The 116,670-nt window shown below is 44.5% G+C and overlaps 7 protein-coding genes across 9 annotated transcripts in view; 2 read left to right on the top strand and 5 right to left on the bottom strand.

The window, feature by feature from the left end:
* Positions 1-11,630, bottom strand: part of KMT2A (lysine methyltransferase 2A) — an 84,721-nt gene extending 73,091 nt beyond the window's left edge. For both annotated transcript variants that reach the window (XM_047070290.1, XM_047070291.1), the window contains exon 1: positions 11,139-11,630. In XM_047070290.1, coding sequence (XP_046926246.1) covers positions 11,139-11,570 — 432 coding nt within the window. In that variant the 5' untranslated portion in view covers positions 11,571-11,630. The remainder of the gene's footprint in view (positions 1-11,138) is intronic.
* A 24,369-nt stretch (positions 11,631-35,999) lies between these two features.
* ATP5MG (ATP synthase membrane subunit g) lies at positions 36,000-42,322 on the bottom strand. Its single transcript, XM_047070307.1, has 3 exons — positions 42,209-42,322; positions 37,513-37,673; positions 36,000-36,202 (listed from the first exon to the last, which is right to left on the bottom strand). The coding sequence occupies exons 1-3, from the start codon at positions 42,258-42,260 to the stop codon at positions 36,104-36,106; spliced, it is 312 nt and encodes a 103-aa protein (XP_046926263.1). The 5' UTR covers positions 42,261-42,322; the 3' UTR covers positions 36,000-36,103.
* A 1,885-nt stretch (positions 42,323-44,207) lies between these two features.
* Positions 44,208-79,310, bottom strand: UBE4A (ubiquitination factor E4A). The gene is made up of 20 exons (XM_047070292.1): positions 79,205-79,310; positions 74,123-74,284; positions 69,560-69,733; positions 68,580-68,692; positions 67,113-67,265; positions 65,738-65,897; positions 65,302-65,504; positions 64,908-65,099; positions 63,438-63,771; positions 62,333-62,453; positions 60,493-60,797; positions 58,889-59,021; positions 57,662-57,849; positions 56,175-56,275; positions 55,946-56,059; positions 54,128-54,302; positions 50,638-50,818; positions 50,051-50,198; positions 48,367-48,524; positions 44,208-47,215 (listed from the first exon to the last, which is right to left on the bottom strand). The coding sequence occupies exons 2-20, from the start codon at positions 74,241-74,243 to the stop codon at positions 47,086-47,088; spliced, it is 3,204 nt and encodes a 1,067-aa protein (XP_046926248.1). The 5' UTR covers positions 74,244-74,284; positions 79,205-79,310; the 3' UTR covers positions 44,208-47,085.
* Positions 79,311-81,434: 2,124 nt separating this feature from the next.
* On the top strand, positions 81,435-81,702 carry LOC124504777 (guanine nucleotide-binding protein G(I)/G(S)/G(O) subunit gamma-3-like). The gene has a single exon (XM_047070308.1). It carries the CDS (start codon positions 81,435-81,437, stop codon positions 81,660-81,662), a length of 228 nt encoding a protein of 75 aa, XP_046926264.1. The 3' UTR covers positions 81,663-81,702.
* Positions 81,703-83,980: 2,278 nt separating this feature from the next.
* LOC124504774 (T-cell surface glycoprotein CD3 gamma chain) lies at positions 83,981-92,251 on the bottom strand. The gene is made up of 7 exons (XM_047070303.1): positions 92,095-92,251; positions 87,678-87,701; positions 86,988-87,215; positions 86,252-86,383; positions 85,578-85,621; positions 85,094-85,177; positions 83,981-84,667 (listed from the first exon to the last, which is right to left on the bottom strand). The coding sequence occupies exons 1-6, from the start codon at positions 92,147-92,149 to the stop codon at positions 85,112-85,114; spliced, it is 549 nt and encodes a 182-aa protein (XP_046926259.1). The 5' UTR covers positions 92,150-92,251; the 3' UTR covers positions 83,981-84,667; positions 85,094-85,111.
* Positions 92,252-93,520: 1,269 nt separating this feature from the next.
* Positions 93,521-96,922, top strand: LOC124504775 (T-cell surface glycoprotein CD3 delta chain). Of its 2 annotated transcripts, XM_047070305.1 has the most exons (5): positions 93,551-93,843; positions 95,405-95,620; positions 96,088-96,219; positions 96,504-96,547; positions 96,768-96,922. In XM_047070305.1, the coding sequence occupies exons 1-5, from the start codon at positions 93,789-93,791 to the stop codon at positions 96,831-96,833; spliced, it is 513 nt and encodes a 170-aa protein (XP_046926261.1). In that variant the 5' UTR covers positions 93,551-93,788; the 3' UTR covers positions 96,834-96,922. The 2 variants fall into 2 exon arrangements, with proteins under 2 accessions (XP_046926262.1, XP_046926261.1); XM_047070306.1 differs by lacking the exon at positions 96,088-96,219 and having other exon boundaries at positions 93,521-93,843.
* A 6,557-nt stretch (positions 96,923-103,479) lies between these two features.
* Positions 103,480-115,326, bottom strand: LOC124504771 (T-cell surface glycoprotein CD3 epsilon chain). Its single transcript, XM_047070299.1, has 9 exons — positions 115,235-115,326; positions 115,010-115,122; positions 113,100-113,120; positions 111,093-111,110; positions 107,969-107,998; positions 107,283-107,501; positions 105,602-105,769; positions 105,040-105,086; positions 103,480-104,151 (listed from the first exon to the last, which is right to left on the bottom strand). Exons 2-9 carry the CDS (start codon positions 115,059-115,061, stop codon positions 104,095-104,097), a joined length of 612 nt encoding a protein of 203 aa, XP_046926255.1. The 5' UTR covers positions 115,062-115,122; positions 115,235-115,326; the 3' UTR covers positions 103,480-104,094.
* Between the last annotated feature and the right edge of the window lie 1,344 nt (positions 115,327-116,670).

Here is a 116,670-nt window from a genome sequence, read left to right as displayed (position 1 = left end):
CGCAAATATCGGTTCTGCCCAGACTCTTGTAATCTATATGAATAATCCCAATTCACAGTTTTCACTCTGACTGTACAGGAAATGCTTTCTGCAACCCAACATATCTAAAAAGGTTTCATTCTGAGTGATGCAAGCCCTCCACGCAGCCTCAAAAACCAAGGGTCAGAAGCCTTTGTAATCCTCATTCGCATGAAGCAAACTTGTATTAGACAGGAAAGGATTTACAAAGCACTCGTTACAATAGGTCCACAAGCAGTGGAAACCTTACCAAGGGCTATTCTGCAGCACATCTCTTGAAACTACAACTGAAAACGGACATAAAAGCTACAAACACTTGTTTCCTATATTGAGACCGCACCTACTGTTTTCCCCAGTTTCTCTGGATGTTAAGATTTCTCTCTTAGCTCCATTTACTGAAGTCTTATTCGCCTATAAAACCACTATAACATCATTGCATAAAGACATTTCTCTGGAGCTGACTACTGAAAGTTAATTATTGCCACAAATTGACGATTCAAGTCAAATACTCAGGGAGCCAGTAAGGCCCCAGGACCCCTGGGGGAACATTAAGAAGTCTAAAACATGATCCATGCTTTATTTATTTATTCAGATCCTCTAAGATTGGAATAAAAATACACTTATTGATTCACAGAATGAGAAGGTAGCTTGAGAGGTCATCTTATACATATATAGGCAGGACCATACTTTAAAAATTCACCTCCACAGAAGATCATAAAGCTATTCTGGTTATCTCTTTCATCGTCACTATAATGACAAACGTCATTAGTAACGAGTTCTTTACGTATCTACCCTTTGCTTCAGTTTAAACCTATTTTTCTCTTACTCTAGTATCCACTGAGTTGGAAAAGAACTGGTTACCATTCCTAATAACAGACCCTTTCGTGTCTTTTGAAGAGTTATTAAGTTGCCTCTTAACCTTTCATTCTCCCAACCTTTCCTCACAGGACTGACTTCCAATCATATAATCATCTTTTGAGTCTCCTCAGAACCGCCTCCAACGTCTCCTCATCCCCTTTAAGTTGAGGAACCTAGAAACGGAAACAACACTCAAGTGAGGGGATGGTCAGCACTGGCATTATCTATACAAAAGATGACGGCATCATGTCAGGATACCTCAACATCACTTGTAAAGCCCCACCTGGTACTTTTACAGAAATGATCTTTGATGGCTCTTCAACGTTCCTCTGCCACGCTTAAGTTAGCTTCCTATTTTGAAAAAACTACTCACAATTAGCCTGCTTATTAATAAGTCTTGTACAATGTAATAGCTTATGTCATACTGTCCTGGCAAAGTATTCCTAAAAGTTGTGTGTGTACCAAATTTTCCATTCAACAGACATTCACGGACCACCTTCTATATGGAAAGTCACCACTATAAACAATACAAAACCTAAACGGTGACTTGGAAATGGTCAAGTCTTAAGCAAATCACAGTCTAACGGGGGAAAGACAGACACAATCAAAAGTATTTACAACATAAAGCAACCTGGAGTAAATTCTTTAAGGGTGGTATTAAGTACAGTAAGAAAAGAGGAAAGGAGAAGTTGAGTTTCCACTAGTAGTGACATTTGTAAAAGCTTCTTGGAAGAGGTGGGATCTGGGGATCGGAGCTGAGCCATGAAAGAAAAATAAGCCAGAGGCAGGGCAAGATGGGAAAGACTTTAAGGCAAAAGAGAAGCGTTAGCAAAGGTATAAAGGCAAGTGCAGACAGACCACAGAGAACATCTCAAGATGGTCGAAGCATAGAAGTGAGAATGTGTGTTTCAGGAGATAATGTTTAAAACGTACAAATGTAGGCCATAAAGGACTGAGAATTTTAAATCTTATTTTATATTCAGTGAGGAGGCAAAGGGTTTTAGGAATAAAGTGACATAATCAGATGTATATTTAAGAAAACCACTGGCAACACTGCCTATAGTGAAAAGGAAGGCAGGGAGACCAGCTACGAGATTATGGTAATAATCCATGCAAAGGTAATGGAAATGTAAAGTAGGATGGTAAAAACAGAACGGCGGGGACAGATTAAAGAAACGCCGCAATGGTATCACGGACAAACCTCACGAAACTAACTGGATGGGGTACGGAGAGCAAAGAGGGGACGCCAGCAACAGAGAGAGCACGACTGAGCCTTCCGATGGACACAGGTTTAGATGTGAATTCTAGCTCTGTTGCTTCCTCGCCATAGGACTTCAGGAAACCATTTAGCTTGTCTGTGCTTCAGTTTCTCCAGCTGTAGATGATGGGGTGTACTCGGTATTTCAGCAAACCTTTTTTTTTTGTTAATTTTTTTTAATGTGTTTATTTATTTTTGAAGGAGAGAGAGAGAGAGAGAGAGAGAGAGACAGAGCATGAACGGGGGACGGGCAGAGAGAGAGGGAGACACAGAATTCCAAGCAGGCTCCAGGCTCCGCACTGTCAGCACAGAGCCCGACACGGGGCTCGAACCCACGAACCGTGAGATCGTGACCTGAGCCGGAGGCGGAGGCTCAACCGACTGAGCCGCCCAGGCGTCCCCTCAGCAAACCTTTTTTTAAGAGATAAGGAGTACTGTATGTTTCCTCCTTAAGCATACTACCCTCTGCTAGTTATTCTTAAACTTTAATCTGGTTCTGATTATTCTACTCGTGACTATTTTGTATTTCTCAAGCTAAGTTCCAAGCCCCAGTATGGTAACCTACAACTCAGCATTTATTCTATAATTAAATTATTAATCGCGTTGATCTCTGTAGACCAACACTTAATTCTCCCCACGCTGAAACTTGAGAGCAAATGTCAGCTAGTTACCAAGTATAGACGAATGGAGCTGAACCTGGGGACCCTGAAGAGCCTCAGAATCATGGCAGGGGATACCCAAGTACTTATAGTCATTCATAAAAAGGTAAAGAACACGAGTTACAGAGACAAAAAGTAGCAACTCCCACAGAGGTGCCTTGGCCTGATAACTATGCAACTCACCGAGGCACTGAATTCCTCAGTATCCTACCTGCCTATTTACTGTCTTGTTCTTTCTCCTCCCTTTTTTGCCTTATCTCTAATCATGTGCTACTTGGACACCGACGGTACCCACTGTTGCCAAGATGTGTGTGGCTGGCCTTCAATTTGGTTACACCTAGCTTGTTAATGAACTTGACGCGGGGTCCCAAATCAAGAACATTCTAAAATCAAGATTATACAGCTCTCAAATAGGTATGTATGTGCACACATATACACGTAGACATCAGAGTAATAAAACCCAGTTATCCGGTAGAAAAAAATAAGATGACAGCCCTCATGGACTTTCGTGGACTTTGAGTCCTAATAATAATTAGGGATTTCTATGTACCAGGCAAATTGCTGAGTACTTTGCATGCATAATTTCAATTAAGCCTCACAATAATTTTAAGAAGCTTGATTACTGCTAATTTACAAATGAAGACACTGAAGCATGGAGAGGTTAAGAAACTTTTCCAAGGTCATTCAGCCAATAAACCGGTGCAGCCAAGATTTGAACCCAGGCAGTCTAAATCCAGAGCCCATGGTCTTAACAGCTCTTAATTACTGTGCTATACTATCTCACACTATTACAGATTAGATAATGAGATTCTCCCCATCCTTTATAAAGGTATTTATATACGCACAAATAAAAAATCCTAGCCGGAGAGATTACAAAAGGATTTCCTCATTAACCAAGCTTAAAGAGATGTTATCCACATGGTTTTACTGCTTATAATTAAAGGCAATCATCTAGGAACAATGTTGTATGTTTGTGTTTGATCTAAAAATTAGTCAATACTCATGGATGGACAGAAGTTGAATATACACATGTGTACGTATTTGTTCCTCTAGGTGTAGATATTTATTATAGAGACATTTGTGATTAACCTCTCCCAGTTTTTCAGAGCTGAGATAGTACAAAGGAGGGCTTGGTGAAAAAACTGTACTCCAACCACACTCCTCACCAGTAATATTACTCTCCTAATTCAAGACAGAAAGCCACAGTTACTTTGATGCTGTAAAAGGAGAATGAAACAATGGTGCTTCAGCAAAGCACAGATCGGAAGGGTTGGACCTCCCTAAAACAGTCCCAATGTTTGAAAGGTTCATCGCTCATACAGCTCAAAGACATCAAACCATCTATGCCCAAACATTCCAACCAAACAAAAACAAAAATGCAAGAAAACAGATAAAATATATGAGAGAGACTCCCAACTCTAGAGCTAAATGCCAGCGGGATAGATCCAACCCACTGGTAGGACACAGAGCACTGCTGCAGTGATAATTAAAGGTAAGTTTTCTGGGGGAAATCCCTTCGGTCTATTTGTCAAATAGAAAAACAACTACTCATTTCAAAGGAAGGGGAATTTTCATACCCAGTACAGAAAACTGCCAACTAACTCTTACATTTATGTCTTTATTTCCTTAAAACTAAGGCTCATTAACTATGTCGGGTATCTAAAAAGTTTAGCCAAGTGTGGCCTCTGAGAAGTTTCGTACTAATCCTACCAGAGGACTTCTATCGTCCCAAACAACTACAAATCACACGACCAAACCTGTCTTTCAAATATCTTAGTCTTTGAAAGCAAGCGTCTGGCAGTGTAGCCTCATGGTCGGCTTCCCCTGGTGTGTAACCTGACAAGGTACAGAGCTCATTGAAATATTTAACAGTGGTGGTATGGATTTCTCTGGATAGGTCAAGAAAAGCAGCTCATCCTTTTTAAAAACATAAAGGACCATTTTATGGGATGTCATTCCCTCCGTTCAAGTGTCTGTGTATTTCCTCGGGGCTTTCTCAGAGATCTTATTGAGGGGGAAAATGAAAAGGCTAACAAAAGGACCCCTTTTCTCTCCCTATTCCCAATATAATCGGCCTCGGCCACAGGGCCAGTAGCATCCACACTGTCATAAATGCCAGCAATTAGAGAATTAGGCCATAAAACCACCCACTCAGGTATAAGAGCGCGGGCCTCCAGCTTTATTTAATGCATGCCATAAAGATCCTGTACTTCCTCCTTTCAGGCCTTCTTCACAACCAATGAAATGACAATAACAACAAAAAAAGTGGCCCTTTGTCTGCCTGCCCCATACTGATGTGATCAATGAAACCATCTGGGTCCAGGTGAAGGATTTAAGATTCCTTTTTCCTAATAAAGACTGCATTTCCTCTCACATGCCACACTGAGATCCATTAAAGGCCAGGCTGCATTTAGAGCAGTGATAGGATGATGGAAAGTGAAGTGAAATGACATTTTCCAATTATTTGACTTTACTCTGAAACTACTCTAGAAGCCTAGCCAATTCCTGAACTTCTCAAGAAATACTGGAACCTACAAGAGTATTCTTAATTAACTCAATAATTTCTAGAACCTCCTGAAGTCTTTGCTAATGAAAAAAGTTCGTTCAAACCTGAAAGTTAATGTGCATTCAGTCTGCGTTTTACAATCTGATACAGTTGAGGAGCGGATCAATAACTTCATATGATTTTCTTCACAACCTACCGGTCCACACAAATCCCGAGTGTGTGTGATTTACTCCACGATAAAGTTGTATTTATCAAGCTTTAGACCAAACTAGGTAAGACCCACACAAATACTTTTTCTAACAGTGAGCTCTTCAGGCTTCCTCTTTCCGCTAGGGCCCATGGGGTTAAAAATAGGATTTAGAAAGTACAGGTATGTTATGTCAGACTCATTAGTAATGTAACCTTTCTTAATCCCTGGAAATAACATGTGCAAACAAAAGAAGTTCCCATCCCAGCAATCCTAGAATAAATTCCTCCCAAAGTAGTGACAGTCACATAGCTTCCCCCTTTCTCAAAGGTCTGTGCCACTGGGCTCTCCACCTTGGCAGAGGAAAAATGGAAAGACAAGATATTCACAAAAGGCCCTACCAAAGGCCTTCAAGTTAAGTGCTAGAAGGAAACTGAAGTTCTGTGCCAACACTAGTGGAATGTGGGCAGGCACAAAGAGATCTTAATTAGGAGACCTACAATTAAAACAGTGAGTCTCCAAAAGAGAGAGAAGAGAGTCTGTTCTGCCTCCGAGCAAGCAAGGCACCGTTGCCCCCCTCCCCCGCCCCCAGCTACGGGGCAAGGGAGGCAACTCGGAGTCTGCCCAGAGCCTCCACGGATGCCCCACGGAGGGACAGCTCCAAGGTGAGCAAAGAGATGGAAAGTGAGTCAAGATGGGAGTAGTTTCTCTTCTCCACTTCCAGTCAGGAGGCAAATCACTATTTTGTGAATGATGATTCACAAAAGGGGAAGAACTGTGCCTTCAGAATATTAAATGGAAGGAAAAGACTGGGGACATGTCATATGCTTTTCAGTGAGAATGAAGAAAAGTTCTCAAGACTGCCTTTCTGATGCTCAGTATAAACCAAAGTCCTACATTTCACAGCTTAGTAACAGCTACTCCGGGCAACGTAGGTACTGTCACTCTGGATTCATATATTCGTTAGCGCACAGAAGTTTTCTTCTCATTTAAAAGCTGTCCCACCTAAAGGAATACACCGCCTGGACTGAAATACTTCCCTTTTGCAGTCCGGAATCCACGACACTGAAAACCTGAAACAAAAGTCAGCCAAACAAGAGGGCCTCTAAACACAAGACAACGACTTGTATTTAAAATCTGATCTTCAACTTTCTATAAATGAAATTGGTCAATTTCAGCAAAGAGCTTCTCCCATACAGGTAAGTCCTTCTATCTTCATACAATGAAAACTTTCCCACTAAGCTGGAATTTCTCTTCCCAATGATAACACCGGTTAACTGGGCAAACGGACTAACATTAAAAATTACCAAGTAGGCTCACCGACTCTTGACTCTTTAAATAAACTCAGAATACAAAGTTCTGACCCGGCCCCCCAAAAATAATAGAATAGAAACGAATGAGAATACTGGAGCAGAAAAGATTCATGAGCTAATATTTAGCCCGACCTTTTCATTTTACGGATCAGATATGTAAGGTTATAAGTGAACTGCCCAAGGTCCCATCACTGGTCAATGAGAGATGACCAGTGTCATCTGCTCCGCTTGTGTTCTCTGCTTCACTTTCTTTCTGTCAAGCTCAGGATTAGCTGTGAAGGTGATGAAGGAACAACTCCCCCTCTTGGTACACATGCCCAGTGAACATCCAAAACAAAAAACAAAATCACTCTCCAACTACCCTTGGCCTACAGGAACATCATCTTTTCTAGGCCCAACCCAAGAGCGTGCCTTGGTCCACCTCAACTAAACTGCCATTTCGAATGAAAACAAGTATCAACCAATGCTGTCATTCAATTTCAACTTAGATCTACTTAAAATGTGCCATGTTACGATCGCAAGGGAAATTCTGCCTTTAACATTTTATGAGGTGGTTAAGGAAGAAGGTAAGTGGACTATGAAAGTAATAACCAAAGACTAGCTGCTGATACATAAACCATTTCTGGGGTTTCTATTAAAAACAGCTCAAATTCGAGTCGACAGAGAAGATGCTGTGCCATGTTTATTGAGATGGCACCGTATGGTGGCATTAACAGTACCTGAGACAATCCTCAGAAAAGTGGGACAGTGTGGAGGGGAAAGGGAGACGAAGAAGCAGACCTCTGTGATTTCTTACTGTGCTCAGTTAAATCAAAGTTAAATTCGGCTTCCTGATTGTCAGACAAAAAGCTGAAACAGAGGAGACCAGCAACACCTAAATATTTGCTTAAAATAATCCCGTTCTGACAGAAGTTGGTCATGAACAACTGTTACACGTAGTTGTTACCCAGAGATATTCAGTACAAGGGAAGTTATGGACCTGTGGCAGTGAAGGACAAGTCTCCATGGCGAAAGGAGTTTAAACAGGGAAGTGATCTGGAAGTTCTATCACCTTTCAACCACCTGAACTTACTAGCTGTGTAAGTATCAGCTTACATTTTGTTATAGACAAGTTATTGTCATCATTCACTTAAAGCAAACCAGAATTTCAAGAGGCTAGACTCATTTTAGGTCACCAAACCATTTCTTCATGAATCCAGACAAGACTTGATACAGATCTGTGAGTGAATTCCGAGAAACAATCTTTAGAATTCTATGTCAGCCCAGGGGAACCCTGAACTTCCCCTCTGGAATCTTATCATTGATTTGTGAGACTCTGTAACAAAACGCTTGGTTTCTACACTGAAAACTACCAGGTCAAAGGACCCAATCACTACGGTTTAGTACTGAACCATACTATGGGTTAGTACTAATCAACACGTACCATCAACCCATATACATCTTAGATTGCCTCTAACTGCCACATAAAAAGCTTACCAATGGAACAACAGCTCATTCAAACCCAATTCAGAAAAAATACTGACATTTAATATAAGGAGTCAACCACTCTTCTCATTGTCAAGTAGCAACAACTGTTCAGGCAAAAGTTTTAAAGAAAAAAAAAAAAGTACTAATATGATCTTATTTGAAGTAACTGCAATTCCTTAACAGGCTTTACACTACGTACTACTGCTAAGCAAAATAATGCCAGTGGATAAGGAAGTGTTAGCACCTGATTAAAACTTTAAAAGTGATTTGTCAAAGACCAACAGATAAAATATTCTGGTGCCCAGACATTAGGTCCCTGAATCCAGGTGGTTCTCTTTCTAACCAGTCTCTTGAAAAGCTACGATTGGAAGCTGTCAGCATAAAACTTTGCTTTTGAATAGGTGATAACATTTGGAATGTGAACACTTGGTCCCTCAATACAAAATACATAAGCATGCTACACAAGGAGAAAATACGTCTCAAGATCCCTTTAAAATAGACTAACTTCTCCTAATAGAGACTTTCTTATCATACTCAAATATACATGGGGCTAAAATTCTACATATAACCAGGCAAGTCTCAATTTTGAAAATAAGCAGGTAAATGAAATGTCAGTAAGTCTTTTTTTTTTTTTTTTTTTTTTTTTTTTTGCTGCTGTATCTTTTAAAAAAGCAAAATCAACTCACATTTAAGCACCAACTCCATGCAAGTAACCTGAACGGTTCAGTCTTTTTGTCATGTATGAGGCCTTTGGTTCTCCAACTACATGGGATCTGTGTTGTTAGCTTAAAAAATACAGAATTGGCCTTTCAAAAAAAAATAATAATCTACAGCAACCAATAAATAGTCTCAAACAACCCTGCTGACTGCAGCTGCCTTCTGAAGGCTGGGAAAAGGAGGTGGAGACAGAGCGGAGAGAGGCAGGGAAAAGGGACGCTGCGGCTAGCTACATAGCAAGGAACACGCCCCCATCATGTCCTCCTTGCTCTGTCAGAAGGCGGGCTGTTGTCAGTCTCCTGATCAGGCTGCCTTAGAAACGATTTTTAAAAGGAGGCAGGAAGACTAACAACTAAAAAATGCCAGCTCCTTGAAAGGAGGGGCCAGGGTCTCTGGGATCTTCTCCCTCCCCTTCTTCCCAGGATCTTTCCGTATATCTAAAGGGGTGCAGGGCACAATAGGGGACAAGGGGTTTGCCCGGGACCAACGGCAGAGCACGCAGGAAACGGCTGGTTGTTATCTTTCCCTTTCTGTTTCAATCAAGAGCACTCCAGAGCAGCAACCCCCTACCCCCCCCTTCGCTTCAGCCCCTAGCAGCTGCTCTTCCTCCTCCTAGCATCCCCCATCTCATCCCCCCTCCCCTACAATTCAAACTCCCCCTTCTGCATCCAATGGAAAACAAATACGCAACGCCACTGGCTGAACCTGAACTCAACTTCCCTTCCCAGGGCAACTTTCCTTTTTGCTGAAGGGGGCTGAGTAACGCTGATCAAGGCATCCCCATTCCTGCCCCAGTACTAACGGGGAAGGGGCAAAACTCTTGAGCCTTCATCCACCTTGGGCCCCCCTATAAGAATCAGAGAGATAACCCTAACTCCTCCTTCTAAGGAATAACTTTGCTTCATGGCCCCCCTCTTTCCCCCAACCAAAAGCAACCACCACCAGAAGCATAATAAAGTAAAACTGTCCCTTATCTACTCTCCTCACCCCAACCCTGCTTCCCCCACCCCTTCCAAGCCCCAGGATTGGCCTAGGAAAAGGTGGATCAATAGTGAAATGACGGAGAAAAGGAGAAGGGCGGGAGGGAGCTGGGGCTGGAGACTGCGTGCTCTCAGGCGCAGTGGGTGGGGTAGGAGAGCAGCTGCTTCCCCTGGGAGGATGCTGCCCAAGTCCCCCCACAAACACCTCCCCTCACAGGGGCCCCCTTCCCCAGAGCTGGAGGGAAAGCCTGCCTCCTCTCCAGGGGGAACGGTGGAAAGCGGCTCCTCTCTGAGCCTAGGGGACAGTGGACTGTTTTCCTCTCAAAGATGCCACCAATCCTTCATTCTAAAGGAGGGAAAGGGTGGAGTGAAGGTAGAGTAATTCCCTGCTACCAATAGGCTAGAAACTGTAGCTCTGTAAGATGGGGGAAACAGACTGCTGGTCGAGGAGATCACCGTTATCTTCAGCGGGAAAGGAGGTGAAGGGAGGCAAGGTGAAGAGGAAAGTAGATTCTTCCTGGCGGGGTAGGGAAGGAGGAGGGAGGATCTCTCTGCACGGGGTGGGGGGTGGAGGGTGGAGGTGAAGGAAGGGGGAGTGGCTGGTAGTGCAGGGACCTGGCCCGGGGATGGGGCGAGGGTTCATCAGGTTTTCGGAAGCAAGGTGCTGGAAGAGACATCGGTCCCCAAGGGGTAGGAGAAGAACGTGGCCCTGGATGAGGCCATCACCCGAGAGATGCCCAAGAGGAAAACTGCCCCAAGAGTAAAACATCTGCCCAGAGAGGGAGGCGGGGATGTGGCGGGATCAGGTCTCTAGGAGGGAGGGAGGGAGGAATCTTGCTCGGATGAGGTAATCTGTGAAAGGGAGGAGGGGTTCAGTCCCGGGATGGGAAACCCCGGCGAGGGGTCTGTGCCAAGGGATTTGGGGAAGGGTCAGGGGAAGGAGGCGGGGGGCAAACGCCCTTAGCCAGATGGGTCCAAACCCCGGGGTTGGGGGCGCCTAGGGGTCTGCACCCATGTATGGGGGGGGGGGTCCCAAGATGGGAGGGCCGTTTGCCCCGGGTCAGGGACCCCAGGAGGGTCCCGGAATTGGGATGCTCCACAATCCCGGATGGGGGAGGGGAGGGGGCTCCGCAGAGGGTCGAGACCCCGGGCCTGGGGGTTCCTCGCCCCCTTACCTCTCCGCTGCCGCCTCCCCCGCCGCTCTCCCCAAACACGGCCCGGAACCGGCGCAGGTTGGTGCCGATGGCGGCCGAGACCTGCAGCGCCGCGTCGAAGCCCGGGCCCACCCGGAGCAGGGCCGGCCCAGAGGAGGCTGAGGACGATGACGAAGACGAAGACGAGGCGGACGACGAAGAGGCTGCTGAGGCGGCGGCCGCTCCCCCTGGAACCCCAGCCCCGCTGCTTCCCGCCGCCGCCGCCGCGGCCGCCACAGCCGGGGGGGAGGGGGGCGCCCCGGGGCCGCCGCCGCCGACCGGGGGCCCGGGGGGAAGCAGCAGGGCCGGGACGCGTTGCCGCGGGGCGCCCCCCAGGCCCCGGCGCCCCCCGCCGCCGCCGCCCCCGGTGGTCCCGGGTCGGGCGGGGAAGCGCCACCGACAGCTGTGCGCCATGTTCGCCCCGTGAAGTGAAGCAGCGAGAGGGAGAGGCGACAACACAGGGGGGCGGGGAGGCGGAGGGGGGGGCCGAGGGCCCCGGAACCTGCCTGAGCCGCTCGGCGCCGCCCGGCGGCCTGCACCCAGCCGGCCGCTATGCAGAGCGCCGGGCCGCGCCCGCCCGCCCCGCAATCTGTATAGCGGGCTCGGGCCTACGCTCCAGACGCCGGGCCGCGGCTACGCCAGGCCGAGGCCCGGGCCGCCGCCGCCCGCCCGCCCGTCCGCCCCGCAACCTGGATAAGTGCATGCCCCGCCCTCCGGGAGCGGCATTGCTGGGGAAAAGGAGGGGGGAAGGAAGCCCAGGAGCCCGACGCGGAGCGCGGGTTCCGGGGAGAGGGGGAGGGGGCGAGGACTACAGGGAGGATGGAGGCGGAGGGAGCCCGGCCGCCTGCAGCCTCGAGAGCCGAGAGGCCGCTTACACACGTTCCCGGGATGCGCTGGGAATCGAACCGCCCGGGAGAGCAGCTTCCAGTATAGCGCGGCTGCCGGGTCGGGGACGAGCGAGCCTCCTTCTCTGCCTCGAGGCACGGAGACAAGATGGGTTAGCCCTCATTTAACGCTTCTAGAATAAAAGAGCCCTTATTGTACCATATGCAAAACGGAAGCGTTGCCCAGTTTACTATATGCAGAATAGAAAGGCCCTCAATGAACGCGCTTTAAAAATTAAAAAAAAAAAAAAAGAGAGAGAGAGAGGGCCCCTCCCATTTTCATGCTGGAGCTCTCTCCAAAATGCACACATCAAGGGGCAGGTCTCCCGCCACCTCCTCGCACTCGGGGCTTTGGAACCTCTCTCTCTCTCGTGCCCTTCTGCAGAGAGTTGGGTCGTGTTTCTCCAGCCCGGGCATTGGGGCCACGGCGTGCTCCGCTAACGAGGCGGTGTTACAACGAAGCTGAAGCTGGATGGCTAACGGGGCCTGGAGGGAAGAGGCGGGCAAAAGCGCCCCCGCCCCTTCTTCCTCAGTTCTCTGCCTGCCGCTGCATGCAAAGCAGACCCTAATGTATGCATGCAGAGGGAGGGGGGCTCGCGAGCACGTTTCTGATTAAGAGAGGGGGAGGAGAAGAGCGTTGGGCATTATGATACCCTGGGTGGAAGGGGCCCGCCGGCGGCGAGCTCATTGCGCGGGGTTAGTAGGCTGAGGGGGGAGGGGGAAGGAAGGAGGGCGAGGGCGGGGGATGAATATCCACCCGGTTTACTTTATTGCGGGAAAGAGGGGAGGGCGCCTCAAGCTGGGCGTTAGAAGCCTCCAAGGCTGGGAAAGCGGAGAGGGGAGGGAGGGGTTTGTGCCGGGAGAACTTGTGTTGGCCGAGGCTGGGGGATCGATACACACAGCCTGCAGGCCCCGGGGTAGCCTCCATCCCCCCAGCCGAGGTGGAGTTCGCTGGAAGGTCACGCAGCCTTCCTGGACTCCCGCACGGGTACAGCGCACACTGCTTGTAATATTACAGCCTGGGGCGGCGAATTTGGGAAGGAGGGGGAGGGTCGTGGTGAGCAGGTTGCAATCAGCTCTGGCCCTCTGGAGGGTGCACTGCACGCCTCCAGAGAAGGTCCACGGCCTCCTGGTGCTGAAAACCTACGTCCCTCCGCCGGCGAAACGTTAGTGCTGAGCGAACGACCGGGTGGGGGCTAGAGGGGAGCAGAGAAAGGGAGGAGACACGGGCAGGCTCCAACTCCCCCAACTCGTCCGGGATCGATCGTCGTTCCAACCGCGCAGGATGGAGCCCAGATGGTTTGCAAAGCGCACACTCACAGGGCACACACAGAACCAGATTCCGTTGTTACATCGCCTGGTTTACTGGGTGCAAAAAGGGTGGGAGTAGCGGGAGAGTCTCTTAAACGGCAGCCCCAGGACTCTGCTAAGGATATTAGACACCCCATTGTGGACGGTTTCTCCATTGCAATATATTTGGCGGTAGGAGCTGGGGGTTTTGCTTCAGTGTAGCTGCTCTGATCAGTTACAGATTGGCGACCACGTGGATTCCCTCATGCATCCTGATTTGTTCACTCTCTCACTCTTTCTCGCTTATTTTTCTTTTGTATTTGCCGCCCCCCTTCTTTAATATGCATAACGGTCTGCAGAGGTAATAGGCAGGGGACTGAGTGACAGGCTTTACATAACTATGTCAACAGGATTTCTTCCCGTCCTCCACCCCTGAGAAAACATAAACGGCCGGGTTCTGAGAAACCTCACTTCGAGCACACTTCATCTGGCACAGGTGGGAGGTCGGTAGGTTGGGTGGGGGCAGCAGGAAGGAAGAATGCCAGTGAAGATTGTCAGAAGTCCTCTAGACTCAAGCATCTAGGTAGAAAAACTCCTTGAGAAATCTAGTTTGTCTCTTTGCCTCCAGACTAGTCCAAAAGGAGCCAGAGCAAAGCAGAATGTGGTTTATTGTTGGGGCTTTTAAGGCAGAAATAATAATAACTTACATTTGTTGGGTGCTTTCTTTGACCTGGGTGCATTCGCATCTCACCAACCCTCTGAGATAAGTCTGATTTTACAAGTGGGGAAACTGAGGCCTAGGATAATGTCCAAGGTCGCACAGCTAGTAAGCAGCAGCACTCAAAGTCATGGGGGTCTGACGCCTATATCCGCCAATCATACTGCTGATCCCCAAAAGACATACTATGCCACCTCACACCCATTAGGATGGCTACTATAAAAAAACAAATAGGGGCACCTGGGTGGCGCAGTCGGTTAAGCGTCCGACTTCAGCTCAGGTCACGATCTCGCGGTCCGGGAGTTCGAGCCCCGCGTCGGGCTCTGGGCTGATGGCTCAGAGCCTGGAGCCTGTTTCCGATTCTGTGTCTCCCTCTCTCTCTGCCCCTCCCCCGTTCATGCTCTGTCTCTCTCTGTCCCAAAAATAAATAAATGTTGAAAAAAAAATTAAAAAAAACCAAAAAACAAAAAAACAAATAGGGGCACCTGGGTGGCTCAATCAGTCGAGCTTGGGACTCTTGATTTTAGCTCAGGTCATCATCTCATGCTGGTGAGATCAAGCCCCACTTCAGGCTTTACTCACACGCGTTCTCTCTCTAAAAAACAAAAACAAAAAACTCAGAAGACAATAAGTGCTGGTGAGGATGCAGAGAAATTGGAACCCTTGTTGGTGGGAATGTAAAATGGTACAGCTGCTGTGGAAAACAGTCACAGAAATCATGGGGGTTCCTCAAAAAATTAAAAATAGAATTACCGTGTGATCCATCCATTCCACTTATGGGTATATACCCAAAAGGATTGAAAGCAGGGTCTCAAAGAGAGATTTGTGCACCCATGTTCATTGCAACATTATTCATAATAGCTAAAACATGGAAGCAACTCACGTTGTCTGATGAATGGATTCAACGTGTGGTACATTCATATGCTGGAATATTATTCAGCCTTAAAAAGGAAGGAAAACCTGTGCTATGCTACAATATGGATGAATCATGGGGACGTCGTACTAAGTGAAATAAGCCAGCCACAAAAAGACAAAAGACAAGTACTGTATGATTCCACTTATGTGAGGTACGTAGAGTATTCAAAATCATAGAGACAGAAAGTATGGTGGTTGCCAGGGGTAGGGTGGGGACGAATGGTGATTTTCTGTTTAATAGGTATAAAGTCTCAGATTTACAATATGAAAAGAATTATGGGGTTGGATGATGGTAATGGCTGTACAACTACGAATGTACTAAAAAGACATGTGCTTTATTTGTTAATTTTAATTCAGTGGTTTTAAATGTTTATTTTTGAGACAGAGAAAGAGAGGGACAGAGCGTGAGCAGGGGAGGGGCAGACAGAGAGGGAGACAGAGAATCCAAAGCAGGTTCCAGGCTCTGAGCTGTCTGGCACAGAGCCGGATACAGGGCTTGAGCTCACGAATCGTAAGATCATGACCTGAGCCAAAGTCAGTCGCTTAACCAACTGAGCCACCCAGGCGCCCCCAGTTTCTTTTTCTTGAATACCTAATATATTCATATGGTTAAATGTTTACAGGAATTAAAGTCTTTCCTCCACTGTTGTTCTGAACTCCCCTCCTGCAGTCATAGCTTACCTCTTCTTAGGGGCAGCTAACGTTATCAGTGTCTCATATAATTCTTCCAGGGATAGTTTGTGCCTATACAAGCAAGCGCGTATAGAAGTTTTCTCATAAACGAAAGAATACCACCCCCGCTTCCTGGATCTTGCCTGGAAATCTATATCTTGGAAATAATTCCTATTAGTAGATGGCATTTCCTCATTCTCAGGGCTGCATGGAATAGATATAGCATCATTTACTTCACCAGTTCTCCGTCAGTGGGGACTTAAATTGTTTCTAAACTTTTGCTCTTTCAAACAATTTTACAGTGCCTTGTTTTGACTATTTGTAATTTTGCCAGTGTGCAAAAATATATCTGTAGTACAAATTTCTAGAAGTGGGATTACTGAGTCAAAAGGTACGTATATTTGGAAATTTGAGAGATGTTGTCCCCAGTAAAGATTGTACTAATTCATACCCCCACCAGCAATGTTTAAGAGAGCATCTTTCCCACCCATCCTTCCAGAAAGGATTTTTGACTTCTTGATCTTTGACAACCTACTGGAAATGCACATATTTCACTTTTTTTTTTTTTTTCCAAACAACAAAAGGAAACATTTAAGACAAGAACCCCAAATCGTGCCCCTTTCTGCAAGCTCATGTTCTGGTTTGAATGGACCTCTAGATGTTTACTCCCTTTTCTCCTCCCTGGAAAGACTTTTCATAGCAAACCAGTATGCCACAAATCTGGGCTTGAACTGTAGGTCCAATAAAACTGTAGCCATGTGATCTTGAAGCAGGCAACCAGGCTCATTACGCCTGTTTCCTAATTTGCAAAAATAAGGATATTAATAGCAACTTCATAAGAGTATTATGAAGGTTGAATGACATAATGTAAATAAAGTGTCTTCTCTCTCAGGTAGACACATTTCCCCTCAGGGATTTCTTTTTTTTTTAATTTTTTTTTTCAACGTTTATTTATTTTGGGGACAGAGAGAGACAGAGCATGAACGGGGGAGGGGCAGAGAGAGAGGGAGACACAGAATCGGAAACAGGCTCCAGGCTCTGAGCCATCAGCCCAGAGCCTGACGCGGGGCTCGAACTCACGGACCGCGAGATTGTGACCTGGCTGAAGTCGGACGCTTAACCGACTGCGCCACCCAGGCGCCCCACCCCTCAGGGATTTCTTTAGGCATTAGTGAAGACACCCTCTCTCAAATCAGCAATTTCCTTTCTCCAAATAGGCCCCCACTGGAAAACATTGCAGTAGTGGTCCCAAAAGTCATCGAACTAAGAAAGAACGGTGGCTGATGGGGCTCCTGGGTGGCTCAGTCGGTTAAGCGTCTGACTTTGGCTCAGGTCATGATCTCCCTGTTCTGGAGTTCGAGCCCCACATCAGGCTCTCTGCTGACAGCTCAGAGCTTGGAGCCTGCTTTGAATTCTATGTCTCCCTCTCTCTCTGCCCCTTCCCCAATCATGCTCTGTCTCTTTCTCTCTCAAAAATAAATAAACATTTGAAGAACAAAAAAAAAGAACGGTGGCTGAGTCGTTTCAACTTGCCCATTGGAAGACTTGATCATCACTGAACAGAAGACAGTTCAGAATCTTTAGATGCTACTGTCTTGTGGGGAAGAAAGGGTCAAGTCCATTACCCTTTGCACAGGCATCCTTCCTAAAGGAAGAAATGGTTACATTTTGCTACTGCCCTGAATCCATGAGTTCCCATTTCTGAGCTCCAAAAGAATTAGGTATAGCTACGTCTATGACTAAAAGGACTTTAAATACTGACCCCAGTGTGGACAGCTGGCTTTAGGTAACGGATTAGTTATAGTCCCTGCCAAAGGTAAGGACTAGATGATTTGGGAGCCAGGAACTCTTTGAGAACAGGAATCGTGTTTTACTTATCTTTTATTTTATTTTAGTATTTTTGAGAGAGCGTGAGCGGGGTTGGGGCAGAGAGAGAGGGGCTCTGCACTGACAGCAGTGAGTCAAAGATGGGGCTTGAACTTACAAACCTTGAGATTGTGATCTGAGCCGAAGTTAGATGCTCAACCGACTGAGTCACCCAGGTGCCCCAGGTGTATTACCTATCTTTGCATCCTCTGTGCTAAGCAGTGTCTGTACCAGTCCAATTAAAGTTTGCAGAATAAGTGACCCTTCCCCGCTGAACTCTCAGTCGTTAGGATTCATGCCCAAAGACTCTTGTTTTATCAGAGGAATTCAGCAGTTGCATATACTTATTTGTTTTAAAAACACATTTTATTTAAGGGGTGCCTGGGCGGCTCGGTTGGTTAAGTACCCGACTTCGGCTCAGGTCACGATCTCCCCGTTCCCAAACTCGAGCCCCGCATCGGGCTCTGTGCTGACAGCTCGGAGACTGGAGCCTGCTTCGGATTCTGTGTCTCCCTCTCTCTCTGCCCCTCCCCTTGCTCATACTCTGTCTCTTTCTGTCTCTCTCTCTCTCAGAAATAAATAAACATAAAACAATAATAATAAAATAAAATAAAAGCCTGACTCTTGGCTTCGGCTCAGGTCATGGTGTCACAGTAGTGGGATCGAGCCCCGTCACCGGCTCCAGGCTGCGTGTGGAGCCTGCTTGAGATTCTCTCTCTCCTTCTCCCTTTGCCCCTTCCCCGTTCATTCTCTCTCTCTTGAAATAAGTAAACATTTTTTAAGCTTATTTATTTATTTTGAGAGAGAGAGAGAGAGAGAGAGAGAGAGAGAGTGCAGGGGTGGGGCAGAGAGAGGGAGAGAGAGAGAATCCCAAGCCAGCTCTGCACACTGACAGCACTTGAACTCGTGAACCGTGAGATCATGACCTGAGCTGAAGTCAAGAGTCAGATGCTTCACCGACTGAGCCACCCGGGGCCCCTTCCTAGTTACCTCTAAATTGTACTCTTACAGTAGTCTTCTCATTGGTATCCTTACTTTCAACTTTCTGTCCTTTAATTGACTCAAAAAGCCTTTACTGAACATCTGTTTTGTACCAGGTATTATATTAGATCTGGAGATATGAAGATGCTACGTGACAAAACTTGCACAGAAACATGGAAAGGAAAGAGGCCGTTGAGAAACAAAGAATACTTCAGTGTTGCTTGAACATAAGGTACACGTGGAAGGGGCGCCTGGGTGGCTCAGTCTGTTGAGTCTGACTTCGGCTCAGGTCATGATCTCGCTGCTTGTGGGTTCGCGCCCCGTGTCGGGCTCTGTGCGGACAGCTCGGAGCCTGGAGCCTGCTTCGGATTCTGTGTCTCCCTCTCTGCTCCTCCCCTTCTCGCACTCTCTCTCTCTCAAAAAAATTTTTTTAAAGGTACATGTGGAAAAGCGTCAAAAGAGGGCTGCACAGATCATACCAAGGGTTTTGGATTTTATGCAAGCCAGGTTAGGAAACAATGGAAAGATTTCAGGGAGCGACCGGCATCATGAACTTTGTGCCACATCACTGTGACAACTGGGTGTAAGAAACAGGCTGATCGTGAAACTAGAAGCCAAGAATGCAGTTAGAATATCTCTGAGCTCTTCCAGGACTTAAGACTCACACATCCATATGCGGTAGTCCAGATTATGTAGATTATGGGTGCAGTGGTAGTGGAGATGTAGGAATGAGATTCCCAAGATAGTTGGTAGAGAGAATGACTTTTGGTGTCCATTCAGATATGGAGGGTGAAGAAGAGAGGCTTTTCTCAGGTTGCCAGCTAGGGTCGATCAAGCAGATGCTGACGCCACCCTCGAAGACAAGGACAAAAGGAGGAAGGTGACTTTGGAGGTGATGAGCTGCCTGCAGGTGTGGCTGTTTAATAGGCAGCTGGATAGATCCGACTGGAGCTCGAGGACAGGCTAAGAAATCTAGATCTGGGATTTGGAGGCATCGAGTTGGCCGCCAAGACCACGGGCCTGGATGAGACCACACAGAAAGAGTGTGGGTGGCACTCAGAGACAAATGGGTCAAGAAGGGAACCAGAAGAAACCCATATCTGCTGGGCGGGCTGACAAAAAGTAGCCGAGGAAGGGAAACTCAGAAAGAATGCTCAGTGAGGGAGAAAGGGGGCTAGAGAGAAGCCAAAGGAGAAAGCGTTGCAAACAGAAGAGCTGTAAACAATGTCAAATGTGGCAGCCAGATCAAGAGGCAAAAGGACTGAAGAGTGTCCCTCATAGTCCTAGGGAAGTCACAAGCAATCGTGGTGAGAGAAGTTGCAGGGAAAAAGCAAAGTCTGAAGTCAGGTCGCATTTGGTTGAGGAAGAAATGAAAAGGACGAGAAGCGAGTGGGGGCAACTCTTTGGAGGGGTTCGGCTGCAAAAGGAAAGAGAAAGACTTTCGCTGGAGCCCCTTAACATGTGGTTAAGAGTTTTTCGTTTGTCACTTTCTTTTAAGTTTATTTATTTTGATTTTTTTTAAGTTCACTTATTTTGAGAGAAAGAGACAGAGCGAGCAGGGAAGGGGCAGAATCAGAGAATCCCGAGCAGGCTCCTGGCTGCCAACGCAGAGCCTGACATGGGGCTCGAACTCATGAATCGCGAGATCACGACCAGAGCCGAAAACAAGAGTCAGATGCTTAGCCTACTGAGCCACCCAGGTGACCCATTGTTGTAGCTTTTTAAGCTAACTTTTGATTATTATAAAAGTAATATATGCAAGGTGAGATTTTTGAAACAGCATGGAACAATTAAAAGACTGAATATCCCTTCCTTCCCTCCAAAGGTAATCACTGTTAAGTTTGTTGTCTAATACTTCAGAATATAAATAAGCACATATACATATAAAATTCACCAATCTCTACGTATAGAAACATACACAGCCTGTATAGAGAGATACTCAATGTGATTATAACATACAAACTAGTATGCCTGATCCCCTCATTTTTTTCACTTAACAATACGACCTGGAAACCTTTCCAGATCTTTCCGACCTTATCACCTGCCTCTCTCTCCCCTAGATCATCGTGCTCTCGCTGCACTGACCTCCTCGCAGTTCCTGGAACACACCGGGCACACTCACACCTTAAGGCTCCTGCACTTGCAGTTGCCTCTGCCTGGAATGTTCTTCCCCCAGATATCCTCTTGGCTCCCTCTCTCATTTCCTTCAGGTTGCTACTCAGTGTCACCTCCTCAGAGGGGCAACTCCCTATCACTTGTGGAACCTTACCCGACTTCATTTTTCTTCCCAGCACTTCTTGTCTATTACGCGTCTGTTGCCCTGTTGGGTGTCGGTGTCCCGCACAAGGATATGAGCTCTGTGAAGAGAGGGACTTTGTCTACCTCACTACTCTATGTCCAGGGCCTAGAATTCCTGGCCCTTAGCAGGTACTCAGTAAAATAGGAAAAAAAAATGTACAGACGTAGCGTAGCATAGTAGTATGGATAACAGCACAGCGGTTAAGAGGGCTAGTTCAAATTGCCTGGGTTCTGATCTCTCTCCGGAGGCGTGTGCACTTGGGTGAGTGAATCGGCGTTCTCTGCAAGATAGGGACATACCAGTGCCTAACTCCCCGGGTTGGTGTGAGGTTTAACGTGCGAACATAGGAAACGTGCTTCGAACGGTAGCTGACACGGAGTGAATCGGAAGGCATGATCCCTGCTTGATTATCCGGAGCGTCCTGCGAAGGCTCTAGCAGCTCTGAGGTCAGCGGCTCCTTCTTCCAGCTCTTTTTCACTTCCTTGATTATTATTATCCCTTCTTGGCCTCCTTTCTCTGACCTTCACCCCTTAAACATCGGTGTCTCCTGAGTGCTTTTCATTTCTTACATTCTCTTAGGGTGAACTCATGGTTTTCACTACTGGCAGAGTGGCCCAAACCGCACTGTTCCCCCGGGCCTCAGACTCTCGAATCCAACTGCTTTGAGCGTTTCCATCCTAATTACTCGTTAGGTTCTATGACTCACGGACGTGTGGGTTCCTCAAGGGCAGGGATAGTTTCTCAGTTATCTTTACCTCCGCTTCTCTGGAGGAGGTGCTCTTGGTAGCTGTACTTGGTAGGTGTTCACAGTCTAGTGAAGGGAAAGAGACAATAAATACATGACTGTGATGGGCCGGCTGGGGACAAGTGCTATTAAGCAGGACAAAGAGAAGAGAAGGCTGCGAGGGAGGTGGCGGTGCGATGGTTTTGTGAAGGTTGGCCGGGGAAGACCTTTGGATATTTGAACAGAGCGCTGAGGGAGACGATGATGTCTGAGGAAAGAGCGTCCCGAGCATGAACGAGCAAATACAGAAGGCCTGAGGTGGAGTGTGTTGAGAAGGGGGCCAGTGAGGCTGGTGTGGGGTGGCTGAGGGGACTAGTGGTAGGAGATGAGGTGAACAGAGTAATGGCGGGGGTGGGGGTGGGGGTTCAGATTACACAGGGACTTAAAAGGAGATGACAGGCCACTGGAGGGTTCTAAAGAGAAGACTGACAAAATATGACTTAGTATTTTCTTTACACTTTTTTAAATGTTTATTTATTTTTGAGAGAGAGAGAGAGAGAGACAGCGCGAGAGGGGGAGGGTCGGAGAGAGGGGAAGACACAGAATCTGAAGCGGGCTCCAGGCTCTGAACTGTCAGCCCAGAGCCCGATGCGGGTGTTTGAACTCATGAACTGTGAGATTGTGATCTGAGCTGAAGTCATGACCTGAGCTGAAGTCGGTCGCTCCACCGACTCTGAGCATCCCAGGTGCCCCATGACTTCATACTTGGAAGGGTGACTCTGGCTGGGGGTAAAAGAACAGACTAGAGGGATGGGAGCTTGCCTGGCTCAGTGGGTGGAGCCTGTGACTCTTTCTCCGGGTTGTGAGTTTGAGCCCCATGTTGGGTGTAGAGATTACCTAAAAATAAAATCTTAAAAAAAAAAAAAAAAAAAAAGGAAAAAGAATAGATAAGAGAGAGGCAAGGGTAGGAGCAGGGAGATCTGCTGAAAGATTACTGCACTGGTCCAGGTGACAGATAATGGGGTCTTGGCCTTGGGTGGTAGTGTGGAGGTGATGAGAAATGGTCAGATTCAGGATATATTACAAACACAGAGTGGGAATTTGCCAATGTGTTAAGCGTAGGGCATGAGAGAAAGAGCATCGAGGATGAATGGATACATAAATGATTAAGTGAATTGAATGTATATGTTTATGCTCATTATAGAGTGACAGATTACAAGAGCTGCCTAGGTCCGAAAATAAATAAATGGTGGGCGCCTGGGTGGCTCAGTTGGTTAAGCGTCCGATTTCGGCTCAGGTCATGATCTCACGATTCGGGAGTTCGAGCCCCATATGGGACCTCTCTGCTGTCAGCGTAGAGCCCGCTTTGGATCCTCTGTCCTCCCCTCTCTGCCCCTCCCTTTCTCTCTGTCTCTGTGTCTCTCTCAAAAAAATAAAATAAACATTAAAAAAAGATAAAATAAATGGGGAAAATTGCTTAATGACCATGCAACCAAGTTTCTGAAAAGAATATCTACGTTCACAGCCTCCATTTTCTTACCATCCCTATACGCTTCAAACCACTATCACCTGCCTGCCATCCCCACTGATATGGCTGTCATAAAAAAAAACCCTGTGACTTTCCGGGTGCTAAAACTAATGAAGACTTTTTAGTTCTTGTTCTCAGTCTTTTTGTAGCATTGTCGAACTTCTGGTGTCTGTGACCCCCACTCTTTCCTCCCTACTTTTTCCTCCTACCTCTCTCAACTCTCTATCTCAAACCCCTTCACTGGCTTCTTTTCATGTAAATGTCAGTGTTTCTCAGAGTTATGTTCTTAGCCCTCTTTTCTTTCCAGTATTTCATTCATTTAAATACTTACTGGGGCACCTGGGTGGCTCAGTCAGTTGAGCATCTGACTTTCGCTCAGGTCATGATCTCACGGTTCGAGAGTCCGAGCCCTGCATCAGGTTCTGTGCTGACAGCTCAAAGCCTGGAGCCTGCTTCGGATTCTGTGTCTCCCTCTCTCTCTGCTCCTCCCCTGCTTATGCTCTGTCTCTTTCAAAAAAAAAAAAAAGAAAAAAGAACATTAAAAAAAAAAAAAAACACCTTACTGATTGTTTACTAAAGTCCAGGGACACTTCTAGGTGTTGGGAAAATAGTAATAAACAAAACCTGGAAAAATGCCTGCCTTCCCCCATGGAGCTTACTCACTCTTCCCAAGCAACCTCGCCTCATACTCAAGTCCCCAGTCATCCCCGATGTGCTTGTGACTTCCAAATTCACATCTCCGCCACTAACCACTTTTCAGTTTTCTTTATTTTTTTAAGTTTTTATTTAAATTCTGATTAGTTCACATACAGGGCAATATTAGTTTAAAATTCTTTAATGTTTATTTCTTTATTTTTTTTAAGTTTATTTATTTACTTATTTTGAGAGACAGTGTGTGCCCGAGCAGGGGAGGGGCAGAGAGAGGGGGAGAGAGAGAGAGAATCCCAAGCAGATTCTGTGCTGTCAGAGCAGAGCTCCAAGCGGGGCTTGAACGCATGAACCATGAGCTCGTGACCTGGGCCGAAACCAAGAGTCAGACACTGAACTGACTGAGCCATCCAGGTGCCCCTGATTTGTTTATTTTGCGGGAGAGAGAGAGAGAGAGAGAGAGGCAGAGAGAGAGAGGGAGACAGAGAATCCCAAGCAGGCTCCTTGCTGTCAGTACAGAGCCCAAATGTGGGGCTCTGAGCCACCCAGGCGCTCCTAACTTTTAAATTGCAGACTCATATAACCAATATTCTGTTGGACACCTTCACTTGTATGTCCTTAAACTGAATTCCTCTTTACATTGAAGTCTGCCTCTTTCTGAATCACCTCTTCTAATGGCATCACCGTGCACTCCCGCTTGCCCATTTGTCTTCAGGGTTACTGCAATAGTTCTCAGTCTAATCGTCCTCTGCTGCAAGACTGAACTTCCTCAAATGCAAATTAGACCGTACTTTAATACTTAAATATTGAAGATACTTGAACAATTCCTATCGTCTTCAAGATCCTTATTATTTGTTCAAATGCTCCCTCACTTCTTACCTCCAAGCACACCTCTGATTCCTTGTGTTGTTTGGCTTCCTGGATTGCGATTTTCTTGCATGGTCATGCTTTGGTGCATGTTATTCCCTCTGTTTAAAATGCCGTTCCTTCCCCACTTGTCCCGGTGGCTAACGTCTAGGTCCGGCTCACGTGTTACCCGCTCTGCTCCAGCCTTCTTTAAACTGTCCTGTGTGTACAACCACCGCGTAATATGCAGACTTCTGCTGTGGCTATTTACATGCTGTATCGTCACTGTGTGGTTTGAAATTGTTCATTTTGCTACCTCTTCCACTAGACTGTGAGCACTGTGAAGGTAGGAAAGATGTCTTTTGTTCTAGTGTCCCAAGAACCTAATATGACCTGTAACAAGAGTGTGATAAATGCTTGTTGAATCAATAAATGAACAAATGAAAATGGGGGGTGGATAGGGAGAGGGCCCCGAAGAATAGAAAGGGAGAGAATCAGGAGCAAATATAGAAGGATAGTTTTGGAAAGAATGTCCAAAATGCTTCCCTCTAGGACGATAGAAAGGGAGGAAGGGTAGTTAGGAACAGGTTAGTTTGAGGTGAAGGGGAGGGAATTAAAGGAGTCCATGCTGCACAGTTTCGACTTTCTCTTTTTTTTTTTTTTTTAACGTTTATTTATTTTTGAGACAGAGAGAGACAGAGCATGAACGGGGGAGGGGCAGAGAGGGAGACACAGAACCGGAAGCAGACTCCAGGCTCTGAGCCATCAGCCCAGAGTCCGACGCGGGGCTCGAACTCACGGTCCGTGAGATCGTGACCTGAGCTGAAGTCGGACGCTTAACCGACTGAGCCACCCAGGCGCCCCTCTACTTTCTCCTTAATGCAGTAGGTAAAGTATACCTCTTTTCTGGAAGACTTGCATGTGAGTGAAGATTCTGAATCAGCTTCTTTGAATCTCAAATTTCACACCTGGAAAACACTTATTCTGTTCTCTATCCCCAAAACCTTATCTTCTGCCAAGTTGCAAGAACCAAGGAGATCGTATAGGATAGGGCTTTGAGCTCTTTAAATAAGTAGCAATGGACCTACTGACCATTATTTAAATAGGACTTCAATTCCATGCAGTTGAAACCTGTTAAATTCCAAAGTCCCTTCCATTTTATCACTCCTTTTAATTCTATGTGCTGTCGATCCCGCAGTTCTGGAATGGGAGGCATTTTGTTGGCCTCCAAATTACTTTGAAAAAATTCACTGGACCTAACATTATCAAGTGAGTTTTTTCTTTTTACTAGGGGGGGAAAAAAGGGTACAAGTGAGCAATATTATCCTCTCACTGAGATGTCTAGCTTTTTTTTTTTTTTTTTTTTTGGAGTCATGCTTAAAGTCTAACTAAATGGTCTAAAATTGGTTTAGGATTCCTTTCAGCCACCAATGCCAACTTATCTTAGGCTAACAGGAATAGAGTTCAGTTGATCTAATTTAGAACAAATTTTTATCCGTAGATGGGATGGAAAATCTAGGTGAGGATTAAGGTCATGGCCAAGGTACAAAAGGAGGAGGAAGTCTGAGTTAATTATAACCTAGGTTCTGTAGTCTTAATTCCAGGAAGCTGTCCCTTAGCTAGGTGGACAACTTGTTGACTGAAGAATATTCTGAGGAACTAGATGCTACCAGTTCCTGCACTCTGAGATGAGTTTCCACAAGTGAAGGTGTTCATACTGAAAGACTAGAATTTCTTGTCTGGTGAAGAAGAACTTTGAGTAGTAAGCGTTTAGTTATTTTCTCTTCAGCAAGCAGGACAGGCCTGGAAGATTTCCTAAAGGTTATCTTTTTCAAGGCCAGTTGGGTAAGGTTGCTTTAACATGTTTCTGAATCTATATTACAATGCATGCGTTGTGTTTAGTTGTTTATTCCTAGACTCTTTTGGTAGATGACTGGAGTAAAAAAACAAAAAACCAGAAACCTGTGAGAATATGACCATCACTGCACAAGGCAAAGGCCTTATAGTCTCTGATGCAAAATGTAAACCTGAATTAAAAGCTACATTTATTAATGTCTCTCCTATGTGAAGTCATATGAGCTTCTGATACGAAGTTTAAAAACTGAGAACTTATTTTGAGACATTATGGGTAGAAACTAGGTAATTAAATGATCATTGGTTCATTTGACTTTTAAGATGTTTAGGAGCAGGGGGCGCCTGGGTGGCTTGGTCGGTTGAGGGTCCGACTCTTGGTTTCAGCTGGGGTCACGATCCCACGGTTCACGAGCCCCGCATCGCACTCCTGCTAGTGGTGGGGGACCAGCTCGGGATTCTGTGTCTCCCTCTCTCTGCCCCTCCCCTGCTCACTGTCTCTCTCTCTCAAAATAAATAAATAAACTTAAAAAGAAAAGATGTTTAGGATTAGGTTTTAGCCTCTCCTCTTTAGCCTTACTCTCTTCTCTGTTTTGAGCCCTATGAACACCTAGTCAATTCTATTGCTTGAGATGCAGGAAAAATCGTGGTGTCTGAGGCTCCGATGCAAATTATATGTTAAGAATCATCACTTGCTCCTGCTAGAGTTTAAATGGAGTGTCTTACATGTGGCTTAGAGTTCAGATGTAAGTAAGTTTCTGAATAAAAATATAAAAAGGAAACCATCCCCTTTCCCATTCCTGCCACTCACAGTACAATAACCAGCCTAAATGTCCGAGATAGGGAGGATGTGGTTAGGGTTAGGAAACCAGGAATCAAGTCCTGCATTCCAGTCCTCTGTCCCTGACTCACTCACCTCAGGCAAATGGTTGGACTTCATTTCGTTTTGCGGTGGAAAGTGAGGAGAGTGACATTTTGTTTCCAATCTTCTAAGACGAGTGGCTTCTGTTAACCTGCACCAGGTCTTTGCCGTCGCCGAGATGGACAAATGAGGGAACCATGTAGCGATAGACACGGTCTTAAGAGAGATAAAAAGTGGGTTTTGTTGCTGATTTGTATTCTTCCCACAGACAACTTTGAGAGGTTATTACTCCGTCTTTGCAGGCAGCTTTCTTCTGGGGCAAAGAGTCAGATGGTGATGGCCAAACAGACTCAAGGGTCCCAAATCTAGGACCATTTGGCCTCAGTGTTTACCCTCAGTGCAGCGGGGGTGAAATCTGGAGCCTTGGGTGAAGCGGAAAATTGTTTCCTCCATGTGGTAGTAACGCGTCTATCCCATAATAAAGCACAGTCCTCTCTACCAGCATATTCGAGGCAGATGACATCCTAACACCGTCCAAGGTAAAGTAATGATAATCAAGATACCACTTTTGACTTCAGATTTATTTGGCTGATGTCACTTGTTTGTTTGTCCGATCCTGGGCTTATGTGGCTTTCATGCCATAACTCTGCCCGTAGGTCATTAAAATTGGTAACTAATTTCCTCTCATCACCTTAGACTTCACTGTTATCTCAGAACTCTATTCGTTCTGTTAAGTTCCCTGCCCCCTTGGGACCCAAAGTGAGACGACATCAAGGTAAAAATGCAGGCTGTCCTCAGGGGAAACAATAGCTATTTTAACAAGTAGGCTATCATTCGAAACCACACAACAGGGCTTTCATTGCTCTTGGTTTTGACAAGCTGGAGCGCATTAAAACTTGGAGCCTCTAAAGATAAGCTTTCTTACTTTGCAAGTGTCCAACCTACAATTCCTATAAAAATCCCCCCATGGGTTGTATGTGTAAATCCTATGAGGACGAGTGTGGGCTTGCAAACCTGTCTATGATGTGGTCCTTTCAGTTCTTCTAAGGATATAAACCCAGCAATGCAGCTCGGCCGAGGAAAGGAGTTACAATGGTCAGTTCCTCAGGAATTTCTGCACTTCGCAGGTTTCAAGCTAGGTTTTCTAGCAAAGATCTTCGGCCGCCCACCGTCTCGTTCTTTCCTCGCAAGCCTTGTGCCAAAGCAGGGCGGCACTCACCTTGCTCAGTCGGGGGCTGTTAATCAGGGATCCCAATCTCTGTTTCAGAGTTAGAGGCCGAGTTGCAGGAGTGACTCAGCGGGCATCGGCTCTGTAGCAGGCTCAGCCTGCAGGCCTTCAGGAAATGACTCCCCCAGGCCTGCATCTCCCTCGGTGGCAAACTGCCACTAAAGTCTGCTGTTTATCAACCCGGTTCCAAACACAGTAAGGAGAGTTTGCTGCCTCACTGTTTGAAAACCTACTATATACAAGCCAGACAGATAATGTGATAGGCCAGGGTTACAAAGGTGAGTTAGATATTGTACCTTCCTTAAAAAGCTTACAGTCTAGTAAGGGAAATAAACAGACGTAAATATATCATTAGAGTACAATGGTACGTGTTGTAAGAGGTCCAACAGGAGGGCAAAAAGAAGCAGTTTGGGAAAATCAGAAGAGACTCCAAGAGTGGAACAGCGATGTGCCAGGTAGAAAGAGCCAGGATGAAGGCAAAGGGAACAGCAGTTTATAAAGGTATGCGCTCACTGAAGGGTAAATTAGTTTATTCATCACATCTTTAGTGAGTGACTTCTAAGAGCTTGGTGCTTGGAATGCATCAGTGAACAAACAGAATAAAAAAAAAAATTTTTAATGTTTATTTACTTTTGGGGGGGGCAGACTGTGGGGGGGGGGGGGAGGAAGGGGCAGAGAGAGAGAGAGGTAGAGACAGAATCAGAAGCAGGCTCCAGGCTCTGAGCTGTTAGCACAGAGCCCAATGTGGGGCTCGAACCCACGAACTGCGAGATCATGACCTGAGCTGGAGTCAGACGCTCAACTGACTGAGGCACCCAGTCAGCCTGTAAAAATTTCTGCCTTTGGGGGGCTTGCATTTATTTTAGTAAGGTAAAACAAACAATAAACATAATAAATCAGTGAATCATATAGAATGTTAGATGTTGATTTTGGGAAATTTTGGGGGGGAAGAGCAGGAAAAAAAGTGTATTTGGAGAGAGGCTTCTTGGAATTGTAATTAGCATGGTTGGGGAAGCCCACAATGAAAACATTGAATGTGGGAAGGGAGCCAGCCCTGGAGAGATCTTGGGGAGCAGCATTTCAAGCCTAGGGACCAGCCAGTGCTGAGACAGGCATGTTTGAGGAAGACCAAGACCGGTGAAGCAGTAGGAGAGAGGGGAAGAGTGGCGGAAGGTGAGGTCAGACACAAAATAGAAAGCCAGTTCTTGTTGGGCCTTTGTAGTCCCCTGTAAGGATTTTAGCTTTGAACTTGAGTGAGGTGGGAGCCACTGAAGGGTTCTGAGCAGAGGACTGACATGGTCTGACTTACTTTTTGGTGGGGTCACTCTGAATGATGTTTAGAATCGACCGTGGACAGGCAAGCCTGGAGGCGGGAGGCCATCTAGGAGGTCATTTCAGGAATGCCAGCGAGAGACGGTAGTGCCTTGGCGTTAGCAGTAGAGGCGGTAGAAAGGGACAGATCCTGGGTGTCTTTTGAGGTAGAACCAACAGGACTTCTTGGTGGATTGGTATGGAATATGAGAACTGGGAGTTAAGGATGACAGTAGCCTGAGCACTGGAAGGATGGAGTTGCCATCAGCTGAGAGGGAGAAAACTGCGGAACAGCTTTCTGGTGGGGATGGGACAGAAAATCAAGAGTTTGATTTTGGACATAAGTGCAAGGTGTCGATTAAACCACGTGCAGGTTGTGGAGGTATCACATGGGCAGTTGCATATGTGTTTAGAGTTCAGGGGAGGGGTAGGAACTGGAGATAACAAATTTGAGAGTCATCAGTATACAGATGTTATTTAAAACCACGGGACTGGATGAGATCACCAATGGGATGAACACAGATGGAGGAAGGACTGAGCCTTATCTCTGAGATATTCCAAAGATAGGAAGCCAGAGAAAGGAAGAACCAGAACAGGAATCTGAGAAGTGAAAAAAAAAAGTAAGGAAGAAGGAAGGCCACAGGAAAGCCCTGGGAAGTCAAGTGTATCATAAAGTGCATCAAACAGGAAGAGATATTCAGGGGAGTCAAATACCGCTGAAAGGTCAAACGATATGAGGACTGAGAATGGACTCTTGCATTTATATATATAAGGTATATATATGTATATATATGTATGCATTTATATATATAAGGTATATATATGTATATATATGTATATATAGGTATATATATGTATATATATGTATATATATACATACATTTATATATATATATACATTATATATATATATATATATATATATATATATATATATACATTTATATATATATAAGGTATAAGGAGAGCAGTTCCAGTGAAGTGATAGGAATGAACACCTGACTGGAGTGGGCTCAAGAGAGAACAGGAATCAGAGACACTATTGGTAACTTTTGAGATGTTTTGCTGCAAAAGGGAGCTGATTTAGTAAAAGATGGACTTGATCATGGCATATGTATACACTCATAGGAACAAGGGAGTAGGGGAAGAAAATTAATGATGTTGGAAAGGGGAGAAATTATGGCACGAAGACACTGAAAGGAGGGAGTGGCTTTAAAACGGAGCGTGAGCAACCCAACACAGACAAGATGGGGTATATATATGGGTACAGATAGTAATGAGTAGATGATACTGTGGGAATCAGTGGAAGTTCTCCAATTGTTTCCATTTTTTTTAAAGAAAAGTGTTAAAGTACTCTCTGCACTCCATGTGGGGCTCAAACTCACGACCCCAAGATCAAGGGGTGCACACAGTGCCCCACTTCAGTTTTCTTAGTAAAGTAGGAAGCCATCTGTTGACGGAAGTTACCTGTTGACAGAAGTAATTATAGCTCAGTGAAATACAGTATGATTGTCAGGTAGCATTAAATGTGTTCTTAAGGTTCTGATCAGGAATTTATATTATTAGTGACACCAGCCACCTTAGTTGTTTTCTCCAGCTACATTCAGCTACGTAGGTGCAAGTGCAGAGCACAGAGACTTAGCCAGGGTTGTGGTTTGGCAAATGAGCACAACAACAAAGTGAGAGGCAAGGACAATGGGGATATATTCAGGAGAGTGATTGCGACTGACCGTGGAATAGAAGTTGGGTAAGGAAGGAAAGGACGACACTGGGATGATGAGGGAGATGGCAGTATATGTATTGATGGTCACAGTGACTCCAAATGAATATAGTCGGCGTATTAGTGGAAATGGGCTGGCAAGATAATAGGTGGTCAGATGGATGCGTGAATTGCAAGCTATGGAGTGGTGGAAAAGATTGGTGATGACATGGGAAAAGGAAGGGAAAAGACCTTATCAATGGACTTTAACAGGAACCAAGAGGCCAGTTTGTTGGATCATTTGTGTCAATGTTTTTCAAACATTAGTATGTATCGGAATTACATGGGAGAGCTGATTAAAACAGAGATTGCCGGAGTCCATCCCCAGAATTGCTAGGTAGAGCCTGAGAATTTCTAAGTTTCCCCGTGATGTTGCTGCTGCTGTGTCCAGGGACCATACTCTGAAAACTACTGATCCATGTGTGTGTTTAAACCGTCAATTATTAAGATGGAAGTAGTTTTGCAGTGACAGTGAGCCAGGAGAAAAAAATTGTCAAGAAGCAAAGAATAGTTTGGTGACTGATAAATTGCAACAATCAGGGATAGCGGATGTATAATTTGATGAGATTTAAAGCTGGCTTTTATGGGGACGGGTGGGAAATTGAGCAGCTGACGCAAGGGTTGAGATTAAGGCAAGGCTACAGACAAGCAGATTGTCCAGGGTCTTACACATCAATATTTTATTGCCAGGAGGTAAGCTGGTTAATTCCCTTCTAAGAGAATTTCCGGTCGAATTGCTACTGTATTTATCTTGAGTGATCACAAGTGTACCAATGCATGTTATGGTAGAAATAAAAGCTATGCTAATTAGGAAATATTAAGTCCTATGAAGCTAAGTATGACCTCACCCAAGATTAGGTAGGATGACCTTTGATGGGACAATAAAGCTTCGAGATTGACAGTAGGGCAAAACAGGCCTGAGAATATACAAAGTAATAAGGCCCTGTGAACATACAATGGAGGCGGGTCTACTAGGTGGTCAGGCGTGGTCAGGGCATAGACCACAACACGGCACCACTACCTGGGCCCAACTTGTGGTGCCACTACGTGTTACTCATGGGATCCTAGCCAAATCATTTCATGTTTCTGCTACTGAATTCCTGCTAAATGGGTCTATCACTGATGCCACTAACCTGGGAGGAAAGTAGAGGGCGAAATGAGTCAGTGCAAGTGCTCTGAAAATGGAAAGCACTACACAATTATGAAATACGAAGAAAGTAATTTGTATGGGGCTGTGCTTAGAAATCAAGGTAGAAGAAACTTAGGTATGGAAAAGATGAGTAGAAAAGAAAGGAGAAACTGTTATCCAAGAAGAATAACGTGACATGTACAGAACAAAGGATTAAGCAGGCAATGCGGACAGTTTCATGTTCAATGTGGTCTTGAAATGAAAACCTCATAAAAAGGCTGGTATTTATTGACATTTAGGTTCAAGAATTTATTTTTATAAAGTGGTTTCCTTAGAAGTCACACCTTTGAAACACAGTGACTGGGATACATGTAGAGTTGGCTTGAACTTCAGAAACTATAATCTCCCCTCTCCTCATGATGCTGTGTACTAAGAGTATCTGCATCTGTTTTGTTTTTTTTTTTTTTTTTTTTTTCAGTTTGAGAGAGAGAGAGGCAGAGAGCTAGAGCGAGAATCCATGCAGGCACTGTCAGCACAGAGCCTGACACAGGGCTCGATCCCACGAACCGTGAGATCACGACGTGAGCTGAACTCAAGAGTCAGATGCTTAACCGACTGAGCCACCCAGGTGCCCCACGAGTATCTATATTTCTACATATGGAGAGAAGTACAGGACCACCTGTACTCTCACATGTCCCCCATGCATGTTCCTGTCCTAGCTTCTGTTACCTGGAAGTGAAATTGCCTGCTGCTGTTAGACCATACAAACTGAGGACAGAAATCGTGCCTTGTCAAGTCTTCAACAGTTCTCCATTCACTGGCCTTGAGACAACCCAATCCTTAGTAAGGCATAAAAGGCACTTCATGATCTGGTCCCCATTCTCTGGTCTTACATGACTACTTCTACCTGGCGATTCAGTCATACTTCTGTTCTTTCAGGCCCTCCAATATGCCAGACTTTTTCCGGCTTAATAGCTTTTACACTGGCTGTTCTACCTGCCCAGTGTACCATGTCCCATTCTTGGCTAACTCTTACTCCTCTGGTTTACTTTTGATAGTAGCTGCTCTGACAGCCTCCCTGGAACCCCCTTCTCAAATCTGCCTTAGACTCTTCCAAGCATACCTCCCGCTTCCCTCATCATAGCACTTCTCACGTTACTGTAACTGCACGCTTAATTACCTGTCTCGCCAGACCAGGCACATCATGAAGCAGGTAACGTTCAGTCGTTTCCTGATGTTTCTCCCACTTAGCACAGTGCCCCGAGTTAGGAGGTGCGCAGTGAGCATCTGAGGGGTGTTCAAGTTGTCAGTGGCAATCACTGGGCACACACAAATTCGATGAAAGACAGCCTCGATGGTTCTTTACTGGGAGATAAGGCATGTGGGATTTAGGAGGGCAGAAGGTAACTGGCTGGCGAGGGGAAGGTGCCACTTTAAGGAGCCCACTGCTCTTTTAACCTAAGAAAACTCTATACATGCACTGCTAGCCACCACACATCAGAGGTGCGCTGTACGGCAGACGAGGAAGTTGCAGTGAAGTGAGCAGTCAATGTTTATTTTGAGAACTTTCTGGGGTGACCAGATGGTTGAAAAACATGACACGTCGCGAATCAACTAAGCCTTGTAGGTTAGTAGTGCTAGCTGCCTCCACACCGTGAAATGTGTGTTTTTGTTAGTCTTAATACTCCCTGTATGAAATGGAGAAACTCATAAAGATCACCCTTATTGTAGTAGTCAGTGATTCTCAGTCTTTTGAAATGCATATTTTAAGTTACCGAATGCCCTTTGAACAGGCAGTTTCGGTTTTGACCACCTGTGATCAGTGCAAGAAGCAGTAAGTCAGGCATCGCCTCATTTCAAAAGAGCAGCAGCCTCTGTGTTGACTTTCCTGCCGATCACTTAGGGAAACTGTCCCGTTTACTAAGCTACAGCAGTTTTCTGAATGCGGTGGACAAATGACTGGATAAATGTTTAGCACTGTTAAAGAAGTAATACTATACGGTGAGCCACGATGCTTTTCCAATATGCAACCATCTTTTGGTTATCATCAGCTGGTAAAACATGTTTTGCAATGGTTGCAAGACCGTTCTAATGGACTTAGAAACAAACCAATAAGCCATTCAAAGATGGTATGATCCCCAGAAAAGCCAACAACTGATTAAGTCTCTTTTATATCCTCAATAAAACGGCTCAAGAAGGGGCACCTGGGTGGCTCAGTTGGTTGGGTGTCTGACTTCAGCTCAGGTCATGATCTCACGGCTCCTGAGTTCGAGCCCCATGTCGGGCTCTGTGCTGACAGTTCAGAGCCTGGATCCTGCTTTGGATTCTGTGTCTCCCTCTCTTTCTGCCCTTCTCCATTCACACTCTTGTCTCTCAAAAATGAATAAACGTTAAAAAAAATAAAAATAAAACAGCTCAAGAAGACTGGCAGACGGCAATCATTTCTATTTATTTCAGGATATAATGTATTATTTAGACCCATGGATGATACTAAATTATAACTATTTATTTATTTAAACGTTTATTTATTTTTGAGAGAGAGTGAGTGGGGGAGGGGCAAAGGACGAGGGGGAGGATACAGAACCTGAAGCAGGCTCCAGGCTCTGAGTCATCAGCACAAAGCCCGACGCGGAGCCTGAACTAGGGAACAGTGAGAACATGACCTGGGCCGAAGTCGGATGCTTAACCAACTGAGCCACCCAGGCGCCCCTAAATTGTAGCTATTTAAATACCCACAGGGTATCTTATTTTTGCAAAGATAGGGTCTAAAAATCATAAAACTGGAAAAAACAGAATAGATTAATAATATAATACACATCAAAATTAGATTAAAAATGTACATCCTGGCTCTCATTTGCTATGTCCTGCGGTTAAAGACGTTACAAAGATACTCAGAATATCACCAAGTACTCCAGCATTTATAAATACAGGTGTTATCAAAAAATTCTATCTCTGATTTTGGCAAAGAGAAACCATCCAAATTTTGTTCTTTGTATTACTAACAATTTAACCATATCAGTTTGGCACGTGGTATTACTATTTTTCCTACTGCAGCAAGTTCTAGTTTTCCCAAGTCTTTCCCTGGAAAGACTTTCCCTATTCTGGAAATAAATCTATCATCTATTTTAAACACTCAATTAGAAGGTTAATCTATTGTTCAAATTATTCTCATAAATGCATACACCAGGTTGGTATGTTCACATAGATCCTTTCCGATTTTAGGCTAAGCAAAAGACATGCACTCAGAGCTGTATTAAAGCAAAAGACAACTCCTCTTATTATCAAGAGAAACTGTGATCCTTCCATGTAGTGTCTGATAGAGAAAACATTGATTTTGATACATTATCTTATTTTATTCAAATACCAGTCTGATCACATATTGTCCAAAAACACTCAAATAACAAACCAAATACAGACAGATGTTAAAGATTGGTCTTCAAACATCATAACCAATGATGCCACGCTTGCCTATGATCTCGCCGACATAAAACCACATCCACACCTCAGTGGCCACCAAACCATTCAGCAGAGCTTCCTGAAAAAAGCAGCATAAATTTTAATGTACATTTTTTTTCTTACATATTTAAAAGTATTCTCTTCCAGGAGTAAGCAACAGAATATAAGGATGCTATTCATTTAGAGGGCAATTTTAGCCCAAGTCAAGAATTACCGATGTTAACTTTGTTCAACTGCTGAGGACACTTGAACTTTCAATTATGTAAGGTAAATAGTCCAGAGCTTATAAATTCTTTCAAAGCGTTCTTTAAAGAGCTGAACTGACTTAACCCTTTCATTATTAGTTTATGAGACACTTTATGAGCCCTAAAACAACCCACATCCTGGAAAGAGCTGACACATTTAGACAGGGCATTCATATGAAAGGATAGGAAGGCAAGTCTCAGAACAGACAATTCTGTCTGGCCAAAGAGAGTTTGTTGAGAGTTGAAGAGCTTGGTCTTCCCCTTTATTCATTTATTATTTGGTTTAACTCTTTCCAAGTATTCAGTGAATATTCAGTTTCCCAGATCAATGTTGTACTGCCCTGAGAGCAAAAAAAGCACATGACTGGTTCCTAAAAGCAATGCTGCACGCAAGCAACCATGGATCTTGAAGCTCTAGTTGAAAAAAGTACTTTCCCACAACACAACTGGGCCTGTTCCTTTAAGTACCTGGATGTGAATTTTCATTTTCCCCTTCAAAAGAGACCAGAAATATTGGAAGTCTCCTGAAAAATAACGATTTTCCAGGATGTAGATTCTAAAGGCAGCAGTAATTTAGTTATTTAGGTTTTTTTGTATCCTGTGTTTGGCTCAAGCAAGCAAACATAAAATCCAAGCTCCAGTTCTTACAGTCTTTAGATTTTATCTTAATGCAATTCAATTACCCTTCATGTTATGGGATGTGCTTGCTAGGTTTTGGTATTTTTATCTTCCATATGAGTGTTAGCCTCCTGATTGTGATATAGTCCAAGAGATCTTTTGGCTACACTGGGAATATTTCCAGGACTACAGATTGAAAAAAAGTATAGAATCAGCAAAGTAAGCCATCCTATTTCAGTATACTAACCAAAACAGGACAGGGAAAAAAGTTGCCCCGTAAAAATGCTCACTTCTTTGTTATACGACTAATAGGAAACGAAGACATAAAATAGCTTGAATTATTTCAACCCAGATGACAAAATTAGAAAGGTAAATATCTTTCACAGCAGTCAAGAAACAGATTATCTCTCATTATTTAGGTTTCGCCCTCACTGGAAAATACATGTATTAAACAAAACAATCAGAATAATCCCAAGGGAAGACATTTTCTCTTACGCACATACGTTTTCATTTAGCCTATAGTTACCTTAACTGTAAGCTGTTTGAAGCTACCAGTTTGAGCGCTCTTGACTATTTTTTTCAAGCTCTGAATAGCTGTAGGGATCTCAGCAGGGGTTGGAGGAACCAGCTCAACCTTGGCATAGTGCCAAAATGTGGCCAATCGAGGCTTCGAGTAAGTCACAGCAGCTGGAAAACAAAACAAAACAAAACAAAAAACCAGGATGAACTCACTAGAGACCGAAAGAAGCAGATGTGTGGGCTGGACACAAATATTTATTCATGCATCACATTCATTCACTGCTTGTACCAAATGTGCACCCGGTGTGAAAAGTCAAAGCTGCTCCCTGGTAACAAGAGGCTTTTAAAGATGCAGAACACCTGTGTCACAGGGACGCTCAATCAGGCAGGAAGCTAGAAACACATTCAATTATGCCACGACTTCGCTAGTGGCCAGCTAGTACTGTTACTTCATTTATGAACGGCAAACCTAGTTAACTGTAAAGTTACTAGAAGCTGGATCCAAAAGCAAGAAAACAGCAGCAACGTAACCATTATTTTCTTGGCAAAGAGAGTAGAAAATTTGAAGGGAACGGGGCAGAAGAAGAGGGAAGGAGCTACACAGAACAGCATCCTTAAGAATAAGATTAAAACTTGTCACAATGTTGGCCACAAATCCAGATGGAATTATACCAATTAGGGCCCATTTTTGGTATCCTCATCAATATGTGAATTAAATCTTTCTTTAACAAAAGCCCAGCTGCTACTCCTTCAAAACGCCACCAATAACAATAAAACCTACAAGTATTGTTCAGAGTAGCCAAAACTCAAATCTATTACTATGTTGAAATTCCTCAAGGTATTTACGATTTCAGAGAAAAAAAAAATCCATTAATAACCAGGGTAGATGTGAAACTATGGTAGTCATTTCAGCGAGAAAGGCATTTTATAAAAAATGTCACAAGACAAACGTTAACAAAAACAGCACAAATGCATGAACATACATAAAGTGCCCACTATCGACAGATCGATTATCCAAGGTTCTTGGTACTTTTCCTATTATTAGCTTCCTGTATTTGGGTATTTCACTACTCTCAGAATTACTATCTGTATCATCCTTTGTGCTTAGAGCCATGGGTAAATCTTCAAGCAGACATAAAGCTCTAACAGACAATTCTATAAAGAAGATGAGGCCATCAAAGAGTACAAAGTCTTGTGTGATTGTCTTTAATACTATCCTCAACACACAGATATTTCATCTTTAAAAAAATTTTTTTATGCTTGAGAGAGAAAGGGTGTGAGTGAGCAAAGGGCAGAGAGAGAGGGAGAGAGAATCTCATGCAGACTCCGCAGTTAGCATGGAGCCCAGAGCCCGGACCATGAGCTCATGAACTGTGCGATCCTGAGCCGAAGTCAGATGCTTAACCGACCAGCCACCCAGGTGCCCCTCATTCTTTTTTATTTTTTTTAAATCAGTACTCTGTACACAAACACTGTACTTTAGTTGGTAAACGTGTTTTTCAGGGAGTACAGATTAAAAAGTTTGAAACTGCTTTACATATATATAAGGAATAAAACATAAATAAATGATGGGCTCAGTCAGGTAAGTGTCTGACTCCTGATTTCAGCTCTCAGTTCGTTGGATTGAGCCCCACGTTGGGCTCCACACTGACAGTGCGGAGCCTGCTCGGGATTCTCTCTCGCCCTCTATCTCAGTGCCTGGATCTTAGTTTCAAAATACCATTGTCCAACGAAAGAAACTAGGGCTCCTTGGATAAATGGCTGATTCTAAGACTGGGGCAGGGAAAATGTAACATGAAGATCTTGTAGTACAAGTCAATGGGACAGAGATGCTAACCCTGAAAGAGTTCTCAATGGCCAAGGCTGCAACAATTTGAACAAAATAAATAACATACTATTGGAGGCATTAAGTATGAAATAAATGTACAGCAGTCCATACAATAAATGACTGAACAAACGGGGAAGGAGAACAAACCCTTCTCATAAAATTCCACTTAATTATATGTAAATACTCCTTCCTACAGGAGATGGAATCCCTGCTGTTGGCTGCTGCTCCTAGCCCCTGCCATGGGGTAGACTTAGTTACTTGTTCTGGAGAACAGGTTATGGGAAGAGAAAAACAGTAACTTTACAGTGGAGAAATCTAGTAACACTACCTTAACCAAATGATGAAAGTTAACTTCACCAGTGATGGATGTTACATGGGTATCATGTACATCCTGATATGTGATGAGGGCACTTGTGGCATTCTTTCTCAAAACCCATAGCTCCAGACTAATCCTGAGAAAAATACCAGACAAATCCGGACTGGGGAACTTTATAGCATACCTAGATAGATATCTACATAGACACCGTAAAGACTGTCAAGGTCATGAAAAGTAAGAAAAACTATTAAAGTCTCACATGCCAGAGGAAACTACGGAAATAACAATACAACGTGGAACCTGTACTGGCTCCTGGGACAGAAAGTGATTAATGGAAAAACTGATACAATCCAAATAAAGTTTCAAGTTTGGCAAATAGGAAAAAAAACATTAGATTCTATGACTTCTCTGGAGAAGTCTGATTATAAAATTACTTTTATAAGCTTCTTTGTATCCTTATGGGAATTAACAGACATAGGTTTTTTGTTTGTTTGTTTTTTTAAAGTAAACTATGCCAAGCACGTGGCTTGAACTCGTGGCCCTGAGACCAAGAGTCACATGCTCTACTGACTGAACCACCCAGGCGCCCTTACAGACAGTCATATTTTTTAAGATTTTATTTTATTTTTGGGGTGCCTGGGTGGCGCAGTCGGTTAAGCGTCCGACTTCAGCCAGGTCACGATCTCGCGGTCCGTGAGTTTGAGCCCCGCGTCAGGCTCTGGGCTGATGGCTCGGAGCCTGGAGCCTGTTTCCGATTCTGTGTCTCCCTCTCTCTCTGCCCCTCCCCCGTTCATGCTCTGTCTCTCTCTGTCCCAAAAATAAATAAACGTTAAAAAAAGTTTAAAAAAAAAAAAAGAAAAGAAAAGATTTTATTTTTTAATTTTTTTTAAAGAGCGAGAGTGAGAGTGAGTAGGGGAGAGGGACAGAGAGAGAATCTCCAGCAGGCTCCACTCTCATCTTGGAGCCTTGATCTCACGGCCCTGGGATCATGACCTGAGCTGAAACGAAAAGTCAGACGCTCAACAACTGAGCCACCCTGGCGCCCCTTAAGATTTTATTTTTAAGTTATCTCTACACCCAACGTGGGGCTCAAACCCACAACTCCCGAGATCAAAAGTGCATGCTCCACCAACTGAGCCAGCCATGACCCCCAATTTTTATTTAATACTTAACATTCACATTTAACACACTGAAGTATATTGCAAAGCAAAATATACTTCCATTATCTAACCTCCAGGTCCCAGCTGAGTTCTCTTCTCTGAGTACTTTTGGAAGAATAACTGTTATCTTTCAATTACTCACACTAATAGAGGGAAGAGTTTAGTTCATAATAAAAAAATTTCTTGTATTACTTTTATTTTTGGATTTTATTTCTAAAATTCGTTTGCAATCGCACCACCTGAAAGATGTGAAAGCCAAGGTCGGGGGGAAACAATCCACCTGAAAACTTAAAAAAATTTTGCTTCAAATCACCCACAAAGTCCAAAGGATGAGGCCACAATCCCCTCTCTTTTCATTTATGTAAAATCGTATGGAACTTCATCACCAACAGTCATCACAACAGTTACTGAGATGATCTTAGTAACACTGGAAACTCAAGTTCTTTGGGGAAATGTGTCAATTAGTAGACTGCGAGGGGCTGTGTAGGAGGAGAGAACCAAGCATTACCGCAAGGCCTTCAAGAACTCATTGTTTGGCTGCTGATGGGAGGAAAGGAAGAAGTTGCATAAAAAGGTACCAATCACAATAACAATGGTTCAAAAACATTACCTTTATTTAAAAAGTTTACCTCGCCTTGGAAATAAAATGAATGGCTTGCTACCCAGCAGACAACTGCAATTATTTCCTGACAGAAGACACTCCTACTCGGGACTGTCACTGTTCAGGATTGTTCTGAAATACAGCGGCCTTCCAGCGAGACTTCAGATTTATCAAACTGGAAAAACTCTTCGAATGTTAAGCTAGATAGTAAAGACTACTGTTTACAGACCTCCCTTTCTATATTTGTTGGAGCGGGGGTACTTGCCCACAAAGTCCAATTCCACCTAACATTTCCATTAAGGAAACATTTCCCAATCTGGCCAGGACAGAAAGCAGTCAACGTCCCAAAGCACACGTATCCCTAAAGATTTATGTAAACTTCCAGATACTCCATGCGAGAACCAGACTACCCGATGCGGCCGAATTTACGTTGCTTTCCCTCGTCTCTGCCCTCCTTTTCCCTCGCTCTGCTGCCACGGCCATCCCCTCCATATTCCCAACTCCTTGAGATCGAAGGGGGCGTAATGGCGGCAGTGCCGGGCGACCGCAGGCTTCCCGAACACCTCTTCCCTCCTACAGCGTCGTGGTTACAACTCAGGGATACTAGGCCGTGCCGAGAACCCAAGCTGCAGGACAGGCGAAAGGAAGGCTAGAGAAGTCGCAGACCGGCCCCTGCTTCCCACCCCCCAACCCCCAGCCCCGGCCGCCCCGCTCCGGTTCCTGCCGGCCCCTCGAGGTACCACCGCCCGCGTCTTCCCCTCAGGTCCTCCCGTCCTGGCAGCCCGCAGCCGCGCTCACCGTTCACCAGCGCCGGGGCCTTCTCCGCGAGGTTACGGACAAACTGGGCCATGGTTAGAGGATGGAGAGTCCGTCTCCCCGGACGCCCGCTGAATGTCACCCCCGGAAGGACCCGCCGCAGGACCCCGTTCCGCTTCCCAGGTCAGGCCTCCTCTTGGCGCGCCGGTCCCAGGTATTCAGGTGTCCTGTTATCTTTCCGGAATCCAGCTGGCCAGATTATTTTCTTCAGTCGCAGGGGAGAAAGTGGATATGAAAAGGTGAGGTCAGAGAGCACGTGGAGAGCAGTGGGATTCCGCAGAGAAACAGGCATTTCTTGGGGCAGCCGCTCGCGGAGGCCCGGAAGGCCGGCGAGCGGAGGCCGGGCGCATGCGCCGTGAGCCTCCAGTGCTTAGCGCGGCGCGGATCTGTAGTTTTTTTGCGTGGGGTGTCGTAGGCGCTTTTCTGAGAGAACGTGGGAAGTTAGGGCTGGAAGGCATCTCTAAGGTGTTCCTAGGCCAGCACGATCGTCTTCTAAAGGCAGACAGGGTCCTAAGCCAAATATGGAAAGTTATGGGCAGAGCAAGCGCCACATCACATCACCTGTCATCTGACCCAGTCCTTTGCCTTTCATTAGCTCTTTTCTAACCCCGATCTCCCCCACATCTTGTATCGAGATCTGGGCTCTCCCGGTTCACTGGTGAGCCACAAGGAACTGCGCAGATGTGAACCACAAAACATTGACCGAGGGCCTCCAGTATGCCAGGCATTTTGGAATTTAAAGAAAGCCTGTGTGTTAGGCAGTGACCCCATTTAAGACTGAGATTGATACATGGCCACATAGCTAGTGAGTGGCGGAGTTGGGATCGCAAGAGGTTTCAGTGTAAACAGGCAAGGGGCATCAGTATCCCATGAGTGGTGGTGATCTGGGAAGACTTCCAGAAAAGACTGAATTGGTGTGTAACAGAAGCTCTCTGCTACACGGTTGAAACTTTATAGTTTAATATGACCGGGAGCAAATATTATAATGTAGGGAAGTGGCATTTGATGAGAAAAACATAATGGTATGTACCCTGGAGAAACCTGAGCAGATCTGATTGATGGAACAGAGGTGGAAAGAAAAATTAGAGGTGATATCAAGGAGCCAGGAGCATCATTTCAGTGCCAAAATCAGCTGCCAAATGTTCCAGAGAAATCAAATTAAGGATGAGAAAGTTAATTTACCAATATGGAAATATTAGAGCAGTTTCAGAAAATTAGGATAGAAACCAGAGTGAGTGAACATGGCTATAAAGGAAGAGGAGTCAGAAAGCTAAATAGGGATGTGGAACATAAATAAGGTAGAGAGAAGATGGAGAATTGATACCTGAAGAGACCAGAAATTGGTGGGATTAGCCTTGGAAGCATGGGGCCTTTTCCATGGATGGGATGATGGGAGAGAAATTTGAAAGTGGAAATTCTGAAGTCTTTATCTTCCCAGTAAAGTGAAAAGGCAAGATCTTCAGTGAGGGCTACGTGAGAGGTCGGAGAAACTGGAGGAAAAAGGTTAAAGTGTGAATTTCTGGACACACAGAAGGGTTGCTGGGCACTGTTGGCAACCACAGATTTGTGTTCACACTGCTCTACTAAAGACTGTCATTTTCCTACAACAGTGGTCTGGAGCTTGGATACTGGAACAGAGGGGAATGACTGGGTTAATCCAGGTTGAGGTCTTACATGGCAGAGGTATAGAAACAAAGGGCAAGACAGGGAACATGGTAGTGAATGATTAAAATGAAAGACCTGGGGTTTAGGCCTGATAAAGAAAAGTGAAGCCAGAAGTGAACTGATTAGGAAAACACATGCCCCAAGACTCATCTGGGTAACTCCAGGACCAGAAGCCTGGTAAGGCAGGTCAGCCAGGTGACACACATTTGATAGCACCTTGAACAGAAGTGAAGGTCAGAGTCCTCTAAAATTTCAAGGGGATTTCTGAAACTGCCACTAGCTTTTCATACCGTAATGAAGGAAGTGATAGCAAAGGTTGTAAGTCAGGTGTTCATTTATTAAATACAAGCTTTGAACAAACACCCCCAGGCAAGTTTGACAAGAAGTAACCTTCCTGGAATGTTTCAAAATACAGTTACGTTGATCAAATTTTATTTCAATCAACCTTTTTGTTGTTTTGTTTTATTTTTTTGTTTACTTGTTTCTAGGTTTTCCTGTGTTGCAGTTAGAGCATGTGCATTATTTCCTCATATGACATCAACAGTGCAGCGTCAGCCTCTCTGGCTTGTAAAGGCACCCAGTAGACTTCTGCTCTGGGCAATGGCTGCTTAGCAACCAGCATCAAATAAAGTAATGAAGCTTTTGTAGACTGTGATACCAAATAGGAACTGGCACCTTCACCTGCACCGGTAAAAAACTTTTAAAGTTTCTTTGTTTTTACATATCCATTAAAAACTATATATATTAAAAAAAAAAAAAAACAACCGAATAAACCAAGATTGCTTGATAAAACCTACTTAAATAATTTTCCAAGTTTAGTTATTATTACCCTCTTGGTAAGCAATACTAGAGCTGATAAAGAGTCTTCATTTTCCTATCATACTCCAGCAAAGCCAGCACTTAAAACTAGGGATATCAGAAAGTCTGCTTGAATAGACTTAGAGCTGCTTCTGAGTTTCAGACAACAAAACATCTCTTCAAGCTTCTGAGCGTGTATATACACCACGGTGTATCAAGATGATAATTTTTTAGTCTCGTTTTTGGGATGTTCTTAAATTAAGGAAAGAAAAAGAAAAAAAGGCACAGAGGACACTTGGTTTCCTAACCAACAGTGGCCTTAAGCTAAACACTTGCTTTTGTGATGAGTTTAAAGATACTCAGCAGCATTAATGGTGCCACAGCCATTCATAAAAAGTTTCAGGAAATAACTTAAAAAAAAAAAAAAAAAGGCTTGCCAGAAAAGGCTTACAATCTGAAGACCACAGAAGTAGAGTACAGACACAGATACAAGAGGCAGCATAGAGGTTGTTAACTAGAAAGCTGCTGGCAACAGCTGCCTTCTGAGGTTTTGTACCCATTTTTACTCCAATTTTGTCCTAAAACTGGTCTTTTCCGCGCTTAAAAAAACAAAACAAAACAAAACATCCTATTACATTGGGTTTGGAAAATAAATGCAAGTAGATAGAAGCTTATTTTTTTATACACAGTTCATTCGCAGAGCAGGAGGTTAATAAATATGAAATGAAGCTCATCTTAAGAAAATAAACAAATCCTGTTAACCCAAGCCTGAAAGGCCCAGGTTGCAGACTAAATTAGTATCTTACATTCTGGCATTTCCAAGAGTCCTAGACTCCTTTTTTTTTTCATTATAAGCAACAGCAACAGGCAACTTTACCTAGTGTGGGATTTCCGCTGATACGAGGTTTTCCAAGTGACACCATCAAAAGCACATCAAGGACTGCTTAGAGCAACTTGTGCTGGAATATCGTACAACTACCATCTTCTCTGAAAGAGGCCACGGTTAAAAATGAAGCAGTGACCCCTGTTTCTAGATTATATCACTCTGTCACTTATGATATATTCAGGCTTACGGGGATAGTGCTGTAGTCCATGGGGGAATGTGCCTCACTTAGCATGGTAAGCTGCACCTTTGAGTAGGGAGCGCGAGCTCAACTTGGACAAGTGGGGCCCATCCACCTGCTAACTACACAGGGCTAAGTGGATATTTAAATTGGCTGTGGACAAGGTTGTGCTCAAATTCCTACTTTGCTAATTGATGATCTAAGGCTGAGTTAGAAGCAGATCTTGGAAATTGGGTCACAGGCCCAAACAAACGTTAACTATATACATGTTATAGTCTCAGAATTTTGTCTAGAATAAGTGTGTCAGTAAACATGGCCACACACTGCATACATCTTACCAAGGAAGAGACAATATAAAGTGGTACTCAGTTTACACTAGACCAATATAAAAATGTACATGGTGTATATATATACTGAGATATGCTGTTGATGAGTGTCTTAAAATGACATTTTTCATGGTTACCATATTTGTTCCCTAACTTTTCTACTCAAGCCTAGTCCTTATAGCAACAGTTTTCTTCCTTTTTTCTTTCACCTCAGAATATTCTGAAGAAAGTGTCAACAATTCACGTCTGTCCTACCAATCCTCCTAAAAATATTATGGGGTATGTATAAGTTTTTGGGTAGTGATAACCCCAGGGGCGATTTCATGGGATCTTTTGAGTTGCAAGAGAACACAAAATTAAGAACTACCAACAGAAATTGCATCAGATTCCTTTTTGAAAATCTCATCTATTATATTCGAAAGTCTACTCAAACATCAAGGTATCTGCTTTTATGTGAAAGGTTATTCTGTAACATGGCGGAGCCGTAACAAGAAAAGGGCTGACATCCGGGTCATGAAGACTAGTAAATAGCTTGACAACATAGGACTTTTTGGTGCTGTCAGCTGTCACTGAAATATGTGACCCCATATACTTAAAAGCCGTGTTCACCAAAGGTGTTCGAGCAGTTCTTGGAAGAACAACAGTAAGATGGCAGGAAGTTTTAGTAGCTGAAGTTAATATAACTTAAGGTAGGAAAAGGAAGAAAAAAGAGTAGGAAGAGAGAACAAAGGGTACAATTAGCAATCGTTTCTAAACTTGGTGCTGCTATAATAAACATAATTTCCTGCAAGCCAGGAGAGCACTGTAAAGTTCTTAGGAATAAATCTAAAGTATCATAATTTGAGCAAGAGCAGTTCTCTAATCTAGTAAAAAAAAAAAAAAAAAAAAAAAAAAAAAAAAAAGAAAGAAAAAGAAAAGGAACAGAACCAAAAAAAGAGAGAAACCACAAACAATTGTTTATCTACACTCTGGGATTGGGTTTTTGGTTCGTTTAGTTCACAGTAATTTATTCAAGTTGCTCCTTTTGTTGTTGTTTCCTCTCTGCGAGCCACCGTTGTATTTTTTCTTTTAGTTCTGTGTTTGGCCGGATCTGGTCCATGGTGAGGGGACTACGGTTAAAGGGATCGGTTTGGTCACTGGGACAAAGAGAGAAAGGGAAAGGGGTTATTTCCGCAAGTTCTGACACCCGGAGCCCAAGCTAGACCAGCTGGTGCATCTCCCTGTGGGACTGAAGCTAGACCGCACTGTGACAGGGTCGAGTGCCGACTTGAGGCCAGAAAGAATGAGATGAGAAAGAGTGGTTTTTGGGTGTTCTGCAGACTCTTTAGCTACGTGGTCTCTCTGCTTCTTAACAAACTTTATTTCGACATTGCTGTTCAGACGATCCTTGATTGGATTTCCCTGAGGCAGGAGAGCCTGTGCGCTCATGTCAGCGTAAAGAGCTGTTTGTAGTTTTAGTGACAGACCCTCGAGACAGTCTAAGATCTTAAGGGATAAAGCCCTGTAGACTGATACCTGAGTTAGTTGGCTGACTGCTACACAAGTCAATGCAGATTATGGTTTCCTGACGGGTAAGAAGTTCTAGTATACTTTAAGGGCTGCTAAGTTTTCTGTCTGTATCCTGAGGCCACAATAAAATATAAGTTTTCACTGACGCTTTGGAAAAGACATACCACCTGGTACAGCTTTATGCATATAGTAAATGCTTAATACCAAATACCATGAAGTCGAAAATCCCTTTTTGCGATGTTTAAGCAACAGTATTTCCTTAAGTTTGGGTCAACTTCTAGAACTTAATTTCTAAGTAGGAAGAGTCTCTCAGTACCCATTTCTATCTAATGTAGCACGTACGGCCTGCAGGTTTGGTGAACCTCGTGGCCACCATGGCTGAGTACCGTAGCAGCAGCAGCGGATGGGTTAACCCATGTGATGGCTACAGTGTACAAACCAAGTTAAACAAAACAAACTGGTCGTTTATATTTTTACAACTGAAATAAAATTAAAACAAGTTTCAGTCAACTTCTACTTCAGGTTGACCTAATTCGTAACATACACTGCCAGAGAGGACTTCCTTAAGGAAATTTCTCAACGGAGTGTCTTGTTGTGGAGGTTTAAATCCTTACCAATCAAGCGATACACCTCTACCGAAATGCCTCCCCAGCTCACTAATAAATCAAGAACGTGGGACACCTACTGGGCGCACAGCTCTCTATTAGGAAACTGCGAAAAGAGGAGAGCAAACAAACGTGCATCTGCTGCCTGGGGCTGCTCTTTGGGGCCGGCATACCTGAGCAGATGTCTGGCAATGGTGGATCTATCCACAGTGACTCTGGAGGATGGCAGCACCACAGGGTCGGACATGAGCGTGCTCATGATGGGATCCAGGAACTCATCGCAGGCGTCTGCGTACGTCTCCTCTTCCTGTTGCTGGAGGTCTGCTAGAGACTAAGCACAAAACCTGGTAGTTAAGGTGACTTCACAGAGTCGCTGAATTCAAAACGCTCACTGACTGTACCTTAATCTTCAAGGGTTATTTTTGGGTGTTCTTTACAGAGACAATGACAATCCTCAGCCTTCCTTTCTACACAAGCCAAGACAGGTATTATAAAAGCGAATTTAACATTCAACCCTAACTCTGAAACTTCAGTTTGCCTCAGCTGCTGGCGGTCATGACTAGAGATGGGTTTAAGTGTTAACAGAAAAAGAAACACATCACATGGGAGATCCTTCTGGCAACAGCCCTACTGTAAGTGTCATAATTGAAAAGGGGATGGTGGGAGGAATTATTTACACAGTGCTCCATCACTCATGCAGTCTACGTATGAAAGGCAGCTTCTGGTTTTAGTTACAAACAGGTATAGGAGGAGTTTAAAGTAGCTTCAACATTTTGATCTCTTCATGACTCTAGTTCCTCAAGAAGCCACCTGGGTAAGCTCTAGGCAAGAAGGAACCCAACTCAAAAAGTAGCTCAAGGAAGGGAACACTGATGTCAGTAAGGAAGATTTGCTTTTTTTTTTTTAAACGGTTTATTTATTTAAAAAAAAATTTTAATGTTTATTTATTTTTGAGAGAGAGAGAGACAGAGACAGAGAGAGACAGAGAGAGTGTGTGAGTGGTGGAGGGGCAGAGAAAGAGGGAGACACAGAATCCGAAGCAGGCTCTAGACTCCGAGCTGTCAGCATAGAGCCCGATGGGGGCTCAAACTCATGAACCGTGAGATCATAACCTGAGTTGAAATCAAGAGTCGGAGGGTTAACTGACTGAGCCACCCAGACAGCACTCTTTTTTTTTTTTTTTAATAAGGAAGGTTTTCTATTAGAGTCGGTGCCATGATTTTCCCTTCTTTGTAATGCTAATGAAGGTCGATCAAACTTCAACCAGAGGGATTAGCTGAATATAAGACAGTATTTTTATCTATCAAATGTATGACTATTCCCATATAAGCCAACTACTAAGTACAAATACAATGAACAGAGAAAATCCATAAAAATCAAACGACTAAAAACAACTGATCTTGAATTCTATTCGAAAAAGTTCTGGGTTAATGACATAGATTTTCAAACCTATTGGTAACACTGTGCAGAAAAGTTTTCATAAAAACAGCCTATAAAAATCTGTACATTCTTCTCTTCCAGTAGAAGTTTCTTAAATCGATTTTCTGTTCTTCCCTCTTGTGTTGACAAGAGAATTAATATGGTAGTGATGATACGATATGGTGATGTGTGGAAGTGCTGAATCACTATATTGTACACCTGAAACTAATACAACATTGTATGTTAACTAACTGGATTTAAAATACAAACTTAAAATAAAAACAAGGTAGTTCTACTTATTCACTGCCTGGCAAGAATCATGTTTGTTTTCTCAAGACAATATCCTTTTTACCCTTTGAAATAGGGTAACCAGAAGAACAGCTGAGTCAACAAAGCGATTTCTATTGAATACATTAATAAACAAATTCTCCTCCTCACCTTGATTCTCTCTGCTAAGTTGCTGAAAGCCACAATCATATTCCCGGGCTTATTTATTTTCTTCAGGACTCGGACTGTCTGTGCAAAGAGAGTTGGGGAATAGGAACGTCCATCCTTGGGCACGGTGGCACAGAAGTTCTCCTCATCCCTGGAAGGTCAGCATCAGAAAAAAACTGAACATCAGAGGGTAGGTCAATGAAGGAGATAACATCTGGGTCGAGGAACAAGGCTCCCCACCACTTACACGCCATGAATGTTCTTTTGATTATAGAAAGATTTCTTCTAGTTTTTAGCAAGGAAGTCTATCAAGTATCCTGCAACCTTAAAAGAATACTGCTTTTCCAAACATTGGTTAAAACTAGTAAAGTTTATCTTTGCACAGATAAAGGCAGAATGTTGAAAAATCTGAACAATGTCCCATAGGTCATACAACACTTCATTATTAAAACTACATAAAATTCCTTCATCTAACCAACTAGAAATGGACCATTTTTCTATTCGCACATAATCACCAGTCATTCCATTATCAAAATCCCAAATTAAAACATTAACATTCCCTCTGGGTTGCCCAGTTAAATCTCAGGTACCCAAGATTTAAGTAGATAGTGCAGATATCTGATACGAGCTGCTGGGGTTTGAAGTCAAATTCACTGAAGTCCTTGACTTTTAAGGCCCCCATCTTGGGGCCAACCAGGTGCTGCAGGAAGTAGTTCAACATGGAGATGATGCGCTCAGCCAGGAAAGGATGCACAAAGAGTGATTTGATCTCTAGAAAAAAAGGCAAAGTCTATGAAAACTCAACCTATAAACCATCTTTTATTATGTCTTAGAGTTTCATTTGGAGACCTCTGGGAAATAGTTTTTAAATTATACAAGTAATACATTTTCATTGCAGTTGTGTTAGAGAACTGCGGTGAGCAACAACAAAATACAAACCTAGCACCCAGAAATAAACACTGTTAACATTTTGCTAATACTTCCTTTTAGCTTTTGTCCATATTTACATACACATTTTTAAAACAAAATGATTATCATGGTGTACATATTCTGTAACTTACTTTTTCAGTTAACTATATCATAACTATCTTACCATTTTAGTAAATGTATGTTCCTGTGTTGTCCAACATGGTAGCCACTGGCCCCATGAGGCTATTTAATTTAAAATTCAGTCTCTCAGTCACACTAACCACACTGCAAGTGTTCAACAGCCACACATGGCTAGTATCTACAGTATTAGTCCAGATTTACAGAGCATTTCCATCAGACAGACTTCTGCCGAATAGCAATGATTTGCACTTCTTTAAAAAAAGTATTTATTTTTTGAGAGACGGAGAGTGAGAGAGCAAGCACGTGCACAAGCCAGGGAGGGTCAGAGAGAGAGGGAGGGAGAGAGACTGCAAGCAGGCTCCGCGCCGTCAGCACAGACAGAGCCCGACGCGGGGCTCGAACTCATGAACTGTGAGATCACGACCTGAGCCAAAACCAAAAGTCAGATGCTCCACCAACTAAGCCACCCGGAGCCCCTGCACTCTTTTTAACGACCACATAGTTTTGCAGTGTGCGATTTCACCTTACGTTATTCATCTTTATTGCTAGCCATTCTACTATAAGCACTTCACTTATTTGTATTTATTGAAAAAAAGATTTTATTCTTAAGTCATCTCCACACCCAGCATGGGGCTCCACCTCACAGCCCTGACACCAAGTTGCAGCGCTCCGTCGACTGAACCAGCCGGGCGCCCCAGCATTTCACTTATTGATGAATTTCACTGTGTACATATTTCGTAGACTTACTACTTCCTTACAATGAATTTTTAAGGAATTGCTAGGGCAAAAGACATAAACTCCACAGAAATTTAAAACAAAACATTAACACTTGTCAGGTTTTAAGAAGCCAAACAGCACGATATGGCTTGCTTAGTACTACTGGTTCTGGATCTTATAATTTTAGTCACTGTCAATATTGACACCACTACTGATGAGAGTTTAACTCTTACTTCCTGTCTCTCTTTCATAAATACAAATCCTCCCAGTATATAGTCATTAAGATTATATAAATATCATTCACAGTAGAGTGACATAGTGTCCTAATGATTACGTATATAAAGTAATACATATACAGTTTTTAATAGAACTATTAACAAATTGGCTTGCTTATTTTTAGAGTACCAATCACTCAATCTTCCTAAACTCTCCCCAAGAAATGTAAAGCTCTCGATAGGATCATTTCTAGCCCTTCGTTTTCGAACTGCTCCTTCTGGAAGCTCCCATCTGGACTCCTGGCTCTATAGGCCTGCTGTGTGGTGGTCACACAAGCTCCTTTTACCATCATCCTGGGCACTTCTCTCGTGTCTCCCTTAGGGGATTCCACCTTCCTCCTTCTGGGTTTACTCTCTCACTTTAATGGAGAAGATCTTTTTGTAGCTTCTCAAGAAAAGAGTATTCTGGAAGTAAATCTGACACCTTCATGTCTAAAAATGTCCTCAGGTTCACCATCAAACAGAAGTGATAATTTGGCTGGCTAGAATTCTAGGCTGCAAAACTATTTTCCATGAGGAGTGTGTGCCAGCTTCCATTGTCACTGCTATGAAAATCAAAGACATTTCATACTTAAACCATTGACATGACCGGACTTTTCTCTGGGACCCTTTAGGATCTTCTCTTTACCTTGATTTCCTGTCACAATAACACCTTGGTGTGAAAATTTAAAAATTCCTTGTGTTGGGCACATGATGGGTCTTTCAGTGTAGAAGCTTTTAGTCTTTGAGAAATTTTGGTATTATTCTTTGATAATTTCCTCCACTCCATTTTTCTCTTTTAAGACTTTCTACATTGATCCTTTATTTTCTTATCCTTTCCATTCTAAGTCTCTCTGTTCTGCTTTCATGGAACAGCCCCTTAAGTCGATCTTTTAACCATTCTGACAGGTAAAAATTACTTGTCATATTTTTAATGTCCAAGAGCTCTTTCTTGTTCTTGAAATAATTCTTTGTTCTTGCTTTATGGATGTTGTATCTTCTCTTATCCCTCTGAGATTATAAAGATTTTTTTTATTTTTTTAAATTTATTAAAAAAAATTTTTTTTTAACGTTTATTTATTTTTGAGAGACAGAGAGAGACAGAGCATGAGTGGGAGAGGGGCTGAGAGAGAGGAGACACAGAATCTGAAGCAGGCTCCAGGCTCTGAGTTGTCAGCACAGAGCCTGACACGGGGCTCGAACTCACAGACCGTGAGATCACAGCCTGAGCCGAAGTCGGATGCTCAACCAACTGAGCCACCCAGGCGCCCCTAAAGATTTTTTTTTTTAAGTTTTCATCAAATATCTATGTTTCATGTTGGAGGATTTCCTCAAATGTCTGGTGATCCTTGGTTATCATTTTACATGTAATCAATATAAAATTATTAATGAAATATTTTACATTAAAAATACTAAGTCTTGAGGTGTTTTATGTATCTCAATTCAGACTAGCCACATTTATTTATTAAAAAACAATTTTTATTCATTTGGCAAGGGGGGGTAGAATCCCAGGCAGTCTCCACGTTGTCAGGGCAGAGCCTGCTGTGGGGCTCGAATTCATGAAACTGTGAGATCATGACTTGCAACGAAATCAAGAGTTGGATGCTCAACTGCCTGAGCCACCCAGGTGCCCCCAGACTAGCCCAATTAAAAATGTCCAACAGCTACATGTGGCAAGTGGCTACTGAATTGGGACACTAGCTCTAGAGGGAGTGGAGATAAATGTGGACCTACCACATTTAACCAGAGTTCAAGAATATTCTTCAGGTTAACACACACGCACACACGCACACACACACACTCACACTCCCCCACATATATTTATATGGCTACCTTGTCCTCAAGAAAAATCATACCAACTTATGCTTTCTGGTAGCGGTGTGAGGGTGAACATTTCCCATGTCAACAATGGGCATCTTGAAGCTTCTCTAGTGATTCATTTCCCGATGGAGCACACATCACCAGAGTCTGAACTCTTGGTTTCATCTGGGCTGATCCCTCACATGAAGCAGGTCTTGACCACTGGACTTTTTGGGAAGACAGTGCTTTGGGTCCTTACCTGATGTCAGAAAGGCAAGGGTACCAATTGTTTCATTGGACATGATGTTATGGAAACGTGCCAGCTGTCCAAACATCTGCAGGCCAGCCTCCTTCTCTCGGCGGGCTTCTGGAGTCAGACTATCCCATTCGCCTCGGTCTTTCTCAATCTGTTGAATCTTTATCTTGCTCAGATACTACAGAAATCAGAGGTGAAACGTATCAGAGACGAAAGTGCATTTGAAGGGAAGATGGTACTTAAGTGGTTCTGCTTAAAATCTAGTTTACTAAGTTGGGAAAACCAGGCACTATGCGAGAAACACGAGCCTTTATTTCTCAGCATAGGGCTGGAGCTCTATATAGACGGAGCTTGGGTCGACTTACGGGTAGTTCTAGTCTGCACAGTATGGCCTGTGAAGTAGAAAGGGGGGTAAATAGTGTAATGTAGGAAACCTAGGCAAAAATAAACAGGCTGAAGTGAAAAAAAGAATGAATCCTTCCTGAAAAATGGAAAACAAAACAAAACAAAAAACCAGACTCCAAAACTGCCTATCAAAAAACAAAGCTCTATCAAATATGCAAGCTGTCTGGAAGGAGAAGCATAAATATTAAACACTGTCTACTTCTCATTCTTACAGTCCTATGACAATGCCATCTGGTGTCATTCTCTGTGTCACATGGCTCTCGCTTAGAAGGGGCTGTTTCTTACAGGACTTGTTCTTGTTTTCTAAGAAAACCTATCTAAAATCTCAAAGTATGGGCTTATGAAAAAAGCAGGAGCTTTTCTCACAAATTAAAGACAAGTTACTGGGGTGCTGCTAATCACTCTGAGGACCTTGTGTCTGTTCAACAGACTACCTTCACTGTTCACCAGCTTCCTCTCCCTTTGGGTCACTGCCTTATGTATCTGACACCTGTCACAGAGAAGGGAGAGTTTTAATAGTAGCAATAAGCAGCTCCGTAAGGGGTGGGTAAGGATATGATGCACTGAAGTTGCTGACAGGCACCCTGGTGTATACTTTGGGAAACTTATGTTTCAAATATGGAGGCCATGGACAGAGGGCGTATTGGTGACTTGGTAGTGTTTATGTGAAAAAATAACCTAAACCAGAGATTTTTTCGCCCCCCCAAATAGTGGTGCAAAAATCAGGATCTTTTAGGAAAGGGATAAGAATCATTGCCTGTGTGAGTCACTGTTACTGATGAGATGGGATGGAAGGTGGCTGAAAGTCACTGACCAAACGCAAGGTCCTCTTGATTTCTTTTTGTGGTGCTGGCCTGATGAATCCTGCCAGTGTACCTTATTTTGGCCTCATCACACTTTCTTCTACCTTGTTTTCGTTTTCGTTTTTAAAGTTTATTTACTTATTTTGAGAAAGAGCACACATGTATGCATGAGTGGGGGAGGGGCAGAGAGAGGGAGAGTGAGAATCCCAAGCAGGCTCCTTCCTCACTGTCAGTGCAGAGCCCGACTTGGAGGTTGATCCCAAGAATCATGGGATCATGGCCTGAGCCAAAATCAAGAGTTGGACGCTTAACCAACCGAGCTCCCCAAGCTCCCCAACACACTTTCTTTTCCACTCTGCCAAAATATCATCCTAGCTTACGAGGCTTCAATGGCCCGTGATCTTGATCTCTAATGGAACGACACCTATCAAGCTCTGCAATGGCAAGGTGGGTGGTACACTACTACTCAGAAATTTTTGGTGTCCAAACTGCTACTAGGGGCATAAGGATTACTCTATTATAATTTGATGGTAAAAAGTATGTACTGATCATTATTTGATGAATTAGGGGCAGTTAAATACGTTTTAAAAATTATTTCTTTATCTATTCTCACCTGTATGGCTTCATCCAGAAGGAAGATGGCATCGTTCATTAGCAGGTTAAGAAAGCGGAGGAAAAGTGGGGGATTCATGGCTTCTAAATTCTTTGAGGCATAGTCAGCCAGATCCTGTAAGTCCCAGCCCAAGACAAAAGCATTTTAGGACTGAACCAAAACTCACTGGGACTTATCTGAAGTAAAACTCTGGGTCAATCAGCTTTGGCTTCAGTGAAAGCTCTCTCACCTTAATGCTCTCTCGATAGGTATCCGTTCCCCACATATACCTTAGGATAGGATACATGGGACGTCGGTAATTAAACTTCTGTTCAAACTGATGGGGGTCTCCTGGAAAAGGGCAAGAGCAAAAACCCAGCAAAGGTAGTGCTATTAGAGAAAGAGTAAGAGCTTATGTCCACGTGGAGCTATTTTATTTCATTCTGAATGTGTCAAAACTACTGGCAAAATCTGCCCTGGGGAGTTTATAAAGGCCCAGAGTTACAGCCAAGTGTTTATTTCCTTACTGACAGAACAAGAGGGAGACAGATGTAAAGGGTACCTTATGCTGAAAAGGACATGGTCTAAGTTGTAGAATAAAAGCCAGGGGAAACAAAGGCCTCAATATCCAAATGTAGAGTACTTTCAGACTTTGAATGAGGCCTCTGAACTGGCCACTGTGGCAGTGGCAGTGACAATTGTTGCAAAATGGGAAACTAAGTAATGCCCACATTCTTCATGGCTAACATCCAAGCTGTGAAACCAACTGGTAAATCAGGTCAGGGGCTAAAAACCTGATGCTTACACTGTTTTGACCTATCAGAGGAACCACTTGATCTCCGTAGCTTGGGTCATATAATAAAAGAAGAACATGGGATTTGTAGTCAGAACATCTAGGCTCCACTTAATACAAGTCTTTTAACATTTTGAACTTGCAAATTCAGAAATAAAACAGGAATTGTTAATACATTCTCTACCAGTGCAAGTGAAGGGCTGAAATGGTTATGTGAGTTAAATGCAGTACCTTATTGTGTGACAGTGTATGTATTATGAAGGTTTACATGCACTATGTCAGTCATCACTTCAACCCGTTTTATGGATGAGGAAACTAAGGCTCAGAGGTGAGCAAGTGACAAAACCAAAATCCAAATAGGAAAGGCAGTCAGTACAATGTTAAATGTCTCTTTAAATGTTAGTCATATTTATTACTGAATGGTAGGACATCTCTTTTAAAGGGGGTCTTAAATAACCGCTTAACATATACTGTTTACTGAGATGGGGTAGTTTACTCTTGATCTCAGGGTCATGAGTTTGAGGCCGATGTTGGAGATAGAGTTTACTGAAAAACAAGGGAAAAAAAAAAAAAAAAAAGAACCATCCCACTATTCTGCAATTATGAGGCACAAAAAAATAAAGACCTAGGTTGTGATCGGACAGCCTGCTTTGTTTGAGCATGATTAAATCAAGCATATAATAAAATTGGTAAGAGCATATGTTTTGATGTGAGACAGAATCAAACGGATTCTACCACGTGGTTGTAAGAGACAGACAATTCATCTTCTCGAGCACTCACATCCTTATATGTACAATGAAGACAGTACAGGAAAACTTGCCAGATGGTGACAAATTAATGAGGCAATGTAAAAAAAAAAAAACAAAAAAAGCACTCAGCATCAAGACCGGCACATAGCAGATATTCAATAAATGACGGCGCTTCTCAGTTCTAGGCTGTGTTACCTGTAAACTCAATGTCCACAAAGACCTTGATTAGAGCTTCTGCAAGGTGGGGTGCATAGGGAAAGTTGCAGAACACACGTTTCCGGTGGAACACACTGGATACCAAGGGGTTTGGGGTCTGATCCAGGTGAGGCATCACTGCTTCCAATACCTCAGCCAGTTTGGCCCTCAGGTGGGGATTCTTCATCCTGCAAAAAGGGCGGAAAGCAAGATGAGCAGGTAGAGAACTTACCTCTCAAATTCATGACTATTTCCTCCACATGAGGAGCCAAACACCCTCTATCACTGTTACAGAGAAAAACAAGACTCTGAAGTTTCAAGTCTTGGCAATTTCTGGGGGGGATAATGCAGGGTACATCATTCAACTTTTGAGATAACAGCTCACCAAGTATGAGGATGAGTACTTAAGTTTCTATTTAATATGTACTTGTCTATAATAATCCATTGTTTACTGCCTACTATTCTCTGACAGTTTCACTGAAGATAAACTCGCCTTCCTAAGCTTTCTGAGAAAAAGGTCCGGGATGCAGTTATTCTAGGTTACTGTTATATAACGCATCCCACATGTACCTAATAAACACCTGTTGACTCAGGATTTTTCATTAGGTCTGCTCAGCTCAGCAAAGGACTGGCTTCTACCTACTTCTCACTGATGTGGCTCAGGGGACTATGCATCATTTTCTTTGTGTAGAAATCTTCACTTATGTACACAGCTTCCTTTGGCCTAGATACCAAAACAAAACAAAACAAAACAAAACAAAAAACAAAAAACCCAGAGAAGCAACTCTACAGGTCAGTGAGCATCTTTCTTTGAGAAAGAGGACCAGAAGCTATAAATGAAAAGATGAGATCAGAAAGCATCTACATATGTTTACTACCCATGCAACTCAGAATTTCAAGGGTAAACTTTGTTAGCATACAATTATTAGCTCATTAGAAGCTGCCTGCCACTGGTAAGGTTTCTGGCATTAAGGGAACTATTTTAACCAGGGACTAGCAGTGGAACTCCCATCAGGTATCTTACATGCAGGTTCAAATTCTCTGTGGGCGAAGTCCTTTGCTTATTGTGCCTCTCAAGGGTGGGATTTGTGGGCTACCCATAAGGATGGCCACGTGATTCATTAATGCTAACACAACTTCTGAAGGCAACCCCTTATGATTCAGGCGTGTGCGTTGCTTGGTTTTGCACCTCTAAACAGTGTCAGAGCCAAGCTCTCAGCCTTTCACCTTTCTATGCTTCCAGTGAAAATGGTGATAAAGTGGAGGACATGTTCCAGGGAATCTGCTGACGTCTCCAAGATGTCATCAGCAAAGCGGCGGAGAAAAATGAGGAAGTCACCCAAGTTATCTGCAAAAAATTCTGAAAGAGAAAATACTCACTGTAATTAGTGAAACACCTAACTTTCTGTACTAAGCAATATAGAAATTCCTTCCTTTTGCTCTACCCAGTAAAGGTTAAAAAATCCCAAATGTTTTGTAGATGCTAGGAATGGTGACCAGTTCATAAGTGTAGAATCTCCTTTAAATCTAAGTCAATTTTTATTTCTATCCTAGTAAATATGAGAATAGCAGAGACACAAAATACTGTTAAACGCACCAGTGCAATTTAAGAAACTACACTGATTTACATTCTTTTCCATACTCAAGGTTAACTGTGCATTGAATAACCTTTTATTTATTTATTTAAGCTTATTTATTTATTTATTTATTTATTTATTTATTTAGAGAAAACGAACAAGCTGGGGAAGGACAGAGAGAGGGGGACAGAGGATATGAAGTGGGCTCTATGCCGACAGCAGAGAACCCAATGCGGGGCTCGAACTCAAGAGCCAAGCCGTGAGATCATGACCTGAGCTGAAGTCGGACACTCAACCGACTGAGCCACCTAGGCGACCCCACGATCTTTAATAAAGATGAATACATTAGATTAGATGACTATAGTCATCAGTCTCCAGGATGGTCCTCCAATTATATTTGCTTCCTGGCATTCATGCCCTTGTGTGTCCCCTCCTACACTCTTCTAGGGTAGAAGCATACAGAAGCAATGGTGTATCATTTCTATGGTTAGGTTATAAAAGCCTATAGCTTCCATTTTGGTCACTAGCTCTGGAGAAAGCCAGCTGCCATATTACGAACAGTGTGACCTGGAAAGGAGGCAATCAGGGTTTGCCAACAACCACATGACCAGGCTTGTAAGCAGATCCTCCAGTCCTGGTCGAGTCCTCATATTCCTGTGGCCCTGACTGACAGCTTGGCTGCAACCTCCTAAAAGACCCAGAGGCAGAACCATGAGGCCAAGCCACTCCTGGATTCCTGATCCTCAGAAAACTGTGTGAGATAATGTTTGTTTTAAGGTGCTACGTTTTAGGGTGATTGGTTACTCAGCAACAGATAACCGATACAGCGATCAACAACACATAACCTGATCTTCATGGACAATATCGGCCAACTCCACACCAACAAACCTCCCTTGTGGGTTAACCAACAGGAGGTGATTTTTTTTTTCCCTCTGAAGAATAGCACTGGGCGAGGCATGCAGATAAATTTGTATGCTGAACAACAAAAACAACATGAATGCTAAGACTAAACAGCTCTGAAAACCCTGGCTGCACTTAATCCTTTGAAGATTATTTTCTAGTACACAAAGAAGTGGGGACACACGGCTGAGGAAAAAGCTGTTAGTTCTCCCATACTTCGACCAGTAGATAGTAGCTACATATTTGTTTCTCCAAGAACAGTGGAAAGGGTATTTTGAGGATTAAACTTCTGAAGTGACCCAGTTAAACTCAGACAGTTATAAATAGGCAGTTCCCGAGGGAGAGCCTGCTTACCTGGCACATAAGCCAAAGAGCTGTAGCCATCTGGCAAAGGAAAAGTTAGCTCTATTGGCTGTGAGCCCTCATTGCCTATGGCCAGCTGAACGAGTAGAACAGCCATGGACACCTGCAAATTCAGACAATTTTGGAGCATCTGTGGCTCGGTCATGGCAGTCTTGGTAGAAAGATAGATGGTCATCAGTCGTTCAAACTGCTCACGAAGGTTGTCAGCAGCAGGGCTAGAACTCTGCTGAGCATCCCGCCAGGCAACCTGCAGCCGATGCAGATTTTGGTTGATTTTTACCATCTGATCATGCAACCTGCCCCCAAGAAAGCAGAAGACACCGGGTCAGGAGCCTCATATAGGACAGCTGAGTACAGACTGTTGGAAAAACAAGTCCTCATTTACTTATTCTAGTATTCTCTTTTAGGATATAGGGCGCTGCAATCGCGATGACACAAAAGGCACTCACAAAAATCGCTGACAGGGCAGGGGACATAGCATCGGGAAAATGTTACCCGGTATTTGACATAAATGACGCTAATTACAAATAGCACACTTCAGCTGAAATGCACAGTCCAAAGAACAGCAGCTTGGCTGGACAGGGAGTAGAAGGGGCTGTTATCACGTAAAATGACTATGAGACCAAGTACGAAAGGCCTAGCAGGATACTTCGACGCTGTACCGTTCCAATGATTCTACTTGGATGTGGTTATATGGACAGTCTTTCTACGGTTAGTTGAGAACTAAAGCTGGTGAAAGAGGCCTCTAGATTAGTAACGACCACATATAAACCGGCAGCCACCCGGGGTGCAACCTGAGAACAGCTTCCATGCCTCTGCTGTTTGACATGAAATTGTTCTTCACAAAGGGTCAGCCAAATGTTCTCTAATGAAAGGAAGCCCCATAATTCAATGTTATGGATAGCTGTCTCTATGGGTACAGTCCAAAGCCATCTTCTTTGGTCCTACAGATAGCGTCTAGGGTTAGCTAGCCAATATGGGGGAAACCAGATGACATTCATTCCTGGGTCTGAAGCTAGGTGATTGAACAGGCTGAACACAAGCTGCATTGTTATCTAGTACCTCATTTAAAACGTTAATGATAGGGACAGAAAAACTATCTGATAAAGATATAATCTCATTTTTCTAGAGATTTGCTGAGGTTTAAAACATGCTCTGTGCCCATGTAAGTATCCCGAAAAGACACTAAAAACTGCTATCCTCAGGAACTCTTCCTACCGACTGTTATCATCTTTCTTCCCTTAGTTATACTTGCACTCACAATCAGTTAAACCAGAGGGGTGAAAATCAGAGAATGACTTGTGGCCAGCCAGAACCAGAACCATTTTTGGAAGTCAGACATTCTAGTTCTTAAATGTTCCCACTTCTAGAATCCTTTTGATCTTTGATCTTTTGTGGTCCTACTCATCTTACTGGAATCCCATACAAACATCTTTAATTTTGTCAATTTTGTCCCTGTATCAGAGAGTAGAGCTTTGTCTTTTTTCCATCAGGAGTAGTAAGTCATGAAAATTCAAGAACAGGAAGTGGAAAGTTAAAAGAAAACAATTCCACTATCACAGATCACAACAGGAAGACAGCGATTTACAAAATTTCAAGTTTAGAGAACAATAGTAGTGCGTCTTTACTTTTTGAGAAGTGTAGCAGGTCAAGAATGAAAAGTAAATTCAGGTTATTTGGATAAAGCCAATTCATGTAAACACAAACGCATACAACCACCATTCCTATGAGATCCTAATGGGAGCGTGCAGAATAAAGGGAGACTCACTTTCAACCTCCTGGTTATCAATGCCACGAAACAGTTCTTTCTTAATCATATCAGAACAGTTACCTGTGAAATCCCAAGTACAAGGTGTACTCTGTCAGGACAAGGTTCTCCGTCACAAGGTTGTAGTTCTGGGGAAACTTTGGCTCCTGCACAGCTGGGATCAAACAAGTTTCTTTGTCCAAACCTCAAAGAGGGTAAAAGGAACAGTAAATGACTTGGCACGGACTTCTGTCTGGGGTCTCCAGTGTCCCCTTCCTCTAGCTCAACTTCCATACCGCTATCAGTGAGGATTTAAAAAAAAAAAAAAATTTTTTTTTTTTTTGTTTTTGTTAGTAATTTCTTTTAAAAAACAAACATAGAAAACACTGGAGTTTTTCCCAGTGATAGACAGTGGATCATCTGTATGTATTTGTGCTTTTCTGTATTTAAGATTATTTGCTTTTGAGCAGGTATAGCTTTTATAATTAGAAGAGTCACAAAACAGAGAGAATACACCAAAATTAGGAGTGATTCGTTTTTTCTTTTTTTTTTAAAGAGTGATTCATTTTGAATGACTTATATTTTGATTTCTCTGCATTGTTTTCTCCAAACCGGCCCCAATATTCTCCCTCCCTCATTTCCTGCCAATTCCCATATCCCTGCCCCAAATGCCTTTCCCCCCTGTTCTAGACCCACTGAGCTTCCCACTATTCCCCAGCCAGGCCTTTCATAGCTTTGTACCTTCATACTTTAAACCCAACTCATCTTTCCAGACTCGGCCACGAAGACTTCCACCTTCTGTAGAATTTACTACTCAGTCCTTCCTCTGTGCTCCCATAGTTAAGCCCTATACCATATTATGATTATCTGTTAATATTATCTGCCTTCTTCTGGAGACTTCGGGTTAAAACACAAAACAGGGATTGTGCTTTATTTATTTTTAGAAAGAATGAATCAATCAATACCCAAGGCTGCTAAATTCAGAAGGGTCTCACTAAGGCACAACATCTAAAAGCTACCAGTTTTTTTAAACATCTTAGTTATACCAGCTCTTCTTTCTGCCTCATCTTGAGAAAGAAGCACCTTTGTGAAAAAGGATAAAAGTGAACGCCTTAGATGTTACACACACACACACACACACACACACACACACACACACACTGTCTTGAAAAGCCCAGTGCTCCCCTACCTCTCATGTGTACATTTTTAATTTTTCGTTCTTCATCATTCAACTCCTTCAGGGCACAGTAAGTGGGATTAAAGGTGAGGAGCCGAGAGGATCTGGGTTTGCAAAATGGCTGGCACAGCTTCAGGAGAGCAGCACCCAGATTCAGAAAGAAGGCATCCGAGGCATACATTTGGAAGAAGATTTCTGGCATCTGATTGGCCCAAATCTTGGTGCGGCCTGCATTTGCATGCAAACAGTTTCCAAGCCAGGACAAGATACAGTGTTTGGTTTCTGGAGAGAGCTGGAGTAAGTTCTTCAGCATCTGGTAGATCTTTTCATGGAACTGAGCCATGAACTGTTTAACCAGAAAACACAAACCACAGAACATTCCACTTTCACAATCCTCATATTTGTTACTCCCAAACCTTAGCCCCTGGCAATTTCCAAAAATAACCTAATCCTAATCTCTTCCCTCACTCTCCCTGTGCTTTATGCCCTAGTTCTGATTAAAAAAAAAAAAAAAAAAAAATTGCGGGCACTTATGAGAGATTCCCTGAGGAGCCGCCAAACCGCACATCGCATTCATGTAGCTTTAGAGTAGGGGTCAGTAAACTTTGTCTGCAAAGGGCCAGGTGATAAATATTTTTGGCTTTGCAAGCTATGTGGTGGGTGTGGCAACTATTGGACCCTACCACTGTGGCATGAAATCAAGCCACAAATACATTTATGAATGCGCATAGCGATGTTCAATAGAACTATTTACTAAAACAGGTAGCAGGTCGGATCTGGCCACTGCAGTAATTTGTCAATCCCTGCCTTAGAGTGCGATGATGGGGGATTTAAACCACCCCTGACTCAACCATTTACTGCCTCATGTTGGCCAGACTTCTACTATAAATTACACTAAGAAGCCATGTGGAAGGAAAGAAAGGGAAAAAAATGGTTTATAAGCTAGAGTTCAGCCCAAGATTTTAGGAGCTAAGGTTGGAAGAAATAGCTTAGTGGTGGGGCACCTGGGTGGCTCAGTCGGTTAAACATCCGACTTCGGCTCAGGTCATGATCTCGCGGTCTGTGGGTCTGAGCCCTGCAGCAGGCTCCGTGTTGACAGCTTGGAGCCTGGAGCCTGCTTTGGATTCTGTATCTCCCTCTCTGCCCTTCCCTCCACCCATGCTCTGTCTCTGTCTCTCTGTCTCTCTCAAAAATAAATAAAATAAAAAAAAGAGCTTAGTGACAACAATGAAGGCAACAACGAGAGGAAGTGGCTGTGCCACAGAAGAGCAGCAGCTTACTCCTAAGCCGCACACAGGTTTCTCCTCTTCCTTCACCCATGCTAAAAAGAGGACAATTTCTTTACATGATTACAGTAGAAAGCCAAGCAGATCAATCTGCTTTCCCAAAGAGGCTCAAGCAGCCTGATCTGCATCTGCTTCCCGAGGAAACTCGACTTAATCTAAGATCAGGGCACGGGGATACAGTGGTAAACAGTTCCACCTGATGGATGTTGGCCTCTTGCACTTTGATCTCCTGGGGACTGGAACGAGATGGATTCAGGAAGTAGCCATGATTTTCTACTACACCCGGAGTCTTTAGTAAGCAGGAGACATTGAGGATTACTCCCAGCAAGGTCTTCTGGTACATCTGCCCGTTGCTAGGGTCCTTGGGCTGAATGTATTCTACAAAAACCTATAAAAGAAAACAAGTCCTTATTCATCTGTATGAGGAGATAAAGGTGGTGAGATGAGAGGGTCTCAAAGAGTTAAGTCTATACAACGGCCAGTGTATCTTTCTTTTATCTGACAGGGAATATTTGAATGCCCTCACGATAGGGATGCATCAAGTAGTAAACGTCCAGCTCAAACGAATACATACCACTTTTCAGACTTACCTTTGCCATATCTTTCTGCCTAGTGAAATAGAGAAGAATATCCAGATATGCATAAAACAGGATCTGACAGAGTTCTAGGTCTTTTATTCGGCTCAATAAAATATCAAACACTGGAATCATGACTTCTGGAAATGTTCGAACTTCCTCATCCAATATCAAGGCTTCAATGACCTCTTCCAGAAACTCAGTTACATCTTCAAAATCTAACAGATGACAAATGAGAGAAGAAGTGCACAGCAATTTTTATATGCTTTTACACAATGGATCTCTACTTTTCTCATACTTCTGATAATTCCACTGGTATTGAACCCCAAAGGTCAAGTTATAAGCTCTCTTCTGGCACCGTAGTGGCTCTGAGGCTTTCTAAAGCAATTAAAGGAATTTTAAATTGTGAAGTCAGAACGCAGAAATGCACAAATCTTGCTTATGTACTCACGGGCTCCTTGGATGGCTTCCAACATCAAATCTACCAGTTGCTCATGGATGTTTTGGTCAACATAGATCTCTGGGGTGAGGAGAACTGTTCGGGTATTGGACACAGTGAGGTTCCTGCACTGTACTGCAAAGGGGAGCAGGTTCTCTGGAACTTTGGTAATCTGGAAATAGAATGAAGAAGAGAGGGGAGAGTCTAGCTCTATGACCTGAACAAAGGAGGACACAACAAATAGAATGAAAAAGACAATGTATTCCCAAACAATACTGCTGTCCCGTGGATGCTTGAAAATTCAGGAGAGTTCATCCTTTGGTTTAAGGAATCACCTACCTGCTAGGATTCTAATCCTAGAAGTGACCAAGCTTAGACTACTCTATTATTTATACCTTGGTGGAAATGAATTTATTAGACCTTTTATTTTCCCCCAGACCTTTTCTAAAGGTATGCTTTTTTTTTTTGAAATTTTTAAACGTTTATTCATTCTTAAGAGACGCTGACAGAGCGTGGATGAGGAAGGGCAGAGAGAGAGGGAGACACAGAATCCAAAGCAAGATCCAGGCTCTGAGCTGTCAGCACAGAGCCCGACGTGGGGCTTGAACCCACGAACCGTGAGATCATGACCTAAACTGAAGTCGGACACTTAAATGACTGAGCCACCCAGGTGCCCCTAAAGGCATGCTTTTTTAAAATTTTAGGTTTATTTATTTATTTTGAGAGAGACAGAGAGAAAGCACGAGTGGGGTAGGGGCAGAGGGAGATAGGAGAGAGAGAATCCCAAGCAGGATCCACACCCAGTACAGAGCCCAATGCGAGGCTTGATCCCACGACTGTGAGATCATGACCTGAGCTGAAATCAAGAGTCAGTCATTCAACTGAATGAGCCACCTATGTGCTTCAAGGATGTGATTTTTTTTTAATGTTTTATTTTTGAGAGAGAGAGTATGAGTGGGGAAGGGGCAGAGGGGGAGAGAGAGAGAGAAAGAGGGAGACACAAGAATCTGAAGCAGGGTCCAGGCTCTCAGCTGTCAGCATAGAGCCCAACATGGCGGATGACCTCACGGACTGTGAGATCATGACCTGAACTGACGTCAGACACTTAACCAACTGAACCACCCAGGTGCTCCCAACAGTATGATTTTTTAAGAGGTTTGTAAAGAGAACAGGGGATACTGGTTAATTAGGGAAAGGAGTAGACCCCAAGCCACAGAAAGGAGAGACGAAAGTTTTAGACATCAAATAGTGCCTGTAATACCTAGTTCCAGATACAATATGATGTATATAAACTGACATAAAAAGCCAGTGATCCAACTCTCTGGCTTATATATTGAAGTCAAACCCAAGATGACCACACAGTTCTCAACAGCGAGTATTCCTTTACCTCTTCCTTAGCTCTTTGGAAGCAGGAATAAAGGTAACAAAAAATGTGCCTCTCCCCTGCATCTCGATCAGCAGAGAGATTCAATGTTGTAGAAGAAGTCATGTTAATCAAGTGGTTGCCTGGATCCTGAAGTAATAAGCGAGCGAAGACAGCCTTTAAGAAAAACATAAACAAAACACTAAGCAACTGCAGAATTCATCTTAAAACATCAATATGAAAAGGTAATCTGGACACAGGTTATTGTGAGAATCACAGGATGTAGAGTGAAGGGGGAATAAAGGACCCCACTTACTACTTTAGAAAGTATTATATATGTAAATATAACTGTATATGCTATTGATCTTTGTTTTAAAAAAGAATTTTTTTTTAACATTTATTTTTAAGAGATGGAGACAGAGTGTGAGTGGGGGAGGGGCAGAGATAGAGGGAGACACAGAATCTGAAGCAGGCTCCAGGCTCTGAGCTGTCAGCGCAGAGCCTAACTCAGGGCTCGATCCCACCAACTGTGAGATTGTGACCTGAGCTGAAGTCAGATGCTCAACCGACTGAGCCACCTAGCACCTCTATGCTGTTGATCTTTGAACAATATGGGTTTGACGTGGATTTTTTTTGATAAATACAGAATGCTATTGTAAATGTATTTTTTTCTCTTGCTTATGATTTTCTTTGTAATATTTTCTTTTCCCTAGCTGACTTTGTTTGTTATCGGTGAGGCTTCTGGTCAACAGTAGGCTTCTAGTTAAGTTTTTGGAGTCATGAGTTACATGCAAATTTTCAACTGCCCCTAACTCCCATGTTGTTCAAGGAGCAACCGTACAGTTATCCTAAACAGAGTTCAAGTGTCTGTCTAGTATAAGCCTGGCACAGAGTAAGCACGAAAACAGATTTGTCGAATGGTGTGGAGAATTAGCGATTCAACTTATATACGAAATCTGTTTCTCTGTGTGATTGCTGGCCTCATTCAGACTTACATAAAGATAATTTAAACACAGAAAGTTAAACTACAAGTTGTGGAGTGTCTTCCCTAGCAAACTCTTATTCCTTTAATGTTCATTAGGCACTTATAAGGCAAAACACACTGATTTTGCAAACGATACGAAGAAGAAAGGCATGGGCCCTGCCCTCGAGAAGTTAAAGATCTGATAGGGGAGATAAGACAGGTACATAAAAAAGCCACTACATGTGACAGAAGGTGACAATTCCCATCAGAGAGGCATAGATAGATTACTCCAGGAATTCAGAGGAGAGAATAACAACTCCTACTTGGCAAGGCTTCATAAATAAGATGGCATTTTAACTGGGCCTTAAAGAAAGGGTATATCTGGATATGTGGCCCTGGTAAATGAGAAGATTCCAAAAGAGGCACACCACAAACAACGTTAAGAGATGGAGCTAAGCAAAGTCATGGTTGCAGAAAAGTGGCCAATTTTTGCTGAAGGCATAAGAAAAAAAAAGTAAGAATGGTACCTGCTCAACATTGTTCATATCAAGCCAGTCTTGATCTTCCAGGTCTACCGCCATTTCTTCCAAATACACACAACGGCTGGGGATGCCATTCCCACTTTTCAAGCTTGGGTCACCTGGGAAATGGTTTTAATCTGGTAGGTTAAGGATAACGCTTCTGTCTTATACGGACAGCTGATTTTGACAGCATTTCTTTTCAACTCCAAGTAGAGCTCCGGTAATATCAGAATAATCTTGACACACAAAATAGTAGCTAAAGATTTAAATCTTTAATTTAAAGAGTCCAAAAGCATGGGCTCGGTTATAAACCTAACATCATGACATTTAAAGAATACATCCCAGACACTGGCACCAATCTTGGGGTTTAACTATAGAGAGGACACAGAAGGAAAACACCGACACCTCTTGAGGTTTCCATCTAAATGTTTAGTTCACCTCGGAAAAGAAAAAGGGTTTGGCTGCCATTCCCACTTCCCTTTCAAGGTAGTGAAGACAAGAAGCTACATGGCCCAGTCAGTACCAAAAGGATAATGAAAGCTGCACCTGTGTCTAAATACTATTTTTAGGTCACATCAGAAGCTTCACTGAAATATCAATCTTGTGTTCCAGGGAGTATAGTGGATTTGTTTAAACACCAGATACAATAGATTTCTAAGAGCAAGTTGCCAGCCCAAGCAGGAAGGGCAGAGTTATGAAAACTGGCTGCAAGTCTGTAATCCATTGTTTGTTTGTTTGTCTTCCGAGAGAGCATGTGTGCACGGGGGAGGGGCAGAGGGAGAGGGAGAGAGAATCTTAAGCAGGCTCCATGCCCAGCGCGTGTGTGTGTGTGTGTGTGTGTGTGTGTGTGTGTGTGTATGTGGCATGGGGTGGGGTGGGGGGCGCGACAGGGGTCTCCATCTCACAGCCAGGAGATCGTGATGTGAGCTGAAATCAAGAGTTGGACATTTAACCAACTGAGCCACCCAGGTGCCCCTGTAACTCACTGTTGTCCAGAGTAATGAGGAAGATCCTTTGGATCATGTGATTGATGTTGAGTTGCTCACATATTTCCTGCTGTGAACGGAATGAGCGGCTAATCTCAGCCACAGAGTAATCAAATTCATCCAGGCTTTCTGACACACTATTATCCGAGTCATCTGGGGTAGCTGGGAGTTCATCTGCCAGAAAATGTAAGCCATTAACAGTTAAACTCCTCTCCATAGGAGGGAACCAAGTATCCTATCAAAAATGATAAAAGTAACCAAGAGGAAGACAATTTCGGATGTGAAACAAGTTAATCATCTAATTAGTAAACATCTCAAGTCAGGCACCATCTTTTTTAAAAACTTGAGATAGAAATGACATGCAACATTATATTAGTTTTAGGCACACAACATAATGATTTGATGTATGTATATATTGCTAAATGATCACCACAGTAAGTCTAGTTAACATCTGTCACCATATAATTAAAAAAACTATTTTCTCTTGTGTCAAGAACCTTTAAGATGTACTCTCTTAGTAACTTGCAAATATGCAATACAGTATTAGGAGCCACAGTCACCATGCTGTTCATTACACCCCCAGGACTTATTTATTTCTAACTGATGTTTGTACCTTTTGATCCCCCGTACCCACTCTGGGCAACCACCAATCTGTTTATCTGAGAGCTTTCTCTCCTTTTTTTAGATTTCACATATAACTGAGAACATCTGTTTGTTTGTATTTGTCTTTTACCGTCTGACTTATTTCACTTTACACAATGCCCTCAAGGTTTGTCCATGTTGTTGCAAGTGGCAACAAACGTGTGTGTGTGTGTGTATGTGTGTATCATATCTTCTTTGTCCACGCATTCATCAACGGACACAGGATATTTCCATGTCTTGGCCATTGTAAGCAATGCTGCAATGAACATGGGGGTGCATGTATCTTTTTAAGTTACTGTTTTCATTTCCTTTGGAGAAATCTCCAGAAGTGGAGTTGCTGGATCATATGGTAGTTCTATTTTTAATTTTTTGAGGAACCTCTATACTGTTTTTCCATAGTGGCTGCACCAATTTACATTCCCACCGACAGCGCACAAGGGTTCCCTTTCCTCCACATCCTCACCAACTTGTTATTTTTTGTTTTTTGATTACAGCCATTCTAACAGGTGTGAGGTGATACCTCCCTGTGGTTTTGATTTGCATTTCTTGGACGATGAGTAATGCTGAGCACCTTTTCATGTACTTGTTGGTCATCTGCATGTCTTCCTTGGGATAATGTCTGTACAGACCTTCTGCCCATTTTTTAATTGGATTATTTGTGTTTTTTTAGCTACTGAGCTGCCTCAGGCAACGTCTTAAGTATAGGATTCTGAGATCCCTGGCTGAAATCCTACCACATTTTACACATCAAAAGTTTTATTCTTTCTATTCATTAATTGATTGCACTCCCTATTAGGAAAAATGGCAACTATGTTCCCTACAGAATCCTAGTGAACGAAGATTTACCTAATAGATCAACATGCCTTTAATTATTTCAAAGACACGCTTTTTCCTGATTTTAAGAGAACACATATGTTTTAATAATCTATTAATAGCAAAGCATTCCAGATATTTTTTTCTGTTCTGAGATGCTAATGTTTATTGCTAGGATTTTCAGTTACAAAAGAGGAAGGGGTATCATACTATATACACTGCTTTTCAAACTTAATCAGCACCAACACCTTTCTCTGTTAGGTCATTTATAGGCCTACCTCATTCTTTGCAATAGCTCACTGTATTGCATTGTATGCACACACTCTGATTTGTGTAGCTACTTCTCAAGTGATGAGCATTTGGGCTGTTTCCAACTTTTCATGATTTCAAACACTACTGCACCGAATAGTACTCTTTTTGTACACCTGTCTGAGTATTTCTGTAAGGTAAATTTGTAGAAGCACAACTGCTGAGTTAAAGAGCTTGCACATTTAAAAGTTAACATATACTACCAAATTATTCTCAGAAAGGTTGCTCTCATTTACAAGCCCATCACAAATTTCAGGGGCGCCTGGGTGGCTCAGTCAGCTGAGGGTCCGACTTTGGCTCAGGTCATGATCTCATGGTTCATGAGTTTAAGCCCTGCATTGGGCTCACTGCTGTCAGCAAACAGCCTGCCTCAGATCCTCTGTCTCCCCACCCTTCGCCCCTCCACTGCTTTCTCTGAAAAATAAACATAAAAAAAAAAAAAAACTTCACAAATTTCATAGGTAAAAACCTGAATATTATTTTTTTTAAGTTTACTCATTTTGAAGAGAGAGTGAGAGAGAGAGCAAGCAGAAGGGCAGAGAGAGAGGAAGACAGAGAATCTCAAGGAGGCTCTGTGCTGTCAGTGCAGAGCCTGACATGGGGCTTGAACTCACGAACCATTAAGATCATGACCCGAGCTGAAATCAAAGGTTGGAGACTCAATCGACTGAGCCACTCGGGTGCCCCTAACCTAATTGTTTTTTTAATGGGTAGTATTCTAATTATTAGTGAGACTGGATTTTTTTTTTAAGTTTATTTACTTATTTTGAGAGAGAGAGAAAGAGAGACAGAGAGAGAGAAAGAGAGACAGAGAGAGAGAGAAAGAGAGAGAGAGAGAGAGAGAGAGAGAGAGAGAAAGCGCAAGCAGGGGAGGGACAGAAAGAATCCCAAGCAGGCTCTGTGCTCTCAGCTTGGAGCCCAGCTTAAGGCTTGAACCACAAACTGTGAGATCATGACCTGAGCTGAAACCAGGAGTTGGATGCTTAACCGACTGAGCCACCTTGGCGCCCCAAGACTGGATTCTTTAAATCATTTGATTGTTGTATATAAATTGCTTGTTCAAATCTTTTTTTCCCCCTCTGATTTGTTACTATTTTCTTATTGACTGGATCTCTTTACATTTTTCTAAAGCAGCCTGAATGAGTGCCCCTCAGAAAGGAACTCCTGCCGAAGGAGAAGCAGTGAGGTGCCGCTCGCTGAAAGCCACGCGAAAAAAAAAAAATAAGTAAAAGCCACACGAGCCCGCATCTGTTTTTCTCTGCCGACACAGTGATTATTCTGAAAGTCCAGGCAAAATTCTCAGAATGTAAGAGTTGCTTCGGGTGGTGAGTTTCGCCAACGTGAGGCTCAACGTAGGAGGTCAAAGGTTCTGGCACAGCACTAGGTGGTGGCGGCAAACAGGTTAGATCTGGTGGCAAACTCAGTGTAAACAAACGAAGATGAGGAGGAGCCAAAACAGTAACAGAAGGGCATGTACCTGATCTGTCCCCACTGCTGGTGCCTGCAACCCTCCCAATTCCAGCCAGTTGGGATGTCTGCCGCCAGCCAGAAGGACAAACATTCTGTTGCTCTCCTATATGGCTAAGTTCTCCTCTGAACCCCGAGTGCGACAGGAGCTAAGAACCTATGTAGCAGAATTCCCCTCAACCACACACTCATAAATCATATTTTCCCATTTCCTTATTTTTCCTATTCCTCACCCCCCCCTTGTCTCCTGCAGTCTCCTAATTCAAGCTTTCTCCTCCTATATCCTGGCATCAGGAAGAGATTTCAGAGACTGAGACCCAGAGCTGCCTCCTTCTATCATGTTAGAAAGTCAGCGTTACATGGATTTCTCCCTAGCTTCATCCATCACCCTGTCTACTACTCATCCGTCTTGCCCTTACCTCCCTTTAATTCAGTCCTGATCGGAGCGCAAGGCCACAAGTCAGCTATGCATATGAACACTTTTGAAATAAAATAAAGGGAAAAGACAAACATTTCTCCTTTCCAAACAAAACTATTATTCTTTTTGGAGAAAGAAGGACAGCAACTTCTGGCTTGAAAGACTGTGAATATCCTCAGAAGACTAATTATGAGAAATATCATCCCAATTCTTCTTGGCTATATGTCCTCTCATAGGAGGAAGCTAGCCTTGACCTTAATTTTGGTCCGAGATGAGGAACACCATTTTTCTGATTAGTGAGATATTATTGTTGTTGTTGTTATTATTATTATTATTATTATTATTTTCACATGCAGGTTTTCTTAGAAATCTGTTCTAATAGCAGTACGCTATGAAAGTGGCCATTCTACAAAATGGGAGAGGTATTTTGTTTGGGATGGACTCTGAAGCATTGAGCTTAAGAACAACTTTCATTTATTTGTCTACCAAAAAGCCAAAAAGCTTTTAGAATATTCTTCCTTTTACACATCTGCTTTCTATAGCTGCATATAGTGTGCTTTCCACACCTATGCCTACAACCTCAGCTTCCTATGTTAAAAAGATTTCTTTAAATATCCTTTACTAGGTGATTTTTAAAAGAAACAACTTGACAGCTTTGGAATCACGACTGGCGTCTGTTACTACGGAACCACCTGTTAACTGGTCTCTTTTCATGCAGGGGGAGGATAGGACCCAAAAACAAAACAGATAACAAAAATGAACACCCCCACCCCCAATTTATGCCCTAAACAAACAAAAAATGACTTCTGCCCCAAACCTCAATTCCAATTGCAATTACGGACCCAAAGAAGACTTCATCCAGGAAGACCCCATTCTAGGTCATCTCATCTGCTGCTATTGGCCCCTCTACTTACCAGATTGCTGCTTCAGCTGCTCTTTTTGGATTGCTGCAAACTGCTTGGCATCAGCCAGGGAGCCAAAAAGAGCAGCAAAGGGGTTACTTGAGATGTTGTTGTTATTCTCCTGGTCTGTCATTTCACTTTAAAGTATCCTCCATCCAGACCTAGGGGGAGGGGCTGCAGAGAGGACAGGTATCAGACACAGAGGGGCAGGCAGGACAGCTGTAACATAGCCACAGTCAGGTCTCTCCCCGCGTCTCGAATACAATACGTTTAAAAGGCTTTGGGTGACACTTTTCCATTCCTGTTCTAAGGTGCAAGGTGTTTTTAGCAAAATGGTTACAAAGCCACCGACTGGACAAGTTGGCCTGATTTGGGGGCAGCTAAAACCAGAAAGCTTTAAAAATAAAAATGTTCAGCTGGAATACATTTATCTGTTGACATATTTCTATTGCCTTTAAAGAACAGGTTAAGTAGAAAGAATTACTAAAGTCAACGGGGGAACCCATCTACTCATTGTGATGCGGCACTGAGTGAAAAATAATATGACAATAGCTACACATTTCCCATAAATCTCTAGGCCAGCCAATGAGTTCCCATTCACCATGAACGTAAGATGGCGCTCGCTCAGGCTTCTAGGACTTAGAGCTGGAAGCGGGAATTCCTCAGCTACAAATAAACAAACAGCAAGCCTTCACTGGAGATGGAAGGGCAAACCAGGACAGGGACCTGATCAGTAGCGTGCTGTGGGTTTTCAGTATGCATTAGGCATTTTATCTCTACTCCTAGGCTTACAACAATTGATATTTCTTCCGCTAAAAACGAAATGGTCTCTGCTTATTTCTATATTTAACTTTCACGATCTGATTTTTTCATATCCCCGCAGACACACACATGTCCCTAATGTGTAACAGGAAATAGATATATACCTGGAAGGTATTTAGTGGAGCTGACTGAGCCTGCATTTGCACCCTTCTGACTACAGGTCCTCATTCAAGCGCCAAGGGGACTCAGTGGCACAGTGGGAGGAGCAGAGCACCCTGAAAGGCTTTCTCCCCTTTCTGAAATTTTAAGGCCACGGCATAGAAACACAACCCTGAAAAGGGTGGGAAGAGACAAAGGGTAGGACTATTCTGCCCACAAGGATGTTGACTGCTAAGAGGACAGAGGCCTCAAAAGGAGTGGGGATGGGGTATGAAAGAAGGAGAAAAAAAAAAAAACTGGCCTATCTTTAATCTACTGACGTAAGACTCCTTATAGAATCATATTAACAAAAGCCAATGTGAGTTGGAAAAGTTACCCTTATTATTGGGTGGAAGAGAGATTTTAACACTTGACAATCCTGCGCCATCTCCGCCAGCTGCTTCACACTCCTCTGTCCCGTTTTCTACATAAGAGCTAATGGCTAATTATCTGTAATGACTTAGGCACGCAGTCTAGACTCCTCTCAGCATGGTTCTGGGCTTTAATGCTCCAGGAACTGAACTGTTAGATGTTGCTCTATGTATTTTATTTTTTGTTATGTATAGTTTAGTTAAGCTTAACAATCAAAAATAAAGATAGCACATTTAGTGCTAGAATTCACAACAATCCTTGAGAGGACTTTCCCCTCATTTAACCACTGCATAGGCTTAACTGTTACCCCTAATTCAAGTTAAGACATTGATTGTCTATTGTTAGCTGACCGCCACTCTGCCTCTATCCTAAGGTACCCTAAAGTCCAGAGGAATGCAAAAAGTGTAATGACCTCTTGTTATTTTCTGTCTTCAAAACATCATCCTCTTTTTTCAACGTGACACCCCACATTCTTCCTTTGGGGATCCATCCCATTCCCAGCCCATGTGTTCAGAAGATGGTCTCACACATTAGCTTTAGGAATGGCCATATGAATCTGGCCTGGCCAAAAAGAGTACAGCGTATTCTGGCCAAAGTGACTGAGGGGTGGGCACAAGACCCTAACAAGGCCTATCAGGATCAATGAACATCCAGCTTTAGGCCTTTGGCTGAAATGTACATAAAAAGGAACTCTTTTTTCCTGCTTGGATTGTTAGGGGGTATGATATAATCCTGGAATTGTGATCTTTCCATCATCTAGAAAAGCCTTAGCCCAAAACTAAGTAACCTATAGGAAAAGAGTTGAGAGATGGAAAGGGAAAGTCTTTCAGTGTGTGTGTGTAAATATATAATATATAATATGTAATATATAATATTACATGTGTAATATGTATATATAACATACATATATATACAAATATATATAAAAGCCAATTCAAAGGGGTTTAAAATATATATATAAATATATACATATGTGTAATATGTATATATAATATACATATATACACAAATATATATAAAAGCCAATTCAAAGGGGTTTAAAAAAATTTTTTTTACTGTTTATTTTTGAGAGACAGAGAGAGAGAGACATACAGAACATGAGCTGGGAGGGGCAGAGGGAGAGGGAGGCACAGAATCCAAAGCAGGCTCCAGGCTCTGAGCTGTCAGCACAGAGCCCGAAGTGGGCTCGAACTCACGAGTTGTGAGATCATGACCTGAGCCGAAGTTGGACGCTTAACGGACTGAACCACCCAGGCGCCCCTCCAAGGGGTTTTTAAACACACAACTGAGGAGCGCCAGGCTGGCTCCGTCAGTAGAGAATGCAACTCCTGATCTCAGGGTTCTAAGTTTGAGCCCCACATTGGGTATAGAGATTACTTAAAAATAGGATCTTATTAAAGAAAACCCCCACAATTGAGAAGAGTTTAGTTTAATACAAAGGAGATGATGCATCACCTGCACCATGTTTGTAGAAAGGAAGTTGAAAGCTAGGAATACAGAACATATGAAAAGATAGGATCCTAAGACTATCAAGACAAATGAACAGGGTTTATGATAATAAATGGCATTATTTCCTCCTTTCTCAATACTATACTGTCATATTATAAAAAGAAGCTAGCTTCCCATTACATTTTATCTATATTAATAGGATTTATAACTTTCTATGCTGTATTCCTAATGCAAATCTTCTACCCTGCTAGACAGGAAGCAATTTGAGTACATTTTCATGTCTGATTAGTTTTTCTTCCGTGTCTGGCATTATATATCACCATCACAAAATCCCACATACATATTTATTAAATGATTTAACCTTACATGTAATTACTCCTGACCTTGTAATCAATAGCAGCACCCATGATCCTACAAGGGCTTTGCTATGTGTCTTGGGTCACAGTAGCAGCTCAAACTTCCGGGCCAGACACTTGTGGCTCTTTGGTATCTCAGCATGTGTAGGGTACAGACGGAAATAAATCTCTTGTCATCTCCGCTATGTGTCTTTTTGAAGAACAAAAGCTTTTGCCTGTCCTCACTAAGTTCATCTTTTTCATATGAACTTCAACTCTGTGCACAAGCTACTGTCGTAGTCAAATGGCAAATACTGTGTAACCACTTACAGAAAAGTTTCATAGGAAAAGGGAGGAATGATCACTTGGTGGGAGTCTTTGTGGAGATGATCAATGGTCTCACAAATGTTAAGAGCACCTAGATATCACCCACTCCAAAAGATCTGATAAAATGGAACCCTGATATTTTGTTTTAATATTCAATGGCACGGATTATTTATAATCTTCTGTTTTCAACTGCCATACAGAGATACAGCACCATCCTGTTGGTGGTAGCACCACCAACCCTTAAGAGCTTTTGGATTTGATTCCTTTTTCTTTTTTTTTAATGTTTATTTATTTATTTTTGAGACAGAGAGAACACAAGCAGGGCAGGGGCAGACAGAGAGGAAGACACAGAATCCAAAGCAGGCTCCAGACTCTGAGCTGTCAGCACAGAACCCGAGGTGGGGCTTGAACCCACGAACTGAGATCATGACCTGAGCAGCAGTCGGACGCTCAACTGACTGAGCCACCCAGGTGCCCCGGATTTGATTCCTTTTTAATATTTCCTACTTAAAAACACAATTCACTCAGATAGTACTCCCTGCAAGGGTCTACATCTATAATAGCTACTTATTTCCAGTCCTACAAAAATCCTTTCATCCCCACCTCCATTCAATCTTTTGTTTATGAACCCTACTGCTAATCCCTAAGGACCAATGTCAGCTCTTAAAAAGGTGAGCACACAAATGTTTTAACATCAGACTTAGTAATGCTTTTAAACAGAAATATGTAGAATACTTCATAAAACTGGATTGGCAAAATCAAGCTCTACTAAACCATACTCAGTAAGGTCTCTGTCCTGGTGAGTAATACATACATTAAACCAAAAAAGAATTAAAATGTTTTCATTGTTATATGTTCCACGCCCAAATCCTTTCAGGTCCTGATAATGTGGCAAGAGATCCTAACAACATTTCAGCAAGTTAGAAGGATCTCATCGAGTTAAAAAGCCGACAGCATTCTTTCCTGGGTCCCATTTTATCTCAGGAGGACTCCCATGTGAGAGCAAAACAGTGAGACTAAACACATCCTTGTTCTGGGAGTGAAAAACTGATCCCAAAGAGAAGACCCATCAAATATAAGCTCCCGAGCTGTGGTTACGCAATCTTATTAGTGTCTTCTACACCCTTTTACTGAGGGAGAACGAAGCAGAGTGCCAGGAGAGTTCTGAGTAGTGAACTGATCAGGTGGCTGAAGAAATGTCACCATCTTGCCATATGTATTCAGCTGGCTTGATTACTGCGTCCCGTGCTTAATTCATATTACCTTCTTTGGTATCTGGCTATTTGCTGTCTACGCTTTACATGTCATCCCTCCAGGTTCCATAAGGGATTCGCGGCAAGGAAGGAGACCCACCCACTCGGCGCTCATTCCAGAGGAAGGAAGTCAAAGATAATGCATGGCCAGTATTCTGGCCTTTTCCTGGAAGGGAATGGCAAAGAAGGGGAGAGATGCCAGAAGCTGGGGGCACTGTAAAGGGTTCCCAAATCAGACAGAGTCGAAGTTCATGAAGGAGAGGGTCAAGGGTCAGGAAAGCACAGGAGAAGGAATTTGGAGGCAAAAGTGCAGAGGCCCGGAGCGGCATTCAACTAGGAGAAAAATATCCCATCGCAGACTCAACGACCCCCTCCCCTGAAGCTATTTCCTCTCTTACCAGAGCCTGAAAGGCCAGCAGCGACGACACGACAGAAGTCTTAGCGGCCGAAGGGTTCCCACTTCCGACTCAGCACGACAACCGGAGCTTACATCACGACCAGGCGCCAGGCCTTGCGGAATCTCATCCGGGCGCCGGAAACAGGGTGTGCCGCCCAGCTCGGGGAACTGGCGCGCAAATACCTCGACGGCGCATGCGTCAGCCTGGTGGGCGGGGCGGAAGTGCCTCTGGGCTCCTGGGGGGCGGGGCCGGGTTGGAGGAGGGGCTGAGAAAGACAGCATTGGGGAGGTGGGGTGTCCGCGGGGCCGCCTGGAGCTTGGTGAAATACGAGTGTCGTGCCTTTCTGAAGCGGCTTCTGTTGCTCTTCATAGATTATTATTATCTATGAGGCAACAACGGCAATAACAACAATAATAATAACATAAAATTTTGAGCTCTTATTAGGTGTCAGGCAGTGTGCTAAGATACGGTAGCTTTGGATTTTATTTTTCTTGCTGTAAAGTGTCAATATGCATGCTACAAGGTTACTTTGAGGTACACAAAGGCTGTGAAAGCAGCATACTTTTCAAGAGTGCAAGTGAAAAGACAATTCATAGAATGAAACACAATATTTGTAAATCATATATCCGACAAAGGATTCACATCCAAAATATGTAAAGAACTTATACAACTCAACAACAAAAACTCCACACAATGTGATTCAAAAATGGGCAATGGACTTGAATGGACATTTCTCCAAGGAGGATATACAAATGGCTAATAAGCACACGAAAAGATGCTCAATGTCGCTAATCAGGGAAATGCAAATTGAAACTGCAATGAAATAACACCTCACATTCTTTAGGAAGAAGCCTATTACCAAAATAAATAAATAAATAAATAAATAAATAAATAAATAAAAAGAAAGAAAAAAGGAAAAAAAAGAAAAAGAAAAAAAGGAAAATATGTGTTGTTGTCGAGAAGAAATAGCAACCCTTGAGCGTTGCTGATGGGAATGTAAAACAGTGCAGCACTTTGGGGAAATTTTTGGTGGTTCCTCAAATAGTTAAACATAGAATTACCATATGATGCAATAAATTCCACTGCTGGGTATAAACCTCAAAGAATTGAAGGCAGAGACTCAAACAAGTACTTGTACATCAATGTTCGTAGCAAAATTATTCATACTAGCCAAAAGGTGGAAACAACCCAAAATGTCCAGGGACGAATGAATGAATAAACAAAATGTGGTATATACCTGCAATTGACTGTTATGCAGCCTTAAAAAGTCTGAAATTCTAATACATGCTGTAACATGGATAAACTTTGAAAACATTGTTATGTGAAATAAGCCAGAGACAAAAGGGCAAATATTGTGTAATTCCATTTATATGTGGTACCTAGCATAGACAAATTCATAGACATAGAAAAGTAGAATAGAGGTTATTAGGAGCTGGGGGGAAGGGAAGAATGGGGAATTATTGTTTAATGGGTACAGAGGTTGAGATGATGAAAAGTCCTTGAAATAGATAGTGGTGATGGTTGCACAACACTGTAAATGTACTTGTCTGGTGAAATTGGAGTGGTGACACCACTTAAAATCAATAGGCACAAGATGGATCATTCAAAAAATAGTTCCGGGGGGCACCCGGGTGGCTCAGTTGGTTAGGGGTCCACTTCTTGGTTTCTGCTCAGGTCATGATCTCATGTTCATAGGTTCAAGACCCTCGTTGGGCTCTGCGGTGACAGTGAAGAGCCTGCTTGGGATTCTCCCTCTCTCTCTGCCCCTCCCCGTCTCATGCTGAATCTGTCTCTCTCAAAATAAATAAATAAACTTAAAAAAAAAATAGTTCTGGAATAACTGGATAGCTATACAGTTTAAAAATTAGTCAATATATTTGGCCTTTGCATTAAAATGAATTCAAGATGGATCAAAGATTTAAACGTATGAAATGACACCATAAAAATGCTGGTGGAATTCATAGGAAAAAATTCTTAAAAGAATAATCTTAAAATGGGGAAGACCTTTCTAAATAGGAAAGAGCCTAGAGTGCTTGAGCTGCAGGAACTGGGTCCAGCCCTCGAGGGACCTGTGCCCTGACCCTCCCCAGTGGCCTTTGTATCAGCTGTTTCTGCTGCTGCAGTAGATACTTTCAGGTGCAACTTCCTGCAAGGTGGGGCACCCATCTCAGGCAGGTTTTGTGCACCCCACTGACTACCCCACAGGGCCCTCGCTGCCGGTGGCCTCAGGATGAAAGCGGAGACCCCTGTGAACAGCACAATGAGTACTGAGCAAGCCCGCAAGATGGTGGAACAGCTTAAGAGTGAAGCCACCTTGTGCCGGATAAAGGTATTCAAGGCAGCAGCAGACTTGATGGCTTACTGTGATGCCCACTCCTGCGAGGATCCCCTCATCACCCCTGTGCCCACTTTGGAGAACCTCTTCTGGGAGAAGAAGTTCTTCTGTGCCCTCCTTTGAATTGCTCTGTCCCTCCCCCCAAGCTCTTCACCTTTCCCTCTCCTAGGCCCTTCCTTAGGTCAGTAACTGTCGTGAGCCCCCGAGGGTCCCTGCGTCCCATCCCTAGCCCTTGTCCAACCCTGTGAGGTATTCTGAAGCTCTCTGTCACCTATCTGTCGACCCCATTTTGTCGCCCACTGCAGCTGAGCTCAAGTACCCCCTGACTGGGGGAGGCCCCTTTAGCTCCATCCCCAGAAGGGCCGTCAGACTCTGCCAGCATCCTGCTGGCTTCTCTCTGTGACTGGTCAGACAATGGAGAGAGGGATAGCCCGGGTCAGTGCTCTCAGTCTCACCTGGAGCTATGAGAAGGGTAAAACCATTTAAAGAATAAAGTCATCCAGACTCTCAAAAAAAAAAAAAAAAAAAAAAGAAAAAAGAAAAAAAGGAAACAACCTAGAAGCCATAAAAGACCAACGAATTCTGCATTATATGCAGATATTTGTAAAATGTGCACAGAAAACCAATCATCATTAAGTCAAAGAACAAATACCAAAGTTGGAAAAATATTTGCAACTAATATCACAGACAAAAGATCTAGTTTCCCACATATGTAAAGAGCTGTTGCAAGTCAATCAGAAAAAGATAAAAAGATATGAGCCTGTATATCATGAGAGGGAAAAACTCGTGGCTCTCATTTTTTATAAGAAGAATGTAAATTAAAACTACACTGCGATGCTATATTTAACTTATCAGATTGGCAAAGCTCAAAAAGTATGGAGTAAAAGACACTCTCCATTATTATTATTAGGACTATATACTGGTCCAACCTCCATTAGGTGCAATTTGGCAATATTTAATAAAATTGCAAGTGCAAACACATTACAGAATCCAAATTTCATTTATTTGTATTTGTTACAAATAGTCTTAAGCATGTTCAAATGTCACAACTAAAACTATGGAAATTTTAACTGTAAAAAGAAGACATAGAAGAAATCTTTGTGATCTTGGGTTTGGCAAAGAGTTCTTAGACATGATACCAAAAGCACAATCCATAAGAGAAAAAAATGGATAAAATGGACTTCATCAAAATTAAAATTTCTTTGTGCTTCAAAAGTCACCATGAAGAGAATGAGAAGGCAAGCCGCAGACTGGTAGATGTATTTCCAAATAATGTCTTGTAATAAAAGACTTGTATTCAAAATATATAAGAACTCTTTCAACAGTGAGACAAAAAAAAAAAAAAACTAAAAAAAAAAAAAGATTTGAATAGACATTTCACGAAAGATGTAAGAAAGGCTAATAAGCATGTGAAAAGATGTTCAACATCATTAGTCATTAGGGAAATGCAAATTAAAGGTCCAGTAAATACCATTTTATACCTACGAGAATGGCTATACTAAAAAAATATATAGTAACAAATATTGGTGAGGATGTGGAGAAACAGAAACCCTCACCCATTGCTAGTGGGCATGTAAAATGGTACAGGGAGTTTCTTAAAAAGCTAAACAGAGATTTACCATACAACGTAGCAATTCTTCACACCCATGAATCAACCCGAGAAAAATGAAGACACCCACACAAAGATTAACATGAGAATGTCCAGAGCAGCTTGTATAATTCCATTTATATGAAATGTCCAGAAAAGGCAAATCTGATGCGACAGAAAAGATAATAGTCATCGCCTGGGGCTGAGGGTGGGAACAGGGAATGACTGGAAACAGCACAAGGAATCTGAAGAAAGGCAATGAAAATGTTCTACAACTGGTTTATGGTGATGATGGTACAATTGAGTAAATTCTCTAACACGGAGAACAGGAGAAATTGCTTAAAATGAGTGAATTTTATGGTATGTAAACTATACCTCAATACAATTATTTTTTTTAGATGACACTTATACAATGTTAGTCATTACAGCATCGTAAGAACAAAATATTGGAAGCAACTTAAATGTCCATCAGTAGAGCATTGGTTAAATAAAATATAGCGTATCTGTACAACGTGGCTGCATTAAAAAAAAAGTTCCTTTACTTATTGATATGAAATAATCTTAAGGTTATTTTTTAAAAAAGTTTATTTATCTATTTTGAGAGAGACAGAGAGACAGAGAGAGAGTGGTTGGGGCAGAGAGAGAGAGAGAGAGAGAGAGAATCCCAAGCAGGCTTCACGTTGTCAGCACAGAGCCCAACGTGGGGCTTGAACTCATGAACCATGAGATCATAACCTGAGCTGAGATGAAAAGTCAGATGCTCAACTGACTGAGCCACCCAGCTGCATCAATCTTAGGGTTTTATTAGGTGAAAGTGCAAGATGTAGACAGTATGATACCATTGGTGTGAAAAATAGGGAAAGGGAGAATAACGTGTACTTAAGAGTTTGCTTGTGTATGCCTAGAATACTCTGATTTATAACACCTTATATGAAACTAGTATGTTGTTTTGTCTCTGGGGAGGACAGCTGAATGGCTGGGGATGGAGGTGGAGGGAGACCTTTCATTGCATATTTAAACCAAGTAAATTATGACACATACAAAAAGTAAACAAAAATTAAAACTTTAAAAAATAATATTCAAATAGAGGGGGTTGTTAGATCTTTTCAATTTTCTTTTACAGAAAAACTACCTTCCAATAGGTGGCGCTCCTGCAACACCATACATATTATTTTCCTTTAATTTTGTTTGATTTTGAGAAAAATCCAAATTTGTTCTGATGGCCTTTCTTCTCCATTTGTCGCCTTTGGGAAACTTGAATCTAGATTTAGGGCTGAGATTCTCTCAGCTAGGAGTGCTCCAAAACGTATTGCTATGTTCCTGAGACCTATCCAGAAGGGAGGACACCTGGATTGAAAAAAGAAAAATTGGGGTGGGTTCAGAAAACCAAATAATGCTTGGGTCTTGTTTTCCTGATAGACACTTTTCCTGCTTGATTGGATCAGAACTTCTGATTGATTGATTGGTTGATTGAAAGTTAATAGAGGTCAGTGGTTCTTAACAAAAGGTGATTTTGCCCTGGAGGAGACATTTGAAATATCTGGAGATTTAAAAAAAAAAAAAAAAAAAGAAAAAAAAGTAAGGTTTATTTATTTTTGAGAGAGAGGGCAAGTGAGCAGGGGAGGGGCAGAAAGAGAGGGGAGACACAGAATCCAAAGCGGGCTCCAGGCTCTGAGCTGTCAACACAGAGTTGGAAGCTTAACCAACTGAGCCACCCAGACGTCCCTATGTGGAGATATTTTTGATTGTTACGGCTGGGGGCACCACTGGCATCTGGCAGACAGAGGCCAGGGATGCTGCTAAAAACCCTACAATGCACAGAGCAGTCCCGCACCACAGAGAATTATCAGTCACCCACTCTCCCCTAAGCTTTAGAGCTGGTTGGGGAAAGGAGACAGACTTGGCAGCAGTTGGAAGGGCAGGTAAAGGAAAGGTAATTTCTTAGAATTGGTATAGAAGAACACACCTACTTTGAGTCCTGAGTTCAATTTTTCCTCAATTGTTTTCCTTGAAGGTGGCTGTAATGGTCATTTTCCCGATCCTTGAGGGGCTAAAAAGGACAGCACGGTCATAAACTCATCTTCCCTCCCCCTCTCTGAATTAATTTGATGCATATTTATTGAATGCTTTTTCACGTGCAAGCCTTTGGAGTGGGTGCTTCCCTGTCCTGGGGGTGGAGAGAGGACAAGGGGGAAGGGAGGCTCTGTATACGGTTTCTTTGTGTGTCCCTCTCAGTGTGTCCTTCAACTTTTTCTCACTAGATCCTGACCTCAGTCTCTCTCAACCCTTCTTTTTCTTTCATCCGTTCTGCTCAAAGGGTAACTATGTAATCATCTGGTATGCCCTAAGTAGTTCCTTATCTGTACGGTATCCTCCAAATAACCTGCCCCCCCCCCTCCAAATTTTACCCCGAATTGTAGCAATGTCTCTTTCATTCCCCCTTCCCTTACCTGGTAGAGCTGGTCATTGGACAACAGAGTCTGCTTGTCCGAAGCTGCACAAAAAATAAACAAAACACTCAAAGTAGAGTGGCTAATAAATTGGGTTCTATTCACACACTAGAGTACTAGCTAGCAGTGAGAATTAGTGAAATACATCTTCATACGAGAATACAGATACATCTCACAAGCATGTATCTGTATTTTGAGTGAAAGAAACACACACACGAGTATCTGCTGTATGAGTCCACTGACATAAGGAGTGAAAACAGGCAAAATTAATCAATGTTGTTAGAAGTCAGGATAGTGTTCACTTTGAGGGCTAGGGAGAGGCCGGAATTGACTACAGAGGGGACTTCTAGGGTGTTGGTAATATTCTCGGTCTTGAACTGGGTGTTGGATTCATGAGTGTGTTTGCTTTGTTTAGCTGTATGCTTGTCACTCATGCATTTTTCTATATGTAGGTTTTACGACAGTGAAGAGTTTTTTAAAAACACGGAGGAAAACCAGAGGGAGGTGGATCTTGTGACGGGCATGCATGCTGTGAAAAAGCGGTGTCCTTTTCACCCAACTGTGCGCGTCCACAACGCATGCCTACCTCGTCTCTTCTATTGGGTCTATGTCGGTAGGAAGGAAACTGAGGGTCCTAGGTGGCCTCCTCTCTCATTCAAGAACCTTCTTCTTACCTCTTGACTGGCGAACTCCATCCTGTCCAGCAATGAAGTAGACCCCAACAGCAAGGAAGAAAATGCTGATGATCTCAGCGAAGACAAAGCCGGATACGGTGGCTCCGCTTAGTTCAATGCAGTTCTGACACACTGTGGGGAAAGGGAGGGACAAGGTCCTTCAGGGTGTGAAAGTGGTTCTTCTGAATCTTTTTCTCTTGCCTACAAGTGATAATGCCTATATTTAGGGTTGCAGATTCCTCTGTGCATGGTATGGAAAGGAATTGCCTGGGAGGACACCTGCACTAAGAATGCAATACTTCTTGATGTCCTTCTATGGCCCAGGTGTCCTGGGGAAGCAAGCCCATGTAGTCTTACCACCAGGAACTATATGAAATAGAAGGAAGATCAGATCTTCTTCTCCGTGGTCAACTGCCTTCTACATTTGATTGCCGCTCACCTTATAATCTCCTCTGTCTCCCCTAGCTACACCAACTCAGTTTATAGCAGCAAAAGCCGACTGCTCCAATCCGTGGGGGTCCATCCAAAACCAAACCAGGCTTTATAGGACCGGTTATGCTTTTCCAAGAAGATTGGGGGAACTGTGTGGTTATATTCAAAAAGAGGCAAGCTGAGATTAAGAGAGCCAGAACGGTTTCGTGTCTATTTCCATACTCGCCCACCCGGGGCAGGAAGCCCACCAGAACAGCAAGTACTGATTAATTGTACGACAAATGAACCGAAGGGGATTACATACTTCTGAAATACAGTTGGAGTGTTCTTGAGCGGTTCTCGGATCCTTGACACCAATATATCCCTCGAGGGTCCTTGATACTGCTTCCCAGATTCTGTATATTTTTATTCTTTTTGTGGGGCTGCATTTCCTTCCCATCTTTAAACCATGTGACATCTTTGTCTGGTGACTCACAAGTCAGAAGTACCAAACCATCTTCTCGATCGCTGTTTACTCTTACCACAGGAATTTCTGAAAAGGGAAAAAGCCATGGTCTGTTAAGGGTCTCTCCTCTGGAATTCTCCCTGCCCTGGGGTATCAGGACCAGACCATTACAGCAGTGCTTCTCAAACTTTAATGTGCACATGGATCACATGGGGATCTAGTGAGAATTTCAGGTTCCATTTAGTAGTTCTGGGAAGGGATTGCAATGTGGCATCTCCCAGGTGATGCTAATGCTGTTGGTTCATGAGTCTCACTTTGAATAGGCCGTAGCTGCTAGTGTCCTGTTTCTACTCCAAGAACTAGAGAATGAATCGCTTAGCTACAGGAAAACCGCCTGTTCATGACTGGCCACTCATCTGGAAGGCAACAAGAGATTTGCTATTTATCATTCATCATCCCATCCCTTCCATCACTCACTCCTGTAGGACCACTATGGTAGGAACCATATTTCCATGAGACTTGAGGACAGAAAGAAGCCATGCACCCTACCTTGTTTTGACTGGGCCAGAGTACCTGTAGAGATAGAAGACAGAGAGCGGATTAGCTGGGCATAGAGTCATTCAGATGCCCTGAGGTAGCATTTCCATAGTCATTTGAGGCCAAGATAGAGAGAGATCCTAATCTACGGGAGTGGACGGTATTTATACTTATTTCATCGAAGTGTAGCCTAAATCATCAAATTGAATTCAGGGTGCTGTATAATAATGTGTCTGGTGTTTGTCCTGGATTCCTGGGAGGGAGTTTCTAAAGCCTTGGAATTTCATGAGCGATAAGATTGTCTGTTATTCTTAGTGGGCTTTTGGACCATATATGAGTTTATGCTAATGAGATGACTCAGGATGGGGCTGGTCAAAAACCATGTAATCTAGGACTTTGAGCCCTGGAAGGGAAGGGGGCCGGAGATTGAGTTCTGTCACATGGCCAATTATTCAATCAATTATACCTATGTCATGAAACCCCAATAAAAACTCAGTGCACAGGCACCTGGGTGGCTCAGTCAGTTGAACGTCTGACTCTTGATTTCAGGTTGGGTCATGATCCCAGGGTCGTGAGATTGAGCCTCATGTTAGGCTCCGTGCCAAGCAGGGAGCCTGCTTGAGACTCTCTCTCTCTCCCTCTGCCCCTCTCCCATGCTCACACGCTCTCTCTGTCTCAAATAAACAAAATTAAAAAAAAAACAACAAACCAACAACAACCAAAACCTCAGCGGAACTTCCTTGTTGGTCAACACAATGTATCAGGAGGGTGATGTACTCTGATTCCACAGGGAGAAAGCACAGAAGCTCTGTGTTCAGGGCCCTCTCAGACTTTACTTTATGTGCTTCTTCATGGAAAATCCTGATTTTATTTTTTTATACTAAAACTGTAATAGTAAATGCGGCACTTTCCCGAGTTCCGTGCGTTGTTCTAACATATTATCAAATCTGGGAACCCTCCAGATTTGTACTCCGTGTGTCAGAAGTGTAGGTGGTATGGGAACCTCTGGACTTGTGCCTGGAATTTAAAATGAGGGCGGTCTTGTTGGGGACAGTGTGCCCTTAACCTGTGGAGTCTGATATTAACTCTGGATGGCTAGCGTCAGAACGGTACCGCAATATTCATAAGGGTATTGCCTCTGTAGTCTGGAATGCTCTGCTGTTTTTAGCAGCTAAAGTTCTGGCCAAACGTGGGCTTACACCAACTAAAGCCCCCCCTTTTAAAAAGTTTTTTTTTAAATGTTTGTTTATTTTTGAGACAGAGAGAGACAGAGCATGACTGGGGGAGGGGCAGAGAGCGGGAGACGCAGAATCTGAAGCAGGCTCCAGGCTCTGAGCTGTCAGCACAGAGCCCGACGCGGGGCTCGAACTCACGGACCGCGAGATCATGACCTGAGCCGAAGTCGGCTGCTTAACCGACTGAGCCACCCAGGCGCCCCAAGACCTTTTTAAAGAAATGTTTATTTATTTATTTTGAGAGAGTGAGAGAGAGTGTGAGCAGGGGAGGGGCAGAGAGAGGGAGAGAGAGAGAGGGTCCCAAGCAAGCTCCGTACTAACAGCGTGGAGCCCAACCTGGGGGTCAATCCCACGAACTGTGAGATCATGATCTGAGATGAAATCAAGAGACCCTTAACTGACTGAGCCACCCAGCCACCCCTACACTAAGTAAAGACTTTTTAAAGTATGTACTTCTAGAATCCTCAGCCTTGGTGATCCGTTTTTTTGTAGAAACCCTGGATGCCGTAGGGGAGGTAGGTATTCAATAGCCCTCAAATCTGTCTCAAAACTCAGGGTAGTAGAGTTGTATGCTAGATGTACTACAGAGCACTGACACGGGAATTCAACTCAAATGAGTTTAATCCAAACATGAACTAAGCACTGTACGTACCTGGCATGATTAATCAGGGTGGAAAAAAAAGACTGTAATACAAGAACTAACTTGCTGCTTCCAAAGGGTTTACAATGAAGTAGAAAAAATAAATATGTATGCAATTAATAGAATAGAATTTGTCAATTATCTTTAGTACTTCCATGAGTGCATATGAAAGGGGGTAGAAGCTATTGATTTTGCCCAAGAGTGAGGCACAGGGAAACCTTAACAGAGAAGGTGACGTTTGGCTGGGCCTCAAAGAATGATTAGGAATTCACCAGACAGAGAAGAGCATTCTGGGAAGAAAGAAGAGACGAGCAAATACACGGGTTGGAAAAGGACAGAGAGGTAGTGCGTCTAGATGTAGAGCGTGTGATGGGGACAGATAGGGCAGAAGTGAAGTATGATGGGAAAAAAAGGTGTGATGGAAACGGTTGGAAGGAGTCGGCTGTTTTAGAACTTCTAGCAGGACTGAACGGATTACTAATAGTACCTAGTACAGTATGTGGAACATGGTCAGAGCTTTACATTTGTTGAATGAATGCATGAATGACTGGATGATTGAATTAAAAAAAAAAAAAAGAAAAGCAAGACAAACCGTTAAGAAGATTTCTTGCTAGCCTTTCTTCCTGACCACCTGGTCACCATGGGAGGGACAAAGAGGTCCCTCATTCTAACTCAGATTTTATAGGAGAGAGGGTCCGTCCACCTGATCGCTGACATGTTTTAATTTTGCTTCTCTGAGTCTTACTCCTTTTTAGGGCTTGAGAGCTCATGTAGCCACATTTCCTAGGTTGACTAGTGAGCCAACAGAGCCCCAGAAAGGAGGCATTGTCCAAGTTCACACAGCTCACTGGTGGCTTGTCTTCTTCAAGTCCCCCGCTCAGCCATCACCCAGCTTGGTTTCAGCAAGTGGCACTGCCTTCCACTTAGTTCACTGAGAATGTAGATGCCTCTGGTTTCCTTTCCATCTACATGCCTACCCATGACTAAAGCCATCTTCCTTTCTCTTCGTCTCAGATGGTAAGGTTGTCTTCTCTGCATCCTTGAGCCCACTCTTGACTCCATCCTTCCAACATCAACTCCAGGACCTTGGTCTACTATCGTTTCCTTCAGCCTAGAAACGTGCCCAAATTTCTCTCACACTCAAAAATAGTTCATCTTAGACCCTATTTCCTTTTCTACTTACCACTTAAACTCTCCTCATCCAAACATCTTTAAAGAATAGTCTGGGGGTGCCTGGGTGGCTCAGTCAGTTAAGCATCCGACTTCAGCTCAGGTCATGATCTCACAGTCTGTGAGTTCGAGCCCTGCATTGGGCTCTGTGCTGACAGCTCAGAGCCTGGAGCCTGTTTCAGATCCTCTGTCCCGCTCTCTCTCTCTCTGCCCCTCCCCTGCTCATGCTCTGTCTCTCTCTGTCTCAAAAATAAATAAAAACATTAAAATAAATAAAGAAAGAAAGAAACAAACTGAAAATTCTTGAAAAAAGAAATAAAGAATGGTTTGCATTTGGTGCACTTTATCACCTGCCCTGTATCTTCTACATGTTTCCATTCAGTTTCCACTCTCATACTACCCCACTGAAACTGTTATAAATCAGGCATGGCCCTCCTTTATTTTGCCAGATTCCACAGATTTAAACTTTTAAATATATTCTATCAGCAGACCTTTCTATAATATTTCATACTCTTGGTGATTCTTTCCTTCTGGAAGCTCTCTACTCCTTTGGTTTTCGATGGTATTGCCCTCATCTGGTTATTCCAGCCCTGTGATCATCCTCTTATCTCTTCTTCGAGATGTTTTTCTCTAATGACCCTTTAAAGGTTAATATCTTCTCAGTTCCATCCTCACTCCTCTTCTTTGGGGGTCTCACATTGTACTTGTGTGATTTCAACAACTTTTGTGGTTTTAGCCTCCCCCCGGTAGGTGGAGAACCATCTCTAGTCCAGATTCCAGGCATTGACCCAGTTCATCTACTTCCTATTGTTTATTTCCAACTGCATATTCATACAGGCACCCTTTACTGCACCTTACATTCAATCTGGTGACGCTGAAGCTTCTCTCTCCAGTTAGACTATAAGCTCACTAGGGCAGAGGTTTTTATTCATCCTCATATCCTTCTAGCCTGTTATGTAATAGGATCTCACTCATATTTGTTGACCAGTTGACCAGCGGAGCAACCGAGTGAGCAAATGCCTTATCGGTCTGTCTGCTCCTCACTCCAGCTCTGCGTTAAGGAACACATACTTTTTCTCTTCAGGTTCCTGCCCTGTGCCCTTTGGGGCTACATTCGACCTAAGATGGCGGCATCCGGGTCCTCTCTCTAGCCTGTAAAGTCCTCTGTTTTCACTTCTGAAGAGACAGGGACCCCGTATCTCTCAAGGGACACTGCTTCTCTCTGGCAAAGAACAGTAAGAGGCTTCATTTTTGCCCTTCCTTCTCGGAATTCTAACGTGATGGCTCTGGTAGGCTTGAGGTTAGAGATCCCAATAAATATTGTTTCCCCCCCGGTGATGATCTCTTCCCCTGAGCCTTCCTCCAGGCTGCCAGAACCCCTTACCTTGAAGAAGAGTGACGGCCAGCATGAGGCCAGCCAGCTGCTTCCCCTGCTCCATGCCAGTCTCTGTCTTGTCCCTGCAGAAGCACTAAGCAACCCCTAGCAGCCAGCTGACCTGTTGAGCAGCTAGTCTGGCTCCGCCCAGCATCCCTCAGGCTGGGGCCCCTGTGAGAAAGCACGAATCTGAGCCTCCACCCTCTACTTGAAATGTGGGCAGAAGGGGGCCTCAGCAGGGCTGCAGGTGCAGATGTATTTTGCTCTTCTGCGAAGGGGTGGAGGACGGGAGGTGGCAAGAGGAAGAGGGAGAGAGTGCTGGGTCCCCATTTCAGGGACAGCTTGCACAAGAAAACCCCTTGGGTTCTGGGTAGGAGATGGCCTGGGCCCCTTACTTCGTGACAGAGGTAAACATCTCTGCCACGACCTGTTGCTAGGATCTCAGCCGGTTGCTTGTTGCTCGCTGCTGTTGCCAGAACCGAGGAATTTAGGTGGGAACACTCGTGCTCAGGGCTGGAGACCTGAACACAAGCCCGTCTCAGTCCAGGCCCTTGCTCTGGAATTTTTCACTGCTCTTTTGAGACAAGATCATCAAAAAAGTGCCTGCCTGGAAGAGAATAGGAAGAATAATTGCGAGGGGACAGGCCATATATTTCCAAGGGCCAGAGCCTGAGCAGAGCTTCCGGGATGTTAAGGTTCGTCTCCCTCAGCAGGTCAGTCAGTGAGTCAACAAACACGTACAGAGATCTCGTTACGTGCCGGACATGAGCCAGGTATTGGAGATACAGAAGGGAACCACCAAACCCACGCTATCTCTGCCCTCGGGTAAATTATAGTCCAACTCCGGCAGTGTAGAGAGTTTGGACCCCCGTAGGCCTCAGGGGGAAAAAGTCCACCTGTCTCCTGGGGAGGCTCACTCTGCCTGTGGGTCAATCATGTTGTTTTTAATAGCTACTTCTCATTGAGCAAATATGATGTGTCAGGCACGATGCAAACCTTTTGTCCAAATCATTATTGTGAGAATTAGGCTCTGAAAAATTCCCTGACTGGCCCAGGCCCAGTGGGTAGGCAGTATTGGAGCCGGGATTCAAATGTCTGGCTGAGGGCGGTGGGGGCGGTTGGTGGTGGTTCCAAAGCCCAGCCTCCTACTGGTGGGAAGCTACTTAGTCTGGTATCCCAGGCTGCTCGAGGAGGACCTTGGGCAAGGTCCCAAGAGAGCCCAGCAGTGGGAGGAACCTTCTGGGATGGCTTATGGGATGGGGCTCACAGCTTTTCTCCAGTGTTTTGAGAACTGGCGGTTTTCAGGTGGTGAGTAAATGCAGTTATTCTGTCGACAGAAATTCTGCAATTGTTGGTTTTCACCAGTGACGCAGGAACGAACATTCTAAATCTCCTTTTACTTCCTGGAGGTCTAGGCAACCTTTTTCATAGTCTCTGCTCTCCCTCCCACCTCACCCCCAAGCTCACTGCTTGGAGGAAGAGCAATTCACACCTGCTTTCCTACCCCACCCCCAGTCTACCCCTACCCTGACAGTTTCCCATCACCAACGGCAGAGAGCAGAGAAATAGGCGTTTTCTAGTTCCTCCCCCACTCCTTTACTTTTTCCGGGTACCCGTGAGTCGGTTGGGGGAGGGCATCCTCTCTCACCCTGGCCGCTCATTCTGAGACCCGGGGCTGTCTGCTGAATGAATTCTGCCGGAAAATGGAACACTCCAGTTTTCTGGCCGGCCTGATACTGTCTGTCCTTCTCTCCCAAGGTAAGGCTTCTCCAGGTGGTGGGGGCATCTTGGGGAAGGGACCTCAGGGACGTTGGAGAACGTCCCTCCCTTGGAGTGGGACATTACCACCTGGAGGGAGCTCCACTTGAAAGTCCTTCTCAATGCTAGCTTCAAGTCACAAGGCAGAGCTGTCAGGAGAGCAGGGTTGGGATACAGCCCAGGGCTTGGGTTTGGGAGAGAGGCTCTTGGCTTTGACGGACTCTAGGTAGGCATGCATGTTGCCCTTGAATGTCTTTTTAAAGGACTTAGGCCAGAGATCTCTGCAGGAAATGTTGTGGTCTGCAGGGGTCTGAGCCTGGGCTGGTAAGGGAGCACTATTCCTTCTAGGGCAGAGGGTCTCTGGGGTCTAGGGCTCTTACTCATTTGGCCATCATTTGTCACCACCAAGAGCCATGCATGACCCAGCACTCAGGGGAAAGTTAAAGAGAAAGTTAACTTTAGGTTGAACAGGAAGGAGGGCAGATTTAGGGTCGTAGGCTCATCAACTCATTTGTTTGCCTGGTTTTAAAACCGATAGTCCCTTGTTCCAGAAACCGTCTCAGCCTCAGGCAAACTGGGACTAACGCTTTGGGACATCCAGGATTTCCACTGGAAACAGGTTCCCCGTGGGAGACACGACTGACTGTAGGATGTGCAGCCTCTGACGTGCCTGTATCTCCCTGAGCGAGTGCACACGCATGTATCATCCTGGCCTGCTTGAGAGACATGAGAAACAGCTCTTTGGGGGGATTTTCTTGAGGATGCTCTTGTATTCAAACGGGTACCTGAATATGAAGTTCAGGGAAAAATCTGGATTCCACTTTCCCCGGGGATTGGAGATACAGATTCTAGGGCCTCTGTGGGCTGTGGACATGCTCTCAGTCAAAGCAATTCAGGGGATCTAGAAAGACGCTGTACATACGCCTCCAGCCTTTAAACTCCCTACAAGACTTGAGTTGTATGGAGCCCCACGAGTGAATTTGATAAAACTGTTTTTCGGTTCCCCTCCCCCTAAGCAAGGGTAGAAAACCTAAAAATCTTTACATGGCATTTTCCCTGGGTCTCCTTCTGGATCACTGGGCTGGTAATTCATACTAGCTTCTCCCCTCCCCCTGGTCGACTTCTCCTTGTCCCCTATTTGTTCCTTGTAATTCTAGAAGTTTTGTTGGGGAACAAATGTAGACATCGTCAGCTGAGGAACGCTCTTCTGCCTTTCATGTTTCTCGGGTGCTTCCGCAGCCTACGCTCCCCTCCGACTTCCTTTTATTTATTTATTTTTAATGTTTATCTATTTTTGAGAGAGTGTGACTGGGGGAGGTGCGGGGGCGGTGGACAGAGGGTCTGAAGCAGGCTCTGCGAGGACAGCAGAGAGCCAGGCAGGGCTCGAACTCCCGAACTGCGATCATGACCTGAGCCAAAATCAAAGGGTCAACCAGCGGAACCACCCAGGTGCCCTGAAAGTGGTCCTTTTTAAGTATAAGCCTCAGCAGAATAAGGCATCTGCTGGAGATCAAACAGCTGACTTGAATCATGGTATTCCGCCCCCCCCCCCCCACCAAAGTGAGTCCCTACAAGATATCCGTGGAGGAACTGGAGGACAAGGTGTTGCTGAGTTGTAACACCAGCATCATACGGATGGAGGGAACGATGGGAACGCTATTCCGCAACGATACAAATCTGGACCTGGGAAAACGCATCCTGGACCCACGAGGAGTGTATACGTGCAAGAGGCCAGACGAACAAGACAAGATACCTTACACGCAAGTATATTATCGAAGTATGTGCCTTCTGGGCCCTTGGGGTTGAAATGGGTGGGACCTCTGGCTATGAGAACTTCAGAGCCAGAGGGGACTATAGTGGACCAATCTGTTCTCCAAACAAACTGGGCTCACTCTTGTAATGGTATAAGCCAGGCTTTGGAGCCCTCGGAGTGAGAAAGAGCTGAGCTGGTGGAAAAACAAAACAAAACAAAACAGTAGGGGCTTGTGACTCAAGCAGTAGAGGTTTGGTTGGGAGAAAGGTTTGGCCTACCACCTTGTTTACGTTCCTACAAAGCTGACATTACTTCTTGGCTCTTCTCAGGGATTTCTGGGGATAAAGGGCACAGGTGGATGTAGCCAGGGCATCAACAGGCCTTTCTCCAAGGGTCTTACTGACGTTTGGGTCTTGGTGTGAGAGATCCCGGGGCCGCCCTAGGGAGGCGGAGATGCTTCCCTGGTCTTGAAGGCTCCCCTTCCCCCTCAGTGTGTCAGAACTGTGTGGAACTGGAGTCAGGCTCCCTGGCCGGCATCATCATCGGGGACATAATCGCCACTCTTTTCCTCGCTATGGGGGTCTATTGCTTTGCGGGATATGAGACCGGAAGGCTCTCTAAGGGTAAGTGGACCGGACAAAGTGTGTGTGCGTGTGTGCACGCTTATGTCGCGGGTGTGAGTGTGCCCCTGCGAAGCATGGGGCTGGCAGTGGGTTGTGTCTCATCTGGGAGCCGCTCTTGCAATCTCCCAGTGACTCCTAAACCTGGTTCTGGGAAGACCTGTGCCCATCTCGCTCACGCGGACTTCTGAGGATGCCACCAGCTGCGGTCGTCCTGCAGGGTGCGTGGGGTTTCACTGTCCCATCCTCCTAGGCCCCTGATGACTCTTTTTCCCTGGTTCTTCCAGCTGCTGACACTCAAGCTCTCCTGGGAAATGACCAGCTCTATCAGGTGAGCCCTGAGGGGGAGGAGCCATGAATGGGGGGTGGGGGGGACGGGAGGGGACATGAATGGATGTGAATGGATGAAGGGTCCTGGTGGGGAACTCATCACAGGGGATGTGGGGGCTGGAAAACTCAGGCTGGAGCTCTCATCTCTGGGGTCTGCTGGGGTCCTCTCTGGGAGAATCCTGACTCTGCCTGCCTCACTGTTCCCCCTTCTCACCTCCTAGCCCCTGCGAGATCGGAATGATGCTCAGTACAGTCATCTTGGTGAAAACTGGCCTCGGAAGAAGTGAACCGGAGACCGGTGGCTTATAGGAGTATCAGCTACATCGACTGCACCTCCTTTCCTTGTTCAGCCAATAAAGATGTCTTCTCTCCCTCAGCAGGTGCCTGGACTTTTCAAGACTGCCGGGCAAGGCACGGGAGTTGTCCTGCCTCAGTTGGGCCCTTGCCCTCCCTGGCCACCTGTGTCCTTCCTTCACTGCTTCCATTCCTCTGCCCCAGACAGACCGTGTGACGGGCACTCTCCCACCCCCATCTGGCCCACTGGTGCTTGCTGCCCGGTGGGCTCCCTGGGTGCAGGGCTACTTGTTGCCTCCGGCCCCCTAGTGCAACCCCTTAAAGGCCTTGGCTTTCTCACCACAGCCAAGGGCGGGCTGCTATGTTTAGAGACTCAGCCACACAGAAGTTTCCATGACATCGTAAGCAGAGGAGGTGGGAACATCAAGGGCCCAGGAGACCATTTCTTATCAAGATGTGGAGGTTTCTACGTAGGTCTGCTCAGGACCCTTTCTTTCCTCCTGTATAGAAGATACCATTCACCTTCCTCTTCTCAGAACTTGTCCCCGTCCCACCCCTGCCTTCTGCATCACAAAGTAACATCAGAAGCTCATCAGCAATCCAAATGCGTTATTCCTCTTCAACCACTTGGAAAGCTGGAACTTGAGAGAGGACAGGGGCCAGGGATGTTTTCAATACATGTCATCTTCAGCTAGTGGTTAGTGGTGGTTCTGAAACCTTGGGAGCCTGAGAGATTTATTAAAAGTATAGACGCTTGATGGGGCGCCTGGGTGGCTCCGTCAGTTGAGCGTCCGACTTCGACTCAGGTCATGGTCTCACGGTCTGTCGGTTCGAGCCCCGCGTCGGGCTCTGTGCTGACAGCTCGGAGCCTGGAGCCTGCTTCCGATCCTGCATCTTCCTCTCTCTCTGCCTCTTCCCCACTCTCACTTTGTCTCACTCTGTCTTTCAAAAATAAATAAATGTAAAAAAAAAATTAAAAAAGAAATAGACACTCGGGCCCCCCTCTCGGAACGTGGCCCCCAGGTTATTCTGAAGCGCCTCCAGTACAGAGAGTCTCTAGTTTAGAGGAAGAGCTGAGGCCACTGACTCTTTTGAGGCCCTTATGCTCGTTCCTGTCCACCATAAGGGCAACCCTTCCCTTTTGTTCTCTGAGTTAGAGTAATTGGAAGCACTTCAGGACAATTTAATAAGAGTGGGAGTTCCCCACACCAGGGTTTCCAAAGGAGGAAAGAATTAACAACCACACAGCCAGGGATCTGTACGATTCTGCCCACTATCTTCTCGAGCTATACGCAGATGTTAATTTTGTTAGCGACAGAATGAACTTGTAATTTACACATGCTTGGACCATGGTTACGGTTTATTTCTACCCTTTCTATCCCTACTACCGTAGTCCTCTGAAACCTGCCTCCTGCTTTCACACTGGGCTCTCTCCGCCTTGGGCAACTTAACTGTGGCTTCTACAGCACCAAGGCTTGTACCCTTCCCATGCCCTGCACACTTGTATTCCTCGTATGCTCTTACATCCCCCTATACCTCTCTCCAGTCCTCAACATTGGGTGCACTTGGGACTCCTCTGCACTTTGGAATCTCCAAAGATTCTGATTATCTTGGGCTAAGGCATCAGGACTTTAAAAACGGCTTAAGGTGATTTCAGTGTGAAGCCAAGGTTGACAAATCTGCCCTCCACCTGAGCCCTCCTGGAAACTTGCGTCCCTTTGGTTCTCTTTTTGGTGCTTTGAAAAAATAGCTTTACTGAGGTAAACCGACATGAAAAACCTGCATGTATTTAAAGCGTAAAGTTTGATGTTTTGACATATGTATGCACTTGTGATACAATACCACAGACAGGTAATGAACATATCCAACAACGTGAACAGTTTCCTTGTGCCCCTTTGCATGCAATCCCTCCCTCCTTTCTCTCCTTATCCCTCCACCCTCCAGGCAACCGCTGATCTGCTTTCTGTCATTATAGATTAGTTTTTGTTTTTCGAGATTTATATAGAAGTGTAATAATGTAACATGTACCCTTTTTTGGTCTGGCTTCTTACACTTGAGCATAATTATTTTGAAATTCATACATCTTGGTGCATCAATCAATAGTTTACTGCTTTTTACTGTCCAGTAGTATTCCATTGTATGGATATACCACAGCCTGTTCATCCATTCACCTGCTGATAGTCTTTTGGGTTATTTCCTGGTTTGGGCTATTACAAATAAAGCTACGATGACCAGTCACCATAGAAGTTATTGTGTGGTCATTTGATTTTATTTCCTTTTAAAAAATTTTTTAATGTTCATTTATTTCTGAGAGAGAGAGAGAACGAGAGAGAGACAGAGTGAACGGGGGAGGGATAGAGAGAGAGGGAGAATGTGAGGCAGGCTCCAGGCTCTGAGCTGTCAGCACAGAGCCCGATGTGGGGCTCAGACCCACAAATTGTGAGATCATGACCTGAGCCAAAGTCAGACGCTTAACCGACTGCGCCACCCAGGCGCCCCGAGAATTGACTTCTTGATACTGACTCTTCCAATACACAAACACGTCTTTTGTCAGATTTACCCCCTAAGTATTTTATATTTTTTGACGCTATTGTATATGGCACTTTTATTTTTTTTTAATTTTTTTTTCAACGTTTATTTATTTTGGGGACAGAGAGAGACAGAGCATGAACGGAGGAGGGGCAGAGAGAGAGGGAGACACAGAATCGGAAACAGGCTCCAGGCTCTGAGCCATCAGCCCAGAGCCCGACGCGGGGCTCGAACTCACGGACCGAGAGATCGTGACCTGGCTGAAGTCGGACGCCTAACCGACTGTGCCACCCGGGCGCCCCTATATGGCACTTTTAAAATCTCAATTTCCAACTGTTCACCGATAGTATCTAGAAATACAGTTGTTTTCGTATACTGATCCTGTACCCTGAAAACTTCCTAAGATCACGTATTAATTCTAGTAACTTCTTTTTTTTTTTTTTTTTGTAAAGTTCATCAGAATTTCCACACAGATGATCATGGTGTTTGTGAATAAGGACCGTTTAACTATTCGATTTCTAAACTGGATGTATTTTACTTCTGTTTCTTGGCCTATTGCGTTGGCTACCTCAAGTACCATGTTGAATAGACGTGGAGTGAGGACATTCTTGCCTTATGTGTGATTTTAGGGGGAAACATTGTCTTTCATCATTAAGTGTGATATTGGCCATAGGTTGGTTGGTTGGTTTATTTTTTGAATTTATGTATTTTATTTTTTTTTTAATTTTTTTTTAACGTTTATTTATTTTTTGAGACAGAGAGAGACAGAGCATGAACGGGGGAGGGGCAGAGAGAGAGGGAGACACAGAATCGGAAGCAGGCTCCAGGCTCTGAGCCATCAGCCCAGAGCCTGATGCGGGGCTCGAACTCACTGGCCGCGAGATCGTGACCTGAGCTGAAGTCGGACGCTTAACCGACTGAGCCACCCAGGCGCCCCTATGTATTTTTTTTTAGTAATCTCTACATCCAGCGTGGGGCTCAAGCTCATGACCCCGAGATCAAGAGTCGCATGCTCCACCAACTGAGCCAGCCAGGCTCCCCTCTTCTTTTTATATATTATTAGATTAAATTTGTTAAAACTTAGTGAATAATTCTTGCGTCTATTCAAAGGGGATATTGGTCTGCCGGCTTTTTTTGTTTTTCTTGTAGTGTCTTTGCCTGGTTTTGATATCAGCTTTTGGCATTAATTTTCTCCAGAGAAACAGAACCAACAGGATGTGTATGTAGGAGATGGAAGAGAGAGAAGGAACAGAGGGAAGAGAGAAGAGACAGAGAGGGGGACTTATTTTAAGGAACTGGCTCATTTGATTGCGAAGGTTGGCAAGTCCAAAGCTGGCAGTAAACCAGGAGGCTGGGGACCCAGGGAAGAGTTGATGTTGCAGCTTGAGTCCAAAGGCAGTCTGGAGATGGCGACTTCTCTCTTCCTCAGGGGACCTCAGTCTGCTTTTTCTGTAAGACCTTCAACTGATTGGATGAGGCTCACCCATCCACACTATGAAGGATAACCAGCTTTACTCAGAATCTGCTGATTTAAATATAAATCCCCCCATATACCTTCACCACAATATCCAGGTCTGTTTGACCAAATATCTGAGCCAGGTGGACACATAAAATTAACCATACACAGGATGAGTTTGGTCTCCATAGAGTGAGCCGTAAGTATTCCCTCTTCAATTTTCTGGAAGAGTTTGTATAGAATTGGTATTATTTTTTCCTTCAATGTTTGGTAGATTTCACTGATGAAGTCTTCTTGGTCTGGAGTTTTCTTTGTGGAGAGTTTTTTTTTTTTTCTTTTTTTAATGTTTGTTTATTTTGAGACACACACACACACACACACACACACACACACACACATCATGAGCCAGGGAGGGGTAGAGAGAGAGAGGGAGAGAGAAAGAATCCCAAGCAAGCTCCACGCGTGGCATGGAGCCTGAAGTGGGGCTCGATCTCATAATCATGAGATCATGACCTGAGCCGAAATGAAGAGTCAGATGCTCAACTGATTTAGCCAACCGGGTGCCCCTGTGGAAAGGTTTTTCACTATATAAGTTCAACGTATTTAATAGCTAACAGCCTACTGACCAGGTTACCTGTTTCATCGTCAGTGAGTGGAGTGCCTTCTGCTCTGTCTTCAAGCTCTACCCATCCTTCCCTTCAAGGCCCAGGCGAGGTCTCTTCTCTGTGTTGCTCTCTCCCCTACCACGGCAGCTCTCCCGGCTTCTCCCGGGAACACTGTCCGCAGCCCTCACGGCCGCTTAATCTCATTTGTTTTTCTGTTGGTGTTCAACCTTCTGCATTCTTGGCCACCCTTCTATAATCGCAAGCTCCTTGAAGGCAAAAACTGTTTGTTTGCATCCCCTTAGCGCTCAGCACAGTGCTGGTCTGCCCCACGAGTGGTGAGAAAAGCAGTCGCTGAAGAAGTACCTAAAGGATTGAATACAGAGCTTTTAAGCCGGGAAAATGGCGAGCACTTTTCTATGGTCACAGCCGGCACACGGAGCTGCTCAGAGCGTTGGAGTTGGACAGTCCCGGCTGCTCATTCCAGCGCTGTCCCTCACTAGCCGTGCAACTTCAGTAAATAACCTCTCCGAGTCCCCTGACCCCACCAGGGCAACCTCTGTCTTATCTGCCTCGTTGAGTTGTCGAAAGGAATAAAAACGAGATTACGCGTGGAAGGCGCTAAGGGCGATTTCTAGAGCATAGTCAACGTTCACCAGACATGGGCTGCTATCGCTTGGATCACCCCGAGCCATACCTCCCTGTGTCCGTCATCAAGGGACACAAGGGCCAGGTTGCTGATCAGCAGCTAGGGATGGTCGGCATCACAGAGTCTCCTGGTGAGCCTGCGTGTTGAGTGTGCAGAGGCAAGGAACCGTCGCCTTAACAGGGACCGACACATAACAGGGTCCCAACGAGCCGGCCGAGGCTGAGTGTGCACGCCATGTGGCAAGCTGCTAACCGCGAATGGCCTTTTCGGTCACGGCCACACGCAGAAATAGCCCTGTGGTGAGCAGGGAGGTTTCTGAGCGCAGAGAGGGAGATGGGGGCCCGCTGGGGCTTGTCACAGCTCCAGCCTCCGCCGCCGCCGGGTGTAGACCGAGTGCTAGGCGCTGGGTCAGGGCGAGGCCTCCCACTGGGCCCCCCAGCCCACATCCTGCTGAGCCAAACCACAGCAGCTGCCTTCTGGCTGCTGGCTCAAAAGGTGAAGGGAGGGGTGCCTGCGTGCTCCACAGCACATCCTTCCCCATAGGCCGGGCTCAGCCCTGGCTTCCTTTCCCAGGCAGCTTGTGGAAATCGGGGTCCCCAGCCCCTTACACCTCACGCTGCCCATCCGCCGCTTTGTCCTGCCTTTGAAGGCTTATGCTTCTGTCCCTCCATTTTCTTTTTTTTTTTTAATTTTTTTTTCAACGTTTATTTATTTTTGGGACAGAGAGAGACAGAGCATGAACGGGGGAGGGGCAGAAAGAGAGGGAGACACAGAATCGGAAACAGGCTCCAGGCTCTGAGCCATCAGCCCAGAGCCCGACGCGGGGCTCGAACTCACGGACCGAGAGATCGTGACCTGGCTGAAGTCGGATGCTTAACCGACTGCGCCACCCAGGCACCCCTTTTTTATTTTTTTTAATGTTTATTTATTTTTGAGACAGACAGAGACAGAGCATGAACGGGGGAGGGGCAGAGAGAGAGGGAGACACAGAATCGGAAACAGGCTCCAGGCTCTGAGCCGTCAGCCCAGAGCCCGACGCGGGGCTCGAACTCACGGACCGCGAGATCGTGACCTGGCTGAAGTCGGACGCTTAACCGACTGCGCCACCCAGGCGCCCCTGTCCCTCCGTTTTCTGAACTGGCCACTCCAATCGGGGCCCATCAGCCACTCTCTGCCATCCTTGATGTTTTTCTCCGAGAGAAGTTAGTCAGGGGACTGTCTTTTCCCTTCTTTCCCGTTCTCTTGTTTATTTCTTCCCTAACGCCCTCTCCAAAGACAGGGTCAGATGATGCCCCCACCCGCATGCATTTGAGATCACAGCTGGGAATTTAGTCAAAGGCAGGGAGGACCTGAGGAAACAAGGCAGCCTCGGAGGGCCTCCCAGAAAAGAGGGACAGAAACTCTTTCAGCCAAATACACTTTATTTCTTTTCTCTCTCAGCTGACAGGGAGCCTAGCACATTCACGCAGATGCAAATGACCATCCAGGGGCCTGCGGGGAAGACGTGGGGGAGGGCCCAGAGGGCTGGTTCGGGGCCAGGGTCTGCGAACGGGGCAGGACCTCTGCCAAAGTTACCCAGTCCATCCCCACAAAGGGTCACCCAAGAGAGAGCTGGGAAAACGGAAAGGTAGATGGAATAGTTAGGGATGGGGGCAACTTGTGTGCAGGAAAGGGGGGAAGCGAAGGGAGAAGGGGGCTCTCCTGCAGGGTAGGAAGGAACTGGTGATGGTGGGGGTGGGAATAACAGAAATAAATACCCAGACAAGGGGCCGTCCAGGTGAGGGGGGGGTAGCCACGACGTTTCACAATAGCGAATAGTGCCTGTGCTATTCTAGGACTGAGCGCCAACAGAGAAGGCAGGATGGAAGGAGCTGGGGAGAAGGCTGCAGGGTGTGAGTTCTCCAGAAGGCAGAGGAGCCGTTCTCTTCTGGGGTCCAAGATTTACTCAGGGTACGGGGAACAGCAGGCCCCGGAGAAGCCAGACCTGGGCCTGTGGGAGGCAGCGTCCTCAAGAGCCGTCAGATGCCTCTCTGATTCAGGCCAGAATACAGATCCTGCTGGCCTTTCCGGATGGGCTGGGGGTAGAATAGAGAGGTGGTAGTCAGCAGGTGGCAGGAGGTAGTTCCTCAGAAAGAAGGGCCCCTGAAGATCTAGCTTTAGTGCAATGGAAAGACTCTTTGGACTAGGAGTCAGGAGGCAGGCTCAAGTTCTCACCTGAACCAGGCACCCACTCGTAACAGACTTGCCGCCTTCCGTAAACCTCAGCTTTCCCATCTCAAAAATGGGACTCTAAAGACCCACCTCTCAGGGCATTTGTCGGAATTCAGTGAAGTCACTCACGCATACGACAGCGAATATACCGCATGCTTGGCTGCTGCTCGATAAATACATATTTGTCGAGCTTGTCCAGGTGTGCTATTCCAAATATTTAGCAACTGGTGGTGCGCACACCCACCCACCGGTCGGAACCGTCCTGCTGGGGGTCTGCCGCGCCAGACATTAACTCTCTAGCTGTCTGATCGGGAGGCAGCCTGGTGGGGGAGAGGCTGCGAGGTCTGGCGGTGCGTGGTTTGGGGCAGGGTGGGCAGGAAGCTTGGGGCTGTTGACCAGCGAAGTACTTTGATATTTCAACAACGGGTGTGACGGTACCGGTGCGTGCAGGTGGGACATCAGTCCCGAATGTGTCACGTTAGAACGTGCGGGTGTGGTCTCCCCCGTGCTAACGAATCAGCCACAGAAATAGGAGCGCTGTTTCCCTCCCCAGGCCATGGTTGTAGAAGCCACACGGCCTTGGAAATGGCCCTGCTCCATCATGAAGGAGGCACAGGCGGGCACCAGGCGGGTTGTCCTGGAGCTCTGAGTGAGGGGCTTCGAAGGGTCTGGAGGGCAAGACAGACGGTCCCACCTGTCGCCTTCTCCCCTAGAAAGCTCCCCTCCCCCCCCCCCACTCTGTCCCTTGTTACCTCGTAGTCTGGATTGGGCACAGGTGGTGGTTTCTCCTTGTTTTGTCCTGCAGGGGAGGGGGTGGGGGAAGGATTAGTTTCCAGAGGGAACACCCATCTCGTGGCAACGAGACCCAGAGCTGTTCTCTTGTCTCTGTCTCCTCTTTTTCCATCTTGGCCGTTCTTTCTCTTGCTTCCTTTCATCCCATCTCTAACGACCCCCACACTCTCTATCATGTTATGACTTTCTTCAGCTCAAAGTCCTTTCATGTTTCCTTTCCTACGGGTAAGGGAAAGGAGAAGGCGGGCGCCAGTATCCCAACGTCTCTGTCCCCACAGACTGGGAGGGGAATCTGTTACTCCAGAACACTCAGGCATTTGGGGAAGCCATCCTGTTAATAAACTTTTTGTACTTTTCTAGGACGGGAAAGAGAAGTGATCTGAGATGTGAACCCCTCCGTCCAGATGCTGGCCACACGGTGAATGTTCTATAGGAGCTGTCTTGACCTGGCTGTGGACTTGCCACCCCGGCTGGACTTTCCCTTTGGTGGGACTCTTTTCCGACTGAAGCCCGCGGTCTTACCCCTGGGCCTGCCGCCTGCACCTGGTCCTCGCATCATGGTCACGGAACTGGCCTTTTTATTCTTGCTCCAATAATATACCAGCAGCAGCAACCCCAGAGTGATACAGACATCAGCCACGATGATCGCGGCCATTGCCATCGTATCCACCTCCACGCAGTTCTGACACACTGTGGGGGACAGGGGGAGGGGGAGAAGAAGAGAAATCACTGGGAAAAGAAGACACAGAACAGTAGACCCCAGCAAGGAACACATAAAGGCGATTTTCCCTTTCTTACTCTCACGCTTGCCGTGGCCGGAGTGGGACCTTCCAAAGTTTGTAACAACAAGCAAAGGAGGACGGTTATGGATAGAGGCCTTGGAGTCAGACAGTCCTGGGTTCAAGTCCCAGCTCCGCGCAACTTACTAGCTGTGAGGATTGTGAGAAGTGTTTTCAACTCTCAAAGGCTCTGTTTCCTTTTGTATAAAATGGGAATAAAATAGTACTTAACGCATATTGTTGTTGAGAGGGTTAGATGAAAAAAAAAGTTCCTGGCAAGTGTTTGGTATATAGCCCTTGGAACTTAACAAGTGCTCAGAAAATGTTAGCTGTTATTACTATGCCCTAGTTTATGATGCTTTATTATTCGTGTATTTATTTATAAGTGTTTACTTATTTTTTTTTTTAAACGTTTTATTTATTTTTGAGACAGAGAGAGACAGAGCATGAACGGGGGAGGGGCAGAGAGAGAGGGAGACACAGAATCGGAAGCAGGCTCCAGGCTCTGAGCCATCAGCCCAGAGCCCGATGCGGGGCTCGAACTCACGGACCGCGAGATCGTGACCTGAGCTGAAGTCGGACGCTTAACCGACTGAGCCACCCAGGCGCCCCTGTGTTTACTTATTTTTTTTTTTTTTAATTTTTTTTTCAACGTTTTTATTTATTTTTGGGACAGAGAGAGACAGAGCATGAACAGGGGAGGGGCAGAGAGAGAGGGAGACACAGAATCAGAAACAGGCTCCAGGCTCTGAGCCATCAGCCCAGAGCCCGACACGGGGCTCGAACTCCCGGACCGTGAGATCGTGACCTGGCTGAAGTCGGACGCTTAACCGACTGCGCCACCCAGGCGCCCCTGTGTTTACTTATTTTTAAGAGAGAGAGAGAGAGAGAGAGAGAGGGAGCATGAGTGGGGGAGGGGCCGAGAAAGAGAGAGAGGGAGAGAGAGAGAGAATCCCAAGCAGGCTCTGAGCTGTCAGTGCAGATCCTGACTTGGGGCTCGATCGCACAAACCATGAGATCATGCCACGAGCCGAAATCAAGAATCGGGCGCTTAACCGACTGAGCCACCCAAGTGCCCCGACACTTTTTTGTAGCAGCTTTGCGAATCTTTCTGAAGAATTTATCTCTGGATAAAGCATCCCCTGAACCCATATCTATGAGCCATAATTCTGGATTCAATAAAATGCAAATGATGCAATCCTGTCTCTTGGGAAGTTGTTGTTTCAGATCTAATGCTGGGTTCACCCAGATGACCCCACATTGGTGTTTAATCTAGATTTCAGAAAACGCTGACACTGTGGCCCCTAAGAGTCTCAGATTGAGGGTAAGAGAAACACAAAGATGCCAGGGGCCTGTGAGTTGAGTTAGGGGAAATAATTGAGAACACCCTCTTGAAATGGTCCTTTCTAATGGTCCCATATTACCTCTTGCTTTCAGGTAGAGATAGTTCTTCTCTAGTGAGTTGCTTGTATAGCAGGCATAATAACCACTGTTTTCCATTTCTGAAAAATCATCCAGAAATAGCTGTTCTCCATATTCATTGGGCAAGAGGCCACCATTTTTTTCCCATTTTATTGATTCACTTCCCAAATCCTCAGGGCATGTCAGCACCACCGTGGTTCCAGAAATGGAGACTTTGTACCCTGGGAAATGGGAGAGGAGAGAAGGGAAATCGGAGGGAGAAACCAGTAAGATTTTGGCAAAGGCAAATTAGTCACAAAGAACCAACCAGATGCAGAAGGTCATTTGTCACCCAGGCCTTGGGTTTTCTTGTCAAAGGGGAAGTCTGTTGGCTACAGGGCGTGAAAGAGGGAATCCGAAGGCAAAGGGGAACTGGACAACCTTTTTTTTTTTTTTTTTTGTAGTTTTTTTAGTGTTTATTTATTTTTGGGAGAGAGAGAGAGAGAGAGAGAGAGAGACAGAAAAGGGGAGGATGGAAGTAAAGGAAAGTCTAGAAAAAAGTCCCTTTGGGAATATTTCCAAAACGGGAGTTGGAAATGTGATACTGGAAGGACCTGAGTTCTTGGGGTTAATCTCTCCCGACCAATTCCTTCTCCTCTAGCCACCCACCGGCATCCTGAGGGCACCCATGAAAGACAGCTGAACTTACGTGCGGAGGCAGATGTCTGTGGAGATGGCTCTTCACCAGAACATGAGAAAAAGAAAGCACAGTAAGAAAATAACCTTGGTTTAAGTTTCAGTTGTAGACACAGATTTTCACGAGGGGCTAGATACTATCCCTCCAGAACCGCCAAAGAAGGCCCATCCTTTAGTGAGCCCCAAGCCTGGAAGGTAAGTTATGTACTCAGCGCACCAAGTATGCTCCTAGACGTAGCTCGGATGCATCAGATGGAGGTTATACCGGCACGCGTTTCTAAATCCAGATCCACGGGAGTGCGGGAAGTCTTAAAACCCTAAAGGTGAAAAATTCTCAGTCTTCAAGCTCATTCTCCTGCCTTGGCGTGAACCATATTCTGGTTAGACACGAAAGGGTCTTCTCAGAGATAAAGACCTTCACCCGTCGTCAGGAGATCTCTGAGCCACTGATCCTTGGGCTTACCTATTTTTCATCATTCAGAAGTTCTCTCTTATGATGAACAGAATCCCTCATAGGAGATCAAACAGCCTTCTTAGTCTCCACCACTTCCCTGTTATTGCCTTTAAATTGTGTACAGGACGGTACTCCTTTTAAGGGAATGGTTCCTCCCGTAAAAGGTGGCTTTATTTTGAACTATCTCCTGAGTATAATCAACTCTCAATTATTTTCGTTAGAGGGAGGCAGTATTGGTGTGGACAACGAAGAGCCGCTAGTATATATAATTTGGGGCCCAGGCACATTCCCCACAGCAGGCCATGTTGTCCTGGGAGGTGGGGCTGGGGCGCCTCTTTGTTTTCTGGAAGGTTTGTGGCCGGGACGCAGGGCGGCACGAGGCTATGCTGAAGCCTGGATGTGGCAGCTGGAAGAGAGGAGAGGTGCTCAGAGACCGCCTTTTCTCTGTTGGGGGCTTTCTGCTATAGTAGGCTGTTAGGGACAGGGCGTTGGACTGAATCAGAAGCCCCGTGTTTGAATCTCAGATCTGCTTTAGGCTGTGTGACCCAGGGCAAGTCATTGAACTTCTCTGAGCCTCAGTTTATTCATCTGTGAAATGGAGATGAAACACCAACCTCACGGGGTATTTGTGAGTAGCTAATGGATTATGAGGGTGAAAATGAATGGCACATAGCAGATGCTTAAGAAAAATGTTAGTTACTTTCTTCCTTTCCTTCTTGGGGTCCTGCTACAGTGGAGAACAGAACTGAGTTCTGACCCATTTGCTCAGGCAGCTCTCCGGCTGAGATCGTGTGGGATGTAAACAAGTCATTCTCCAGATTTGTCTAGCTGCTAATAGTTGGGATTTGAGTATAATGACGTAGATAGTTGATACTATTTGGACTTAGAAATAATTTTTCAATACTATTTCTTAGAAATGTTATATAAACGAGAAATCATACGTAAAATAATTTAAAAGTAAATAGACATTTCACTCTGCTTGGTGTTTGTTTGAAAAAGAAACGTAGAGGGGCGCCTGGGTGGCTCAGTCGGTTGGGCGTCCGACTTTGGCTCAGGTCATGATCTCACGGTTCTTGAGTTCGAGCCCCGCGTCGGGCTCTGTGCTGACAGCTCGGAGCCTGGAGCCTGCTTCGGAATCTGTGATTCCCTCTCTGCCCCTCCCTGCCTCGTGCTCCGTCTTTCTCTCTCTCTCTCAAAAATAAATGGACATTATCTGCTGGCTCTCAGGGTATCTGCCCTACTCAAAAGTCTACAGTTCTAAACTAATTCTAGATACACATTTTTTTTAATGTTTGTTTATTTTTGAGAGAGAGACAGAGACAGAGCATGAGAGGGGGAGGGGCAGAGAGAGAGGGAGACACAGAATCTGAAGCAGGCTCTAGGCTCTCAGCTGTCAGCACGATGCGGGGCTCAAACCCACGACCCATGAGATCATGACCTGAGCCGAAGTCGGACGCTTAACTGACTGAACCACCCGGGAGCCCCTAGATACACAATGATTAAATAAAGGTATTTGGATTCCATTCCTTCTACCCCCTTTTCCCAAAACCAAACCAAAACCAAAACCAAAACCAAAAACACCGAGCCTCATCTCTCTTATTTATTGTGGGCCTGACAGAAACATTCTTAAGAAATCTGGGGGACAACCTGTGGCTTATTTTATGCTAAGTGTAACCTCTATTGATTTAAAAATAGGACATATGTTTATACATCGGAGTTGAAATAGAAAAGTTAATGCAGACTAGCGTAAGAAATTTTACAAATTCTCTCTGGAGAAACCAACTCTAAAACTAGTTTCAGAGGTGAATAGTGTTCTATTTCAACTCCTTTTACCTCTCTAGTCTGTAGTTTTTATTGGTTCACTTTAAATAACTTTGCAGGGCCCTACAAATTAATAATCCACACAAAGTATAAACACTAGAGGGAAACTAATCTTACTGTTCAGCAGTATGTTATACAGTGAATATTTGTGTCTTGGAATTTAAAAATTATGTAAGGTGATAGCATCATGAATGGTTTATAAATGTGTGCTGACTTGCCTATTTTAAGGGATCTTATCCACCAACAGGTCAGAAAAATGTATTTTTAAATTTTTTTAATTAAAAAAAAATTTTTTTTTTTAATTTGAGGGGACTTTTGAGGGGCGCCTGGGGGGCTCAGTCGGTGAAATGTCCGACTTCGGCTCAGGTCACGATCTCACGGTCCGTGGGTTCGGGCCCCGCGTGGGGCTCTGTGCTGACAGCTCCGAGCCTGGAGCCTGCTTTGGATTCTGTCTGCCTCTCTCTCTGCTTTTCCCCTGTTCACTCTCTCTCCCTCTCTCTCTCAAAAATTAATAAACATTAAAAAAAAAATTAAAATGCCTTTTGAACATTTTTAAGCAGTGGATTTAAACAACCACATAAAATAAATTACCACTTTAACAAAGAAATAAACATTAAAAAAATATAAAAAAATGAATTTGTGATTTATACAGAAACTCCCAGTGGCTTCTATCCACACTTCCCAGAATGTATGCTCAGGGATCTGTGACAGTTAGCAACAAACACAGGCCCATCCCTGATAGACCCTACCGGTAGACCATTGTTGTTTTTCGTCTAGTAGTTCTGATTATTAATATGATTGTCCTCAATACCTTTTTGTCTCACGTTTGAAAAGAGGTCGTGTAGAGTGAAAATCCTCTTACCTGAAGGGTCGTCATTGTCTGAAAAGGAAATGATAAGCAATTGTTAGCTACCCTTGTATCAGCTACCAAGAACAGACCCTGTTCCCCTGGGTTAGGACCTTCTGGTACTAATGTAACACTGTGTGTCAACGCTACTCAAACAAAAAGAAAAGAAAAAGAAAAGGAAGAAGAAATGCATCCTTGGACTGCGTCAACAGGTCAGTCATGTTGATGACTGGTGAAATGATTATGGACAAGTTTATATTCATCTTTCAAATTCTCTATTGGAGCACCTGAATGGCTCAGTCGGTTAAGTGTCCGACTTCGGCTCAGGTCATGATCCCACAGTCTGTGAGTTCGAGCCCCACGTCAGGCTCTGTGCTGACAGCATGGAGCCTGGAGCCTGCTTCGGATTCCGTGTCTTCCTCTCTCTCTGCCCTTCCCCCGCTCACACTCCGTCTCTCTCTCTCTCTCAAAAATAAACATTAAAAAAATGTTCTCTATGGTATTAAAATGTAATTTTCCAGATTGAAAGAAAGAAAGAAAGAAAGAGAACAGCGGATCTCCAAATTCTTCATGGCTGTATAGGAAAAGTTGTTTTGGGCCCTACCTCCTACATTAAACAACTGATGGCGATTTACAAAAATAGATCCTAAGTAGTCATTTTGCAATAGCAAGTCATTACGTCATACACCTTAAACTTACATTGTGTTATACGTCAATTATATCTCAATAAAGCTGGGGAAGAAAATGAAGCTCTGCATTGCACATAAATCGATGATAAAGAAAAATCAACTGTAAATGGCAAGGGCATGCAGAAGAGATTAGTTATCCCGAACCATGTCAGTGCTTTCGACATGCTCCATCTGTCAATAAGGTAACGTTAGGGGCGCCTGCGTGGCTTAGTCCGTTAAGCGTCTTAACTCTGGCTCAGGTCATGATCTCAGATCATGATCTCACAGTTCGTGAGTTCCAGCCCCGCGTCGGGCTCTGTGCTGACAGCTCAGAGCCTGGAGCCTGCTTTGGATTCTGTGTCTCCCTCTCTCTCTGCCCCTCCCCTGCTCATGCTGTCTGTCTCTCTCTCTGTCTCCAAAATAAACATTGAAAAATTAAAAAGAAATAAGGTAACATTAAAGCATGCTGCGTGGGAAAAAAAGAAAGACAGTGTTCTAAAAATATTACAAAAGAGGCAGTGTCATGGAATGTAGACGGGCACAGTGGCCGCCTTTTAACACAAAATTGCTTCATGCAGCTCGGAGGAGCTGATTGAACAGAAAGGCTTCCGATATTGGGACATTCCTAACTCTACCGCTGTGACTGGGAAATAAGTCCCGGCCAGGCGTGCTCACACGCGTGTGCACACAGGAACGCACATGCACACACACATTCAGAGCATTTGGACTCGTGACTCTAAACCTGCACCCAGGTGCTGCCCCAGAGGCTTATTTGCCGCATGCCGCATGCCTATCCTCTACAAGATCCCACACCAAATATGAAGTGTAAACAAATGAAAACTTTCAGCACTTTCAACCTGAACAGTCGCAAGTTTTTTCTTTCAAATAGTTACCATTGGGGCGCCTGGGTGGCTCATTCGGTTAAAACGTTGATTTCAGCTCAGGTCATGATCTCACAGTTCGTGGGTTCGAGCCCCGCGTCGGGCTCTGTGCTGACAGCTTGGAGCCTGGAGCCTGCTTTGGATTCTGCGTGTGTGTCTCTCTCTCTGCCCCTCCCCCGCTTGTGCTCTGTCTCTCTGTGTCTCTCAAAAATAAATAAATGTTAAAAAAATTTAAAAAAATAACTAAAACTCATTTTTCCTGGGATCTCTGTTCCTTTCCTCTTGCTGTAACTACCTCTGGACTGACCAGATAGTAAAAACTCCTTTAATAGGTCTCTGTGGAAGCTCTGTGTTGGGGGGAGGGGGGGGGGTGAGAAGTGAGGGGGTGGGGGTGGGGTCTAGCAAAAGCTCCACTCATAAAAACAAAGACTGCTGGGCTGATTGCATAACAAGGAAAGAAAGCATATTCTTACCTTCCTGCCCCCAAGCGCCAACTAGAAAACAAATAAGGAAAAAAAAAAGAAAAGAGTTAGTCAATGTTGCGGGTGCCTGAAATTCCAAGCAGAACGAGTAATGTGGTCTGGTTTGGCCATGTCGGAACCACCCCTGGACCAGCGTCAAACCTGTACCCCAGATAAGTGACATGTACTGCTGGGTACGGACCAGTGTCCAGTTCCTGGTCCATTGGGATGAAACAAAGCGAAGAAGCATCTAGCGTTAAACACGAACACTCAATATTTGACCAAGAGTTAGAAAAAGTTGAGACTCCTTTTCAGGCCACCAGGGAAACAGCAAACGAATTTTGCAGCCTAGCCTCCGTGTTTGAAAATCGGACTGTGGAAGAAAAACAAGCTTTTGTTTAGGTACGCGCGTTGAGATTCTTGTTCCGTCTCCGGCTCCCGCTTGTCTGATGGTTCAGTTTTTCCATCTGTTTTCTGCTCGAGCCAGAGATGGAGATATTTGAAACTTCAATTACTCCTCCGTTAGAGCCTGTGTGTTGAAGAGCCTGGTCACACTTCCACTGGGCTCCTCACTCGGCAATAACCTGGATTCATTACGATGACCAGCTTCCCTCGTGTTGTCTTTAAGTTCTCCGTATACCCGGGCCTCCCTTTTTTTTTTTTTTTTTTTTTTTACCAACAGCATCGAGTGAGACCCTTCCACCCACCCAGAGCCGACTGGGCACATTTTCCTGATGCCAGATCTTTAGGGATGCCCGGGACTTTGATACTTCATCTCGCTCTCTTTCCATCCCCCACCCCCACCCCCACCCCAGAAAGCATCGTTTATATTATAAGCCTTGAAGAAAATGCCTGCCCTCTCCTTGCAGGAGTCACGTCCTGCCCCTTGACACTCAAAATGTGTTCCTGGGACGGGCAGCAGACTTATAAACGCAAGAGCTTCCTCGGAAGGCAGAATGGCGATCCCCACTCTGGTCCTACTGGAGCAGGAGTTCCAGAATCCCAGGTGATTTGTGTGAGCGTTCAAGCCTGAGAAACTCACAGTGAAGCAGGAAGCGGAGACACCATGGCTGTGGCTCTGAGACAGGAGCCCCAGCTCTGATAGCATTTTCTAGGCCTCTGAACTAAAGCCGTCGTGAACCGTTTTGCATCACGTAGCCTTGAAGGCCGCAGGCCTTCTAGGCAGACAGTCCTGGCTTCCCGGGTCAGCTTTAGCACTGACTAGCCGTGCGGTTTTCAACAAAGCCGTGTAACATCTCTGCACGCCAGTTTCCTCACCTACAAAGCAGGGGATGTAACCTTCGCCTTCCAAGATGAAGCTAAGAATTAAATTAGTTGATACGTGTAAAGAAGTTTTCTTTAGGCAGTCTCTGGCACTTAATAAATGGCAACTTTTTTTTTTTTTTTTAAATCTTATCTCCTATGAGATGTGGAATTGCTCTCGGTCGTTTACCTGCCTATATTCTCCCTTGCTTCAAAAAGGACTAGATGAATCAAAAGCTCTTAGTCACCTGAAAAGGACTGAAAATTATGAGGTATGTTTTGTCTCAGAGACCAACCTTGCTGTACCCCCCACCACCCCCCACGGTTCGGGTTCAGCTCTCTGCTCTTCTAATCTCTTTTGTGTTAGTTCTTAAAGGCTGGGTAGTTCACGGACGAACAAGCCTGTCCTTGGAGGCAGAGAGACTTCTTTGTTTTCAATAGCTACGATCCCAAATGTTCCCTGAGTGGTGGCCCATGCATCCGTCCCATATCTCTCGTTAGCCTGCCATCTTGGATCCCTAGCCTAACATAGCACAAATAGTTCCTTATACCTTCTGGTAAATGAGGCTCCCTTGGTACCACTGGGCATCACCAAGGGAGGCTGTGAGAAGGCCCACAGCCTGGAGAAATACGACCCTTTCTCATTTCATCCTACTTACCTGACAGGAGACAGAGTCCCAGAACTCTCCAGAGGCTTCCCGATGGCATCATTCTCTCACCGGATGGACACTGAATTCTACCTAAGAGGGTGGAGCCTGGTGGCTTAGTACTTCTGAAAAAGAAACCGGAGGACTTGTTCAACCCCCCTGCTGCAGGTGAGGACCCTGAGGTCATTGTTCCCAATGCCGGGATGATAAAGGGGGCCTCGTTAGGGGGAGACTCACCATTTTCTGAAGCAGGCACCCAAGGCTGGGAGGGGAGGCGAGTTAGAACCCCACACAGGAAGTGTGCAGGGGCCTCTGGGCCTGCGGGGTTCTACGTCACTTGGAAACGTTCGAGGCAGAGGCCGCCACCTGGGTTGGCTGGGGAGAGATGGGCCCCATATCTTCATCTTCCCATAGCACAAGCAAGAGCACTCTGGCAAAACCTGGGGGTGAAATAAAAAATACCTGCAATTTAACTGCCCGGGGCCTTGTCCCGCATTGGGACCCCCCTTCTCAAATGCCCCCTCTCCCCAAATAAGCTGTGACAAGGAAGAAAGTGCTTAAAAAAAAAAAAAAAAGGATTTAAAGTAATCTCTACCCCCAACATGGGGCTTGAACTTACAACCCTGAGATCAGAAGTTGCATGCTCCACCCACTCAGCCAGCCAGGTGCCGCCCCCCTTGCTTTCTTTATGGTGTGTCTGCCATGGAACAGCAAAGGTGCAGACGTCTTAGTGACAAAACCTGGCTTGGAACTACAAATTGGCTTAAAACCGTTTTTGGTGTTTTGTTTTGTTTTGCTTTTTTGGCCCATGAGAGTGACAAAAATACTTTATTTTTTTAAATGTTTATTTATTTATTTTGAGAGAGATAAAGAGAGAGGGAGGGGCAGAGAGAGAAGGAAGAGAGAGAATCCCAAGCAGACCCCGCACTGTCGGTGCGGAGCCTGACGCGAAGCTCGATCCCACACACTGTGAGATCATGACCTGAGCCGAAATCAAGAGTTGGACGCTTCACCAACTGAGCCGCTCTGGTGCCCCTACAAAAATATTTAAAAACACAACATTCAGTGTTGGGAAGGGTCCAGGGTGAGAGTCTCAAAATCTGCTGCTGCCAGATTGATACAGCCTTTATTTTTAAGCTTACATAAATCAAATGCTCATTTTATGCCAGGCACTGTGCTCAGGGCTTTGCCAACACATCTCACTTAATGCCCAAAACAACCCTCCAAGGTAGGTATTACTTTTATCCCCATCTTATACTTGAGCACACCGCGGCTCGGATGGGTTACCTAACTTGTTGAAGAGTACAGAGCTGGGACTCTACAAAACATGTTGGCAAAACTCACTTTGCAAATATATAATATCTATTAGGCTGTAGTTTTGTGCCGGGTCCTGGTAATGACAGCTGTTAACAGTCCTTGTGGATGTTAAGTGGACGATTTCGGGAGACTGATACTAAGAAAGAGGATATACAGGTGCCCTGGGGATGATAAGTGGGGGGGGGGGAGGCTGATACAGCTTGCGGGGCAGCGACGGTGTCCCTGAGGACGTGACATCCAAGCAGAAATCCGATGGGCCTGGTAAGAGTGAACCAGGCGGAGGGGAGGACGGGTTAATGTATTCCAGACGGAGCAGGCATGTTTGAAGCTCGGGTTAGGAAGAAAGGTCCATGTGA

The sequence above is a fragment of the Lynx rufus genome, unplaced genomic scaffold, assembly GCF_022079265.1.
Source record: "Lynx rufus isolate CCGP_SWC_20201006 ecotype Redwood Valley unplaced genomic scaffold, mLynRuf1.p SCAF_9, whole genome shotgun sequence".
Lineage (NCBI taxonomy): Eukaryota > Metazoa > Chordata > Mammalia > Carnivora > Felidae > Lynx > Lynx rufus.
The sequence above is the reverse complement of the archived record's forward strand: the minus strand, read 5'-3'. Positions and strand labels throughout refer to the sequence as shown.

Bases quoted from the DNA above. Each gene is read 5' to 3' on its own strand.
- ATP5MG (XM_047070307.1), bottom strand. From the start codon at position 42,260: ATGGCCCAGTTTGTCCGTAACCTCGCGGAGAAGGCCCCGGCGCTGGTG. The intron at 37,674-42,208 runs GTGAGCGCGGCT...TTTGTTTTCCAG, and splicing joins GGCCCCGGCGCTGGTGAACG to CTGCTGTGACTTACTCGAAG. The intron at 36,203-37,512 runs GTAACTATAGGC...TGCTTTTTTCAG, and splicing joins TCAAACAGCTTACAGTTAAG to GAAGCTCTGCTGAATGGTTT.
- UBE4A (XM_047070292.1), bottom strand. From the start codon at position 74,243: ATGACAGACCAGGAGAATAACAACAACATCTCAAGTAACCCCTTTGCT. The intron at 69,734-74,122 runs GTAAGTAGAGGG...ATTTTCTGGCAG, and splicing joins GCAGCTGAAGCAGCAATCTG to ATGAACTCCCAGCTACCCCA. The intron at 67,266-68,579 runs GTACCATTCTTA...TTTTTCTTAAAG, and splicing joins ATATGAACAATGTTGAGCAG to GCTGTCTTCGCTCGCTTATT.
- LOC124504777 (XM_047070308.1), top strand. From the start codon at position 81,435: ATGAAAGCGGAGACCCCTGTGAACAGCACAATGAGTACTGAGCAAGCC.
- LOC124504774 (XM_047070303.1), bottom strand. From the start codon at position 92,149: ATGGAGCAGGGGAAGCAGCTGGCTGGCCTCATGCTGGCCGTCACTCTT. The intron at 87,216-87,677 runs GTAGGGTGCATG...TTCCCTTTTCAG, and splicing joins TCTGGCCCAGTCAAAACAAG to AAATTCCTGTGGTAAGAGTA. The intron at 85,178-85,577 runs GTAAGGGAAGGG...TGTCCTTTTTAG, and splicing joins CCAATGACCAGCTCTACCAG to CCCCTCAAGGATCGGGAAAA.
- LOC124504775 (XM_047070305.1), top strand. From the start codon at position 93,789: ATGGAACACTCCAGTTTTCTGGCCGGCCTGATACTGTCTGTCCTTCTC. The intron at 93,844-95,404 runs GTAAGGCTTCTC...CCCCCACCAAAG, and splicing joins GTCTGTCCTTCTCTCCCAAG to TGAGTCCCTACAAGATATCC. The intron at 96,220-96,503 runs GTAAGTGGACCG...TGGTTCTTCCAG, and splicing joins GACCGGAAGGCTCTCTAAGG to CTGCTGACACTCAAGCTCTC.
- LOC124504771 (XM_047070299.1), bottom strand. From the start codon at position 115,061: ATGATGCCATCGGGAAGCCTCTGGAGAGTTCTGGGACTCTGTCTCCTG. The intron at 107,502-107,968 runs GTAAGTTCAGCT...CCCATTTCCCAG, and splicing joins ACAGACATCTGCCTCCGCAC to GGTACAAAGTCTCCATTTCT. The intron at 105,770-107,282 runs GTAATATGGGAC...TGTCCCCCACAG, and splicing joins TCTCTACCTGAAAGCAAGAG to TGTGTCAGAACTGCGTGGAG.